Source organism: Sander vitreus, chromosome 4 (genome assembly GCF_031162955.1).
Source record: "Sander vitreus isolate 19-12246 chromosome 4, sanVit1, whole genome shotgun sequence".
Lineage (NCBI taxonomy): Eukaryota > Metazoa > Chordata > Actinopteri > Perciformes > Percidae > Sander > Sander vitreus.
In genome coordinates this window covers 8,604,161-8,748,339 of record NC_135858.1, presented here as the reverse complement: position 1 = coordinate 8,748,339, position 144,179 = coordinate 8,604,161, and the positions used below count along the sequence as shown (strand labels likewise).

The following is a 144,179-nucleotide window of genomic DNA, read 5'->3' as shown; positions in this document are numbered from 1 at the left end:
AGTATGTGGGGATTCAAAAAGATGCTTAATGATGAAGTAAATGATGTGAAGCATCCAAACGCTGTCACCCATATTTCCCAACGCTCAAAACAAATTGCAGGAATAATGAAAACATGTTCAGTCTTATTTTAGAATAGAAATATGGCTGCAACCACTATTTATGGTATTGCTACAGTAACTATTATTATGATTATAATAATAATCATAATAATAATAATACTATTACTACTACTAATAATAATTAATTAATAATAATAATAATAATGTATTATTATTATTATTATTATTATTATCAAATAATTACAAGTTGTTTTTTAAACAGATACCATCAATATTTTCCATCTTCAATAGATCAATTGTCCTTTGGAAAATTATAATCATTTCCCATTTTCATCAAGATAGGCAAGAATAAAAAAAAACCTGGAGGTAATTGTGTTGGAAATTAACTCTGTGGCAACTAAGATCAGATTAAAAAAAAAAGGTTTTGAAATGCAATCATAAGGATTTATACAGTGGTGTGTGGTTCAGCCATTTTAAAATATCACTGCAAAATCTCTGCCTTGCCCTTCCAGTGACACCATGTACATAAACCATCCTTCACAAAAACCTTAAGCCCATCATTTCAGGCTGTTCCTTCCCGCTTTAGGTCTGGCCAAAGAAAAGAAAACGCAAAACAACAAAGGGGGGCAGAATCAGGGGGTTTGTCTGGGAAGTTGCACTGTGGACGGCGAGCCGCTCTGTGCCCTGTCCTTCAGATCACAGCGTAGCAGACTTGGCTCCATTCTAATCTCACAAGTCTCAACAGTCTGCAACTCAAGTTTATCCAGAGGGGGTTGAGCCTCTCATAGCCCCCCATCACCATCCCATCTAACCCGCCCCTGTCCTCCATGCCTCCACCCAGAGGAACACTCTGTCAGTGACCCTTTGCTGACTCTAGCTGCTTAATCCTTTAAATGTGGGCAAAGCCTGAAATGATGAGGAGTTGGTTTTTTTTTATACAGGTGATGCCCTTTGCCTCTTCATGTTTGCCTGTAGCCAGCAGGATCAGCCTAAAGACAACAGGAGATCCTCTGGTTGTAATGGGCCGGGCGGCGAACTCCACATCGGGCAGTCTGCAGCAGGAATGCAGGAGGATTTATGCCACATTCAGCCATGCAGGTCACTACTGTAGGGTACACCCCCTTTGTTGTGAACTAATCTGTACATTTTATTGGCCTGTTGAATAGTCACACAAAGTAATACTTGACAAATGAATCCAATGTGAGGAAACTAAAATCGGTTTGGGTAAATTCAATTACAGGAAAATGATGTTTGTAGTCCAATCAACTTTACAATACCTCATCAAGTTATGTCTGTTCAGTTTTAACTATAAGTTCAGTTCAGTCCAAGAAACCGGCTGCGTGACTGAGTGCACCAACACTAAAAACATACTAAAGCTCTGCCAAACTGGCACTGCGTTAAAGTGCCCAAATGGGTATTTTGTTGTTGTTGTGATTAACAACTTTAATTTTTTTAAAGAAAGTACAAAACATATAACCCGCAACTTGAATAAATCTCTCTCTCTCTCTCTCTCTCTCTCTCTCTCTCTCTCTCTCTCTCTCTCTCTCTCTCTCTCTCTCAGGCTCCATTCCCCAGGTTCTGCATAAGCATAGAATAATACCCAGAAGCCTCATGTCCTTTTTCCAAATGGGTCTTTTTTTTGCTTTTTTGCTAATGTTGAAATTGCATGGTGTACGCCTGTTGTGGCATGACATGTGGCATTAAGCTGTTTGTATTCGGAGGTCAGGAGAAAAATGTGATTTTAAAAGCAGGCGTTTAAGCAAACTTAAAAGGTCATCTTCACTCCACTGCCTGTTTAATGACGTCATGTCACTTTATAATAAAATCCTTTGCCATTTAAGGGTGTTGTCACATACACACCAGCGATGCCCCCACAGTCACAGCTCCTCAAACAGTGAGCTCACTCGGGCAGCAGCACTTGTACCCACCTCCTTCCACAACCCCACCCCTCTCCTATGGGAGACATATTTAATTTAATTAAGACCTGTCAACGCTATTGATTTTGGCACTTTCAATTATGGCCCAGCCGTTTATGGGCTCCATGGACTGTGGATCTACTGATCTGTGATGAGGGGGGCCCTATCAGCGCGGGACCACATGGACGAGGAGCCTCTCCGTCTTCCTTATGGCCCTGCGCTGTCTGCAGGAGACACTGACGTATGGCTATTGCCTCTGTCCCACTCCCCTCCTGCTACCCATAATTAATCCCTCATTAGACAGGTCTTTATTGTTTAATTTGTGCCGTTCGTAATCAAATTGGGCAGATTAATTGCTACAGAATTTAGAAACGGGGGTGAAAAATAACCACTTTTAATTGCCTTCAGGTTTTATGACGCCCAAGGCTCTTTTAGAGAACCATGGACACGGTGAAATATCTCACACACTCAAGAATTTTCTCAGTTTTTGAGAGATGAACCGTTATTGGGGTGCTCTTTTTAGAGAGCACGGCTGCTTAGCAGAAGCTCATTAAAATGTTTCTCGGAGATATATTTTCCCTTGCAGTCCTAATTGCAAAAGTCAACCTTACAAATTTTTGTTTATTTATAGTCATGACCTTTTGCTTTTGTTTTGTTTGTGAGTGCTGGCTGGTCAGTGTTTGTGTGTGTGTGTGTGTGTGTGTGTGTGTGTGTGTGTGTGTGTGTGTGTGTGGGAGAGAGAGAAAGGTTATTATTAGTGCTTTTCATATTGTAGTTTCTTCAGAGTGCAGTGGAGAAAAGGGATTTAGATGGATAGTGTTAGGTGTGACAATAAAACGGTAACAAGCTATTTGCTTGACACATTTTACAGCATATATTTAAGTGGTGACTAAAACACCAGTAGGTGCTAACACTTAATAAAGAAATGCTTTTGTACGCTTTGCACAGGCACCTTGTAAATGCAGTTCTAAGCCAGATTTAAGTGAAAACAGAAATGAATATTACAGTCGCTTTGTATGGGTTAAGGTTCACAGAGGTGACTTAAAAAAGTAAAGGTAAACCTTTGTTCTATGTGCCGAATCTATAAACTGCTTGACTATTTGCTAAGAGAGATACACACACAATTTAAAGCTGGACTGATTCTGAAAAAATATTTCTTCCATGAAAAAAAGGTTATGGCCTTTCTTTGATTACAAAACAGTGACAATTTGGTGGAAATATTCATATATATCCCAAACAGAGCAACAAATAAATCACCTGAACTCCTACAATATTAATGAACTTATTGCATCAAGAAATTAAAATATTACTGCTAATTGTAACTTAATTGCATAACTGACTTTTGTAGAAATCTGTTGACTTTAGAAGATATGAATCAACTCTTGAGAAACGTGTTTTGCAATAAATACAATTCTTTTGTTCACATATACCTGTAGACCCTTCTACGGGCGTGTGTTGTATGTGTATGTGGGGTTGGCTGGCTGCCTGGGTGTGTATGTGTATGCAACGTGTCATGTTTCAATGACATCATTTAATGAGAGCATTGATGTCAAAAGTAGGGTAATTGCGTCGGCTGTCGTGTCACCATACACCTTCGCAATTATAGCGTCACTCAACGATTATGGTTCATTATCTCTCTGAGAGGCCGGCAGTCCAAACAATGGAGTCGCACAAACCTATGTACTAATTGCTAACAGACACAACTAGACGTGTGGAGCCAGCTGAAGTGGTATATATTTAGCTTCTGTTGAATGTATGGGAATTATGAGGGTGAGTTACACAAATATGATTATTACATTTCACTTGATGGACAGATGAGCATAGTGAGAAGTACATGTGTGCTATTTAGTAATAGATCTAGCTGTTAAATACAGTGTGGGAGGACAGGATTGGATGGTTTAGTGGAAAATACTAAGAGCCACTTGAATGGTGGAATTAAGGGTAATTCAGAAAAGGCTATCGACTCCAATGCTGACCCCTTTTTAAGACGAAACGTTGGCTTTACCTTGGATCATTAAATCCAGACGGGACACGAGTGATCTTCTTACAATGGAATCTCTTTGTGACGTGATATGATTTATTAAACTTCTCTTTTTTCCACATTTGTAGACCAAAGTTTTCCCATGGATGAGCTGGTACTGTCCCCCATTTTGTGCCCTCACTAACCCCTTTGCCCTCTCTGCTTCACTTAAGACCTTATAAGGCAGCGTGGATTCCTCTGGCTTGCATGCTTCACATTATCTTCACATCCCCTTTATTCAATATCTCTGATGAATATCTTTGTTGTAGTTGAGGGCCATGACCAGGAGCCTCTGTCCTTTTATGCACAACTGGATCTCGGGTTATGTTTTCTGTGTTATATTGTAAGAGTTGTGTAATTGTTTTTTTTTTTATCTCCAACAGATGCTTGCTCACTGTTACTGCAAACTATAACAATCTCTGAAGTGATTGTTTGGAGACAGGCAGATTTAGTTGCAATTTATTTTATTTTGCTTCAGCAGGTTCTGATGTTTTACAGGAAGGCTTTTGGAGCGATGATTACAGCAACCAGGTGATGACAATCAAACTCACATGGCATGGATGAATACCTTTTATATAACCAACCATACAACAACAACCATACTGAAATTCTTCTGAGCAGTTGAAAGTAGTTTAGTACCAAGTGGCAATGACCCAGATCATTTTAGGCGTGTTTTAATTTTTGCTTGACTTGCTAATCAAATCATATATCAACAGCATTTTTTCCTCAATGAGTCACAATTAACAGTCTCCATTTGGCACCTCTTCAGAGTTAGAATTCTTAAAACTTCAGTCGTGGTTGATTTAGTGAAACCTGTGGTTACTGGTGGTGGATTAATACTACAGGTCCCAGAATTCTGGGGGAAGCAAACACTCGTCGAGCACCTACTTTGTCAGAAATACAACAGAAGAGCAACTGGTGGTGGTGCGTTTATAGTGCAACAAAACAAGTGTTAATAAAGAAGTCGGTCAATAATCTGCCTTTTTTTTCCCATTGTGCCATGAGCAACTGTTATCTGATTTCAAGCTGCACAGAGCGCAGGTAGTTTTGGACATAACATCAAGATATAGTAAAAGTAGTTAGTAGGTTACCTTGCGGAGAAGTTTGGAACTTACCAATTACTATTCATACCAGCACACTGTGGCTGCTCCTTCTTGACCCATTACTCCCTGTAATATTTAAGACCAATCCGCTGTCAGAAAATGCTGATGCTTGTTTGTAAATGCATTGTTGAGAATGATAGCCAGCACAAACCTCTATGACAAATACATTGCATTGCCTGTGACTGCTTCACAATAAAAGCCACCCCATGTTTCTCCAGTTGCTTATATGGTAAACCAGTAGGACATGTTCAGTTTGCATTTGTAGGAACTTATTACAGCTCTGCCTCTGATACAGCTGTAGGGCACAGAACAGTAGGCCAAACAGTGAGGCTGATATCGATGAGATAAAAGTAATGCTGGATTACATGCATACAATGTTGTATGGATAGATCTTGTGAATCTCTCATGTGTAGTTAGGTCATTTGAAACCAGCACGGGAATGGTGGACCCCTACTATCAATGAAAACTACTGTATGGAAAGGTAATATTCATGAAAATCTTAGGGATCATAACTTTAATTTTCCATTCCAAAACACACACACACACACACACACACACACACACACATACACACACTTAAGCAAATGTGGTGTTGCATATCTAATTATAGTTGTGTCGGGCCGCGATGGCGTGGCGCGCTCCTCGCTGTGTGGTGGAGCCACAGAGGCTGCATAAACATCTCCTCTGGGGCCCCGCTCCTTGTTTAATGAAACATCGCAGGGGCCCTGCGAATGCACACAGAGAGGCACAGCACAATCTGATGGACAGTGTCACCGGGGCCATGCCAATTATGTTTTCAGCAAACCCCCCCTCATCCCACACCTCCTCCTCCTAGCCCAGACATAGAATAACAGGACAGAGATATGATTACTAATCTGCCCCCCCAAAGCCAAACAGTAAAAATGTTGGGATTTGTTTGTTCAGTCATCAAGAACTGTTTCAAACTGAAGTGTGGGTCCAAAGGGATGATGGTGTAATGAGAGTTTGCAGCCTCAGATGTTTGTTTTTGTTCTGATTGGATTGCGTGAGGCGTGATGTGTCTCCGAGTGCTCAATGGTCTCATAATGGGTGTAGCAATCTACTTTTAATAGCGGCAATTTGTTGGGTATACCAATGTTGGTGTCTTAAGACGATCGCTGTAAAGAGACTGGACTGTAAAGAGGATCGCAAAGACTAGTTCTGGACAAAGTAATGTAATAAGGTAATCATGTTTTCTGACTTGGTGTCTTGGTAATGTGCTGTATGTCATTTCTGCTGTTTGGGAGAAATCACTACAGGAGCATCTGAACATCCTTCTCCCACCTTGTGTGTCTGTGCTCATCCTCTCTCCACTTGTGATTGTCTCCATTGAGGTACCTCTGCTGCTCTTTCCACGTGGATGAGGATGTGATTAAGTACTCTTCTTATGGATTCATTCAATTTGCTGGCAAAGGAATTAAATCCACCTGACAAGGAAGGATGGATATTTCATTCGTCAAATTCTGCAATTGTATAGAAGTGAGACATCACGTGTAACTGAACAGAGAGCAAGAGACAGGGGAATAGAAGAGAAATCAGGTACAGAGGGGGGCTTTGGAGGTGATTTAGCATCTGGATTGAATGTAAATGTGATCATAAGAATAAGCACCAAGGGTTATTGTCTACCAGAATAAGATCCTTCTCTCTGTCAGTTAGACCTCTACATTCCTGAAATCATTTGCCCTACATGTATGAAATACTTGCAGTTGCACAAAAAGTGATTAGAAAGTTTAATTCTGTATTTTATTAATTTGTTTTATTCATAATAATTCTTCATACTATCCATAATCAAAAATTAGGAAGAAAAAAACCTGACAAAACAATGGCAACCATTTAATTTCTGGCCATATGTATCAAAATCTCAAATGACGTGAGCTTGTGTCTTCCGCTTTCTGTCTTTATTCTCTTGTGCAATGCCACTCAACCAACAATGGTAGATAAACCTGCACGTATACAAAGGCAAAAGGGGCCTGTGTATGAACAGCGGAAGCCTTCAGAGTGAGAGACGTGGTTGTTTCTTTATTTTTGCGAAACAGGATTAGCGAGCCCATGAAAAGGGACGCCACGCAAAGTGACACGATTACGGGCAGTGTCAGTTTCATTTTACAGTTTGAAGAGCCCGACGAGGAACCTTAGCTGAGATCAACCTCAGTCGCTCATGAACCCTTCAGGCGTGGCTTTTCGGCAGGCTATTCAAGGCTGACACTAGGGCCTCCTCCACCCCCTGCAGCACACAGCTCATTGGGCATAAGAAACACAATTAAATTCAGCTAAAAGCACGGCCGCTGACTGCTCGGTTGCAGCCTAATGGGCTTAAGGGGGGAAAAATAAATCTAATTGCGTGTTATTGGTCTTAAGTTAATCCCCCATTTCTTGCTTGACAGTGGACTGAGTTTTGGCGGGTGTGTGAGGCGTGCTCTGTGGTTCTGAAGCATCTCAAGATCGACTCAATGAGGAGTGAACGACTTTTGGCAGTAACAAAGCCAAGGGGATGCACTTGACTCCTGACAGGAGCTGAAAACCACTAAAATCTTCTTAAGAGGTTGGTAAGTCTTATCAAGTGCACACTCGTATGGAGAGAGCATCCTGTGAAAGTCCAAATGACGATGTCAGGACCACAGTGCAGAGTGATATGAGGTTTCAGTTTCTTGTGCAGTTTCATTTTGGGTGAGGGGATTATGAACGCTTGACAATGTTCCACTGACTACAGGCGTGGGAGGTAAGAGGCGGCGTTATGAATGTATTATTTCATTACACAGTTTTGAGACATATTAGATGAGATTAATATGCAATTGCTCCGTCTTCCAGTGACACTTGATCTGATTTCTAAAGGCTACGTTAAACGAAGCAAAGCGATACAAAACACTTAACTTGCTGTTTGGTTTCTGAAATGGTTTCCAGTCCTGAAGCAATCCTGTGAACAGATTGTATTTTTCTCCATTCCCACCATAATTGGAGCCTCAATTTTGCCCTTTTGTACATATTATTAAGTTGTTAAAACTATCAAGTCAGAGGTTGAGCTTTTAACCGCATAGCCACACGCATTGTTAATCCTTTGTCTGTTATTTCAACTCGACAAGATTTGGCCTCTCTCAAGGTTTTTCTCTAAGTGTACAATACCTTTCAGCTGTGCGTATGGTCATGGATGTGCTGGTGCAAGATGACTAAATAGCTCGTGGTGTAAATAGGACCCAGACGATTGAGCAAAGTGGATGGAAACAGTTTTCTAACTTATTTACTTTGGAACGATCAGGAAAACCACCTATTCACTTCCAAGCCCTTCTTCTTCTGAAGATATAAGTCTGTCTTTAATTTAGCGAGCACTTCAACAACTCACTTTTCACAATGAGTACTAATAGTTCTCCCTTGGATGATGGCTCTGCTGCATGTGAGATTCACATTGTGCATTGTGACCACCTCTTTTGCTGCAAGCAAACGACACAGAGACAAGTCAGTTAAACCTCAGACAACACTGGATTTGGCTCTTTGCACGAACAACTTGTGCCACCCGCTGCTTAGACACCATCGGTGGCTGCTGAAAACCCCAAACAGGCCTAAGAGTAACTTCCCAACAGTGGGAAGGAAAGACAGAGAGGTGGTTTGTGGTCACTTCCAACATGGATCTTGGCTAAAGCTTGGTGTGTAAAGACATGACATTATCTAATTAGAGTCTTAAAAAAATCCAGTGTTTTTTTTGTAATTGTTAAAGCTATAGTGCATAGTTTCTGTCTCCCCCATGAGGAATTCTAAGTAATGACAACAAAACTGTCCGCACATCCACATGATAAGCCTTCCGTGATCGCTCACCACCCCCACGCAGTTGCTTGTAACCAAGGAGGACACAGAACATAAAAAAACAAAAATGATGGCCTCTTCAGAAGAGGTAATTATCTTCACTTGATTTTCTGCGTGCGAAAGTCGTTTACTTGAATGCAACGGACGTTCATTAATGTAAAAAAGTTACGCACTAAAGCTTTAAAGTGAGAAGAAGTGAACAAACTAGCAAACAAAAGATAATGTAAAACATTTTTCTTGCTGTGTGTCATACAGATAATATTCTTATTTTAAAGATAAAAGAAAGTGAGGATAGTGATAAGCACCCATACTGCCAGTACAGCAAACTCGCAGATATTTCATTTTCACATTATTTTCAATTCTTCACTCTCATAATTTTCTACCTGGTGATAGTAGACATATATAATCATCCACATCTCACTTTGCAGTGAGTTAGTATCAGGTTGTGTTTACCTTGTAACACAAGCCAAATACATTTATGATGATGCATCCTAATTTTCTGTTTAATTTGTAATTCAAAAAAATTCTGTGCAAATGATAGAGAATTAAAAGCATGCATGGTTAAGCAGAACATGGCAAAACACACTGCACAGCTGCATAATTAGTGCTATGGGGCATTTCCAACTACAGTTTTCTTTTAAATGGCATCCAAAAGATAATTCCACATTGTAATTTCACATTGACTTTCATCCATATGTTTTGATTGCATGTGATCACACAGCATGGTATGATGATATCAAATCCAGATGTCTGCAGATGCAGAAGCAGCTACAGTTTATAGAATCATTGTTAACAACTAGAGACGGAAAAACATCTGACGAAGCTCCAACTCATCACATACAGATGGAGCAGTAAGTACTTATCTTGTTAAATGGGAGTTGGAAGTCGATAATTTGCACAATCAGTCATGTTGTTTTAAATGAAAAAATCTCCTTGGAAGTATCGTTGAGTCTTTGATCACAGTCTGATCACCTGTCTACTTATCTGGACTGTTCTACACACGAGGCCTCTGTTTAGCGTTCAGATAGCGTCTTTGTTAGCTGAGTGGATTCTTCCTTTGTGTGGTCAAGCATGGAGCAGATGAGCCTTGAAGAGAGAGTGGCTGTATTTCTGTGGTGAATGCACTGAACATCAGTGAAACCTGAAGAGTGTATCAGTATTTTCCCCAACAGTGATAAAAGCCAGATTTAGTGCCGCTCATAAAACACAAGGCAAATTGTGCGCTTATAGCTATCTACTTCAGGACCTGGTAATAGGGTCCACTAAATTTCCATCTCAAATACCTCTGCCAACTGAGGCAGATTTTTTTTACTGTTTTAACTCGGTGGGTGGGTGGAAGTTTTGGTCTTTATTATTCTTCCTAAAAGTGAAAACAATCCGAAAAATACACTATGAACATTTATTGTCTTGTAATCTATACATTTTAATTGGCTGAGAAGAAGAATGTTTAGAGGAATTCCACATTATCTGTGTTTGAAATAATGCTACATATATAGGCTTTAATGAAAAAGTATCCACATACATACTTAAAGACCAAAATCTGCAAGCTAAGGGCTAATAAGTGTTATCATTGGATTAGCTGGTTCATAAGCCTCCTTTCCGCTCTCATAGGTCTGGAAGAAAAGTCCTTTTACACGCAATTGAACCCAAAGTTCATATCCTAATGCATTGCAACAATTATCTCAATATCCTGTTATATAGAGCTTTTTAACTAAAGGCCCTGACACACCAAACAGACGGGCTGACCGTCGGCAGAAAAGGCAGTCGGACTGATCAGTCGGGTCCCCGAGGTCCAAAAAATGCCTCAGAACACACTGAGGCGACGCCGACTTGAGCGTACGCTCTGCGCGTGCGCGAAACGTAATACGTCTCCATAGCAGCATGCGGCGCTACTCTATATTGTCCCCCAGAAAATGAAAACCGGCAGCTGATTGGACGAACGCGTCACGTGGGTTTTTTTTCTCCGGAAATTCACAACCAGACTGTCATGGCGGCTTGTTCAGAATACGATCTCATATTGTACTAAAATAGTTCACAGAAATGTGTTTCTGAATCTGTCTTCATTTCAGATTGACAAAGGTCAGTTTAAAAGATTTTCGTCAGATTTTGAGCGGCTCATCCGCTCGCCATTTCCAGGCGAGTCCCGACTGCCCTGTCTCCCGACTGAACATGTTGGGTCGGCCCAAATGAAGGCCGACGGCTCCTCGGACGGACGACGGCACGGAACACACCGAACAGAATCGAGTCACCGACTTCGCCAGACGGTCCAACGGCCGATTAGCGGCTTGGCGTGTCTCCTCTATTAAGGAGTATGGCTAACTCTAAATCCAAACTATTGAACAAGGTTTTTTTTTTTTTTATCCTCCTCAGATGTTCATTGTGACAGAAAAAAAAAAAAAGATGAATTGCTTCTTTTCCTATCATTGCTCTCTTCATGTGAAATACACTTCTGTCAGGGTTAAAAAAAAAAGAAAAAAAAGTCTTACACTAATTAATGTCTATACATACTATAAAATACTAGTGTAATTTATTTTGAATTTGATAAAATAATATAATCTGCAGGTATATATTTTATCCAACAACAGCACATTTCCCACTGACATCTGTTCTAGCGTAGTCTAACACCATCATTTCTTAACCACAGTGCAACAGTAGCTCAGCAGTGATGGTGTGGAAACAAATGTGGCAACAGAATCACCCCGGGGCTCAATTTATGGCTCACTGAAACTACAGCGAGAAAAGACAGCTGCACTTCCTGCAATTCCATGTAAAGCCCCAAACTAAGTTAATTATGGTAATTACAACTTTCATCAATTCACTGTCACAAGAACGTGGATTTCCTTACCTCTACCTCCTTTTTCTGAGACCGATTTTCTCCTCAGTCCCCATTTTTTCCTCTCTCCCACTCTCTTGTTTCACAAGAATAAGGGGAAACAAGAATATTATTACGAGTAGTCAAGCGGGTAACTGCAGCCACGTTTTTGAACAATAATAGGTGCAGTGCTTTGTCTTGACCCTTGAAAATGGCCTGCAGTAAAAATTAAACTGCTGAAGGAAGGAGGAAAATGTAAGCGGGGAGTTCTACATGCACACGTACATACATGTGAATATATCAGAGTGTGTGTGTGTGTGTGTGTGTGTGTGTGTGTGTGTGTGTGTCAGAAACAGAACTACAGACCGGGAGCAAAGGAGAGTAAAGCTGAGTGAGAGAGAGCAGGAACCTCCTGTGGTATCTAAATGATTACAATGAGTCCCTTTCAAGCCGTAGCGCCCATTGCTGTGACTTGATATGATTTTTATCAGATGCTGAAATGCTACATTACCAAGTGGGCAGTAAATTATGTCTAAACCAATTACAGTGGGACCCTGTGCGGCCCAACAGCCACAGAGGGCCGAGTGGGAGGGGATGAAGGAGGGGGGAGGCAGGAATGAGAGAAGGATATGATAGGGTGTGCTTTTGGTGGGGGGGGGCTGGAGTTTGTCTTGATTAGTGGAGTCTGGGGACGCATGAGAGTCTGGCGATAAGGCCACTTGATAGGAGTGTGTGTGTGTGTATGTGAGAGAGAATTGCAGAAGAAATGCACATAAACAAAGGTTAGCATGTGTGTATTTGTTTCCTTGTATGTGTGTGGATAAGTGTAGATTTATGTGTGCATTTAGGGAAGGTGCGTGTCCGTCAGAGGTCAGAGAAATCAAAACGGAGAGTCATGGGAAAATGTATTTCAAAGCTGCCCCTAATAACACAATAAATTAGCCTCAGTTAGCTCATGCTTGTCGAGTGAAACTGCTGAATTGGTTTCATATATCTGGCCAGGGAATCAGTGCATATTCCCTTTTTATTGTCAATAAAAATGTATCTGAAATATATCAACGAAAAGGGCTGCGTTAACATAGTATTGTGACACTTTAAGAAACATCAAAGATAAGAGTTGTCTATGAATTCTGTGATATCTCCTAAAACTAAAAACTTAACGTAGTTAAAAGTAATTACACAACATTTAAATTTATTTTTCATTCCAACCAACTTACTGATATTTTCAAATATTTAAATTCATTTTTGATTTGAACAATCAATAAAAGTGTATATTATATCATTGGTATTTGTTTGTACTTATTTGATTAAATTGTAATTCCCAAAACAAAAAGAAATGTAACTTTTATTTATTTTTCTGCCATGATAGCACCCCCCCCCCTACACTAATTTTCTCCAAGGGACATGGATTTTTGGTAACTGACATTGTACAGGTCATTTGATTTGAATTATGTTATGTTTTTTTAAATAGAAAATTGTGTACTATAGCTGCAGTATCATTATAGTTTATATTTCCAAACACAAAAAGTGAGGAGAATTCAAATTTCACTTCGACTGAGTTGAGTGATGCCTCTAAACTTTGCGTGGAAAAGTTGTGCGTGTGTCTTATCCTGTCCATCTGCCCTAATTTGTTTATTCCCATCCTCTTCTTAAACACCAGTTAGAGGGCAAATAGGTGATCATAAACTGGAATGGCTCTCCCTCCCAAATGCTTGGACAATTAAGATAAAGTGAAGTGATTCAGCAGAACATCTTTATCGGCCTCCGCCGCTTTGAAGACTAATGGAGTAACTTTCCCTTGTCTCTTTTGTGCAGCTGATTCTGCTGAGCTGTGCAATGTGGCTCACTGATTTATTCATTCACTGGGTTTTGTTGTCATACAGGGAACAATCAAAGTCTCTTTTCAAGCAAAGATAAATGGGAACAATATAAGCTAACTCAATGGCAAAGTTTGTATGCAAGTGCAGAAGTTATAATGAGCAATATATAATAATCAGAAACCTGAAAATCAGCTCCAGCAGCATCAATGCTTAAGTGCTTGTGGCAATTGTAATGTATTGTATCTTTCATGCTTATCCCTGTTTATACACTTTCTATTTGTGCACTTCATTTATTCCACTAGAATGCTATTGGCCTGTCAAGTTTAATTACATGTATTATACATGATGAACTCCAGTTTCCAGTTGACCCTGTCACTGGCAGAGAAAGTTGACATGAACAGAAAAATTAATCACTTTGTTGTTTAAAACCACCTGAGCCATAATAGAGAAAAGAAAAGAAAGAAAAACCTTTTATCCTACGGCCAACATTTGCCTCTTTTTCTATTTTTGTGTCCATTTTCATAGTTATAAAGGAGGGATTTAAAACTAAAATGAAAATCCCCTTTCTTTGTAATGTTTATTCTGCCTTTTCCCATATCCGCTCCCGCTCCGTCTATGGCCTCCCACCCTTATTCACCATATTCCCGGATGCGAGCAGCTTGGAGCCAGCGATAGACTGCAGATGAAAGGGGAGAAAGAAGGGGGAAGATGGTAATGAAGCGGAGGAAAGAGACAAGAGGTCCCTGCGGGGACTCTGACGTCTCCTGGGACTTGTTTCGCTGTCAGGCCACGCTGGCCCCCACGTCCACAGCTCCCTATGGAGAAGATGTGTCAGAGGATGTTCTGGGTCAGCCATGGGAAGAGACCATGTCAGAGCAGATAACAGCTTTCTGCCAAATTACCGCTGATGCTTTTAATGTCGGGGAGTGTAAATAAAAGGAAAATTTGTTTGATTCGAGGGCCAGAAACTAGTCTAGACTAGTTGAAATGGTCTGAATCCGACTTAAATCTGAGCTGCTCCAATATCTACATGTGCATGTAGGTAACTGAACAGACATGCTCACACACATACAGTCTTTGCAATAGCAGAATAAGGAGAAGAAAGATTAATAAAATAGATGAACAATGTCTAGAAATGTTCAAGACATCCTCCAAACTCATTAAGCCTTTTTCAATGGCGTTAGCCTGACAGCTTGTGTGAGTGGCAGGCGGCACCATGCTACGTCATCCTGTGTGCAGCTCTGCTTTTCCTCAACAATTTACCACTTTAAAAGGCCCAATGGCCAATCTGCAGACAATCGTCCCCTGTAACACTATCTGGGCCCTGCTGATAAAATGCAGATGTGGCTCCTCTCAATGTGAATTTGTGACCCATTAAGTAGAGCCCCTCCTCTTTCCTCACCACTCCATCCCTCCTCTTGGCAGAGACTCCAGACCGCCTTTTCACATGCATTCCCCAAAAGCAGGTATGTGGATAGTATCAGGCTAACGAGTCACAATGGTGAATTTGTTCAACAAGGAGAACCGCATTACTTAAATCCAAGCGTGGCTCTCCCTCTCTTTGAGATCTGCGGACTAGATTGGCGCGGTCTCCCCAGCGTCTCGTTTAGGGACAGACAAAAGGTGAATTCAAGCGCTCCCTTTGAGGTTCACGAGACCTGACTCTAGTCTATTGATGTCAAGTCTACCCTCAGTCTCCCAAAATGTCTCCATTGGTCAGCCATCACTGCTGTGTCTCAGACAAGCCAGTTTGGTTGTACTTCAGTTATAAGAACAGTGAAAAGAACAAATTGAATCATATTGATAAAATGACTCAAATCCACATGTGCAAGCCAGTGCCATGTTCAACTGACTGAAGGTGTGTTAACTTTCCCACAATTATCCACATTTGTCTCCTTTGATCCTGGTCATAACCACTCTCTGCTTAGTGCTCGACAGCGCGTATGCTGCAATTGTTTGTTTTGGACGATTGAGTCTTTTAATTGCCTTCAGCAATAAAACAAGTTTTGCCAGTTTAAACATTGAGCTCTGTGTTGTTGCCATTCTGTAGAGCTAAGAAATCTATGTTGGAAATACATTGCAAAGCCTTCTATACCACTGCCCTAACAGATGAATGGCTAATGATGTGGTTGATGGGAGACAAAACAGAAAAAACATGTAAATACTTGCTTAACACATTGCTTTAAATGGGGTTGTAGTCATGGTAGCATGCCAACTTTAATGAACCTTCTGTATCAATTAAAATATTTTGTAACAACAATTTGTTACAATAAAACATGAGCCATCATTTTTGCTAGATGATATTTAAAAAACATTAATACTTATTTATTGACAAAAATAAGGAAGCACTACTTTCACACAGTGCTGTTGTCTGTCTGAACATGGCCTAAAGGCCTCTGTATATAATGTAGCGCTTAAAGTAGATGAGCACATTTGATAAGGTGTACTTGCCTAATTCTTGCACTTCTGGGTTGCAAGAATCATGGTTGAATGCACCTATTTTAAGTCCTTTTGGATAAAAGTGTCAGCTAAATAAATGTAATGTACTGTAAATATGCTTAAGTTGAACTGACATTGGTCATGGGGGGACTTTAAGTGAGTTTTTATAACTTTCCAAAACAGACAGACAATTACCTTTACCTTTACTTCACACAGCGGTTGGCCAGTTATTCAGAGGATTTGAACTTTTCTCACATCTACTTGTCACTTGTGTGTACAACCAAGTGCAAAACCATGAATGCCTCTGTCCAAATATGTGCGCCTTTATCCCTGTTTGCATGATTCATCACACCTCGCCCTTCTTTTGCTTTTAGACTTGGTAAGACGATACATCATACAAACTAGCTAACTACTCCTTTTACTGTAGGCATGCTAAAAGCCAGCAGTCTGGGCTACATTGTTGCTCAAAAAGAAATTGTATAGCCTCAGTAGTGAAAACCCTGGTTTACTTGTATTTTACAGTAGAACTATGAGTTAGAAACACGGTTGGAGCATGGCTGCCACTGAGCAAAATCCAGTAAGTCTATCTCTCTGTCTATCAAAAATAAAATCAGTTCCAATTAAATAGGAGGAGTGACACAACGTCACATATGCACACTGGGAACTAGTGGAGGTACAGCTATCACACTAAAGATGCTATGAGTTTCTCTTTATGTTCATAAGTAGTAAATTGTATTTCAAGACTTCCATATAATTCCAGTAAATTTTGTTTTGACCACCATGACCGCTTCTGATTTGAAAGCAGCCAAATAACAGTGTCTCAAACTGTTTATACTGACCTCATTGTTCAATTTGTAAAGATCCCCCCTCATCTGTGGCTTGGCCCAGTAGTGCCTCTGGCTATGCTTTTACATACTCTGTGATCTAGCTCATTGCATCATTTCACTGTGAATAGAGAGAGTTAAAGTCAAACTCCGGGGTAACAGAGGAGAGCATTATGGATGAGCAGCCTGTGAAAATGGCCCATTGAAAAAAGGCCTTTGACAGTTTAATTGGTCGAATTAGTCACGATATTCAAATTGCCTCTGTTGACCAGCCAATGACTGAAGTGTGTACTACTGTAGGCTGGGCCAACCACAGAACTCTGTCCAGATTGCAAACGAGACACATTAGGCTTTCCCTTCCTGCCAGCAGTCCAGTGGCACCGCACTTTTGCCAGTGTGGCTCCTTGAAAAAGTTTCATTGCTACTTTCTGGCTACATGGAAAACATTGAAAACTCCTTTATAATATCTGTCAACTCCCCCAGTCTCCAACATAAACAGGTGTTCCACCCAAGGCAGTGTATTTACTTATGTCAGGGCTGTGCTTACATATACAGACACTCAACACACTTTTAACATTCTCCCCAATGCTACAGTCGAGCAGCACTTGGCATCAGTGTCTGTGGCCGGCTACACTGTTTCAAGAAGACAAATTAAATCCATATAATTTGCCTGCTGAAAGACTCGCTCTGTATCGCAGGTGTCAGGGCCCAAAGCAGGCGTTAACTCCCTCCAGCCCTCCAAACACACACACGCACGCACACACACACAGACACACACACGCACACGCACGCACACGCACGCACGCACACACACACACACACACACACACACACACACACACACACACACACACACTTACGGTGCATGCCCACACTAACATGTATGTGAGACAGCTACAAAAATATCTCACCTAAGTCCCCATAGCATGGTTAACATGGTAGTAAAACATGCTGGCCTGCACTGGCAATAGCTGGTGATGACAGTAATATGAGTTTGTGTGTGCTCGTGTAGATGATGTGTGTGATTGTGAAAAATGTATATACACGTGTCGCTACAAAGAGAAAGATGGCGACTTGGATTGTAGGGGATTAGTCGGTCTGTATATATGTTCTAAAAAAATAGTTTAAATATGAATAGAAATACGCTTATTTGCTTGAGTGAAATTAGAAAATGATCAACCTTGTGTCAGTGCATTAAACCGGCAGCATCCTAAAGCCAGGTTTGGTACACTGGTGCCGATTCAGGAATCTATACCAAAACCTGTGTCTACCAACCATATCTAGCAACCCACACTGAAACAGTAGGCACTGTGCAAAAGTATTTGATAGATAGATAGATAGATAGACAGATAGATACTTTATTCATCCCGAAGGAAATTTTAAATAAGCTGTTGTTTGCCAATAAATAGTTCCAACACGTAACAATTGTCATGTTTACATTTCTGTTCATGTATGCATCAAGCAAACAATATACTGTGTAAATAAATGAGCTTTAGAGTTGTTGCTGGGCATGTTTTTATTTTAATATGTGTCTGCAGTCTTTATGCTAAGCTAGTTGCAACACGCCCTGACTCCAGTTGATACTGTGTTCCAAGATGGCCCCCAATCTTTCCAATGATCCGCTCACACATTAAGGACGCTACAAAACTGTACTGGTAAGGCTCTTTGAGGCTACTTCTTACATTTATATTGGGTCTAATGAATGAATATTTCAAAGAGTCACTTCAAACTTTTTGTGATGAAAATGTATTCATCCTTTTGTCATGATTGTGTGTGTGGGAGGTGGGGGGGATGTCTTTTTGGGCTTCTGGACACCATGTGACCTGCAATTCAAACTGTGGCCACTACAACAAAATCACCAAACAGCCCAGAGCTGTTCCTATAGGGGCTTGCTCCAACTCCGTACTAAATAAATAAACATTGACCTTCTCCACTCTCAGAAAAAGAATGCAAATATTTCCCAAAATGTTGAACTTTTCCTTTAAAAAAAGACTGGGGGAAAAGTGGATCCAGCAGGGAGGGAAGAGAAGAGGATGAGAAAGAGATAAAGGGTAGGAAAAGTGATAGAACGCTGAAATGCCTAAAGTAATAATCCTTATGAGACACAAAGGGGTGCACTCCCTGGTGTTCCTATGTGTGATAGTGTGGCTTGGCCTTCAGCCACTTCCAACAGTTAAAGAAAGCACTCGAGAAGAGAACAGAGGCTGTCCCTTCCACTTACCTCCCCCCAACCTCTCTCTCTGACTCTCTCTATATAAATGCTTGGCAGTTTTACGCATGGCTGGGAGCAATTTCCCACAATGTGTAAATTAGTCAATCTCCCAAGTCAGTAAAGTGGCCTTTGATGGGGAGGACATTAATGAAGTGTACCATTAGGCCTCACATTTGTATTCTTAGGGGCTCTCCAAGCTTTTGATGTTGCAGGGCCCCATGGCTGATTATCCACATGCCAGCGCTGCATGCCTCTGTTACTTAGACGAGAGGGAGGAAGGGAGGGGAAGAGAGAGAAAGCAAAGATGCTGGATGTTTAATGCTCTCTCTCTTCTTTAGCTGCCCTGCTGGACTGTCCACACTGTCCTGCTGGCCATTTGAAATTGGCAAGAGAAAGAAAGAGAATGAGGGAAGGCGAGGAGTGAGGGTGAGCGGTTCAAAAAGTGCAGTCAAGGAGCTGGACTTCTCCCTGACACTTCAAAGCGCTGTCTGGAGTAAATTGCTGTAGACCGCTTCATTCAGAGTAGAAGGCCTTTCCCTTTGCGGATGACAGTTGCATGGTGACAAAGTTCAATTGGCACTGGTAGGAGTGGAGAGGGAGGGGGGCCCAGATCAAAGTGGGACCATTGTAATGGTTTTGTTCCGTGGAAAATCGCTTTTTGTCCTCGGCCTTTTCAAGCCAACTCCTGGCTCCAGTCAGAGTAAATGGGATTTTTAACTCCCTTGTGTGGGTGGAAAGGCAAGGGGAGGTGGAAGAGCAGAGGGAGGGGAGATTCTTAGCCTCAGGGTAAGGAACTCAAGAACTCCCCCCCCCACCCTCCTGCTCCTCCTTTAACCCCAGCCCCTCTCTCCGCCTGCTGACAATGCAAAGCCAACTTTGTTGATGTTATTGGGCCTTTCATCTGAACTCGGCATCATAATCTTCACAGAGAAAGTTTAGCGGAGCAATTGTACAATTACGTTTATTGTAATTACCAAAATGGGATGCGGCAGTGACTTATGTCCATAAAATGTGATCTCATCTGCACTTGTTCACTTGCACACAAACATTTTTTTTTTCTGTCTGAGTCTATGTCTGCCTTTTTTCCTTCTATTTTCTCTCTCATTGACAGCCTCACACGGTATATGTAATTTTGTCGTGTACTAAGAGATAAAGCAGAATCTGAAGCGGTTGATCTCTAATTATGGACAAAAAAACTAATCAACATCTATCTCTGAGCCTCCTCCTCCCATACTCCCTTTTCTATCAATTAGCACTTCGTAAAACAGGAGATGTGAAGTCTCAGTCGTCAGCTTGCTTTTAGTCGGTACAAAGGAACACTGTCACATCAAAACTGTGACATGGTAATCCTTTTAAGCAAGTTTGTTTTAGTGCTAGCAACCAAAAATAGTTGATTGTCTGTTGTTTGGTCCACCACTTTGGTCCAAACTGAAACAACTACTGGATGGATTGCCATGGAATTTTGTGTAGACATTCATGATTCCCAGAGGATGAATCCTAATGACTTTGGTTATCACCTGACTTTTTCTCTAACTTCACCATGAGTTGCCATGACATTTGGTACAGACATGTATTATGATGAATAGTAATAAAAAATCTTAATCTTTTCATCTAGTGCCACCATGTCAAAATGTTAATTTCTGCAATACTTTTAAATACTTATACAATTTCCATTAGCTTAACCTGCAATTTGTGTTTATTGCTAATTAGCATATATTAGCATGCTAACATGCTAAACTAATGCTGAATTTCCACTGCATGATACGGTATGGCTCTACTCAACTCGACACGTTCTTTTTTGGTTTTCCATTAGCAAAAGTTGTGGAAAGTACCCGCCTGATACCTGGTGCTTTTTTTTGTACCACCTTGGTCAAGGTTCCAAGCGAGCTGAGCCGATACTAGAAGGTAGAGTTAAAACACTGCAGACCACTGATTGGTCAGAAAGAACCTACACTAGACATCCGGCACTGACACGGGACATCCTGCACAAACCCACCATTTCAAAAAAAGAAAAGCCAAGCTACCATCAATAGCGACAACTTTTGTATTCACCCGACCTAGGGCAGTCCGCAAATCTACACCATACACTACCTCGTACACTACACCGTACAATTGATGGAGTGCAGACATCTTTGCCAATGAAAGAATCCATCACTGAGGGGGTACTATCCGCAGTGGAAAATGAAATAAGAGAGAAAAGCACCTGGTATCAAAAGTGAGTAGAATCGAACCGTGCAGTGGAAATGAGGCATACATGGTATCGTTATACCATGGTAACAATTTACCTACAAAATACCAGCATGTTAGCGTTTAACTTAAAGCACTGCTGTGCCATGTACAGCCTGACAGAAGTGCTAGCATGGCTGTAGACTCTTAGCCTTGTTTCATCTACAAGTGGTCCTTGACCTTTGAAAAGACATGACACAGTTCTACACGTGACAAATAGATGTCTCACGTTAATGCCACATGCTCAGCATATAGCAGCTTGCATATCTTTGCATCAAATCTTCATATTCCATTACAGTACATTTAGTGACAGTATGTTTCTGACTGGCTCTAAACTGAGCACTGAAAAGTGTGTGCACGTCTGTATGCCTCCACACACACAAGGTATGAGGATATTTTAGTAGCCAAGTGCGTCAGACAGAGCTCGAGCTCGGTCTGTGTGATTGACTGTATGAGCTGCTGGCCAAATGTCAGTTTTTTCCCTTCAGCTGGGGGAGAAAAGTGTTATTTCTTCAAAAGCCCCATTTGAGAAACCCCGCAAGCCTGTAATTGCTAGGGAAAAGGCCGGACAACCTGCCAAGCCAAACACTTGAGAGGGAATTTGAAATATTGTAAACAGTAGAGTAACCCACTCACTGTCGAGACCGAGACTAGAGGGGAGAGAGAGGAGACGTGGGTGTGTTGGAGAGATGGAGTGTGGTTGCAGATGAAACATAGAGTGTAAAAGAGAAATGCTTACAGATTTATAAGCATCGCCGATGACAACTGCTCACCATCTCCTTTGAAGCTCCACTAGGAGAGGTACCTCTATTAAATAGAAAAAAGAAGAGTTTTTCTCCTGCAAACTCAAAATGCAGATGTTTTGAGGATCACACCAACTTCAAAAACTGTTTATCCCTACATTGGAGTTGTCAATTCAGCAACACCTCCCCCCTCCGCACGTTTTGAACAGTGAATGTAGTTTATGATCACCACTAACCTCTTTTATGTGTTGACACAATATTTTTCTTGTGCTGTCAAATAAAAGCAGGGGATTATTATTCTAGCACGACCCCATTTTCCCGTCTTAATGACCCGAGCTATGCTCTCCTGGAGTAGGGACCATTAAAACCCAGTTTGGATTCAGTGCAACTCTGCAGTTCTGTGGGCTTAATTTTCCTCCCTGTTTTCCTCACTCGCTTTTTTTTTCTTCACCTTCCCCCTTTAAAAACCAAATTCCCCCGACACCAATTAGAAGGCAAAAACGGAAATCTTCGACCAAACATGACATTTACAGGCTAGAACTCAAGACTTTTAACAGCTCCCCCCACCCTCGCTCTTAGACACATATTATGCAGGAGCTCACGTGCAACACACACACACACACACACACACACACACACACACACACACACACACACACACACACACACACACACACACACACACACTGGGTTTGTTGTAACTGCTATCAAAATGCCGAATCACTGTATATTTATGAGCTATATCCTCATGTTCAGCCTTATGGTTTGATGTTTAGAAAGAGCTGGTGACCTACAAGAAAAGGTTGTAGGGTTTTGAACCTTCATGAACCCAAAGTAACAGCTCTTACTTCATTTCTCTAACTGTCAGCAAATGAATTCTCCTTTGACTCATTGCATCTCATGTCAGACTGCCACCCTCAGCGTCAATCTGTGTCAGTCTTCAGAAAATTACATTTACATGTGTCTGTATGCCTCCGTTTTAACCAGACTGGACCACAGCATTAAATAAAATGGAAACACATCATTAACTCAGATCCCCCCCCCGCCCTCCCCCTTTCCTCCCCAACCCAGGAGGACTACAGAGCGTACACAAAAACAGTTGGGTAATTACTGATAATTAAATCAATTACAGGCAGTCTCTGCCTTGCCAGCTCTGGATGGCGGCAGCCGTGTCAGGGTGCTCCAAATATTTGAACAGTACAATCCAAATATTCTCTGAGAGCTGTTTTCGCTTCGGAGCAAATCATCCACCAGACTCGCTCAGACAGCAGCAAGTCAGCGTGGCCATGTGGGCAGTGCCAGCAAGCAGCAAGGCCCTCATGAGTTTCAGCATTAATGATGATGTGATTAGTCAGCTTTTCCTTCCTGCGGAAGAGGCTCTGCAATTTCATCCCAATCATAGTTTGCTTTGAAAGGTTTTTGGACGACTGTAAAAAAAAAATTGCAGGGGCAATTAAATTGTTTTTACTCTTTCTTTTTTTTTTCTCCCAGATTACTATCTGGTGCTCTTGCGGTCATGGTTGACAGAAAAGAGATAAAATGGACCATTTACTGCCTCCTTTGGGGGTGGGCTCAGGCAGGGAGAGGGAGACGTTGCAGGCCCGGAGAACAGGATGCTCTGATTCTTCTTTTCAATGCATGTGAGAGTCAAAATGTAACTTTTTCACTTTGTTTCAACTACTGAAAAATTTCTCTCTCGAAAAAAAAAGAAGCTTGTCAGTCAGAGACAAGTAGATAAAATCACAAACTGTCTCAGTTGTTGCAACATGAGCTGCAACAAGTCAAATCATTTTCTGTGGACGGTGGTGCAAGTGTAAGCAGCACTTTACTCTCCCACCAGGTTTTGTGTGGTATTATTAGCTGTGTCTGATGTGGAGCAGTGGAGTAGGGAGGGGGGAGTTTATCAGATGCAGATTTGGTGGGTAAAGGCAGCCACAGTTGGGAGTGGCCACCAATGTCTCTGTGTGGTTTTGATAAAGATAGAGATTTATGCTCTTCCAGCGTTTATGGGTCTGGGCCATTGTGGCGATGCCTACTCAGACCTGCCGCCACCTCTGTCTCGACAAGCTGGGAGGGAGGCGGATGTTGTTAACGGCTCCCTTTCCTCGTACCCCACCTCTTTCACTATATCACCACCAGCATGCCAACTGAGGGCCAAACAGTGATAGACTGGTGGCTCGGTGACTTGTCACATGCATACAATGACCTCGCTGATAATGCATTTACCATGAAGAGGTAAAGATGTGACAGCTGCAGAGAGGATTTCCCCAGGGTGTCTCTGTCAGACCGCTTGTCTGTTTTAAGGTTATCGGATCAAACACAGACATTCATATCAGGGTTAATCATGAATGCTTCATTCACATTCATAGGTCAGTGGGAGTGTTGGAAGGGAAAATTAAACCTCACACCTCTTCTTCTGTGGATGAAGAGAGGGAAAAAGGGAAAAATGCTAATTTACAAAAACACAATTCCAGTGGAATAAATCTGTATTCTTGAACATATATTCCAATAATGAGTTACATTTTTTTAAATTAAATGAAATTTCATCATTTAGGTCACCCTTATTTATTTATTTTTTTAAAATACAACAGTCAGTGGTTAAATCAAAATGGAGCATATATGCTTAGTAGAAGCTCCCTCCACTGCAGACTGACATTTGTTGCAGATAGTCCACAGAGGCTTCAGTCGGAAGAGCGAGGGCGCAGAGGGCAGGAGGGGGAAGTAGTGTGCCGCTGCGCTTGTCCCCCCTGGCTTATTGAATTACCTAAATGAGCAGAGGAGACCAGGCTGGGGCTCTTAGTCGTTTGAAGTTTACAAATCATCCTGACTGCTCTGGGGCTTGGGGGGGGATGTCGCGAGAGAGGGAGCGGGTGGGAGGGGGGAGGGGGTCTTTTGATGCTTTAAATAAAAACATCAGGGAAACAAACAAACAAAGAAGAGAAAGGGGATAAAGATGAAAACGGTGAAGAGGTGGTAAGGAAACACCATGTTAGCTATGGCAACTTGGGAATGGTGATGGTTGAGAAACCACTTCCTGTGTATGATGGGAAAATTGCATAAGTTCACTGTTGATGTCTGGACAGACTGAAGTGTGTGTGTGTGTGTGTGTGTGTGTGTGTGTGTGTGTGTGTGTGTGTGTGTGTGTGTGTGTGTGTGTGTGTGTGTGTGTGTGTGTGTGTGTGTGTGTGTGTGTGTGTTTGTGTGTGCTCCACGTGCAAGCAGTTTGTCTTAAAGGAATAGTTTGACATTTTGCGATGCTTATTCCCGTTCTTGTTGTAAACTAGGTGAGAAGCTTGATACCACTCTCACGTGCATACGGTGAAGCTACATCAAGCAGCCGGTTAGATTAGCTTAGCTTAGCATAAAGACTGGAAACAGAGGGAAACAGCTAGCCTGGCTCTGTCCAAAGAAAACAAAATCTAGCACCTCTAAAGCTCACGGATAAACATGTTATATCTCGTTCTTCCAATCAAAACCAAATGACAAAAACGGCACGTGTCGGTTTCACAGTGGGTTTGCCGGAGTATTTGCCGGGTGCAGTGTCTTTCTTGGGTTTCCGCTAGTTGCCTGGCAACCTTATGGTGACGACACTAAAACAGATTGCTGATTTTTGGTATCTTTGGAAGAGCCAGGCTAGCTGTTTCCACGTTCCCAGCCTTTATGTTAAGCTAAGCTAATTAGCTGCTTGCGGTAGCTTTATATTGACCGTACACACATGAGAGTGGTATCAATCTATGTATCTCACTCTCTGCAAAATGTCGAACTATTCCTTTAATGCATATAGGAAGTTAGATAGAAATATATGAAGAGTTTGTTTTTTCTCCATGCATATCTGTAACTGTAACTGTAGAAACTGGTGAGAAATCGTTCTGACCATCAGTAGACTACTGTCAAGACCTTTTATTCTGAAATTCATTTTCAAACATTTGATCTATTTGTAAAGAAACAGATGGGAAGACATTTAGAAAATTCTTTTTTTCATTCCTGGGTAGATCCAGTCTGAAAAATCACTTTTAAAACAGAGCACCATAATTAGCTCACATGAAATGTTTTCTTATTCTGGTATCAGTTTAAAATTAAATTGAGGAAATACAGTATGTATAAAGTAATTTGCCCTTCCTGTTACAGATTCAGTGTTTTCAGATAATAATGTAACTATCAAGTGGATTTCCCCCCCAAACAATGCAGACCACTATGATTCTTCTGTGAAGACCAATCAATAATTGATTATGCCTGGATATGATGAAGAAAGATAGCATGTTGTTAGTACAATCAGGGGCCTTCTCCAAGCTATTGAGTGGAACTAATTAATTATGGCATGGAAATGCATTAAAATGTCTCAATCCCACTGAAGGCAACATCCATTTTTAGAATGGAAAAGCCTGAAATGTAATTAGTTACATAATCATGGCAAAATAAGGTTGACTTGATTCAAACCATATTGTTCACATTGCATGTCCCAACTTCCCATTTCCATTCCTCAAAGCACCCGTAACACAGTATTTTGTTTTCAAAAGATATTTGCCATTTTTCTCTGGCTGTCCGAGTTGCAGTTGACTTTTCAGATTCATGAGGCCTGTCTCATTTATGTTATTCAAATGTGCACACGCTTATGAACTAAAAATGGGAAAAGAGTGATTTCAGCATACAGATTACCAGGAACTCAATCAACAACTGTCTGGGGATGGTAGGAATCCATTTCAACTTCTTGACCCGTTGGCTCTGTATCTCTGTAACCACGCGACTCCCCTCTAATTGAACGACACAATGTCTGGGAGTTCTGAGGTTGGACAGAACTCACGGCAAATTACCACTCACTTCCTGTTCAATCTGAGTGGGCACTCGAGCCGTCAAGGGAGCTGTTGGACTTTGAAAAGTGTTTGCTTAGCTTGGCATCTCCGGTAACCGTGACCCTGTTGTAATGAAGAATAATTTACTATTTTGGAAAGTTCACTTTTGTGCATGCCTTATTTACAACATTAACATCCCAACGTCGCATGGAACAGATCCAGTAATGTGAACAGGTAAATTGAAATGACACTTTGATTTAAAAAATGATCTTTTTGAACAGAATAGAAATGTTTGAAAATGTTTAATGTTCCTCTCCCTTAAAGATGTGATATACTATAAGTGCAATAAAGAAGAAAATGTTATTATTAGAACGCATTTTGTTCTTTTTGTAGTTAGGGACAATACAAATAAAAACAAAATATAGTGTAGCTTTGTGAATTTGGGCTAAAATGAATAAAAAGAAATGAATGAATAAAACTGATCCAAGATTAACAAAAGAAGACAACGCACGTGTGTGTATATACTATGTCTACTATGTGTGTGTATGTAGTAAGCATGACTGTGCATGTATTGATGTATAGGTGTGATAAGTGCGAATGAGGGTTTCAAAATGGAATGATTCTCCATTAAGGTATATGAGGTAAGGTATACATCTTTTATCGTGAAATTATACATAAGGACATCATAAAAAGTAGAAGTTACAGGTAATGGACATGTATTAAATGTGCAGACGTATCTCTCGGTCTTTTTCTTCTTGTGTCCGTGTCACCGTGTTGGCTCCAGCAAGCTCCGTGTCTCCACGCTGCTGCCTGGTGAAAGCAGCGTCCAGTGGAAGAGGATTGGTAGTGACATCTGGCAGTTTGATAAAGTGGATTTGGTTTCTTAGGGGCAATTCCAGGCTACTCTCCCCGGGCGCCAGTCCTACTCTGGTTAGTATATGACTTACATGTGTAGGCTGCTGAGAGGGAGGACTGGTGTGTGTTTCTGTGTGTATGTGAGAGAGAGAGAGTGTCAGTATGTACAGTATAGCAGGTAGTGTTTGTGTGTATGTGTTTGTGTGTGTGTGCGGTTTGGTGTATTAAGCAGAGGGGAAGCGGTTAGTTCAAATGGAAAACAGCAGTCCCTCCTCCATTTACATTAATGCAAGCCTTTCATCACCAGCTCCCCTAAAGCATGGCCTCTCTCCTTCTAATTTACTTTAAACACACACATTAGTCTCATCAATAAACGCTAATGTCTCTCTATGAAACAGAGGTCTATTTCCTATTTTTCAAATAAAGGCCCTATTTCCCTGCAGAGCTTCTGAGTCCGATCTAATCCATCGCTGAGATGGCTGATCCGTCCTTCTGTAACATCCTCTACCACTGCCGCAAAGTGAAGACAACAAACAACATGGAGGCATGTCCAAACACAGAGGACAGTGTTCGCTAACATGTAGCCATTTACAACACATGGTACATATATACAGTAATAGGACCTCTTTACATTTCCTCATAAGACTAGCTCCTCTTGTCAACTCACATAAAATGCAAAAAGGTTTCTCAGAAACTGGAGTTTTAAAGGATTCATTCCATATTTTCACATTGCAATAATCTTCTGTCTCCAAAGTTACCTTCATATCTGCTGACATGAAGCTGCTTTTTAGGTTTTTGTGACTGCATTTGTCTAAATGGATAAGAGGGATTTTGTAACAGAGCCAGAAGAGCTTAACAGATAACTTGGAAGAAAAAGCACCTCTGAAAATGATCTTTCAATGCAGAATTCTGCAATATTTACAGAGAGGAATCTGTAGTCTATACTGTACTCGAGTAGTCTGGCTATCACCAGACCAAGCTCAATCTTGACTGAACATTAGTCTGGGGAGTCTGCTTTGTGTTTTCTACTGCACAAGAGGCGCGATCAACGGGCATAGTTCAAATGACACTCTGTACGCAATTGGATAGTCTTTCAACCAATCAGACCAACGATCCGGGTGACGTAGCAGCGACAGAGCCATCAACGGGTTGCTGCGCTTCGGTGCCCGAACGTAAACAAGAAGCTGCTTGGTCGCTTCTCTATCGTCATCGTGTTAAACCCGCCAATAGCGCGCCATGTGGATAAGCCAGTTTGTGATTGGTCCCCGCAAAATTGTAACGGAAGCAGGATAGATAAACGTACAGGTTTCCAGCCTGAGCTGCGGGGCGAAATCAAAACGCCAGCAGATCGGGCTGGGTTTACCCAGTCTAGTAGTCGATCAGACAGAAGAGAAAATACTGGCACCAAAATAGCAGGTTATAGAGCAACTGATTTAAATTGCAAAACATCCCCAGGAATGTCTTTATTTTGCCATATTTTGTTCATGTGGCTTCAAAACTGATTTATGAACATGTTGTGGGTTTTGAGGTTTGCTTTAGGATTGGGCCACATGAAAGCCGAGGTGAAGGTCAATAGCACAGGCCTACTGTGGCTATGAAAACATCATGGGTGTTTTCTCGCCAGGGTTAGCACAAACATGCTGGGCTCAAGGACAGACCACGCATTCTGCAGTGCCACCATCAAAAGGAGAGTTCGCCCAAAAATGTAAATACAATTTTTCATCACCAGGCAATTTCACATGCACCTTAAAAGCAGAAATGCAATCCACAGCATGACATGCTGAAGAGCCTGATCTTGAAATATTTTATCTTGTCATTGCATCTTTATCTCAAAATGTTTTGGTCTACCTGTTAAGCAAATAATGACTATTAAGGGTATACATAAAAAAATTAAAAGTCCTAAAACTACAGAAGTATTAACAAAGAAATGTGCTTAAAGGCTCAAGAGACACGTTATGCAGAATGCCTTTTCAGAATGTTATGTTATAATATACATTATAACATTGATCAGATTAGATCATTATTACTAATGTGTGAACATGTATTTTTATGCAGCATTTTCAGCTGTCAAAGTGGTGTACTTTTAACTACTTCATATACTGTTGCGTTGCTTTATTAAAAATGTTAAAAATCTGAATTTACAAACTAACTAATGACTTTAGCTGTCAGATAAATGTAGACAGTGGTGGAAGAAGTACTCAAATCCTTTGTTTAAGTAAAAGTAGCAATGCAGCCCTGCATTTCAACTCTAACTTTAAGTAAAGATACAGAAGTATTATCAGTTTAATGTAGGCTACTTAAAGAATCCAAAGTTAAGTTGTTAGTGCAGGATACCTACAGCTGACCGATATACAGTATGTAGTGCTGTAAAAAGGACATATATGAAATATGTAGTACAATACCTACAAAATTGGGCTCAAGTGCTGTACTTGAGTAAATTAAGTCACTTTTCCTCCACTGTAAAGTCATGTGTGTGTATGTGTGTAATGGAAGTTCGTCATGTGGCAGTACACAAATCTGCAATTATTTTGTATCTTACATTGACAATCAATAGTCAATAAGTGTAATGAAAGTATTTATTAAGCAAAAACTTTTAAAGCATGATCACATGGGATGCCTGGGTAGCTCACCTGGTAGAGTGTGCGCCCATATATAGAGGTTTACTCCTCGACGCAGGTTCAACTCCGACCTGCAGCCCTTTGCTGCATGTCATTCCCCCCTCTCTCTCTCCCCTTTCATGTCTTCACAGTTCTATCAAATAAAGGCCTAAAATGCCCATAAAAAACAACTGATCACATGGTCAACTACAATATCTTTTATGTTTCAAGTAGACAAAGACTGCATCAAGAACTTACTAACTTTATTACATAAATTTAGGTTTGAAGAACAGCTTGGACGTTATCAGTGTCAAGCTGTCACTGTCTTATCTCAAAGCCCTGAGATATTTACCTGCTCTGTGTTTATAGCACATAGCCAATTTGACCATTAACACTGATGTAAGATTGTATGCCTTCAAAGTTTTAATTTAAAAGGAAGAATGAAAAACGATGTGTGATTGATAAGATATATGTAATAGTTACAGTGGAATGAACAGAGTTTACATCCAAGACCGGTTTTTGAGTAAAGTAAAATCTAAAAATTGAAATGAATATGAATGTATTCCATCTCCTCCTGTCCTGTCCTCTTCACTTTATCTGTTCAACTCATCCATTTCTTTCAATCCTCAGCTCTCTGTCTCTGTCTCTCTGCTGTTAGAGGGCCTTCTTACCTCACCCATGGCATTGGAGAGGGAATTACAGGGCTTAGTTCTCTCAACTTGACCCCGCTCCTAATTACTTGTCGGATAAGTCTTTTGGCTCCTAGCGGAGTGTTGTCCTAACCTCCACTTGTCTGCTGTGTGTCCAAACATGGAGAAAGGAAAACACGTTCCAGTGGAACAGGGGGCTTAGCCTCCACGCTGCGTTCTCACAGAGCCAATCGCCCCACCACAGGCTCTCAGGGACCCACACAGGTTAGACTGAGCACTCCAGCTTACCTCTGTTTCTTCTACTCTGAGGATGAATGAGTGGTGGGAAAAGGACAGGCACGTTGTGTCCTGTAACTAGGATTATATTGTGAAATGAGAGGATAGAGGTGAACTTATAAATGTAAGAATTTTAAATTCCCAGGTTTTCACTTCAGTTTTATTTTCTCCTACAGTTAAAAATTCAACAATACTTCTTTGAAGCAGAATAAAGAAGCAAAACCTGTACAGTGTAAGCCTGAGGCAGCTGGCTGGCCTGTCTGGAATATTTTGAAGCACTAATCTCCTTATAAAAAAATCAGTAAGAGGCACCAGTATGTAAGTGGAGGCAACCTGCAGCAAATTTGTCTTCGTCAGACCATATTGTCTCAGACATTTCAAAACCCTTTTTGGCAACCTCCCCTGTAATCATGGCCCCTTCAAAGACAATTATCAGTGCAACAACTTCGTGTGTAATAGACGCTAATGATGGATAATAACACTAGTATACAGAGAGAGAGAGAGCGAGAGAGAGAGAGAGAAAGAGAGAGAGAAAGAGACAGAGACAGAGAGAGAGAGAGACGATGCATCATAAGCGGGTCTTTCAAGCATTTCTGATGTGACTTTACGCTCAGCAAGAGCATGTTGTGTTTTTGTTCTTTTTAAGAGTAATTTATAACAGTGATGGTTGACTGGGAGACACTTTTAATTACTTCTCTCTGTAGTAAGTCACACACAGCACTTTACACTTGAATTAGCACACAAACAAACAGCAGTTATGATTAAACAAAGCTGAGAAGGTTAATGATTTACCGAAAGAGTATGTTAATGTCCAACATCCTCATAGTTTAGTTACTAATCATATCTCCACCCTCTTCTCTATAACCCTGGAAAGGCATTCTGTGAGATTACCATACTTTAAATCATAACTCAAAACAGGGATTATCAGGCTCAGAGATTATCTTTTAAATGAGAGCTCCACAAACATCTTAAGGCATGTCATCAATTCTGTCTAAATACAGGGCCATGAGCAACACCGGTAGAAAAGGACAATCCTCCAGAGACTGAATAAGTTAAAGGAGGGAGTTTATTCCATTATTGTCTAATAGCTTCCATAACCATCACCCTTTACCCCCAATAAAGGATCATTGGCCTGAGGATTGAGTCTGGATTACATGGTAGCTCTGATAATAATGTCAAACACATGAAGAGACCTGACCCCGAAATTCACCCATCACCACAGCGAGCACAAGGTTACCTTTTTTTTACCAGAGCGTTAAATGTAACTCACTGTGGTCATGGGAATATAAATAGCATAAGGATGAAGCTTTGGTCATAGGATTTGAAAAAGTATTATGCGTCAAGACTATGTTATGCAAAGTGTGTGAAACATGTATTTACAGCATGTTATATATCATAGCGTAATTGCGGCTTCACGAGGAGCCGCGCCAAAACAGAGACAAGATAAAAAAGAAAGAACAGCCCTTGCCTTTTCTTATACGTGTGTGTGTGTGTGTGTGTGTGTGTGTGTGTGTGTGTGTGTGTGTGTGCGTGTGCATGTGCGTGCATCCGCGCATGTGTGTGTGTGTGTGTGTGTGTGTGCATACCTCAGTTGATATTGGCTGCAGCACTGTACGGCTCCCCCCGGGGCTGCACTGAGAAGCTGGTGCCAGAGAGTCTCACCTAGTCAGGTTAGCCTGGGAACATACTTATACTACAGGCATTTGTTCCACTCTCACACACACACACACACACACACACACACACACACACACACACACACACACACACACACACACACACACGCTGGCACACTCACATGTCTACATGAACACAATGCTACCCACATCATAAGCTAATGAGCCATTATATTGTCATTAGTGTTTTATTTGCACCACCCTGTCTCTCAGCAATCTGTCACACTGTCCACATGGCGATGACTCAGAAACTAAACATTGTTGCGGATTTGAGTGTGTTTCCACTCTCATGCACACACTTGTCATGTTTGCGTGTGATCGACTGCTCCTCGAGGTCTTTTTTTCTGTCCATGTACTTGACATGTAATCCATTTTCATTTGGAATTTTTTAATTCATTTTTTAAAAAACAGACCAAATGTATATCCACCACGATGTCCACCGAGAATCCAGCTCATGATGATGTTCCCTGTAGGGCCTCAGGAACCATACATGATTTAAGTAGACTTGAAATTTGTTTGGGGAACGTCTACTGTATAAAGCATGTGTTTATGTACATAGCACATCATTATCTTTGCATCTTGATTAGATTTCCCAATTTCCCCATTTCTCATGTTTGTACACCAAAATAAGAGAATACGATGGCAGGACCACCCAAACAGAGCAATCACACATGTAAAATAAGAAAAGGGATGCTCATTATGTGGCAGACAGTTTGACGCTCTTTCTTTGCATGGTCTCAGTTTGCGCTTGATGCTTGAGAAGACCAGTACTAAGAAAAAATTGAATAACTGTAAATACAGTCTGATGAGTTTGATGAGGAACGTATTTGTCTCATAAGTTGAGTAAAGAGATTGATCTTCTCACATACAATAGTTCACAATGGGGTACAGATTTGAACATCTATCAACATCATTCATTTATCATGTTGCTTCCAAACAATCCCACACTTTTAATGTGCGATTTTAGAAGTTAATACTCTTGTCAAAACAAACAAATGAAACCACAACTTGGAGCAGAGTGATTGCTGTTGCACCTAGAAGGGAGGGAACAGAGAGCCGGGCTCACGCCGGGCAAACGGGCTCTCCCCAGTGTTCGCTCTGAGGAATGCAGCCTTTTTGCTCAGTGTTGACAATAGTACTCAGTATAAGCTTAATTCCTCCCACACGCCAAAACACACATCCACATGCTGCCATTGGTTCATCACAAGCGTTCATTTTTGTTGAGACTGATTTAATCTCAAATTTTACATGCAAAAATATGTTTTAAACAGCTAGCTGATTTGATGAGAAAAGCCAAACCAACATGTAGTGATGATTTATATGTAGCAGTTAAAGAGCTGGCAAACATGGTATTTACTTGCAGAAAAGGTTGCTCAACATTTTGAAGCATGCCTCATAAAAACCACAGCATGTATGAGTTCCCAATGCCTTTGGCATGAATGCCCCAAAGACTTTTCTATTGCTGGGATCCCATTTCAACATTCAGACTGAGCTGTATTTACCAATAAACTTTATATATATATATATATATATATATATATATATATATATATATATATATATATATATATATATATATATATAAAATGAAAGATATTTAGATTTTTATTTTTCATATACAGTTAAAAACTGTTGTGATTTTGTTTCATGGCATAACTCGTTTCAACTCAATTCAATACAAAACTGACAAACAAATGATTATTCAAATTAAACTTTGTCTGTAATTACTGTCACAGAGCTGAGACAAATCCTGCCCTGATTTTGGCTTTTGTGTGGTGGAACATGTGGCTAATCATCCTGAGTTGTCAGGGAGTAACTCAGTATTAAGCAACAACGTAATAATGCATCTTTCGTGCTAACAGGCCACTTTCTCTGCTCACGATGCATTTTTTTTCCTTCTCTAAACCTTCTCCCCGATTTTCCCTTTAGTAAGAATCCACATAAGATATTACTCAGTGTTTCTTTTGTGACAATACTAAAGCAATAATTATGAGACCAACACAGCATTTTCATCATTAACGTACAGCTGTGATGGAGTTTAGCCTTTAATTACCTTTGAGTGATTGCTTTCCTCGAACAAAGCAAAATGATGCTGTTACGGAAGACATAATGAAATAGAAATTCTAATTACAAAAAGAAGTGCATGTGATTCTGATGTGCCCTCCTAAAAAAGGTTCATTAGGTAGAGTCAACTTGTATAACAAATCCCAGGAAGCATTTATGAACATAGTATATATTTAGCTCTGCTCAAAGCTTGCCCGGATCTCGCAGCCTGCACCCCAGTGAGTCAGAGTTTCAACATCATCTGAAGAAAACCTGGCACAGCTACTCAGCAAGCGATGGAAAATTAAAAAGCCCAGTTAGTGCCTATGGGTGAGAAACAATTATGGGTTTGTGTTCATTACAATGGTGTACAAAGGGAATGAAAATTCCTAAGCAAAGTGTTTTACCATGAAAATTCCAACAGTGAAATGAATATAATTAAGCTCACAAATACCTCCGGCTTTTGCAACAAAGCTGTTTTATTGCCTTTAGCAGCAGGCAAGTACTTTGCTTAACTCTAAGTGGTCAATACAAGAGCTTTGGCTGGGCATCACTCTGGTATCATTCATGCACAATACATGTCATTGTATCTTGTTGCATATTTGTTTACCAGTCCTGATATATTGCTGATGTAGATACTATAATAATATTAAGTCTCCATAAACTGAAGATTTGTGCATATGTAGCTCTTCTATTACGCAGCAGTGCTGTGTCATAGCGTAATAATTACAGTTTACTTCACCATGTCTTTTTTTCTGAACAAAATATTAGAAAACAGCCATGTTAATACAGTAAATGTAGAGACGCCCATTATTGATTTCCCTTACAAAATCAATACCAGTGGTTAAGGAGACAATGCAGAAAAATAATGAATTCAGTTACTTAAGCTTTGACTAAATTGAGATATGGATTGCATGAAAAACTCAGTATCAGAAAGTCATCCCCAATATTGTGTATATTGTACAAAGCTGAATATGCTTCCAGCTTTCACAACTTCAACATCAGTAAACTCATTTAGCCTCAGACCCAAAATCGACTCTGGGCGACCAGGAGGCCAATCAATGAGTAGAACTTAAACAAGGGATTTAACACACAGTTGTTTATGCTTGGGCAGGCTCAGTCGCCCTTCTGCAGTACACACTGCCAAAACCTGCACCAGCCTTGGACAACAAGAGCTATGGAGTCTCTGTCTGCGGCCAAAGTTGTTACAAAAAATTATTTTAAGATAATTATTTTGGGCTTTTCTGCCTTTATTTGACAGGACAGCTAGGTGAGAAAGGGGAGAGAGAGAGAAGACATGCAGGAAATCGTCACAGGTCGGATTCTAACCCTGGACCTCTGCGTCGAGGAATAAACCTCCAAGTATATGTGCACCTGCTCTACCCACTGAGCCAACCCGGCCACACAAAAAATGATTACACACGAGAATTCAAGTGTCTTCTCATTTACTGTTCTCTGTGATACAGTTAGAACCTAACAGGCAAAATAAAATGGAATGAATGTTGTTATTCACAGTAGAAAGAAACACCTGAACCAACCACAACACAATGTATGAGTGTATTTATTCACTACAAATTACAATAATACAATAATAATGCAAAATCAAATGTATTTATGAAATAATATAAGGAACTACACAAATGCCTTGAGTGTCATTTCATACATGAAATGAACAAACTATAATAAATCAAAAAATTGTGGAAGATAATAAATACTAGTGTATATGGCCGCAGAACCAGAGATATCGCCTTTTTTATTCCATGCATTCTTCTTCCTTCTGATTATCTATTTTACCCACAATGCAACTTGACTAACTGAGTTCAGTGGGAGATTCGGGTGTGTTGTGCTAGTAGCAGCAGCTAATGTAGCCTCGTGCCACTAGCCTAGAGCAGAGATGAGGAGCAGGCTGCAGAGGTCTGGTAAACTATAAACATTTTTTCATCTTCAAACTTGTGGTTTTCAAATGATGCTGACTCAAGTGACATCACTTGAGTCAGCATGATGAAAACAGATGTGTAAAATCGCCACAGTTCTCCTTGAATGTTTTTGCAGGACTCAGTTTTTTGTCTGTTTCTCTTCTGTTGGTCTATGCACAAGGGCCCTATAAACTGTCAGATACAATATTATATAATAAATATTTACAGGGGTGAAATAAATACTTGCTGAAAAACACTCAATATGAACTTAAATAAACGAAGAAATAACTTCATAATCTAAGACACCAGATTGTGCTTATTGTGACCTACGAAAATGCAAGCTTTTTTGAACAGTTGTTGCAGTATGTATAAACATCATGTGTTTGCACTAACTATGTTACACACACAGTTTGTTATGTCTGCTGGATATCAGGAGGTTACAATAAAAAATAAAGCGCTAGTGTACCATCCATATGACCCTCAGGATATTTGGACACAGTTGAAACTTTGCTGTTTAGGGATCAGCACTCGTGTGAAAACAGCAACTTAACAGAATTTAGAAAACAGTGAATGAAAATCTCAAGTAGCAGTGTGTGTGTGTGTGTGTGTGTGTGTGTGTGTGTGTGTGTGTGTGTGTGTGTGTGTGTGTGTGTGTGTGTGTGTGTGTGTGTGTGTGTGTGTGTGTTTTGGTGTGTGTATGGCCTTTTGTTTAGCGTGGGTGGGTGCTTGTTTGTGAAAATTACTGGGCATTTTTTTATTTCCCTGACATGGAGTATTAATAAGCATATTGTCAGAGCTGCAGTAACTGTGAGGGAAACCACTTGTGAGTTTAAGAGGAACAACAGAAATCTCTAAGGCTATGAGCCTATTAGACACAGCATGTTTTATTTCATGTGGACCTAATTCTATCAAACCCACACTCAAGCATGCCCTTATATCTGAGCTCTACATTTCCCTCAATTGGAAACATCTTCATTCAGATACATAAACATATTCAAAAGGCCTATTTCGCTCTACATTTGGATCCTGCCTGAGATCTGATTTTCCTCTCTTTGATGTAACATTCATGTTCTTCCTCCTCCCCGGCAACATATGTCCCTTGTTACATCACGTCATGCCAACGAACAATCAGTTTGTCAAAACACATCTCCGGGCTCTGAGAGAAGGGATGAGAAAAGCTAGTGAAGGGAAGAATGGCTGAAAACAGAAGGGACTGTCAGCAGTGTTATTAAAGAAGTAAGAGATAGCTGCTCTTAGCATCGCACGGCCAGCAGCTCCAGGGCCTCGCCCCTAGCACCTTCTCCTTGATGTTAGCACCGGGCCGCTCTGGGACCAGATCATTGAGTGACAGCTTCAATAAGGCTAATTACAGTGGGCTGCAGGGCCCAGTTATGTTGTCTGGCGACTCCACCCACTGTGGAGCCAGAGCAACTGTGTTAACTATGGTGTTAGACCAAGGTAGGCATCAGTCAGTCACCGCTGGACCTCACAGCAGTAAACACACACACATTCACATACATTCAGGCACAGTGGAATACACACTGTTCATCATCACACAACGCAACACATGAACACAACAACATGAACACACACTTTTATTAAAACAAAACTAAGACAGAAGATGACCCTTGATACACTTGATAAACCAAGTGTCCTAAAAATATTATGGCAATGTGGGTTATGATACCAGCTGTAGTGGAATATAACTAGCCCTTGTGTTGACTTAGGGTCAAATTGACCCGTTTTCAATTTTTGTTTTATATCAGAAAATATGGTACGTAGAAATAAGCGCTGAAACTGTAAAGAAGAAAAATTTTACAATTTAAAACGTTGGAAAAAGCAAAAACAAACTGTGAAAAAAAGGCGTCAAAAAACGTATAATGTGTTTTTTTTCAAGGTTGATGGAGGTACTTTACTTGAGTATTTCCACAGAGGGAAATATTGTACTTTTTAATCCACTACATTTATTTGACAGCTTTAGTTACATTAAATATTAAGATTTGACACATAAAAAATATGATGTGTTTATAAAATATGTTGCACTGGTTTGGAAATTAAACTTTGTCTTTGTTTCAGGTGAGCTGGCCCTCTTCTGCAGTAACACACTGTGGGGAAATCCACGATACAACTCTGAGCATTAAGAGTCACTGTATGATCAGTGTGTGCATGTGTGTGTTAGACATGCCAAACTAAAGACTAAAGACTATCCCAATGTTTATATACAGCATCTGAATATCTTGGGCTTGGCATGTTTTCAGTACGTTTACAGCCATGTCATGTTGCTGTGTGCAGAGTTATCACTGATTTGCCATGCTATGTCTTATACTTAGATATTACATTTTCCCACATATGTTGTGACATTTTTAGATCAAGACATTTTTAGTAGACAAAAAAACTCTTTCGTTTTTTTCTAGTCAAAGCCAGCAGCCAAACTGCTTTGATTCCCATTAATTATAAATCAGGTGCAGTCTTTTTGTTTATATATAAACTGGAAATTATGTTTAATTAGAATTCTGCTTAATGACAGTCATTAAGGCATATTGCAATTCATTATGTTATATTGTAATTATTGGTTGCTCATCACAATAACCACACCAGCATGTTGTTTCATTTCTCATTACAAGGAGTTTATGTTTAATCAAGAACCTGATGTTTTTCTGGTGCTGCGGTCGGACCACCTGAACTAGTCAGACTCTGTAGATATGATTTAAAACGTGTTAATGTAATTCGGTAAGTGGCAGACAAAGCTGTAACCTGCCGTTGATGAAATACATTCATATTTTGTTTATTTCAAGACAAACTATTCATTCCTCAAGCTAACCTGGGATGCTACATGACACATCAGCAATAATTGCCAACCTGGCAATAACCAGCAGGACAGTGATGTTTTCGAAGTGGGAAGGCCGGTGTGGGAAGCTCATTCCACACTGGTGCCAGAACTGTTTAGAGGCCTGTTGTGTCTGGAGTCTCTCAGGTCACTTTAATATCAGCCCAAGGCCTTGAATCGGCCCCCATGTCGCTCCAGCAATTACAGGAGGATCCCCCTCATCCGTCTTCCTCCTTTGCTCCTTTGGTCCCTCCCCTCCCTCTGCTGCTCTTCCTCACCCTGTCCCTGCTGTCCGCCGCTTTGCTGTGTCTACTAAACCTCTCACATTCCTCTTCTAACACTTTATTTTCTCCTTCACATTTCATTCCAACAATAAACATAACTGATGCTGACCATAAATTAGGACATAATATTCTGCACAAAATCCAATTTACTACTCTACCAAAACATTGTGTCTTTGCAGTTTTGAGTGAGATTTGAGTGAGAACTGTTAAACCCTGAGTCCATCATTAACTTTTTCAACCATCTCTGTCTTAACTCAGTGTTTACTCTATCATTGATCTGCCAATAAGCCAAGTTCCTGTCTGTGTATTTGTGTTGAAGTGTATACAAGTCATCCCCGTGAGCTTGCGTGTATATAATAATGCTTTTAGGGGATTGGGCCCTGCGCTGGGCTTTTAACTTCAGTCAGCGCTGCATCCTGATATCCTGGTGTGACTGGTTTGAGGGGGTAATTCACTCCACCAGAAAAACAGGCTTTTAGAGGTTCCACATGTGCCTTGGCACCAGACAGAAGAGAGACCGGTAGGTTTCATTAATTGTGGCAACATTCCTGTAGCGTTGTCAGGCGGTTTTATTAGTATTAGCTTTGCCCGCAGGCTGTCATTATGCCTCATTTAGAGCCAGAACACTTCCCATGGCTTTCAGGTCATAACTGTTTGAGAATATTGTTAACCACTAACAACTTAATCGTTAAATTAATAATGCCAGTTCAATATCCCGGACTAATTCATCCAATCAGCCAATCTTAAAACGTATCACTGAATATATTATAGTGACATTAATTTCAAGGATTTTTTTTATACATTTTTCTTATCCCAAATACCTAAAAAAGGTTTCTCTAATTTTCCTATATAAGAACAATTTTAAAACCACTTCACTGTCACAGGGTTTTTATTTACAAAAAAACACAAGAATCACCACAAACTGCAAATGAGGATTTTAAACCAAATTATGTGTAATATGCTCTGTTACGGAGATGAAGTAGCAAAAATATTTGCAGGTCTCCCTTGTCCAACATCCCAGAAGAAATGTCAAATTCTCCTTTAATCCAGGCCGCTCACTGGGTGGATTCATTGGAGCAATCATCCTAATAACAGTAAATCCACAATAATTGACATGTCAAAAATACTTGCAATAATTGACTTTTTTCCCCCATGACACAGACCTTTAAACAGACTGAGATGATCCAGCAGGTTGAAAATGAAAAGCAGATTGATTTCTCCAGCAGGCATTAACCCCACCTCTGGTTTGATCTCCTCGGGTCAGGCCTGGCTACTGAAACAGTCGCGCTCCTGACTGGTTTGATCCGAGTCTGTTGACAAGGTCAGCTGTAACTGGCTGAGAGGTTGTCATGACTGACTGCAAAGTGCTCCTGACTCATCTGTGCAATCATTTGTCAGCATGTCATGTTGCTCAAACGTGAGGGTTGGTTGAAAAAGGGCCAAAATCATTGAACATGACAGTTGATAGTCTTTTGTTCGCAAGCAGAGCATTTTTTATAATCCTCAACTAAGTGTTTTTAGACATATTGAAAGTGGCAAACAATAAGCATTTTAATTTATTGTTTAAATTTGAAAATATTACTTTTACTTTGACTGAAAAGAAAATATCAAAGGGTATTGTCTGCAGTTAACAAATATTCAATCTGCCCTTTAACTTTTTTATTTTCAGATTTCTGGGATTTCGACTTCTAAGCGACACCATGTGATTCAACCAAAGAAATGTGACTAGTTAGTTGTGCTTATCGTGGTTGTCTGGACATGATTTGTTTGCACCAATAAAAGCGTGCAGGAATTGTTTGTTTTTAATTACCATGTTATCCACCATGGAAGCATGACATTTCTTTTCCACTGAGACCTCCAAAATCACCACAGGATGCATGGTATTTTTTTGTCAGTTTGTTTTTGTTTGTTTGTTTGTTTGTTTGTTTTTTTGTTTTGTTTGTTTTTTTGTTTTTTTGTTTGTTGAATGAATCCTGACCATTGAGCATTATGACTTGGTCAGAGGACAGCAAAATGAATGTACACATTATGCTGTGAATGGCTACAAATTCATAGTTTACCTGTGTGTGTGTGTGTGTGTGTGTGTGTGTGTGTGTGTGTGTGTGTGTGTGTGTGTGTGTGTGTGTGTGTGTGTGTGTGTGTGTGTGAGCTCTCCCGGTGGTTTGCTGTCTCTCTGCATGGAGATGTGAGGAGTGAACAAGGAGCACTGCTGCCATTCCCCTGCAGATCAAATACACATCAGACGGCGCGAGGACGACAAACAGTCAAAACAGAACCTGATCTCGGGGGCAATTACCAGTGTTTGCTTAATCTTTGGAACGTGCTGTTGAAAACCGGGGTCAGCTTGACTCTCCCTTTTTTAGCTGCGGCAAGAATAGGGATTATTACTCATTAGGACTTCACATTTTGGAGATGTGGGGGTAGAGGGGGGATGTGTGTGTGAGTGGTGGGGGAGTGTTTTAAGGCATGATTCCCCCCATCAACACAAAAGAAAAAAGAGTGGGTTAACTGAGTAGTGTGTGTGTGTGTGTGTGTGTGTGTGTGTGTGTGTGTGTGTGTGTGTGTGTGTGTGTGTGTGTGTGTGTGTGTGTGTGTGTGTGTGGGCATGAAGGACAAAAAGAAAGAAAGTCCAAGAAAGAAAGGCATGATCCCCCCATCAACACAGAAGAAAGAAGAGTGGGTTAACTGAGTAGTGTGTGTGTGTGTGTGTGTGTGTGTGTGTGTGTGTGTGTGTGTGTGTGTGTGTGTGTGTGTGTGTGTGTGTGTGTGCATGAAGGACAAAAAAGAAAGAAAGTTCGATATATATTGTTGTATATATTGAACTATAATATTGGTTTAAACAATTAAATCACATACATGGTTCAATTTCCAAATTTTCTTAAGCTTACTTTTCAGGGCTTGTGTTGGTGAACAAAGTTCTGACACTGACACTCTTTCACCCTTTTTCATAGTTAACCCGCTGGCAGTACTCTCCCAACGATTCTGTTACCTGTTTGTTACCTCAGCATCAATTAAAGCTATTTGAAACCTCAACCACCCGCAGGCTCCAGCAACGTACAATTAAGGTGCCATGAGACCTGGGTTTGCTTCACACTAATTCCACACCACATTTAGATGACAGTGTCGAGGGCCCTTGAGGGTTGTGTGAATGGCTTTATTGGAAAGCTGAGGATTTATAATTACCTGAAAAAGTAATTGCAGCTAATTCCACCCAGCCTTCAGGATATAGTTGGTATTTAGCTGAAAGCTGAGGTGTTCAGTCTCTGACTGCCTATAAAGAGGTGTGAATATCGGAAAGTTGGAACGAAATGTCTTTGAATTCATCTTTAAAATAATGACAAACAATAAGTTATGTGGATGTGACCCTTGGTGAATGGAATGACTGTAATAATAGATATTTTTTCATGGTATCCTCTGCATTTATATCCATTAATCCACCCATCAAGGCTATTACAAAAACTTATTTTTTGGAGAAACCTTAAGTGAGCGCACCAAAAATGTCCAACAGTAATCCGTCGTCATGCAGGAAAACTATGACAAGCAGGGAAAATAATGTATACTGAGACCATTTTGTTGATATGAATATTTTCTCTGTTTTTGCTAGTAACATTTTTATTTTAGTACACACAAAAGCTCCTTCAAAAAACATGCAAAATAGTGTCCAAAGGCAAGACACGTACAGTATATTCATATATATTTAATATATATGAGTGTTTGTTTTCCTTGGCATTTCCTTAGAGCTCTGACTGGACTTTTGTTGATTAAAATTAAGTTCTGGTAGCTCTGAGTAACTGGTGGTCCTTCCACCTGACAGAAAAGAATATACAGGTCTTCATTTTCAATATTATTTCCATGCATACCCACCTCCTGCTTACATAGCATGATTAAGTGTTGATGCCGTTTATCAGTTGTTGTTTTTTTAATATAGAATCGACTCTGAGAGGCTGAGGGTGTACTGTCTAGTATGTTTTTATTTTAATTTGTATTATTATAATTTGTATTATTGTTATTGCACGTACATGCATGCGACTAATCGTGTGTGATGACAGGCAGAGGTGATGCCATCAGGTTAAAACAGGTTGGTCAGGCCAGCTGGATTTCTCCAGAGTAGTTAAGAGTTGAACAAAGAAGAATGGATGTTTACAACTGACAGTTTGGGTAATCATTTGACCGTTTACCTTTATTACCAACCAGAATACTGGCCAAAACTACTAAAAATGAGACCCAAGTAGTAATAGGTTGCCAAACTAGCTAGCTGCTGTTCCACTCACTTCTTACTTAATGGAATCTCTCATTGTGGTTTCTTTTTTATATGTCTTTCCGGAGAAATTGCACATGGTCCTGAGGTTTACTATCCATGATTTTAACAAATGGTCTAGGACTTATTGCAATTGGTGTTTGTTGAAGGCCACCAAAAAGTTCAAAAAGTACTATTGTTATGTTGATATATAAACCACACAACATACTGCTGACAGTGTTTATATTCCAGGGATGGATTGTTAGTATTTATTATGTAAATGGGATTTTGAATGAGGTTTTCTTATTTTGGAACAGAACACGTTTTCACTGTTCCTCCTGTATAGGAAATCTCTCCTTTTCTGTCTCACTCACTCACACACACAAACATCTTGTGGTCATGTAGTGACTAACCCGGGGGATGAGAAGAGGTTTCATGCTGACAGGATGTCAGTGCTCAGTGGGAGATGACTAACTAGTGGGAGCATCAAAGAACGGCTAAATCAGCTCACTTCCACCGCAGCACAGTCACCGCATTCCTCCAAGGTGCAGATATGAAAAGAGTATGCACTTTGTAGACTAGCCAACAAAAGAAATTTACAATCGCAGATAATATTTGAGTGTCTTTGGCAGTAAAAGTAGAGGTAGACGAGTTTCTATCCTTAGTTTTATTTTCTTTTTTTTCCTGATTTTCTTCTAAAAGGCATTCATATTTCTCAGCTCTTGATATTTTGAAAACATACATGTATCTCCACTTAACAATGCTGTGTCTACAGTACAGCTGTCTTCACTTTGTATTTTACTTATGGCTCTTTTCATTACTTTGGCAGAAGTAACACAGTAACCACCATCCTTAAGAAAATCTCATATACCACTCAGCACACACACTGAGGGGCCCTGTGCATGTATGCATACTTCCAGCAGTGTGGAGCGGTAAAAGTTGTTGCGGAAAGGAAAGGGAATATAATGAGACATTTATTTGGTGACAGCTTCACTCACTGTGCCTCTGTTTCACACTCGTATAAAGAGATGCCATAAATGACAAAATGGAAGTCGAGAACATGGACAGCGCTTTGATTTTAGAGGCAATAACTCTCAGATTGAGCTCTCTCTGGGTTGAATGTATTTAAGGACATGTTTTTTTTTTATCCTAAAAAAAATTACAAATATTTCTTTTAATTTATCTTCGTTTGCATAAGTTTGCTCTCAATCATATAAGTAGTGAGTCACTTTTACAACTCTCCCTCCCTTTTTTGACACAGAGTAACTGTAGGTGAGTAAACATTTACTTTATTTCATCCAAAGTGGGTTTTTCCCTTCCTGCGCTTCATAGCCTCGCTATTGTGTTCTGGCCATTCTCATTCATCCCAGACTGCTGCCTCAACCCCAACTCCCTGCTCCCTCCCCTGCCAAGCCCATCACACGGCCAAACAGGACTTGCTTTGACTGCCACTTAATTACACACCGTTTTACTCCACAGTTTACCAGTCAAAAGGAGGGGCCAGCTGGGGGTATGTGGAGGGGTGGGTGGAGTTGAGCTCGGGGTACGGGGCCCCCAGTATTCTCTCCATCAATGTCGACGGCCCCCACAAAGGCCCTCATGACAGAGGATGAGTAGTTATAATTCCGTGGCCGTGCCTGCCGCTCAAAGTCACTCCATTCCTAATTGCCCTCAGAGATGGAAGATAATGGAGGGGCTTTGAAGTGAAAATGGCCCCTAATGAGCGAGCGAGAGAGAGAGGGAGAGAGGCAGGGAGTCAGGGAGGTTGAGAGATTGCAAGGGTGTGTAAATGTGTGAAGATTGCATGCCAACCTGTTTATAAGAAGGATAAAGTAGAGAAAATGTAAGAGAAATGTAGAAGAATAAGAAAGGATGTGTGATTGGGAGCTGCTGTAGTCCTGAGTCTGTCCCACTGTGCTCACAGGAGCACAGAGGAGTCCGAGACGGGAGTCTGAGACGGACACTCAGCAGGGGTCTGCTTCATCCATCTCCCTGGCTCGCCTCCTCCTCACCCCTCAGTCTCCAGCGTAGCCTCCAGGCACCTGTCTCCTCCCAATGGTTTGTTTCCAAGCTCCCCTCTCCATCTTTTTTCTCCTTATATCATACGCTCCTTCCTTTCATCCTTTTTGTTTGTCCTCTGTCTATCTAACCATCTCTCCCTTTCTTCCCATCCCTCCCTCTTTCTCTGTGTTTCTGATGGACAAATTGACAATGGCACCGCCACTCGGTCTGGCGTCAGGGCCTTCCCATACCACAACATGCCTGGGATTCTTTGCACTGTCTTGCATCCTTTCACATGACGCCAAGGAACCTCAAATGATTTACATACAAAGCATTTTTCTTTTTTACTGCATGCTCCTTTTGTCATGCTCTTTGGAACTGTCTCTTGATTACCTTTTCTTTGTTATTGTGATGAAGCTCTCTCACCCTTTACCTCTGACTTTGTCAGCATGCTATAAAATAAATGTACTCTCCGGGCCCACCGTACTACTACTACAGAGTAAATCAGAGCTGGTCACATTAGTAACTCCACAATAGGGAAACTATTGAAAAGTTTGTATACAGTAGCCAATGATAAATATCTAACCTATCATTTAAATATATATATACAACCCACCTATATACCGTTACCAATATATATATATATATATATATATATATATCCCACCGAGTCACAGAGCTATGTATTCAACTTTTTTTTTTTTTTTTTTAAACACAGGTTGTTTACCAACACTTGGTGCTGTTCTGAAGATATTTCCAGAATCCTCAGAGACTTTTCAAATCATTCGGATGAAAAAATATTCCATCTGTTGCTCAATCTAAACCAAACAAAGATGGTAGCCAGAAATTATATACTTGCTCAATTTGTACAACATGAACCACAATTATTATCACTTATAGTAGTTTCTTTCCAATCTCCTTATTTTCATACAAAATACTGTGTTAATAATTGTCTTGTGTTTCACACAAAGAGCAAGAAGATCATTTCCTATTCTAAATGTTGGTATGATGTGAAACAATATGCTGTGCCAATAGTCATTTATAATAAGTTATAATAAATGAATGTATGTATGTATTTGTATGGACCAAAATGTATGTATGTATAATAAAACAATGTTTTAATATTTGCAATGAAAAGGTTCACTTTAAACTCAAAACCGTGACACCAGACAGCAGCCTGTGTCACAACGCGTCCTTGTTGCACAATAAAACACAACCCGCTCAGCTGATAAAATGGCCAGTTAACTGTAATCTGCCTTCATCAGGCCCCATCAGCCATTGTGATACTCCCTTTAGCCTTTGTTTCCCTCTCAAACAAGTTGTGTTTTTGGTATGGCCTGCCATTTCAAAGGGGGCCCTCTCTTCTTGACAAAGACCAGAGCCAGCAGGGCCCTTCTGAATGACAATACTTTGAGGAATCAGTTGGTATTTACTGCTGAAGAGGTGGAGTGCATTAAGTCAAGAGACTGATTGTTGTTGTGTTTGCCTTTACTAATTGGCTGAAAGGCAGTAAGCTGCTGATGCGATTCAGAGGGAAAACAGTGATCAGAGGAGGAGACGGTGGAAAAAAGGAGTGGAAACTGCAGATTAGAAAATGCATGGTTGGTTGGCCTTCTGAGGGCTGATGAGAATATTAAGATTATAAGGAGATGCCAGACAGTGACATGCAGTCAAACCTTGTTTGTTCAAAACTAAATTATACTGTGTGTATTCCCTCGTGCTGAATGAGGTCATGGCCTTTATCAATTACTTTGTGTAGAATTATAATGTCTACATAACACATTAACCACCACAGTGGTGAATGATTACAGTAAAAGAAGGTTTATTTTAGGAGCATCCACAATCCACTGAAGGTCCCTTGTCCTTCACAGAAACCTCAGAAACCGTCACTATGAAATATAAAGGAGGGGAAACGAGGACCAGCGAGACCTGGTTCCGTCCAACCATGGGTGCTTGTCTACTTAGTAATCAGGACAAGCTGTGGGGAGACTTGGCCTAAACTCATAACCGCAATTTCTTCCACCGCAGTGGAAGAAGACCAGAAGGAATAACAGAGGGGGGAACGGTGAGTGAATGTTTTTGCTGGACGAGCAGAAAAGTAGCCATCCCTATGATGTGTTGTGAAGAACGGAGGCAAGCCGCAGGTCTAGAAAGGGATGCACTATATACTGTATTTGTGTGTGTGTGGACACATGTGTGCATGTTGTGTGTGTCACAAGTGGACCAAAAGCATGCATCAGTTCGTTTTTTGCTGACAAGAGCTGCCCCAAAAACAGAGACGCTACTCATCAACTTTTAGGTCAGAGGGAGCCCAAATTGAGTGTGTGACATACAGCCGAGAGACAGGAGAAGAAGGAGGGGGGGGCTGGAAATCAATGCGTAAGCCAAAACGTTGGGCTCTCAAATGGTCATGGTTGAAACCAGTATTCACAGTGAATTTCCGGCCACAGTGCCATGCCTAAGTCCCCTTGATTATTTTCTGGTTCAGGGGTTGCCGCATTTCAAAGCCTCCTCTCTGCCAACGTCTGTGATTCGGTCTTTTTAAGAGGCCTATATTTCAGCAGAGAAACACACATAAAACGTTAAGCAAAATTAAAAGTGACTCTCAATCACACAGAGTTCTCAGTCTTCCATTTGGGGTGTGGTGGTGTGGACCTGGGTGTTCAGCGGTGTAACCCTGTAACACTGAGTGGGCTGATGTTGAGTGTGTTTTTGGAGTAGGAGGTTAAATTTACAGTGAGACGGGGAAATTGTAAAGTCTGTTAAGGCAAGAGAGCCACGAAGCTCAGTTGCTCCAACAATGAGTAGGTCTTTGTCCTCTGTGAAGACGCTTCGCTGGAAATGGACAATCACCCTCTGTCGAATGAAAAATACCCAAATCAAAAGATAAACATGTTGTGAGTCAGAGCGTTTGCACTGAAGAAGATGCTTTTTGATTTTAATCTGAAAGTGATCCAGTATCAGATATGTTTTTTTGTAAACACTAAAAGAAAATGTAATTTTTTGTTTGTGGTAAAGCTTTCAGAAAGTATTATCCATCCAGTATCTAGTATATGCCATTGATAGCACAAAGCACATCTGGGATTTGTTTTAGTTTTTAAAGGGGCACTCCACCAATTGAACACATGAGGTTCACTTAGCTTGTCATGATGAGTACTCAACAGTTTGTTAAAATAGTTGTATCATGGCTTCTGTGGCTCTGGAGGGAGCTTTCCAAAGTAAAAAAAAACAAAAAAAACAACTAAAAACCCTAATGTCATCATGATTATCTCAGATTGGGCATGAGACTTAAATAATTAATATCAGAAAGCCTTCTATCTTCTTTACAAACTGGACATTTAGGAGACAGGGAGGGTCTAATGAAAGACAATACTGAGTTGCATTATGGGAGATGTAGGATCCTTGGACCTTAATCCAAATTCAAAGTCAGGTCATCTGGGAATTTGCTGATTTGAACATGACCATTCTTTATTTATTTCACTCCTCCAATTTCATTAAAGTGTATTACAAAAATGCTGGAGTACCCTTTTATTTGCATAAAACTCTTTAAAGGCTGAAACTATTAATTCTTTTAACTATCAAGTATTTTGCTGATCATTTGTTGAATTATTATATTATGGTAATTGTTTTATCTACAGAAAATACCAGAAAAATAGTCATCCACATTGCACAGAGCCTGATGTATCAACACTCCACAACCTACAAATATTCAATTTACAAGGATATAAACAAAGAAAAGCAACCAATGCTCACAACTCAGAAGCTAAAGCAGCAACTCTTTGGCATATTTGCTTGATAAATAAGCGACTCAGGTGGCCGGGTTGGTTCAGTGGGTAGAGCAGGCGCACATATACTTGGAGGTTTATGCCTCGATGCAGAGGTCCAGGGTTCAAAGCCAATCTGTGACGATTTCCTGCATGTCTTCCCCCTCTTTCTCACCTAGCTGTCCTCTCAAAATAAAGGCAGAAAAGCCAAAAACATAATTTTAAAGATTCAGCTTCTTTGGACTCAATAGTTGTATTAGTTCTAACAGTTATTTGAAATGTTTAGGACATTCAGCCTTCTGTGGCTTGAATCTAATGTAGTAGATAAAGGTCATGACAGGCAAGTGGCATTTAGTGTATGTGAAGATCGATCTATCAAATCTTGACGAAAAATGGTTGTCCATCAACTTCTGCAGAACAAAGAAGTCAAAAAATCTAAGCATTTAGATGAGGAACCAAGTATCTGTTTCACAAAGTCCCTGTCGCTATTCATGACCGCCCCCCCCCCCCCTTCCCCTCATAAGACATGAAAGAGCGAACCTCATAATAAAATGGAATAAACCATCCTCCAAGGTTGAATTATTGTAATTACGTGTAATTGAGTGTTTGGCGGCAAAACCATTTCCTCCTCAGATCCCGCATGTACTTTTTGAAAATCACGATCACTTTGTTCTTGGCCCCAGCCACCGATTGACCTTCTCCAATTGCAGTCTTTCCTGAACGGCTGTGACAAGAGACAGAGTGGGACTTTTTCTTTATGGGGGGGGTGTGTCTGCGTGCTATGTTGTCATAAGATGAGTTACTCTCCACCAGTTCCATATGGTTTCAGTCATCTGTTGGGCTCATTTCTCTCTTTCCCCTTTTCTCTCTCTGCCTATTTATAAATACATGAAGCCCTTCACGACGTTCTGGCCTTGGCCAGAGGCTGGGGTTAAGAATGGGAGAAACCACCAAGACGCAAATTAGTTCGTGTTTCATTCCAGTGTCTCTGAGGAGGTTGGTTTGTTCTGGGGCAGAAGTACGTGTCTGGACAGTAGACAAGCCTGAGGATGCATAATAGTGTCCATTGTTTTCGGGTTACACCGGTCAGCCAACAGTCTCTCAGCAGAAGAGCACAAGTTTAATTGACCTTAACTGGCCAATTGTCATCCTGTATGAGTTTTTCTTTTGTACATTGTGGGTCAAAAAAGATTATACAAAATGATAGACTGTTTGAAAATTGCAGTATGTTACCTATGCTACCACAGTATAACATTCTCACTATAAAATAGATTTTCTCAGTGAACCCACTGACTTGTGCTAACACCCATAATTCCCCAAGTCATTTCAAATTCAACATTACATTACATTTTCAACCTTGCAGCTGTCCAGTGTGGATGAGGCAATGGGACGATCGGTCCCCTATAAACGCTTCCATGAAACTTTTTAGCCCTTAAACACTATTGTCAGTGTGAATGTACTCATATGTGTCAGCTCTGTCAAGATATACTGGGTGACCGTGCAGAATTTGCAAGAAACTATTCAGTGAATCCCCAACAAATGTGTCTACTTTAGCTCAGAGGCCGAAGCAACATAACTGTCCATAACAGTGGTGACGAAGCACCATGATTAATTCTGACCTGCACAACTTGCTGAAGTAGTTTAGTAGCTTAGTATTACACTACGCCTTCAATCTTATTTTTGGTAAGACTTACATTGTTCTACAGTAACAGGATGTGACTTTTTAGTCCAGCCAATGTGTTTTTTCCTCAGTTGACAGGAAAATAGACACATTTGTTTTGGTTGTACGAAGGACTGTGAATGCATATGATTATGTCCTTTAGTTAATATTAAGGTCGTGAAAGAAAAAGCAAAGAGCTGAATTTCAGTTCAGCCCCTACAAAGAGAGAAAGGAGAAGCTTCATATTGGAAAATACATACATGTTTGCATTTATTATAAGTGGCAAAGGTCCTCTGCCAGTCTTGAACCCGTGATGTTGCAGTTACATATCTTGGACTGAATGTTCCAATGGTCACAAATGATTCCAAAAGACTAAATAGTAGTATAATGATAAAACTGACAGTTTACATCACACAAGATTACAATAAGTAGCATAACTCAGGGTTCACCAAAAAAGTAATCATCTGAACCAATAAGAAGTTAAGAGATAATTACATACATTTGACTGTTTGTGGATCAAGTTAAAATGTCTCTTTGATCTTAAAAATAAAAGATTCCATAAGTTACAATAACGAAATTGTAATTCTAGTATTCATAGTCGATTTGTCAGTGGGTATCTTGATTACATGGACTCCAGCTCAAAAGTAAGTTGCGATTGGGAATGTCAGGTTGCCATTTTCTTATGATTGGCTGATGAAAGGTATAATTTGGGACAGCCAAGACAGCAACTTCAAAAGCTTCCAATGCCATATTAGGCTGGAATGTGAAAGCTGTCCAGGCAAAAAATGATCCAATTTTCTACTGGCTTTAATTACAAAGAGGATCCCCTTTCATTGGTGGGGCAATTGCTGTCCATTTCTGAAGACCATTGTGGAAAATGATCAAGTCAAGCATATCCCGAATGCTTAAATCTGGACTGTCTTAGTGTGGCCGTGGCATGATTATATCATATTTGAAACTCATGTCCACAGTCTCTGTAAAACGACCTCCAAACTGATGGTAACAAAGAACCAAGAGACGTTTTTCTTGCCAAACACGACACAATGATAACATTGATGGCCGTAGTCCAATCACTCCATGTCCAAAAAGTTGTTTCTTCAATAACCATTTTGTTTGTGCTTGTGGTGAAGGGTAAGACAAAATAAAATAAGTGGGTAAAGGGTAATGTGCCCTGTAACCGTGTCTTTTTAGAAAGTTTCCCTTTCTTGGCTGTCACAACGCCAACAAAATAAAAGCATAAATTGTGGTTAATCCCTAGAGCAGAGACCTTGTGCCTGAAGCCTGTTGGTAATGGCCAATGCCCTTTCTAATCTAAATAAAGTTAAGTGTTTGTAACAGCGACTGCATTATGGAAAATCCAATTTGTGATTGCAGCATCTGTACTTAACCTATGGGTAGTTCTTTGTTGGTCCAAGCAGCTAAGCTTCATGTCTTTTCCATGATTAGTTTTCCAGGAAACTTACATGTACATGACCTTGCATGCAATGCTTGTGATTCATATGCGAAAACTTGGTCCTGGTTATTATGGTGGTAAAAAAGAATTAACATCTAAATATTCTCAGACATGCACACCCATGCACAGAGTACAAAACCCGGAGATACTGGATATGCACACAAGAACCGTATCCTTTTCCCACAGTCTAACACACAGGCACACACGTGCAAACAGTCATACGCATGCATACACAGTAATGACCAGAGGTGGAAAGAGTACAAAAAATATTCTACTTAGGTACTAATACTTGGATGAACTTTGTACGTCTAAGTAAAATTACTGGTATATAAATCTATTCAAGTAAAAGTAACAAGTAGCAAATTTAAAATGTACTCAGAGTAAAATTTACTTACTGGGGGGGTCTTATGTGTTAGCATAATTTATAACTAGTCACCACCAGCACAGACTGATCTCATGAAGTGGCGTATGTATGACACGCCAATTCGCATACCATTATTGGCATGTTATCAAGATGCATACTCATTTTTTAGCGTGTTTATCAACGCCGTTTAGCCTCCATTGACTTACATTAACTTGCGATTGCGTGTGAATTGACGCCGAAGCGAGTAGTATGAAAGGGCGAAAATCCACATAGGGAGGTTGGTCAGGGTGGACGATGGGTCAAACACAGGACTTTCACTCAGGAGAGCAGGGATCACGTCCCGCATGTGATGTTTCCTTTCCAAGTTTGTTCTTTTCCTAAACCCAACCCCGTTCTTCTTTTCCTAATCCCAACCGTTTCTTCTTTTCAACTGTTTCTTCTTTTCCTAAACCCAACTGTAGTGTCGCGATAACACGTAGCCTCGCAATAACACATAGCCTTGCAATAACACGTAGCCTCGCGATAACACATAGCCTCGCAATAACACGCCACGTGGTTACGCTGTGACGTTGCAGACTGCCGTCCACTGTATACAGCGTAGACATACACACGGATAGCTCAAAATGCGTACAGATAACACGCCACTTGGCTTTCGGAAAGTGCCGTGTATGTTTACGCGAAGTCATGATGTCATGTTGCAGACCAGCAGGTTGCTAGTGCCAACAAACATTAGCAATGTCATAATAATGCCCTGGACATTTCCCTGAGCTATTGTCAATAACATATCATCCAGCCTACATTAAAATAATGTTATTTACCATTTGTTTGACAATAAATAGGAATAATACGTAGGGTATTTTTTGTTGATTAATTTGACAAACATGACATTGTGCAACAAAAAAGAAACTGCAATGTTTTGGACCTAAAACTTCTACCTGCACCAACTCCAAATATCTTTTCTTCTGGGATCTTAAAGTGCCCATATTATGAAAAAAAACACTTTTTCTGGGATTTGGGGTGTTCTTTTGTGTCTCTGGTGCTTCCACATGCATACAAACTTTGAAAAAAATCCATCCATGCTGTTTTGAGTGAGATACAGTTTCTGAATGTGTCCTGCCTTCACTCTCCAGGTGAGCTGTTCAAAATTGGCACGGCTTGTGACATCACAAGCCGAAACGAGCTGGCTAACCGCAACCGTTAGCTAACGCTAATGCTAACGCTAGCATGCTACCTCGTTCTCAATAGCAAAGCACTGCTACAACACACACAAGTTCACCATAATCTACAAAAGAACTACTTACATGTGCGCCCTCATTTAGAAGTCTCCCAGCTAATCCTGCCTTGTAACTGACCGAAGTTGGAGAAACAGCCTTTCTTTTACTGTCTATGGAGCTAGCTAGCTGACATGATCTACATCTGAGCTACTGCGCATGTGTGAGTGCAATCAAAGATAGTACAGAAGAAGAAGAAGAAAAGAGGTCTCACTCTGTAGCTAAAACAGAGACCAGCTGAAAAGAGGATCTGCAGCAGTGAGAGAGAGCTGTGCAGTACAACAAAAATATGGTGTTTTTTGAAAATTAAACCATGTAAACCTATTTTGGTACAACCTTAAAATACAATTATGAACCTGAAAATGAGCATAATATGGGTGCTTTAAAAGGCTTCTTCTATTTGTCTCGTTGACATAATGCCAACTAAAGCAAACTGGATGAGTTCATTCAAAATCTTGGCCAAAGCTTCCTCTATCCACCCCTACCTGTCAAATCCTGTCAGAGCATATGTCACGAGAAGGATATGCAGAAAAGGGAACATTCTCACACGTTTGGGACGTGTCCAGAGGCTTATTTGTAAGCCTGCAGGGTGTGGCAGGTAAGCTTCTACCTCAAAGGCAACAGCTCCCTCCCATGTAATTGCTCTTCATCAGATCAAGATGCATGACATTCCTACAGACTGTTTCAAGTAAGTCCTGCCAAAAGACAGAGAGTTAACTGCCATCAAAGGGGACAATCTCAAATTTGGATCAGTGGTTGTTGATGGGATTTCATTGTGTCGTTAGCTCAGCTTTCAGACTACACCCCAGTAATAAACATTGCTGACTGCAGAAAATACAGCCCACTCCCTCAACAGAATACAGCAGGAAAACTTAAGCCAGCAAAATGCATAAAAAAAAAGCCCTTACACAAAACAGTGTTATTTGCCCCAATAAGACATCCTCTTATCAGAGCTGGTACCATTCGAGCGAGTCAGAGGAAGGATGCAGCCTCAGGCAAAGCAGTGATAGGGCCTTTGATAGAATTAAGCCAACGTCAAACAGCCAGTAGATGAGTCCTGTGAAGATAAAGCAGCCAGGACTGACAGGTCTGATAATAGTCCAAACAAAGAGAAAGTGGAGATTAAGGGGTTTCTTTTCAGGCAGTTAAGTGGACTGCCCAGAGGACACTCCAAAACATGGCTCATCTGTCAGGGATGGGAGGAATGGATACCATCCCTGGCGCTTCATCCAGGGGACAGATAGTATCTCGTAATTCCTAAAGAATGCTGTACTAGTTCAGCTTTTAGGCTATCATCAGTAGTCTACTTAATCAGCATGTTTGCATTTTTACAATAATACATTTAGTTGATACTCTTATTTAGAGGAATAAAAGAAATACAGTAAATGCAACAAATAAGCATACAATCCAAAACTATCAGCTTCCAAGCAATCAAAACTAGAGTGCAAAGGTTAAAAGGTAGATAATATTCATGGTTTGACAGCAGAACAACTATCAGTTAAGTATAAGAAATACTTCCCAACCATGGGTATCTGTATCAAGGGGGTACCTCTGCAGTTTTCAGAGGGGACGTGGAAAGGTCAATTAACGCGGCTGAAAAAATTAATTTATTTTAAAAACAACATCTACATGTTTGTGATAAAAAGGAAAATAAAGAGCCAAACAGGATTACAAACTTTAGTAATTTACAGTTACCAGCAGAGGTGGAAAATGTAACTACTTTTACTCAAGTACTGTACTAAGTACAATTTAACAGTACTTGTATTTCACTGTATGACAAAGTATATAATTATATATATGTTAAATAGCATATAATCCATTCATAAGAACATATTTGAGTGGTGCAGGTGAAGGAGAACTTTAGCCCATTTTAAAGATAAAAAGGTTGGGAACCACTATATTGGAGAATAAACTAGGGCTGTCAATCGATGTAACCTGTAATTACTAATTACATATCATAATCATAACATAATCTAATTAATTACATACTCTGTGATTAATTAATCGAAATGAATTGCATACATAATTAACGGTGCCTGAACCGATACTTTTTAAGAAAGTAAAAAAAGAAAAGAAAAAAAAAGGGTACTAAACAACAGTTGGTGACATTAAAGAACGGCTTGTTTATTGCTAAGGCCATATGGTCAAAATTAAATGATTTAATAATAATGTATAACAATAACAATAACTCATTTCAGTAGTAAATTGCTGTTGAACGACAAAAACAACAACCAGATGGTAAAGGACATTTACAATAACTTCAAATGCACCACGAGGCTGTAGTTTACCAGTTTCATTCTGTGTTGTTTTTCCGACGGCAGCTGCAGATTGTTACATACCGGTGTTGAATCCTCTACAGTAAAACACAGTCACACTTTACACCGTTTAGCGTTAGCTGTCAGCATTTTAACCGTGTTTAATCCAGCTACTAGCTAGCGGTAGGCTAACGTTAGCTGCTGTTGAGTATTGTGTTAACTAGCGTCACATGCAGTGGGGTTTGTGTTTCCTGTAACGTCTGTTTCAGAGCATCAGCGAGAAGCGCAGACATATCAGTGGCACCAGATTTTCATCTGTATGCAAACGTCAATATGGAATGGATTAATCTGCGTTAATTTTTTTAACGCGTTATTTTTTCTCAGATTAATTAATTGAAATTAACGCGTTATTTTGACAGCCCTAGAATAAACATGATCTGAGAAAAGACTGCTTTTCATCATATGGGGAAAAAAAACTGTGATCGTAACATGTATAGATAAAATCAGTAGCAACCTGTCTTCCTTTTTGCCATTTTAGCCCGTTACAGTAAACGCTCGCAGCAAGCTCAATTAGTCTTATCCCGGGGTAAGATAAAAGTTCGGAAACTTTAATGAACAGTTAGACTCCTCATATCAACACACTGAGTATCATAAATACAGCCGTGCCTTTTTGTGCCTATAACCTTGGTCCTTGAAAAGTTGCTCTCTTTCCACAGTCAAAGCTAAAAGAGTGAATGAAAAGAAATGAAGAGGAGTTAATGCTGAGGCGGCAGAAAAGGAGAGACAGTCACAGCACTCGGTTGTAACACAGTCTGGCACAACACTAACAAAGGAAATGAGCAAACCACACAGCAAATAACAGACTTTTATTCAACACTCTGGGCCCCACTCCTTACATCTGGGTGCCAACCCCCATCACTTACAAATAAACGGATTTATGAGAAATATTACGCACAAATTACTACATTTGTCTAGACAGGACATTTTTGTAGCTTCACTTACATTGGCATGACCAAGTTAAATTTAAATAAATATGTAGATTGGTATATGTCAAACATTTACAGCTTCCAAATTCGCACTTAGGAGTAAATGGCATGAATCAGCAAATAAACTACATTTCTCACAGTGTAAAACTATACATATATGAGTTGGACTTCGCTGCCAGATAAACTAAACTAAATTATACTTCCTACAAAGAATAACTCTGATTTCAAGAATTTGAAAATGTAATAGTTGTACTTCCACAGTAATATGGCACATGGCATTCACCTAGGAAATAATTCAAGGTTATGTGAGCTTTTGTTAATGTGTCATTTGTTGTTGTTGTACTCATAAGTATAAACCATACTCTCATCATTGTATATCAATATAGAGGGAGGTCAAAGGAAACACATGGCTGTCACTCTACTACCCATACTAGCCAACAGTGGAGTTTGCAGTGACAAAGGGAATACTTCAGATATTTTAATGCAATTTTTCATGGCTCATGGTACTGTGCATGGTGGCTCACTGCGTTTACAGGGACACTTCAATGGTATTGTGTCATAATAAATGTTATAAGTTACACCTGTGCTGTTCCTGTTATGATAAGTCAAAATGTCAGCTGTAAAAAAAAAAGGTCTTTGGCCATCACAAATTGGGGAAAAACAAGGATGAAAATAAACTAATAAATACAGTTTTACTGAAATGATGGGACAGCAGACTTTTACACATCATCAGAAGGGTGAAACGATTGGCAAATTATTTTTCACAATGAAAGGAAGAGCTGACATCAAGGGATCAAAAAGCTAATTTGCTATAAATGCTTGGCTGTGGCATTGTGAAGTGTGACCACACAAACCTAATCAATATTTCTCAGTGGCAGAGTATGGAATGTGTATCTAACTAAATGAAATGTGCTGTTTTAGTATTTCACTATACAGAAAGCATTACAGATATACATTATTAATATTACTTATGAATATTCGTTGACATTTCAGAGGCAGGCACAAGTCACAAACAGGTGCAACAGGTCGTACTCTACAGCTACTTCAGTCCTTTGAAAGTGGCTCTTCCATTTGCTTTTTCATCAGCTTAATTTTTAGTGTGTAATATTCCTCTTGTAGCTTGAGGACTGCCTCTTGTCTTCTCAGCACAGACATTTCCAAATCCATTCGCTCTTGTAAAGTTTTGCAGTGTACTGCAGGTGGGGAAGTAGAGCAGGGGGTATCTAGGTGGTCTGAGGAAGCAGCAAAGCCAGCAGCACGATGTGTACTAAAATGCACTTCGAGTGATTTAGGGACGTTAGTGGATGCTGCCATTTTTTGTTTTGCTGGAGAAGTGGATGGATCTGCATATGCCGGGAGTTCAAGCTCTCTCAGTGGATGTTTGTTTGAGAATCTTTCATCTATTGTGTGCTCATTTCCATTTTCATCACAGCTGAAAAAAAAGTGTGTCAATAATTTATGAAATTTGCATTTCATCCTTAAGGTTTATAGTTGGTTTCTCACTTGCCTCTAGTGATATCCAGACAAATAGATAGGTTTGCTTTTATTTGTCCAGATTCTAAGATTACACTTCTGATTTTGTTTTTAGTGTACTCGCAGCACTGACAGATTACATTTGATAAATTAATGGCAGCATCTTCTTCCAGAAACAAAGTTACTGTTACTGTTACTCTAAATAATCCTGTGGACAGTTTTAATAGGGACTAATTATTTGGAACAAAGTTAAACTGAAAACTGTTCACAGTGAAGTTTGTGGATAACCCAAATATAACCAGGACAATAAGTGGGGTGAGAAAATACTACTTGTTTTGCAATTGGGGTGATCAGACCCCAATAACAGATGTTCAATAAATTACTATATACAATTAAGTAAGCCACAAATACTAATATTTACCAAATAAACAAATACAAAATATATTACCTGTTTAGTTGAGTTTCCACCAACTCTGAGACTGAAGAGTCTTTCCTATCTTGTTGCAACATGTCTGACAGGTTCATCACAGAAATCACTACTTGAGTCACAGTACCAAACTGTTCAAGAGGCAGGCCTTCTGTGAATGAAAAACCATGTCATGCATTAATTAATAATAAATACAATACCATAAATTCTATACAAACAGTGATGATGAAAATGTATTTTTCTGCAGCTATCCCCATGTATCCACCCTCGAGGCTTCATCAGTCTTAGATTGTAGATTTAATAGTACCAATTTGTAAGACTTTTCATTGCTAACAAATAGCATATTTTTCTCACCTATGCCCGCTTGCCTTCTCTGTCGTTTGATCTCCTCCCTTGACTTTGCCAGCAGATTTTCCCACTTTTTGTTACAGTCAGAAACTGTACGCTGAATCTGTGGAAACGCAGTGTTGATGGCTTGGGATATTTCCTCCCAGGCTTGTCTTTTATCCTGTATTGAAACTCCAGTGCAGCACTTCCCTCTGATTATGTCTTTTCTCTCCTGCACTAACTGAGCAAGAAGAAGACACTCCTGGTCTGTCCAGTTAGGTTTTCGCTTCTTGCTGGACATCCCTTCAAGAAGTTGTAGGGGCATTTTTCTGAGAGACAGAGAGAGAGAGAGAGAGAGAGAGAGAGAGAGAGAGAGAGAGAGAGAGAGAGAGAGAGAGAGAGAGAGAGAGAGAGAGAGAGAGAGAGAGAGAGAGAGAGAGAGAGAGAGAGAGATAGAGAGAGAGAGAGAGAGAGAGAGAGAGAGAGAGAGATTGATTAGCTGACATTCTTATAGCACATGCATACAGTGCAGCTAATTCAACACGAATGTCACCATACTTGAACATGATAATCTAATTGAAAGGTAAAGCTTTCTACTTAAGTCTTTTTAAACTTAAGTTATTATATTTAAGATGTTTTTACATTTGAAGTTTTTCGCTACCTGGAACTCAATCGAGACGAAGAGTAACTTGACAGCAGGTCAGACCTTTGCAGGATGTAAATACTATGAGGTGCAGTATACGCTACAATGAATAATTACTGATAAAACCTTAAGGTAAAATGTAAGGCTTTCTTCTCCGTCTCAGGGAAAATCCAAAGCGTCGCAGATCAATGACGTTGTCTGTTGGTGACGTGTCAGTTTGTTTACAGCGGTCCCTGCGCTGCAGCTGCACTGACATGGCTGTGGATATAACTTTACTTTTCAAAGCCAGTGTCAAGACAGTAAAAACCAGGAACAAGGCGATTGGAATAGGCTTTGACTCTACCAAAGATGACATTTTCAAGAGGAGCAGACCCAAGAGTGGCTTCTCTCCGAAGGCGAAAGAAGTGGTGAGTGTTCCTCCTCAAGCTAACTTTAGCTAACTGGGCTAGCATCGACACAAACTGATTTTACGTGTAATGACAGTAAATACTGGACTGTTTTAGTGATGGTTACTCATGCTGTAATGTAGAAGCAGCAGTGAGCATAGGAAATGTGAACAGCAAGTACGGCAATTCTCCGACATGCTTGGTGAAACTGAAACGCAACGCTTAAGTTTTGTATAGTGTGTATTACCAGATGTTCACAGTTAGCAAGGCCTCTCTCAGCAGTGTATATAACATTATATATAACTACATTGAATGCAACGTGAATTATATGGGAGTTAGGAGTTGGCAATATGGATATAATACTATAATAAAAAATATATTTTATACGATTGTATAGTACATTAGTTAAACATCTGACAAGTCAAGACACTTTGGCACATTGCTGCTAAAATCATATAAAATCCACTATTGCCTCAAAACAGTCATGCTCATTGATTTCTAACATTGTCTAATACACCCCGATATATTAAAGGGATAGCTACCTTGCTATAAAATGTCCAGCAAAATCTCTGGCATCTGGCATATAATCTTAAAGTAGATATCTTAATGGCCAACACTAATGGGATTCATCCTCGTAACTGCTGTATGCGTAGTTTTAGTTGGAGGGAGTTGATGTGTTAATGTGTCAGCTGTATTGTATTTTACTCTTCTGATTATTGTGCTGTTCTGAAGATAGCAGTCTCCTATTTAGATCCTGTTACATAATGGTAGTATGCACTGGAGAGGACAACATAACCACAGATAGGCCTATTAAATGCCCCAGCATTGTCATGTTTGAGGTGCCAAAATTGATTCAGTGAGAATGTATTTGCTTTGAGATGGTTCAGTGTATTCAAGGCGGCTCTACAGAATTCAATAAACCAAATTCCAACCTGTTGTGGCTTTGTAAACATGATTTCTATGGTCATATGCATGTTAAAGAAACAATTTCACTGTTTTATACAGGATAAATATTAACGTTATGGTCTACTCTTGACTAATGTATACTTTAATAATTTTCCAAGCACTCATCTAACCTGAAACCATAATCATATTACTAAGTGAGTCAGAGCTTTATTTTCCTCCCTGTGAATTTGTTAGTTATCTACTCAAAAAGGAAATTACTTTTCCTCCAAAGTGTATTAGTGATGCACTGGTTTTCTATAAACCAAAATGTAATTTTACAGTATGCACTGCCATTCCATGTATTCAAAACAAAGTAGCTTTCCACATCACCATTACTAACACAGTGGTCTTTCTTTGTCTGTCTTTCACCGCATCGTTGTTGCCAGTTATGTCATGTTGGAATGTTATGTCTGCTTTTCTTTTAAGACACGCTGTCTGTTTCTCTAACTCATCGTGCCTGGTGCCCTCTGTTCTGGCATTAAGGTGTAAATTGCAGTTAGCAAATGTGGCATGGCTTGAGATAAAAAAAAAAAATCTTACAGTTGGCATTAGTTAATCTAATGTCAACCCTTTTGGCACATATTTATACAACTTTGACATGTGTCACACATGTTTTGTCTACAGTGCAAATGTAAGCAAATCATGGCCAGCAATTATTAATATTATTATTATTTTCAAGCAACAATTGGCATCAATAAATACTCAACTGTGTGGACTAAAGACTGCAAATAATATTACAACAGAATAACTTAAAGTCAGTCTACTTCTGAAGATAAATCCCTTCCAAAATGTCATCTACTGTACACAGAGAAATAAAGATGACTGAAATAACATAACACTATTTTTACTTGAACCTCGGTCAGACTATTTTAAAATCCTGCCCAGTGTACAGAATAAATGACTGCTCTGCTTGAGATCTGGGAAGACAAAAGCTAAGTTGTTCGAAAAACAAATCACATTGGGCCAACTGGCCAGGCTTAGCCATTTTGAGCCCAGAATATTTTGTGCCAACTGTCAGGTCCGAGCGCCACTGCTCCTCCAACACTGACAGGCCCGGATTCTGGGCTTTGAATCGATCCGGAAAATTGCCCAATGTGACCTAGACTTTAGGCTGCGTAAGCTGAAACGTTATTTATAAAAAAAATCGTAAAGAACATTCTCCTCACTTTCTTTAGATTAAAATAAAAGACGTGGCGAGTTTTCTTATAATGTCCTGCACTAATTAAAACGGGTTCAATCTTCAACTACAGGTTGTAATTACGTACCTCTGTTTAAAGACTTAGCTTACAGTGTCCTGAACATGATTTCTTGATTTAATTGAGGAAGTTTCACATAACTTGGTGAAGAAAAGTTCTTTTGAACCTCTTGCCATGGGACACTGACCTTAAAAACTTGGTAGGAGAGGCAACATTGCCATTTAATTAGTTCAGGAACATTCACAAAACATCTCAAATTTTATTCTTCCATTAAATGTACAGATACATCATCAATGGTTGGCACTAGGAGATGGATCATTGGCAACTAAAAGGCTTTGCTCCTTGTCATGAGTGGTGCTTCTACAGCCAGAAGTCCTTGGCCTGACATGAATATCGTGAACACAAACCTCTTCAAAGGCACCTTGAAGAACCACTTTACGTTTCCCTCGGGGAGTCAGGACTTTAAGTTGTACCTGATGTCAACCATCAGTCTGAGGCAAACATGAGCCCAGTCGCAGCAGCCCTGCACAACCACGTTTTTGTTATGTTCTGTTACGTTAATATTAGAAATGGTGGTTTCATAAAAGCAGTGGTGCTGATTCAAAGAAACCCAAACCTATCCTGTGGTGCCTGCCCTCTACTCTCCTCCCCCCCCTACCGCTGTCTTCCTCACGCTGCAGATATAATCTCAAACCATCTCGGTGAAGCAGCTTTTGTAGAAATTGAAATTGCGAGTTTGGAATGTCCTGACTGCTACAGTTATGTCGCGGTTTTCACCCACAACTCAACTATCCATTCTTCTCTGTACAGACTCACAGAGGCAACGTTTTTTGTACAAGTTCCCTCTTCACATGTATGATTCCATAAACATGCTGCAATAACATTTTCTTTCGGCTCTCGAACAATTTCTTGGGGAAAGCCGATCCTCCCAAGAGCCAGTGATTAAAGGTGGAAGATCAAAACAGAGAAAATATTAAATTAGGTCCCCAGTAACAATGTTGACGGCCGGCACCTAATGTACAACAGATGTGGGTGCCCTTCAAGACATGCATAACTCTCCAAGTTCCCACTGAAGCTTCACAAAAATAGAAAGAAAACATCAAAGTTGACAAATACACAGTGGTCCTATGAGGCTTTTCCCACTCAAAAAGCAGCTCAATGAGAAAGGAAATGTAGCTTCTTTCAAGGCAAAAAAAGGCTTGATTGACTAATAAGAGGGCCAGTGTTTACAGGGTGGGGTTTGGTTTGGGGAATCTTTTACCTCATAGGGGTCGGTTTGGGGCACTGTGATCTCCATTTCACCGCTCACCTCGTCTCTCTCCGCAGCATGCTGCCCTTCTCAAGTTTAAATGGAGGAGGTCACTTTAAAATTGGTAAATTGTGTGTAGAAAATAGTGTTTGGCTCCCCACTGTGCCTTCAGTATTGGTATTCCAAAGTTGGCTCCTTCACTCAGTGTTTTCTTAGAAACCCTGGCCATCAGCCTGCACTAAAAAGTATGTTGTGCTGTTAGAGTATCACAGAGTATGACAACTTTCACATTGAAAAATTATGCTTGTATATTCTCAAAACATTTAGTTTAGAATCTGGTTTACTTTATATTTTTTCGTCAGTGATGATCAAGTTTCCAAGTCCAAAATGTTTGTTCAAAGTTATGTTTTGGGGGTACTCTGGACTATATCGGTCCAAATAATGTCTGATTATGAACATGAAAGTAACATATTTACCCAATGAAATACACTGGGATATGTCAAATCAGTGGTGGCACCACACTCAAAGATGGAGACCACACTTTAAAATGATGTGAAGGATCATTTTTATGATTGTATTAATGTTGTCATGCAGATGAAACTGAAGCATATTCGCAGATCTTTCGCATTTAACAGGCCATGTTGGACAGATAGTGTACAGTCAGCCACAGCAGCAAATGGAATACAGCAATGACATTTATGAGTTTGCATTAATGTCATTCATTTAGGGAACAAAGTACGCAAGTGTGGAAATATTTTCTTTTTGTCTTGACAAATTTGAAAGGCCTCTTCTTAAAATAAAAGTTGTTGTCGGTCAAGTAACGAAGTTAAAACATTTATGGTAGAAGCACAAAGCCTAAGTCTTGTAGGTAAAATGTACCTACTTGAATTTTCACAAAAAAGCCTTGCACAGGGCCAATACATTTTTCAGAGAATAAAAAACAATCATTCATATAGTAAATTAAAGGCTAAATTCTGACTGTTGATGATATTGTCTAATTAAACAAAGTGAAGTCTGATATAAACCCCATTGTATTGCAAATCCAGTGGAAGGGTGCAATCTATATTAATTTCATGTAATAGTATTTACAAAAACATGGCTGGATGGGTAAAAGTGGAATAATCTTTCCAACCCCAAGAGACTTGAAAAGCTTTCCTCTTTAATTTCGACACAAGTCACAAACACATTGGCACACAGGTAAAAACATGCTGGCATACAGCTGTCAAAGGACTAAACTCCATCGGGACTTCAGTCATGGGGAAGGGATTTGCAAGGATCATCCTGAGATGAACATGCTGCTAAATTGTCTCTTTACCATTTGGCCTAATCTCTGCAATGTTTTCCCATGAAAGCCAGGCAAATTGAATTTGAAGGCATCTGCTGTCATGCCTGAGCACAATCTTAATTTTGTTTCACTGCGTGCAACAAAATGCTTTTGCATGATTCGTGAAAATGAAAATAAAAGAGGAAAAAGTGGTGAAAAGATTAACAGATGTACCAGTATGTCAAACTCTAAATCACGAGATCGACACCAGATACTCTGCAGACAAAGTAGTGGAACAAAAGCAATGTTGAGCTCAATAGACAAGGCTACATTTGAACATTTAAACATGTAGCAAGACTAAAGCAGCAGCTGCTGGCGCTTTTTGAAGAATGCTGTCAAGCTTTGTCATTAGACATCTTAGTTATTGTGAATTACAATCACTGAGATACTACCAATGCAGATGACAGCAGGCTGCATACTTGACCCTGACACTTCAAAACACAGAGTCTGAACCATGAAACTACAACAGATGTGTGCTCCTCTACTTAGAGACTTAGAGTTCTTTTTTGTTCTAGATTAAGATGCAATAGGACATGGGGTATGAATTACATAGAGTCATTTTACATTGATATTGAATGCATCAAGTGAAACTAAAGCAGATCATGTTGTTTAACTTATAGCAAACATATTGTTTACTTTTCAGTTGTGTAAATAAAAGGCATTGTTTAGGCAAAGGTCAACAGAAAAATAGTTTTAGAGTTACTCTGGTTTGACATCCGCATTGCTGAAATGTCTTTTGTTTCCAGGCACACCCATTTTGCTTATAGTTGCTTTCTCCATTGGTCAAATGATACGGCTTCACATCAGATGCTGATTGGATATATTTTTACATGCAATTCCTCTGGTTTTTGTCTTTACAGCTGTTGTCTAACCTCTGCCGTCACTTTTTGACACCAAATTTGACATATTGTTGAGAGTAAAAGTATTTTATTTTCTTTTTATTTAAGTCCCCTTACAAATTCAGCAATTTACCATCTATGAAAGGAAAGTTGTCATGTCACCATCTGCTGTTTACTCATAATTGTGCACATTTTGTATTCCACAACATGATATGGGATTGCTTGGATTGTCACCCATCCTGGTTTATCTTGGCAATTGAATTGGATTTTGGGGGCCACCATTTTTTTTTCTTTTTAAATATAAAGCTACTTATTAAAGTACGTTATATCTAGCATCAGTTGTTATGCCCATTATCATGAGTTATTATTGTTATTATTTGATTCTAAATGGCAGGGACAGGGGAAAATGGCACAAGTTACTGAGAATTATCCAGCGTTGATGTTTTCCATATTGCCATCGTGACTACAATATCCACATTTATGAATTGGCATATTTAAAGTGTGTCATCATTTGTTTTTATATTTGCTACTGCTGACAACCAAACAACCAATTCACTTGCACACACACACACACACACACACACACACACACACACACACACACAGTTCAAATTACTTGACAGAAATCAAAAACAAGATGGTGATGATACGCTGGCAGCAGTTCGAGAGGCACCTTCCCAGCGTACAAAAGGTGTGTGTACAATTTTTAGATTTTACACTTAAGTGAGGCTTGATTTTAGAGCAATTCACTGTATATTGCGTTGATACAACCAGCATGCTGGTGAATCTGAATAGATGAAAACACTGAGCAAGAGGAAGGGAGGGAACCTGTTGATTTACCTGATTAACAGACTTCAGATCATGCGACTGTAAAACACGCTCTGATTATTCAGGAATATATAGCAGGAATCACAAACACTATCACAGTATTACATAATCACGCTTGCTTTTATCAAATAACCGGCTTTGTCTATCTGATTGTGACCTGTCACTTGATGTCTCACTACCCTTTACTATTACCTCTGTTTTTATTCATTTATTTTGTCTACTGTGGTGTCCAGGTCTTTTGTGAGTTAAACGTAACAGCCCCAACCAATACATCTGTTTCTCATTAAATTGATTGTTGAATTATGATTTAGTTGCTTCAAAATACAGCACTATAGTTTCCATTGAATTTTGTCCAAAACAGACTGCAAGACCTGTCTCAATGGTGAGGTCACCCTCCTGCGACCTCTTGCTTCTAAAATACTTTTAATTTGTTGTAAACGAGAGATGTGACACAGTCTTACAGCACAATGGCAGCTAGTTGTCTATACTCTTTACTAGGGGTGAGAATCACCAGAGGCCTCACGATACTTATGTCACGACGATACGATATTATTGCGATTTTAAACATATTGCAATATTCTTGCGATATATAGCAATTTATTACCTTTTTTTCCAACTTGAAATTTTTCCAATTTCAAATGATGTCCCCAAAAGGAAACTTTGTCAACATCTGTTTTATCTAAAACAAATTCATTTCTCTGTTTGTTCATCTCACTTCGCTTTTATTGCCGCAAAATGGGATTGTCAAGCAGACAAACTGGCCAACACATAATAATAGATCGATACTTGGCGTCTGTGTATCGATACGGTATTGCCACGGAAAATATCGCGATACTATGCTCTATGGATTTCCCCCCCCACCCCTACCCTTGACAACACACAATGTCTCCACTGATGTGCCTCAGTGTTTGGATTTTAAGTTGATATTTTGTATCCATGCATGATCTGACCTGCATGAGTAAAAATGAACAAACACCCAGACTGTATACAAGTGCTGCTTAATACGGCTTTGACTTATCCAGTAAATATCAAAACACAGTAATACAACTTTCACATCAGAAAAGGTCAAAGACCCTGTTCATATAATCATCAGTTTTCTTTGATGGTACTTTTTGTTTGTTTAAAGAGCTGACTAAAGCGTTGTAACTGCAAATAGACAGACAAAACTGAACCCATTAGAGAGTCAGACATAAACATGATAATAAAATCAGCATGCGGCAGAGTCCTCTCCACTGAAGCATCCTCTCTGTGTCAGGCCCACATACCTAAACATAACATAGCATGGCGTCAGTATGGATAGCCCTCGGTCAGGACACACATGAACTTAAACCAAAGCAGGGCAGTCATCATCAAACTCTGTCAGTTACCTGGATTTAACAAAACAAAGAGCCATCCAAGCTCTTTAGAAATCTGCTAGCTAAGCCTTTTCTCTTTTCTTCCTCATAATAATCCCCCCTGATGGTTTGTTTGGGCTCAATCGGGGCTTGAGGGAAACCGGGGGAAGGAGAAAGGAGAAAACGAGGAGGTAAAGTGGGGGTCCTTGATGATGACGAGATTAGATGTAGCCCGGCAGACTGTCTCCTTCTGCCGTCACTGTGATCGCTGCCTCACACACACCTATGACGGTTGCACGTATACACACACACACACGCTACATACACACATACACGGTGAGCCGCATGCACAAGGCCACCCCCTTCCTCATTGTTGGGGAATTACTTGCTCTTTAGGGTCTTAAGTTACAAGAGCAATTGATCCCTCTGACCCCCTGCAAACTCTTGAGGTTGTGCTGGGAATCCGAGCTCCAATGTATACACACAGGAGACAGCTCAAACCCCAGAGCAGCACTCTTAACACTCCCTGGCACCCCCACAACACACACAGACGCACGCTTTTTTTTTTTTGTATCTGATGTTCCAATGCTGTGGATTTAGCACTGCCTGCTGGTCAAAAAGGTGCAGCACCATGGACAGAGTTCTGCAGGCAAATATAGTTTGTACATAAATAAAATGCTAAAGCCAAGTGCTAATTGCAAGCCAAAAATATAGTTTATAGGTAAAAGATAAATTAGACATGCCATGTAAGGGGTTATATTTTGCACTTTGTGGCACGCCAAGGTAGTCTCAAAAACGGAGAATTACTGAAACTCAAAAATGGGCTTCCACTACGACTAAGAAAACCGTAAAATATTGACTTTTGAGAAGCTGGAGCCTGTGGGTTTTTTGTTACCATTTCTTCTTAAAAAATGACTTATTAGCAAAATAGTTGCCAATTCATTTTTGGTCGATTGACTAATGAATTATTCAACAACTTGTTTCAGCTTTACACCAGATTAAATACGTCACATTAGACGTGAGTGGAGGAGTTGAGAAACACCAATAAAAATGATCACAGAAGACTATAATTGAAGCACATGCTAAGATCCTACAACTAACAACAATTTTGGATAAAAGAAACTTCACAACAACTGTCTTATATGTCTCTACTGTAAGATAAATATTGGCGGGGTGACCTCTAGCTCACCTAGTAGAGTGTGTGCCCAATGTAGGCTGAGTCCTTGACAGCAGCCCGGGTTCGAATCCGACCCGCAGCACTTTTCTGCATGTTGCCACCCCTTTCTCTCCTCTTTTCAAGCTGTCCTGTTGATTAAAGTGTTCATATTAGTGGCCGGTTTAGCTCAGTTGGTAGAACAGGCGCACACATATAGAGGTTTACTCCTCAACGCAGTGGCCGCAGGTTCGACTCCGACCTGTGGACCCTTTGCTGCATGTCATTCCCCCTCTCTCTCCCCTTTCATGTCTTCATCTGTCCTGTGGAAATAAAGACCTAAAATGCCCCTATAAATGCTCATTTTCAGGTTCATAATGGTATTTAGAGGTTATATCAGAATAAGTTTACATGGTTTAATTTTCAAAAAACACTATATTTTTGTTGTACTACACATTGCTGCAGCTCCTCTTTTCACCCTGTGTGTTGAGCGCTCTGTTTTAGCTACAGAGTGAGACATCACACTTCTATTCCAGAAGTATTCCGTTGTTGAGAGTCGCACATGCGCAGTAGCTAGGTAAGGACTGCTAGCTAGACAGTTGCAGAGTATGAGGGCGCGCCACGCTAGCAGCTAGGCGAGCATTATAACGTGTGTTACAAAGTGACGAACGTTTGTCTCTGAAGTAAAGGCTGGACTACCATAGAGCAGTTTGTGAACTGTGTTTTCTGTGGGAGATGGTAAGTCCCTTTGGGGTGGACTTTGGGCTTTTTCACTTTGTAAACCTATAACGTGCACAAAAAAAGATATAACACAATAAAGGAAAGGGAAAAGGCCAAAAAGCATGATATGAGCACTTTAAAGGCCATAAAAGCTCAGAAAAATAATCTTTATAATAAGAAAAATAAGATACACATTGGAATGGCTGAATGCATCATTTATTTACTGAAGGAAAACATCATTACTAACTTTGTTAAATAGCTCATACTTTCCAACCAACAGGATCACCCAGGATATTGGGCAGTATGACTGCAGGCATCAATTTTGCAGGAGCTCGCTTCAAAGTTTCCTCATTCACTGAGACACTACATAACGGACAATGTTTTGAAAAACCATAATAAAGGTTCTCTTCTCTCCTGAACCCCACTCTAAGCTCAACTGCTCTGAACAACAATTAACTCTTGACCTCAAATAATTGTATTATTACAAGGGTCGGCTTGCCTTAACAGCCCTTGCCTGCGTTAGTGCCCCACAGCAGTGTGTCATACGTCACTGAATTACCTTCTAAACCAAAGGAGGAGTTCTAGGTTTCCAACAAATTGCTTAGGTTTGTTTATTTTGACACCTACTTTCTGAGTCAAAAAACTTGTCATTTTTCAAACGTCAGCTCAAATAAAAAAACGCTTCAGGTCACTGTGACGCTAGGAGTGAATGTTTAGAAACATTATTAGACTGCTGGTGCCAGGTTACCCCTTGCAGCCAAGGCAATTTGATAATTGAGGTTATTAGAGTGAAAAGGCTGAAGACAGGGTTGCTATCAAAATAATCTCCCACGCTTTGGGGTCGCTGTCACAGTCAAACTCATTGTGTCATATTTCAATCCTTAGCTTGTCTGAGTTCTGTCTTCTTCTGGATCTAACAGAGCCTGCTATGTGTATGCAAACCCACTTGGACCCTGCCAGCAGAGCTCTGTGGACAGGAAAGCAATTTGGTCTTTTTTAATATTTGACCGAATTACAGAAGCAAATATTGGATTGAACCAAGTTTCCTTTGGTTTGCCTGTGCACACATACACTTGGACATTTTTCTCTGTGATAAATAGTAACACATCATGAATTTAAAACGTATTAGAGGTCAGTGCTCTCTATGCAGCCGCTCAGGGTTTTATTTATGAGCGCTATTTGACAAGGACGTTGCAGGTTTGATTTTGGTATGTCCTAGACTTGATGAATTGTCAAAAGCAAATATTGAGAATTCAAAGAGATAGACAGACATTGGTTGCCTGTCACATCCAATACATACAAAAGTATACATTTGCTCTGGCTCTGTCTAAATGTAGTTGGGAGGAAAATAGTTTATTGGTACACGTCTAAAAACTCTTTCATAAGCCGTGTTGACATGGTTAACATATTTGAAGGTGCAACTGAGGCATGGCATTTAAACAGACTCCTTGACATGAAGGTAATCAAGTAATGCTTCTTCTCACTTTATCTTGGCAGATCACGAACATCACCAAGCTCAAAGACTTTCTGCTACAACACAGAAAAGATTATGTGAGCGCCGGAAGGTAAGCCTCGCCAAACAGTCGGAGTAATCCACCACAATCAACAACAGCAGCGGTAAAACCCTTCAAGGCTGCAGGGGGAGGCCAGTGAAGAGACAAACACTTTGATTCTGACTAAATTCAGAGGTTAGAAGTCAGGGCTCCTTGAAGGTACCATCAAAAATGCCTCCAGTGTGTATGTGTGTGCTGCAGGGGGTTGTCTGCTGGCACAAGGTCAGCAGCGAGTAGGGTGGTCTGTAGCGGCGGGCTCCAGACTAATTGTCTGGAATAATTGAGCTGCAACCAAGTGAAGAACAAATCACGCCCTGGGACTAATCCAGGCCTTCCTCCTTTCAAGGCCCCCTCTGTGTTCTGTAGGTGTGGGTGTGTGGAGTAGCCTATGTTTTGTTAGGTTTGTTGATAAAGCCTCAACAGAACACATTAACTGAACATTAGAGATGTCAATGGGTGGAGTGCAGCAGTATTTAGCGGTGGGAAAATCCATCAAGAAGTCTCCAGTGGTATGTACACAAGTCTTGTCTACCGTCAGCCTTGCCATCAACCGTTCCTGTCTTCTGTTTTCCTCCACACTGTGACTTTGCCTGACAGAATAATTATGGACTATGGTTTATAGAATTAGTGTTGCTGGTCGTCATTTCAGACCAAGTATGGTGAAGGTTAAAATAAAAGCCGTATTCATGGCGTCCTTAAAAGGAATACATTTAAACATGTTATGACTGTATCCAAAAATCCTTCTCTAGGTCACCATACGTATGGTAATGGATGACTTGTTCAATTTGTATCACTGCATCTTTGTTCTTCCTTTTTAGTTTTATTTAGAGGCTGCAACTAATGTTATTTTCCTTGTCAATGAATCTGTCGATTATTAAAACCATTGAAAAATGTTCATTGCTATTTCCCAGAGTTACGTACAACCAACAGACTAAAATCCAAACGTATGAAGATGTAAGCCAGAAAATGTTTGGCATTTGTGCTTGAAAGGTTACTTGATTGCTGAATTATCTAAATAGTTGATGATGAATTTTCTGTCAATCGACTAATCGTTTCAGCTTTAGTTTTATTATAGTTATACATGGATATTTTTTGCAAGACTTAGTCTTTTTAAACCAATCAAGCTAGATCAAAATCCAATCCAAGCTAACAACTCAAATTCCACCTTTACAGAATAGAATCATCACCAGCTTTTAACATTAGTTATGCATGTATGTAATGTGTCCACCAGAGGGAGACATTAAGCCTTAACAACACACCACCGCCTGACATCAAGATGTTGAAGTCACAATCATGGTCTCTTCTGTGGAGTTTCTTGGAGTTCTCATGTTTGTGCAGGTTTAGTCAGATTGTTTCAATTTCTGCTCATAGTAATAAAACATGAGCTCAGGTGACTTGGACATTTGTGGAACCTTGAATATTCCCATCTGCCCAGTGCATGATGGGTACGGTCTCTGCCCCACATAATGTTGAATATGGATATGTAGGGGGTACAGAAAGTGGTTAAAGGTAAATAGACATGAATATTAGGGAGGATGAAGGATCTGTCAGTATTTAGGCCACATTTAATAAAGCTGTGCTCTTAAGAGTCTTTGTTTGAATATCAAACGGTCAGCTTTTGACACATGCCCACGATTTATTTAAACTTACTGTGATTGTTCTTGTCTGTTTTACAGCCTCATCTCATCAGATCTTACCCGTATGACGGACAATGAACGAGACCAGATTGACCAGGATGCTCAGATCTTCATGAGGACCTGCTCTGAGGCTATCAAGCAGCTACGCAATGAAGGTGTGTGCTTATTTTACTGTGCAGCACATGTACACCTAGTTTACAAATCTTATTGGAAATGTAAAATAGGCTCTCAGATAATGCTAATTTTGTCTCGCATTGTGAAGCATGATGCAACTTTCAAGACATCAACGGGGAGATGAGAGGAAATTGGATTTGTTTTTACTGTTTGGCACCATACCAAAACCTGCGAGTTTGTCTTTAATAAGTTAATGTTTCCGCCATAGCGGTGAAGCAAGTGACATCAGCCCAGGTAAAGGAGCACAGAGGGGCAGTGCTGGACCTCATTGAAATTTATCTGAGAGGTGAGTTCATGCAACTCGTTACAGTTTAAACAGTGCATGTCTTTTATACCTTGTGTTCCATGGAGTGTCTTGTATGCATCCATTTATTTAATCGTTAGGACAGTTACTGGCTCGGGAAGTAAGTAAGTGTGAGCCCAGCAGGCTGGTTGTATTGGTTTTAACATGCGCATGCTGCATACCTGAAATCATTGAACCAATATCTCAGCAAACAGGACTGCATGGTAACATCATGTGTACCTTGATTGTTTTAAGGAGTATGTAAGCTGTACTCTGAACAGAGAGCAATCAGAGTCAAGAGAATGGTGGACAAGAAGAGGCTGTGAGTATATGCATACCTCATTCACAACAATTATTTACTTCATAATACTTTCAAAACTTGCTCCTGATTTGCATGAGCCTGTGCTCTGTGGTTTTAGGTCAAGACTGGCACCAGAACACCACAGTCGAGTGGCGAAAACACTGGAGGTGGAGCCCACAGAGGAGAAGACCATCAAGGAGGAAAGTTCTGGTAAGTTAGTGAGTCTTCTTGAGACACAAAAACTGGTACAAGCAACCCTAGTCTATATCCACGACGTTCCACGTCCGGGATTGCTCCGTTGCCGCCGGAAATTCCGCCGTATGTTACTCTTTTCGGCCGGATGTCCATTACCTTCCGCTTTCTTTGTGGTGGAATTTTTAACTCCAGTGGATTTATGAGAACTATGATTAACTGCTCCTCAGATCTCTGCAGGGTAAATCCAGACAGCTAGCTAGAATATCTGTCCAATCTGAGTTTTCTGTTGCACGACTAAAACAACCTTTGAACGTAGACACGTTCCACCCAAACAAGTTCCTTCCCGAGGCTATTTTGCAGCTGCTCCGTATCTCTTTCCGGTGCTTAGCACCGCCCATGACGATTGTGATTGGTTTAAAGAAATGCCAATAAACCAGAGCACGTTTTTCTCCCATACCGGAATGCTGTGTGGACTAGCAAGACCTTCCTCCGCAGCGCTGTGGAGGAAGGTCTGGCAAAGCGAGACTAAAACAACCCTGATACTACTGACTTGTTCTCTGCTGGTTTGGTATTTTTGTGTATATAGCTATTTCTGTTCCCTGTAAAATGAATGTGTCCTTGCATTCTGTGCACAACAAGAAAATATAGCAATAGTGACAGAATTGCACAGGAAACACCATTAGATACATTTGGTCAAAAATGCAACTTTAAAGGGACTATATTAAGAATGCATGTAAAGCAGTCTGTACTGCATTAAAGATGAATGGGTGATTATTGTGTGTATATCACTACTATATTTCTACTACTATTAGATACTACTACTGTCTTTACATTGGTATAAAAGTGCTTCATTGTTTACCTTTCTACAGCCATCTGAAGGCAGCAGGACCAATCTTGGTGTTTCATCTGCACTCTCTAATTTGTAAAGTGCCATGCCTCAGCGCAGCACCACTATGCCTGATAATTCATTGTGGGCACTTGATTAAATCCCAACCATTAAGTTGTAATTCTGCCGGTTTATGTAATCCAAACCATCAGTTGTTGGGAATTACAGTTAATATATATGGATACACTTCCTTCTCTCTCTTCTTTACATATCTTAAGATAAGGTATGTAAAGATCACATAACGTCCGCATCCATATGTTTATCCAAAAAGACTGGCATGGCAACAGCTGCATTTGTCTTCACACTTAATTCATTCTTCAGTTTAATCGCATTATGGTGAGTAAGAGCGTAATTATGACAATAAAGCTTTTGGTTAAGTTTTATAATAGCGAGTCTAAAAGCAAATTGACTTCATTGTCATTATCACGTTAACAGGATTATGATGTGAACCATGAACACTGCTTAACCCTCTGAGGTCTAAGGGCTTTTTTCACATATCTTCTTGAATTCTCCTTTTAAGGGTATTTGCATATAACCTGATCCCCATGTGCTTCATATCAAAATGTTCAGAACAAACTCAGCTTTCTGTATAGTGACGCCAAAATTGTTCCAGAGCGATGTGTAAAGAGATAATTTGGCCCTAAAGCAGAAATATTTCTCTAATTGTTTTGGTGCTTGAAATGAGTTTACAAAAGTCTTGGGTTCACAAAAGTAGCATAATATATAAATAAAATAGTAAATAAATGTCTAAAATAAATTTTTTATAATATCGATTTTTGAGTAGGAGTGTTAAAGACATTTCTTCCTCAACCTTATCATTACTTAAGAAACAAACTGAAGTCACCAAAGTAAATGTAGCACATTTTAATTGTCTTTTATTGTACTAATTTTCAACCAAAAATGCACATAATTAAAACCATGACTGTTTCAAACTAAAAAAAAGATATTGTCTAATGTCTGGGGAAAACATTGCATGACACCAAGGCTCATCATTTGTCTTTGGCTGCATATTATGTGTGCTGTATATTGACCCTCCCAGAGAACAATAATGTTTTCCTACTTGAAGAAGTCCCTCTGCACCCACTCCATTTGATGAGCCATTTTCATCAAGCACCACGGAGATTGGCTCAGTGGTTGAAAAAGTTCCAAGCATATAATGTGTCATGATAATTATTAATCACCACATTCCTACAATTTATATTCCCTCACACCTAGTCCCTGTGTGCAGTGTTGCTGCAATGACCTACAGTTGTTGGGACCGCATCATGAACAATTTTCAACACCGACTGCTCTTGTGAAATGTGGTGAAATGTAAAGTGATTACAAGGATACAACATCAAAATAAATCCATCTAAAAAAAAAAAACAACACATAGGGTTATATTTGAGTTTGAGTTCATTGAATCCATGCCCACAGTTAAAACAACTGAATAAAAAGCTGAACTTACAGTACATCAGGTTAGAAAAATAAAGGGTCGAGCCCTATAAATAAAGTCCTTTCAAAGAGAAAATTAGCAACTAGCTGAGCAATTCAGATGAACAAAGTGAAAGTGAAAGATGTATTGTGAGTTTTTACTTTTCCTTCCTGTAGAGAAGAGTGTGTCGGAGGTCCCCAACAACCCGGTCAACCTGTGGGAGGAGGGCCGAGTGGAGGACGAGCTCTCTCCTGAGGAGATCCAAATGGTGTGGCACCTTCATTCATGTTATACAGTATATGGAGATCTGTATGATTCATGCGTGTCTCATAAAAGTACAGCTATACTTTGATGAAATCTAAATGCACAAGGACTCAGCAAAGTGCACAATCATTGATTAACGGAGGAGGTTTTTAGGGAGAATTCATCCATAGGAGTCCAAATAACTCATTTGTACTTTTGAAATATTTGTCATTACATAAATAACCCAGTGAAGTGTATTTTCACAAAAGTACACAGTTAAGTTATTTAGCCTTTTTGCTAGATAGACTTCTTTGAAGGTTTGTGGTTCAAATGATACAGCATATCACATCTCCTAGTTACACAGAATTAACGTTGGACATCTACCTAAGCATTATTGATGAAGATGTTTTGTTATTGTGCATTTCTGTCTAGTTTGAGCAAGAGAACCAGAGGTTGGTGAGTGAGATGAACAGCCTGGTGGATGAAGTGAGGTGAGTCCTGCTCAGCACACATGTTAACGTTCCCTTTTTATGAACAACATGTCTATTACCAGGGGATGTCTGTGATTTCATTCTGTTCACACATCAGTATTGTGAATCAGTGAAGTGAACAGTAAAATGATTTACTGGGGAACAGTGGCAATCACAATCTTGTGTGAATGTGTTGCACAATGTCACTTCCCCTCCCACTAAATTACACCGCCCCTAGTGATTGAAAAGCCAGGTGAGCAAGACAACAACTGTGTGAAATACCAGATGTCGATCCAGACAGGATTAAAATGACCCAAGGACATAGGTGTTTGCAGATTAAATTGTTACTGTGGTAGCCAGAGAAAATCACTGACATTTTTGATGAAAATCCAAATTTTTGTTCCAGATGGAACAAAAATGGTCCTACGGTGAAAAATGACCTGCCCCTGTATTACTAATGCCATCTGGAAGGGCTTAAATATGCTAGGCACTCTATTTTATATTTAATGCTTTCCTTTTGTGCGCACCAGACAAATCGAGGGGAAGGTGGTGGAGATCTCTCGACTGCAGGAGATCTTTGCTGAGAAAGTCCTGCAACAGGTGAGTTCCTTCTATTTCATTCACTTGGACTCTTCATTTTGAGAAGAAGTTGTACATAAACTCACTGTCCGTCTCGCGTTCCGTGACAGGAAACGGAGATAGACAGTATTCATCAGCTGGTTGTGGGTGCTACAGAAAACGTCAAAGAAGGCAATGAGGATATACGAGAGGTAACATCACTGATCTATTCTGCATGTGCTATTCATACTTTACATTATCTTTTACTTTGGTTGATGTTAATAAATCTGATCAGTAAAACGTCACTTTGTTTACTTCTATCACAAGGCAATCAAAAACAACGCTGGCTTCCGGGTATGGATCCTGTTCTTTTTGGTCATGTGCTCTTTCTCTCTCCTCTTTCTGGACTGGTACGACAGCTAACACATCTAGCCAGCATGGACTCTATACGACAGGAAACCGTCTGGCTCTGGCACATATTGGTTATCTAATACAGACGTGATGAAATCACTGAGACTGAATGTACGATTTACCGTGCTGGACCTGTTGTACAGAGTGCTCTTCATGAAGATTCTGTGTTCAAGTGGAGATGGCAGTTCGCTCTTCCTTGATGCTATCTATTAATGTTTGTCCAGGGCAGCTTCAATGTTTAAAAGCACTTGAATGGACGCAAGCTTTGTATGGAGCACTGTGTCTACTTTGAGTGTGTGTATGTTTGAACATTCAGACTTACTGTATCACTAAAAGCAGTGGCGATGGTTTAATTGGCAACAACTTTTCCTGTCTGAGCGACGGACAAAACAACATTTATTTCTGATCCCTTTTGAAGCAGACTAAAGGTTACTGTTCAGAATGACAATACATTCACTTGTCTCATCTACACTATTTAAATACACTTCTGTACCTCAGTGACATCAATTATACTTTGCTGTCAAATGCTGATGAATGTTTTGCTTTCCGGGCAATTATGAGCAGCAGAACAATATTTTAATATATTTCACAGCATAACTGTACTGACACACCACTCACATTCTAGTAAAAGTTATCAATAGTCTTAAATTAAATTCTGTGTCTTCTTTCTTTACTTTAGGGTATGATTTTATAACAGTTAATACATTTCATATGAGATAACATCAGCAGAGAGGCACAGCCTGCTCTGGTTCGTGTGACCTAAAGAAGAGAAGCTGCTGATATGTCTGCTAATCTGTTTTTATTAATTCAATTCAATTCATTCAGTTCCCAATTCAAGGAAGAAGATTAAGAACAAGAGTTTCAAACGAGTTATAATTTAGTTTAGGTTTAGGCTTGAATCAAAGATGTCTGCAACTCCCCCTCCTTGGCCAGAGGCCAGAATTTGAGTATTAATATGACTGGGAGGAGTGGATTCATTTAGACTAACATATTCTTCATGGCACAGCCATGTTTCGGTAAGACAGAATAGAACAATTTGATCATTTGATATCAAATTGTTTACTAGTAAGGTAAGGTAAAGGTACTTTATTGTCACATACACATACATGTAGCGAAATTCATTCTCTGCATTTAACCCATCCCTCAAGGGAGCAGTGGGCAGCCATTTACAGCACCCGGGGACCAACTCCAGAACTGAGCCAGTGCCTTGATCAAGGGCACTGACTGGAGAACCTAGTACATGTTTTTTGATGGTGGGGGAAACCGGAGCACCCGGAGGAAACCCACGCAAACATGGGGAGAACATACAGACTCCACACAGAAGGAAGAAGATAGTACTGCTTTAGAAGACAGAGATCTAATATTTATTAGTCCACATCTAATTTTCCTATTCTGTTCTATGATTGCAGTGGTAGTTTTCATTCCAATTAGGTTCTTAAGTATAGCTCATCTTTTGTTTACCTTTGATTTAACTGATCTGAGTCGGGGGACAGACACCGTGGTTATGGGATTTTGAGTGTTAGGATTAACCTATATCTTAGTTAAAGCATTACGGCGCTTAGAATTTTTTCTTTGATCTCAACTCAAAGGAAATGGAGCTGTTAACTGTCTTTAATTTCTGCACTGAGGGAGTTTCAGCATTACTGACATTTTACTCTTGAAATGGTTCACACAAATGTTCTTATTCATATATGCATTCCACTTGGATGTTGGTGTGAAATGTGGGCACTTTATTTCAGTTTTTCATTTAACATTTTTATGTAGCAAATGCACTTTAATGGCAATCCTTACATTGTTTGAAAAAAGTACATCATTTGTAACAGTTCAATAAGTTAAATGACAAATACAGAAGAAAGCATCGGTACAAGCGACTACTGTCAGATTGTTCCACTACATCAACCTAAGTCTAGCATCTGGCTACCAACAGCCATCTATGGTGACATTAATCAATGCAAAGCATTGCACAATACAGTGGCTTCACTAGCAATGCAAAAACATTCAATACAGTAGCATAAAATGTATGCTATGAAAAGTAACCATTAAGTGGCCAGCAAAGAAAAGCACATGGTGTTCACAAGTAGTTTAAATGAATGTAGACAATCATTAATGCTGGTTAAAAAGACAATGCATCGAGTACTTAAAACTCCTTAACAGCAGTATATGCAGAGAGCAGTATGGGCTGTGACAAAACAACACGATTAAAATAGTTATTTTTTTCGCTGGTTAAAAGGCTTCCTCCCGGTCAAGCCTCATTTATTCACAATATCATGACAGTAAAATATTTTGACACAGATGACCTCAGTGGCAAATATGCTGCAAACTTTGCCGCCTTGTGAGAAATGTACCACTTGCTGGATCTCATGAGGTCTGACATGCGCTATCAGTACTTGATGTGTTTGGGGGGTGAGCTCAAAGCAAACAGATTGTGTTTAGAGTCGTGCGTGCATGTGCGTTAAAACAAGCGACGCAGACACGAGATGGTGCAGTCATTTCACAATGTGAGTACTAAAGAGAGTTTTGTTACATATGTGTATGTACAAAGACAGTGAGTGTGTGTCTGTGTTTGTATCCGTGTGACTTTATCTACACGTTTGCCACTCTGTTTTTAAGTGCAAATAAATAACAACATATGCGATTCAAACAAACCATGAATCCACCCAACGGTTAACGCTTGCTTTGCTGAAAACTAATTTCCACAGATTTCCTGCTATAGTACACATCAGTTGACCAAACTACATCAACAAGGCAGCAGAGCACCTCAGGCAAGAGAAGTTGATTTTTCACCCACAAAAAGCCATGGGACTCTGAGGTTTGCTTGAATGGCACAACCATATTATTTATTTCTTTGAGCAGCAGGTTAGGCCACCTCCTGATCCCAGTATTCCAGGTTGGTTAAGCCAGTTTCTGGGCAGTCTCCGTCTCCTGCTGGGTGACCTTTTCCTCAGACATGATGGTCATCCATGGTGATACTGACCGGGTGATGGTCTGCTTGGCTATGTTGTAGTGGTTTATGAGGGTAAAGAGGCGCCCGCGGCCCCCAGGGCCCTGAGGGGGATAGTTGCCATACATCCCAGCCGGCATGCAGCGACCTTGCTGTTCCAAAGAGAGAGGGAACGAGATAAAAATACAGACGAGCCAATGTGAAAAGAAAAACAACACACTAGGTGACAAAATTATTATAATTGTTTTAGTATAATGGTATACTGGGAAACAAACTGTGATTCACAGTTCCCAGTTATATGAGAAGAAAAGACAACTGTGAGTTTGTACCAGAGCAAAAGATCACGCAGAAAATGAAAAACAAAAAACTAATTGAAAAACAACGTGATACAAACTAAGCTGCATTACCTAATCTATACCGTTGCCTGTGAAAATGGATAAGGCTTGTGCAGAAATGAGTCAACAGTCCTTAACTCCACTGCCACAGGTTTTATAGCAAGACTCTATCATTTTTGTGGCCAGCACTCGCTGTAGCTGTGTATTGGACTGAGCAATGGTGTGTTTTATTGCTTAATAATTAAATTTTTCATTTGTAAGTAGAGGATTGTATTACTTCTTATTTTTAAAGTTTAAAATAATGTAAAAACCAGATTCATTCATTCAGAATCATTTAGAAACCAAACACTGGTACAGTGAAAAAGCCTCACATTCTATAACAGAATCAAAAAAATGATTCTATATCTATCATGCCTACAGTAACCACAACAGAAAACTATTACATCTTTGAAAACGATTCTGATAAACTGGAAGGATAGATTTGTTTTGTTGGTAAATCTAACTTGAATTTCTTTTATCGTGAAAAAGATTCTTGACAAATTCAGAAAAACATTGGCCTGCAAATGCTTATCTTAATTGTGACATCCAGTCAGGTTGTTTATATGGCATATTTATTATATAGTAAACTAGAGGTGTCAAAAGTATTAGAGTTTAAAAAGACTTCTGTAGAAGTTGAAGTATCAACTCAAGCTTTTTACTCAGGTAAAAGTGTAAAAGTACTGGTTTCAAAACTACTTAAAGTATAAAAGTAAAAGTAATGTCAGGGGGAAAAAATAATATCAATATGCTTTTTCAAATTAGATGGTGAGACAATTGGAAACAATTAGCTTGTGGTACTTGGGTGCGCAGAGCTTGCAGTGTATTCGAAAGGAGTTGTTTTTGCATCCAACCATTTTGAAAAATTCTTCCAGGTACGGCCAGGGATGTAGAAGGGTTGGTTGGTCTTCCTGGCTACCAACCTCCTCGCTGGTACTTGGTTGGGACATTTCGCTCGAGTTCTCTTGAGTCTCTGCCACGGACATCTTCGTACTAGGCTACATACGTCTGCTATTTCCTTGCTGGAGTGTGACGTGATTGTGTCATGTGCAGGTGCGATGAATCGCGTACAAACCAATACGGTGTCGGAATGGTATATGTCTATACTTCTCATCCAACCACAATCAAATTCACTCTATCCGGATGGTGCGATTTATCTGGATAGGTTTTTGGTTTTTTGGGTGTTTTTTTCAACGATGACAAGCCGGAATGAAAACAAGCCGAACTGAAATAGTAGTAACGAGGCTATTTTTAAAATGTAAGGAGTAGAAAGTTCAGATACTTGCGTGAAAATGTAAGGAGTAGAAGTAAAAAGTCTGATGTAAAATAATTACTCCAGTAAAGTATAGATACCTAAAATTTCTACTTAAGTAAGGTAAAGTATTTGTGCTTCGTTGCTTGACACCTCTGTAGTAAACCCAAGACATGTATCACTCTTCAAAACTGCTAAAAACGCTTTCCAAAGTAAATAAAACATAAACAATGAAACAAAAAGATATTCACATTACCATATCACCATCAGGCAGGGTCACAAACATTGATGCTCATTAAGTGTTTACCGTGTAAACAAAGCTGTCGGGACAAGGCTGCTCGTACTGGTAGACCTTGTAGACGACCAGGAAGACCACACACACCAGGAAGGCCAGCGCACAGATCACAAGCAAGGTCACCTATGGGCGATACACATAGAGCTGTAACAATTCCACATTTCACTGTACGATTAATTGTCTCCAAAATAACTGCGATTCCAGTCAAATGTGTTACTTTTTTAAACAAAAGCAAGTTTTGAATGAATCCCAGGGTACATCTTTTGGTTATATCACTGTTACGTTACCCAGATGATGGTATAACACAGGTACGCTCGATGGTGTTTTAAGCCCCCGTCGTCTCCTTCCAGGCAGCACTGCGACCGATGACTTCAAAGCACCTAACCCTAATCCTAACCTTAACCCTAACCCTTACCATAACCATTGCCTAATCCCAGTGCTTTCTAGGCAGCGCTGCGTGGAAGGAGACGTTGGGGGCTTAAAACACTGATAAACCACAGGTACCATAGGTACACAGCCTATGAAGCAAAACCACGCCTATTTATTATAAAATATTGTATATTTTTCTTAAATGAACATAAAATGGACTATTACCATTATACCCCTTAGAACTTAAGCTAATGTGAGCAATTAATTGTGGTTAAACAAAGAACTGGTGATGTAAAATAATTGCGACTAGACCATTATGTAATAATTGTTACAGGCCTAGATTAGATTATAACAGCTCCATTATCAAACCTATGTCACAGCTCTGCTAAAGGTCTCATTCTCAAAGTGGGGTCCGTGGCACTCTGCCAGGGGGTCTGTGAAAAGTCTTCAGATTCATTCATTCAAATCATCATGTAAAACTTTGTATTTATTTTTCTTTACAAAAGGCTTCCTTGTTCAACGAACAGTATTTCAATTTTCAAATCTATAATAGTTTATAGAGTTGTAATCCAACAAATCTATAACTCTTTGTAAAATTGCATGTCTAATATCTTTCTAATACATTTCTCTTGTGTCTTTCACGTAACTAAGACTATAGAAATGTTACTACGTATTATTATATCAAGGGACATATACATGACAGGGTCCCCAGTGTATTCTCTATCTTGTGAAGGAGTCCTTGGCTAAAAAAAAAAAAAACAATTGAGAATCTCTGTGTTAAAGGACATATTTTCCTCCGCTGCTCCGCTCCGTCCTCAGGAGATGCACTCCTCCATAGTTAGGCCACTCAGGAGGTTGAATATAACCCTAAATGTTTCCATTTTGTATTGGGTTTTTAGCTATCTAAGTTAGGTTATCAGTTTTCTCAGACACAGAGTGATACTTATTGTGCAAAGGAATTAGACGTCATAGCCGTTGTATATGGTTATTTTATTACAGCTGTGAACCAATCAGACTGCTTGACTTAAGCTACCTGTTTTATAAATAACAGTAACTATCAGCCAGGCAGGCCTATAAAGGATATTCTGCACATAGTAACTCGACAGGAAGATGGCTTGTGTGACCATCTGTACAGCCCAGCTCTCACCTCTCAGGGGAGTTATGTAACGACTACTGGTGTTTCTAGGAAGTGGGAGGACAAGGTGTGGGAGAAATTGCCTCATTATCGCCGAAGATGTTGAGCCCCAAGGTGTGCACAAGCAATTTTTATGAGTCCACATATTATTTTGCTTGTGGGCAAATTGGATTATTGAGAAAATGAAACGGTGAAATCCAGATGCAAATGTGAAATTTCTGTCAGAATATTCTTGAGGGTTTCTTGGATTGGGAGCACGGTGCCTGCAAACAAGTCCTTTTTGCACCCAGTATGTTTGGCACAGGTTTAATTAGACTGTTAACAGCACATATCAAAATGAATAAAAGAATATTATTTATATCTGTCTGTATAAATTCCGCAGTTACACAGCAGAGCAGACGTAGTGCAAAGCAACAGGATATTAAGAAAGGACTGTTTGTGATGAAAGGGCTGCCTGCAGCATTTCAAAGCAACAATCAGAGGAAGTGAGCTGTGTTCTCTAAGACAGTGGTGTGCCTCCTTGACTTTCAGATGTCTGAGAATTAAAGCTCTTTTACTAAAGGAAGCTTGACACACCTCACAGAGACGGTTTCATCTGTTGATTTTGCATATCAAGTAGACTATTGCTTAGTCTGCATGCAGAACACATAGTTCATACATTTTGAAGTATGCAAGGAGGTCTTCAGTCACCCAGGATTGTGTTTTGATCTTTTCTTTTACAAAAGCACATGTTTTTGAATCATTCTATATGGTGTCACACATCTGCCAGCCAGGGGGGCATTGAGGGAGGTGGGAGAGATGCTTGCTGTTTGGAGGCCATCGCCATGGCAGCAGCTGAATTAATGAGAGTTTCAGGGCGGGGTTAAGTGACTCATTATGCATTATGTCTCCCTGTGTAGCCCGACAAGATGACAGGCTGCGCAGGACACAGGACATTAGGGTGGCCTGAGCAAAGAAGTATAACTTGGTCATTGGTGGGGGGATGTTATGACGGCAGTGACAAATGTCCTTAGCTGCAGGGACACAGCTGTCTGCTCTCCAAGCATATGCATGTGTAGTAGTGTGAGAGATATTGGAAATGGGATGATGTTCGAAACGCAGACGATGTCAGCAACATCATTCTTACCTTGAGTCGCTCAGATACGCCTTCAATGATGCTTATTGAGAACTCTGCGATTTTAGGAGATCGTAGCTTTCCCTTCTTGCTCTCACCATCATAGTCTGCCTTTGTCTTCACCACCACCTGGTAGAAACACAAAACACACACACATACATGAGAGAAGATCCAATCAGCTTTCAGGTATAGCTTCAGGAAGAAAATGAGAGTTCACCGAGGCAGGATGGGTTACATTAAGTGTATTGTAGTATAGAAATAATAGATCTGTAAGAATGAACAGTGGTTACACAAATAAATGTGTTTTCCTTGATTTCCCCTATCTTAATTGGATTAAATGGAATGATAGAAATACAGAAGTGAAGGCTCCCTCACTGTGACTCTCCAAATCAATGGAAACATTGACAAAAATCTTACCTTATCTGGTGGAGGAAACTGCAGCTGACTGGCATCTAGTGGTGTGATGAGAGGGATGGTGTCAAATCCGTCTTCAGAAACCACCTTGCCGTTATTTTTCTCGCTGAAATTATTCCCCAGTTTAACCATTTTCCCTGCACGAAAAAACACCAACCTGAAGGGGGGGGGAGAAGCGCGTATTACTCCATTATGGATTATTCTCAGCTCCTGTGTGATTCTATAAATCATTCAAGAAATCAAATCAATCATGTCCTTTACACATGCAAACAGCATTACAAATTAAACACAATGATGTGAGGCGCTTTTGTGGGCCAAGAGAAAGCCTGTTAACCACAAAAGCGCAGGAGAGGACACAGCAAGGCTTCGACATAATGGGACCGATGCATCACCGTGGAAAAAAAAAATGATTTCCCGCATCCAAAGACTTACCAGCTCAGCCGAGTAGCGTTTTGAAAACAGCGTTTTTCCTCCTGATGTGGTGACTTTATTGTTTTGTTAGGTGTGACGCAGCCGATTTGCGGAGAGGAGCTGGTGTACAATATGGCCAGCTGGGGTTGTGCGCCGCGTTCCCTCCGAGCTGGATGCTGCTGCTGGCGTCTGGCTGCACTGCAAGTGATGTAACATCCTTATCACATCCATCCATAGGCTACTCATCTGATCAGTGACAGTAAACCCAGGAGCTGGAGCCCATTCACAATCTAAATGTAGCCTACAAAGTATTTTTATTGTGTCCATTGATGAGGGGAATCCAGGGTAGTTTTTTTTTTTTTTTTTAAAAGAATTTCTACGGGCAATTATGCAAAAACAGAGCCTACATCTATAACATTTCAATTTGTGGTTTGCACTGCCGCAGTAAGTAGCCTATTGTAGTGTCTCCTACAAAACACACATAGCCTACATTTACAAACATTGACGTGATATGGAGAGATAAAGCATTTGAAAGTAGTTTTTTGAAAATCCTGAATTAGCCTATTGTGTATTAGTGGTTGGCTTCCTGATGATGATAGGCTACTTAAATCTCCTGAAAACTTGGCTTCAAATCTTAAAGTGGCTATTGTTTTTTTTTGTTTTTTATATAAATGTATCAAATGAGAATGTGACAACGTGAAAGAGGCCACTTGTAGTGATGAACCTACAGAGAGTTCTCTAGTTCCAGTTCTCACACGAATCTGCAGCAAGTTTCAGGTCAATGTTTAGCTGTCTGGCCACAACTTGAAGGTTTTGGTTCACTCTCACTGCTCTTATAGCCTTGTTTTCGGGTGTAGTGGGCAGAAAAAAATATAATAAAATACAAAACTTCTAAAAACACACTGTACACTACCTGCTCAGCAGCAAACAGCAGACAGCCACAGTTATGGGGTGCCGAATGTAAAAGTTCGGTTACAATGCTGATAATTGATATTGATTAGCTGATAAATTTTCAACATTTAGCGCATTTTCCTCACATTTGAGATAGAAATTATATATATATATATATATATATATATATAATATTTAAATGTTAAATCTAAATGTTATATCTAAATCGAAATGTTAAATCTAAATATTATATCTAAATCTACATCTAAATGTTAAATATATATCTAAATGTTAAATATATATCTAAATGTTAAATGTTAAATCTAAATGTTAAATATATATCTAAATGTTAAATCTAAACGTTAAATGTTAAATCTAAATGTTAAATATATATCTAAATGTTAAATGTTAAATCTAAATGTTAAATCTAAATCTAAATGTTAAATATATATCTAAATGTTAAATCTAAATGTTAAATCTAAATGTTAAATATATATCTAAATGTTAAATCTAAATGTTAAATCTAAATCTAAATGTTAAATATATATCTAAATGTTAAATCTAAATGTTATATCTAAATCTAAATGTTATATCTAAATGTTAAATGTAAATATTATATCTAAATCTTAAATATATATCTAAATGTTATATCTAAATCTTTAATATACATCTAAATGTTAAATCTAAATGTTATGTGTCGCCAAGTGTAAAGCTAAATATTTAGAAAATATTCAAATCCCCAAGGAAACCACGCCCACTGCAGTGGCTTCAAATCGCGCTGCACCCAGTGATGCCCCAGCAAGGGGTATCTCTGCTGTAGTCAGTAGGTACTTGGAAAGATTGTGGAGCAGCTTAACTAATCAAAATAATTATTGAATTATGATTGATTTAAAACAATATATCAGCTAAAACAGCTCAACACATATGTTAAAACATATAGCGAAGTAATCAATGGTAGAAAAAAATAGCTAAAAGTGGCCTACTGACTTAGCTAACAGTTGAAATGATTAGCTAAAAGTAATGGATGACTTTTGAAACATTAACCACACTTCAAGTAAAAGGTCTAGTTAGTAGAATTTCTGACCAAACCAACCTAAATGTTTACAGTTCAATTGCATGAAAATGTAAGAATATTCACTTTAATATGATAAATAGTGTGAACATACTGGGAATTGATAGGCCGGGGTATGCGAGTTTATATGACAGGGCTGTGGGGGAACCTCAGACCAGAAGGGTTGGAAAGCACTGATCTACAGTATTTTATATTATTGACCGACCGGTATATTACAGACATGCCTTAATAGTTGTGTTAATCACAATACCGTTGTTTGAATTACATATCTCCATGTGTGACTAACGTCATCCTTCCCAAGCAATCTAACATTAGCCCAGCATGGATAAAGTCCAGGTATGCATCCAACATATTCATCCGAACACAACTAAAATGTCACAATCCAGCCACTTGTAAGAAGTTTATAATACTGGTTACATAGCTAGTTATCTTGTTTTATTAACCTTAATTCTGTTTGCCAAGGCTATATTTTATTGGCTTGCAAAGTAGCTATCCGTTGCTAACGCTAACGTTAGCTAGCTAATTTATGTCAAAAAGCAGTAGCTAACTAATGTTACTGCCAAGATATGGTTTCATTGTAAGACAGTGTAAACACATGACAACACTTGACGAGTCTTACAACACCTCTCTGGTCTCTAGTGAAATCATATCTTGGCGTAGTTAGCTAACGTTTCTGCTTTTTGAGATAAATTAGCGTTAGCAACGGATAGCTCCTTCACAAGCTAATATAGCAACATAATTCAGGTTAATAAAATACGGTAATGTAACCTAAGTATTGAAAACTACTTACATGTGGCTATAGAGTGACAGGCCTACTGCTGTTCAGTCTCGCATCGCGAGACCTAGCTAACTTAGCTAGTTACAGTGCTGCGAGGCCTGTTCAGATGACATGTCGGCTGCAGTGTGTGAGCTAGCTAGATTGCTTGTGAAGGATGAGTCAAACTAACGTTAAACACACAAGGAGATATGAGTCAAACAAAACAACGGCATTATAGTACACAAAAATATTAAGACATTTCTGTGATATAAGTCAATAATACAAAATACTGACCGAAATGACCGAAAAATTGTAACCGAACTTTTACATTCGGCACCCCATACACAGTATTACTAGCTGGTGAACATATAGTGGAGCGTTTAGCAGCTAAAGAGACAGATGTTTCCCTTAGAGTTGGTGGGGAACAAAAACAGAGCTAAAAGAGAGTGAATATTATACTAACATTCAGCAGGTGGCCACAAACACTGTACATGTTGCTCCATAACTGCTGGATGTGTAAATAAGCCACTGGTTACACAAGTTTACCATATCAATGTAAAATGTAATGGGATGTCAATGTTCAGAACATGTTTCCACTGCCCCCAAGTGGCCAAATAACTCAGTTATTTCAGGTTTAAAGAGTAACTTCTGGTTGAAAGTTTCAAGCCTGTCTCAATTCTGGTTGGGTGTGGTAAGAAGGGTGCTCTGTTGCACCTGTAATACCTAACAGTGATGTCACAGTGTCCTGGAGTACACCTGTACATCATGGCAGCAAGGTGAGAGGTTAGACCACCACATCAGCAAATATTTTTAGTGGGTGTTTAATTACTCTTTAAAGCTCCTGAAAACTTGGCTTCAAATCAAGTCAATCAATCAGTTCTATAACCTTAAATATTAATGAATTAAAAAAAAACATAATCCTAAGGTATTATTTATTAAAACAAAAACACTAATTGTCGCCCCTGAAAGTAGAATCCCTCAGATAAGGCAGCATATTGGTGACTTAGGCTCGTCTGTCCAGTCGAGCCTCAGGAGCTTAGGTGTTGTTTTTGATTCAGCCATGTCCTTGGAGCACCACTCTAAACAATTAGTTAGAAACTGTTTCTTCCATCTGAGGAATATTTCCAAATTAAGAACACTAGTGTCAAAGGGTGAGTTGGAGATGATCATTCATGCTTTCATTTCCTCTCGCTTAAATTACTCCTAACAGTCTTTTTACCTGTTTGAGTAAGAAGGAGCTTTACTGTCTCCAGGCTGTTCAGAACTCTGCTGCAAGGCTTTTAACTCACATTAACAAAAGAGCACACATCACGCCTGTTTTAGCAGCACTTCACTGGTTAGATTAGATTCAATTAGATTAGATTCAACTTTATTGTCATTGTGCAGAGTACAAGTACAAAGACAACGAAATGCAGTTTGCATCCAACCAGAAGTGCAAAAAGAGCGGAAAAGTGCAATGTGATATTCAAGTATAGACAGGACAAGAAATATAGTGCAGTGTAGACAGTAGTGTACAGTTGGTTTACAGAAGGTGGTTTAGAGTAATATAAATGAAATATAAATGTGTGCAGTGTATTAGCAGTTACCTTATAAGAGCGGAATAAATATGGCTATGTAATATGAACAATGTATGAACATGTACAAATATGTGCAATGTGGCAGCAGTAACATTATAATAGTAGTAAAAAATAATATAGATAAATGCAGTGTATTATTATAAGAAAAACAGAATAAAATATGGATATTCAGTATGAACCATATAGACAGATATGTACAGTATGTACAGCTATGTGCAGTGTGTTAACAGTACCATTGTAGTGCAGAAACAGTAACATTATAAGAGTAGTGAGAATAAGTGTATGTGCAGGATGAATAGTATGAAGAGCAGTAGAATATGGCTATGTAAAAGTGTAGTTACAGTATGTACCAGTCCAGTATAGAATTCAATTTAAAATCCTGGTCCTTACTTTTAGAACTCTGCATGGTCAAGTTCCTCCCTACATACAGCTTCATACTCCCACCCGTAGTCTGAGGTCATTAGGTCAGAGGCTATTAGTGGTTCCCCGCACTCAGTTTAAAACTAGAGGGGATCGATCCTTCCAAGCAGTAGCTCCTAGGCTGTGGAATGTCTTGCTTCCCTCTCTACGTTGTGTGAATTCTGTTGAATCTTTTAAAAAGCAATTAAAGAAGTTAGACGAGGGGTTTTTATGGTTGTTTGTTATGAATTCTATTTGTATTTAAATGTTCTTGTATTTTAATTTGTTGTGTTGTATTACATTTTATTGTGAAGCACTTTGTGATTTTTATCTGTGAAAGGTGCTATACAAATAAACTTTACTTACTTACTTACTTTATTCCATTTAACATTTAAAAACTCTGTCTGACGCTGACACCAGACACTGATCAGCTGGATCAGGATTTTGTGGTGTGGTTTTAATCAGATATGATTGACAGTAACCAAACAACCCAGTATGTGATATCACCTTTTTCTAATGCTGCAAAAAATACATACAATTGAATTAAAATCAAATGTCCTGTTATAGGTTATTCAAATGTTTTTTTTTAAATAGGCCAATATTTTTATAGAAATGTGTGAGCACAACTCTGCCCCAGTCTGTGCGTCTGACTTTATCTTCTGTCAATAATGCTTGTAAGATGACTTTTGACAGACTTTTTTATGTGTTGTTTTGTAGGCCAACTCCTATGGGTAATTGTTGTGCGTGGATTTGGAGTTCACCTCCTACCAGTGCATTCAGTTCAGCATTCTTCAGCATCATCATTTTTGCATAGTAAAGCTGAGTATACCCTCTGTTTATCAGCATGCAATGAGTTAGAATAGCTTAGAGAAAAAAAAAGCTAAAACAGAAATCTCTCAAGTGAAATAATGAAAACTGTTCTAGCTTTGGCAGGAAATAGTATGTTCAGGATCCAAAAGCTGATGGGGAAAATAGGTTTTCAGGGCCTTTAAGTGACAGTAGAACAGAGTGTGGTTCTGTAGTGATTGACTGTCATCTTTTAACTGATATTACACAGCAATGACTTTGCAGACTATATGCTTAAATGTCCAAATGGGTATATTTCCCAGATTTGGTCATGAATAGTTCCCCATGTATCAGATTTGGTCTGTAGCCTATGAATACAAATTATTAAAAATAAATAAATAAATTTAAAAAAAAACATCATGTCATGAATCAGTCTGTGTGACTGTGCGTGAAACTTAGATCTTCAAAAATGTTGGGATCCATTAGGCTAAGATACATTGTAGTTATAGTTCAATTATCACCTTGAATTATTAACAAACACTCCACCAAGCATTCAGTACATAACATTTAGATTTTACTAAGCCCTTTATATCACCTCATCATAGTACCTATATTAGTAGTGGTGAAATGAAGATGTGTCTGTGCATATTATCCAGTAGCTTGTTGCCAGGCTACAGTGGGAATGAAAGGGATCCATAATTGATCAGGTTCAGCCTGTTAATCCATAGGGAAAAAGAAGTAGTAGAACAGAAAGTCCTCTCTTCACATATTGAGATGGAAACCACAGCTCTTTGGTGAACTGTTGACTTGGCCTGGTGGCTATGACAGCTGCAGTGTCTCTGTGTGCTGCTGCTGCTGCTGCTGAGCTGTCTGTATAATCCACAGAGTTTCTGTTAACTGCAGCAGGCAGATGTATTGCAGAGGCTTTCTGCTGCAGTTGCCTTCTCAGGATTAACCACTAGAGGGAGAAACCACTCACATATTTACAATTCATGACTGCTTGTGTTATGCATAGCCATGCATAGTGTGGTCATTACCATCACATTAACGGACAAAACTGTAAAATTATGATACCAAACTCTGTGTTTTTTCTTTAAACGGGTGCTACAAAAAGGCAGCACAGCAGTGACAACTGAACAGATGTTTCCTTTTTATTTAAATCATACTGCACATTCAAATCTCATTTTCAGTGGGATTTAGTTACTAAAATCACAGATCACCTTCTGAGTTTGTCATTTTTCAGAATAGCCAAGCTGAGTGGAGAGATCACCGAGAGAGCAGTACTCAGATCTCTTAAGTAAAAGTAGAAATACCATGCACTGTAGAAATACTCTGCATCTAAATGTTTACTCAAGTAAAAGTACAAAAGTATAAGCATCAAAATATAGGTATAAAGTACCAAAAGTAACCAATTTTCAGAAACATGTAAGCTATATTATGTTATTGGATTATCATTACATCACTTTAATGCTAGGTGGGGCTCATTTTAATTACTTGATATAGAGCTGGGTAGCTTGTGAATTTCCACCGGGGTCAATAAAGTCTAATATGTCATAATGTATTTGTTGATTATATTTCGTATAAATTATCTGAATTTTCAAAGTAACTGGTAACTTAAGTAATAAAATAAATGCAGTCGAGTAAAAAGTGCACTATATGAGTAGAAGTTGAATTGTAGTGCAGTAGAAGTATAAAGAGGCCGAAAATGGGAATACTCAAGTAAAGTACAATTACCTTAAAATTGTACTTGAGTACAGTAGCTACTTGAGTAAATGTAGCCTACTTAGTTACTTTCCACCACTGGAAGAGTTGTGTAAGTGTTTGTGAGTGTTTTGTGAATTGATGTAGATTTTAGCTGCTAAAATTGCTAGTGTGAAGCTATGATATTAGTTTAAATTGAGATGATATGAGTGTGTAATGCTGCATATAGTCTTTATGGTCTCTTGCTGTGCTAAATGCTCATTAAAGCATAAGTTAAACAAGTATTATTAAGTAACAGTGGATATGAACTCAGCAGTATGCATGGTAATGATAAATACAGTCGTAACTTGTAACTTATACTGTATAAAGACAAAACCTTATAGCACTGCAACTGCTGTGTCTTTAAAACCAACTCTGCTCTTGGCTCTTTGCCCAGAAAGTTCATTTCCCATCCAGCCACATGGACTAGGCTCCGTCAGGCAGATAGAACAAGTATTTTCCCTCAAAGAGCGGCACCTCCAAAAGCAGTCAGAGCACAAGCCCCCTTAAGGACCTCTGTCACTGACCAAGGACTTTTCTTTCCATTGTGTTGTTAAGGACACAAACCTCCCAGCAGATCCGTCACAGCCCGTCAGTCCTCAAAGAAGCCAAGGTATGATTTACACTCTTTAAACTCAAAATGTGACAGCCAGTCTGCCTGTCAGGTGTCCCGTTATTCATATCATTATGTGCTTTGAGTATATTAGTTAACTATGTGTTTTTTGGTACTGATCTGCTGACTTTTGGACAGTGTGCCAGATGACTCATTGAATGTGCTGTGTCTGGTTTAAAAAGTCCTGCTGCCATGTGGGAGCTATTGTCTTTTTCACGAACACAAAGCCTCTGTTCATGAATGTATAATTCCCCTCACTGGTCGACCCAGCAGTTTGTGTTGGGCGTGATGTGCGAAGCTGTTCAGTACTTCTGTTCATTAACGCTGAAGATTTGCAGAAACAACAGGCAGGTTACGGAAATATATGTGTCCTTGAGGTAGAATGAGACACAAAGATTTGAATGGAAAGAACTTTGGCAATAACAATAAGTTTCAGACTGAATGTTTGGTTTGTACAAGTTTTTAGCAGTAACCTGTATAAACAGGTCTGCACACACACTCACACACACACACACACACACACACTCACACACTCTGGTTGATGCTCTGGTTGAATGAACAGGCAGAAGTACCGGCGAGAACAGCACCGGCACCACCATCCGTGCTGTTGATGTAATCAGCAAAGTGAGATGTTTTTTCTATGAACTGACCAGTTTGTTGTTGTGGACAACTTGCATGAAAGATGCTGCATCACGTGAACACTGTCACTGTTGAGATTTTCTGGGAAGATGAGGTCACAGGAGACACACCCAGAGGCTCGGGCTCGAAGAAGGAAAGGCCAGGGGTGGAAGACGTTCAACAGCGGCTCTGAATGAGTCACTTGCCGGGAGGAAGCCATAGTTTGGTTGTGAATTTCCATTCTGTTTGGAGCACAAGAATTTTGGTCTGTATCTGGTATTTATACACATGGCATGACATACATGGAATGGGATATTCCCCCCTCAAATACACAAACAGAAGCCTTATGACAGCTTTAACAGGATTACATAATGTGCTTTAATAATGTTGCAAGAGGCTTCAAATAGTGTAATCTAATTTGCCAACATGAAAAGGGCCACTTTGAAAGAGGGTGCTTCAAGTAAAAAACATATTCACGCTGGAATGTAGATCATTTCCTTTTACTCAAAAAGATCAAGTTGGATGACCTGTGAACTCTTGGAGGCATTTAAACCCCCACTTCCTGACCTCTCCTCTCCTCACATGAGCATTCCCACCCAACACGTGCATTCTTTGTGCTCAAATCTCTTTTGACTGCCTTCCAATGATTACAAAACAAGTTTTAAAATAGTGCAATCTTGTGTGTTTTGAGCCTGTGTGCGCTGTTCTGATTTATAGAGGCTCACCGGGCGGTGTGGACGGACGTGGCTGGGAGGGCTGGCTGGGCCGGAAGTGGAGTGTGGGGGGGAAGCTGAGTCAACACAGAACTGTTTCTCAGACTTGTGTCGCTTCTGGTCTCATGCCTCTCAATGGAATCACAGGCACAGACCGAGATTGCGATAGATAACACAGAGTTGCAGACGTGGTCTGGCAAAAATGAAAGGAAAGTGTGTTGAGTTTGGCTGGGAAGGGTGGTTTTCTGCTTCTGTCTGGAGCCACAAAAAAAGAGAGGGTAACACAATCAGTGGTGGAGGAAGTATTGAGATCTTTTACTATGTTAAAAATACTCTATTTCAAGTAAAAGTTCTGCATTCATACTCTAAGTAAAAGTGCAAAAGTATTAGCATTAAAATATACTTAATAGTACCAAAAATAGTCATTATGCAGAATGGCCCATTTCACAACATATTGTATTACTGTATTATAATTAGTGATGCATTCATTAATTAAGTTAATGTTGCAGCTGGTACAGGTGTTGCTAGTTTTAATTACTGCTATAGCTTAACCTATAAAATGCATCATCGTGTATTAGTTGATTTATTTTTTGTATTACTAATCTAACTCTGCAAAGTAACTAGTAAGTAAAGCTGTCAAATAAATGTAGTGGAGTAAAAAGTAAAATATTTGCCTCCAAAATGTAGTGAAGTAGAATTAGAAAGTATCATAAAATGGAAATACTCAAGTAAAGTACAAGTACCTCAAAATTGTACCTAAGTACAGTACTTACGTGAATGTAGTAAGTTAACAAGTGTAACTGAAACACACATTAGAAAGATATGTAGAGTATTGCATGTAAAAGAGCACAAAGGCATCAGTTTTGTTCAAAACACGGTGGGTTCTTACTGTTCAATCAAAAACATGCTTGTGTCATCCTTCATTTGGAATATCATTCATTCGGATTGTTTTTCATTCTGTGCATTTCCCTATTCATCTCCTGATCTGTGCAACACATTTCTGCAATCTACTTGGTTTTTTTTTATATTGAAACACACTAGAGTGGACTACAAAGAGACTCCCATCTGTCTGTACAGCTATTGTCTTCATTTTGTGGCTGTGATCACTCACGTGACCCCATGACTATGTGTACACTGTGTATTACACAAAAACTTCATTCTGCCACACAGCTGTTTGAATCGCTCTGAAAAACACATTGTGACTGGCATTTCAAAGTACAACAAGCTGTGTTCGGCTCCGAGCAACGCAATACACCAGACAAGCTCTAAACGCATGCAACTGCAGTTCAAGTCTTATAAATAGTGAGACTGTCACTAACTGAACTGTATTTATGAGGTACATTTTCCTAAATTACAGACTCCAGTGAGCCTAGCCCAGCCCTTGACCATGATGGAAATGAATGACATCCTGCCCCGTGTAGGGAAACTATGAATGATGATGATGAAGGAGTTGCTCTCTTACTATTACTTTGTGGTCACTCCTCTGACACACAGCGGGGGAAGTCTACAGTACACAGACTCTAGTAGTAGTGTTCACAGTCTATCAGTTGATGTCAGGCTCTTCAGTCCATGACAGATCAGGATAATCTGCATGTCTGGGCAACTTTCTCTCCCCAGCTTCCATATGGTGGCAGAGTAGTGCGAGGGATTATCCCATAACACTGGAGTTCCAAACCTTTTTGGCTTGTGTGACCCCTGAAAACAAAAACAAACAAAGTCTACTTCTGATTTCCCGAGCAGCCCAACCAAAGAGTTAGTCTTCCTTTTCAGATTGTTTCATTTTAGAGACTAAAATGACCTATTGACTAACTGAAGGACGCTTTTGCTAATTCAAAGTAGTTTAAGTAGGTCCTCCGAGAGAAGGTAGGAGTAGACTTGCTCGCAATCAGTCAGCTGCTACAGGCAATGTGCCTCATCATGGCAGTGTTTTGGAAAAATGCAACAAAAATAAACTCATCTGATGGTAAATTCTTGTTTTTTTTGGTGGAGAATCAATACATCTCACTAATCAATGGAAACCATCCAATACCAGCGGAGATGACAGGATGCTGGTAAAATGCAGTTTGCACTGCTGATGAACTTGAAATATCGCAGCTGTCTGCGAAATGTTTAACAGCTCTTCTTTGACAATTGGGCTATGGGCACATTAAAAAAATCATCAAATTAATAAATAAAGTTGATTCCATGGCCAAAGTGTATCGTTAAAATATGGCTTAAAGTAGAATTACGTCATCAAAGGTTGAGAAAGGAACATTTTCTCAGACAAAAAACAAGTCAATATTTGACTTTGTTTCATATATGAACTGTGATTTAATAAGATTTATTTAATTCAGTTTCATGTAATTGATTCAAATTAATTAACTTTAATTCAATAATTGTATTTTAATTTAATCTGTTTAGTGCAATTTAATGTAATTTATTTTAGTTAATTTAATGTATATAATGTAATTTATTGTAATTATTTAAATGTATTTTCTTTTATATTGTACATCACTTGTTTGACAACATACTGAACGTAACATAACCATATTATAATAACCACAACCATTTTAGTCAAGAATGACAGTATGTGAGTCTTAAAGGTGCAGTAGGTAACTGCACCTTTAAGACTCACATACTGTCATTCTTATAAAACTAACTTTCTGTCATATTTGCTGAACCCTATGTTCCAGTAGAACTACATGAAGCAGGTCATTTAAAATAAAATCTGGCTCCTCTGACACCACCTACAGCCTGTAGTGTGATTTGCAAAAATCCACCGCGCCCTGTTCAGATGCACCATTCAGGGCCAGGGGGGTGTCTAACTGTGTGTCAATCACTGCTCATGCACACGCATTAATTTTCCCTTGTGGGGGGAGGGGCTAAGGAGAACGTTTTGGGCTTTAGCAGAAAGGGGGAAGGGACTGAGAAGTTGTTTGTATGTTATTTTTGTATGTTTTGGCTAAGTCCTGGATCTTCACAATCCTACCTACAGCACCTTTAATATGATGAAATTTAACCTTGCATTTAAAAATAACTTCTGATTATCTGCAAATATGAGACGCTCCTTTCTTCTTTGTCTAATCTTTAAAAATGCAACACACAACAGTGTTTTTTTTTTTTTTACAAGTCTGCGTGATTGGGTGTATGTATGCATGTATGAAAAGGGGATGACCTTTTCTTGCTCCTGTGTGCAGCCCAAAGCTAGAAGGGGTTGAAAACCAGGCGTCATTATGAGAGCCAGACATTGCAATGGCAGGTTTTCTTAAAATACAGACATGGTGATATAATAAAAGCAGCCCTCGTTCTGCATTCTTAAATCCCAATTGTTTATTTTGTGTGTGAAAGATGCCAAATTATCTAGATTTGTTATATTGCTATGCAGGCTGAGGCTTGTCTTGAACAATCACATGGATTAGAAACACTGTTTCTTGTCTGTCTCATAACCCCGATTCAGTTTCAGCTCCAAACCTAGGCTTAGAGGGAACTAGTTTTCACTTGCCTGTGAGAGTACAATCCCAGGAAAAAACAGCTGCCTCAAGAATATTCACATTTTCAAACTGCAGGAGAAGTGAAAGTGTATTCTCTCTGCAAGATTAATAAGCACTTGCACTCATTCTGTTACACAGATTTCACAACATGTGTACACTCCAGTGTTCAGCTAAACAGTTGGGAAAAATGCACTTCAACATGGCCGGCAAAACAGAAGAGATTGAATTACTGGTATATTATCATTATCACGCAACAGACTGTGAATATAACTCAAATCTGCTCATTTCCCCCTAAAGGACTTAGAATCACATCACATTTTGCATAATAACTTCTGAAGAAATTACATTATGAATGGCCTGCACTTGAAAGAACAGTGGATCAGTGTTCCTCTGAATACTCTTACAGTGTCAGGAACTGGTCAAGCCAGATCTTTCAAAAGCCTTGAGCCACATCCTCACAGAGGAATGAATTCCCACTTTATCTCATAACTCAACCACATCGTTTTATGGCTGAGACTTTCTACCCAATACAACCGGGCACTTAGGACACAAGCTGATCCCTCCCAGTTTTGTTACACTACAGTATAAGCTGCAGAGTGTTTACTTCCAGTTAGTGCAGTTAAGTTGAGGGAGGAGATAATAGGAGGGAGGGACAAAAGAACCCACTTGTCAAGAGAGAAAGAAATCTGACAGCATTGCATCACTACTACTGAACCAGCTCTGTGAAGATAGGTCTAGCAATGCAAGACTACAATTGAACAGTCTCAGAGGAGTGCAGTAAAGTGCCTACTAGCTAAGACAAACACACTGGTGGCGGTGTCTATCCATCGACAGGAAAGATCAAAATGGGCGGCAATATAAGTCAGAAGAACAGCAGGCGAACCAGCTCAAGGAGTCACACCAACAGTGTCACGTGAGTCAAATTACTCACCTGTTTGATGCTGATTTTAAAGACTAAATCTTTTGTCACTTCGTCTTCATTCATTGATTTTAAACGTGTTGCTTGCAGCTGAACCAATGATGTATGAGGCTTTTTATCTCTCCCACATTACTAGTTCATATTTGTGAAGGTGTATGCAGTTATAGTAATGCAGTAGCAGCAAGAATATACAACATGTACTACTATGATGTAAACTACAATACTGGGCGTATAACTAGACTTCTCATTCTTTTTCCATTTGGTGTGAGAGTGGACTCTATTCAAGCATACACTTGGCAGACACGTGCAAATATTCACACACCCTCACACTGAACCCACAGATAAGACTGCATACAGGCAGATTGTTAAACATGTTTGCTCACTGGCCTTACACAAGTATGTGTATGTGTGTGCCCATGTGCTTTTGAGCAAACACACCAATGACAATAATAATAGGCAAATAATCAAACTGCACCAAAAGGTTAAGGACGTTCACATTTTTATGTGCAACATTTTTCTTGTGGGGGTGGGGGGGGGGGCACTATTACACCAAGAAGTTGTGACTGGTTTAACATGATCAGTTACAGGGTTGTCTTCACAGATCCACAGTTGTCTCGTCATAGCATGATCTCATTGTGAGAAATATAGCTTCACTGTGTCAATATTTGCTTGAGGCGATTCATTTTCCTTTTCATATCCCTTTGTTCTGGGAGGCACAGTGGCAGCTCTGTCAATTTACAGACATCACATTTCCTTTGACAGGAGAGAGATACGCATCAAACCTCCCAGCTTTTAAATCCACAGTATATTCTCTCTCACGTATTCCTAACTTTGGCCGTCTGTATCAACACCTGCTTGTGTGTTTGCAGTCTCAGTCTCTTCTCCTCGGACCCAGGCTTTGGGTGACGTGTTCTTCTGCGTTTTAGGAGACAGCATGTCAGGCTGGCACGAATCGGCAAATCTCTCGCGCGCTTTCTCCCAGTTCTTCTGGGACTTTGATTTGGTCATAGAGACGCCGTCCAGAGACATGGCGCCACCAGCCCCCAAACCTGAATGGGACTTCCTGATTTTCAGTTCAATCTGTGGGGAAAGGAATGAGAAAGAAACACAACCAAATAATGTTGTTGCTTCACAATTCATTTTTAGTCCAAACAGAATCTGCCAACAGAACATCCCCAGATTGTCTTACCGGGTCTTTTCTTCCAGTTCCCTCTTTACCCAGGCCCTCTCCTCTCTTCCAGCCCATCTTTTCCAGCATTTTCCGTCCTTTATTGACTTCACTGATCTCCCTTTAAGAAGACAAGTAAGACATAATACATGATTACCACTTCATCCATTGTTTTCCTTCTTTAGCAATTACAGTCAGGGACAACATACTTACTGATGAACAGAAGCAGGTGCATCATCTCGTTGGAAAACACCCTCGCTGCCCACCGTCTGTCGTCGAGACTCTGCTCGGTCCTGGTATCTGGGGTTCCTCAGGGCTTTGGCCTCCTCATACTCACTGCTCTGTTTACAGAAAACCAAAGAGGTGACTGGCTCCATTTTGGCTGAGTTTTTAAAACTTAAAACTGGTGACAGTTAGTCCTGATAGCACTCACCTGCAGGCCATATTTGGCCTTCATCTGCTTCAGTTCCTTTTGTCTCAGTGCCTCTTTATCCTCTTTGGTGAGAGCAGGGCCTTTGGGAAAATACAGAGTGAAGCTAAATATTACACTCTAAAATAATGTTCTCCTCATGTCTTCTAACATGTGGTACACAATCAAAACTAGTGAATGCAATCTCACACTGAGCCTTTGTTTGAGGAGTAGCTCAGTATACCACTGTTGTATCATACAACAAAATGTTTTTCTGTGGATGTGTTTTCGTGAGGTGGCTTACCTGTAGTATTCTCCTCCCTCCTGTGCTTGCTGAGGTGAGCCATCACCTGACCAGGCTCACAGCCATCGCAGGTATCAGTGCCCGAGTGGATATGGAAGGACAGCACGGTATCTCCCATCTTCACCTCATCACCGTGCATCAGCGCATGTGGCTCACATTTGGTTTTAGGCTGCAGAATAAAGATGCATTGATCGCGTCATTGCCGAGTTAAAGTTGAACTATTTTATTTAGGAGGCAACAAACAGACATAATGTTGACCTGCAAGATCCGGTTGCCATTGATGACTGTTCCATTCTGGCTTCCCTGGTCCACCAGCATGTAGCTCTGCTGATCCTGGTCAAAGTACACCTCTGCATGGAGCTAAAACGAAATACAGTTCACAGTTAGAAACATCGCATAACCCTGCAATATGAAAAGAAAGTTTGAAAAAAAACCTGGACAAATATAAAAGTGGAGAGGGGTACCTTGCTGACTCCCATTTCTGGTATTCGGATTGCATGGTCCATATCTTTCTCTCTGCAACAGAAAGACAGCATGGTGTCTTTATGACTTGCCGACAGATCATTTCCTCATATTTTCACTAAGTCTGGCTTGGTATGAAAGTATGAAGCCTTTTACGGATATGTAACTCATGCTGCCACATGACAAGAGAGAAACTAGCACAAACCTGCCAACGGTGGCTCGAGAGTCAGCTGTGATGATGAACAGAGAGCCCACCTGCAGCACTGGAGATCTGACCACTGTCACTCTTACACAGGGCGGCCAAATGTCTGTGACTGCAAGAAAAATAAACCAACTGCATTGTCACAGGAACATTGCGACCTCAGAATAGTACAGATGACAGGTGATGCTCTAACTAGCTTCAAGTTACTACCAGATTTAACAAATGTACATAAGAGCTAATTGTTTGTCTTTATTTCTATAGCACATTTTAGCAACAAGGTGATTTAAAACGCTAAACATAAAGCATCTTGTGCCCAGAACAAGCTCTGAATTTGGCTCGTTTCCCCTCTCACCTTCATGACTCTGAGTCTCCATTTCGGACTCTGGGCTTTCCTTGGAGCTGGAGCTAGAAGACGATGAGAACGAGGGAGTGGACCCCCACTCCTCTCTTTCCGACTCTGTAATCTCACCCTCTTCCGGTTCGCTGTTCCCCTCTGAGTCATTGCTCCGAACCGGGCTCTTTTTCTTCTTCCGTTTTTTAGACTTGGATTTCTTCCTTTTCTTCCTTGATCTACCTTTGTCCTTATCATCCTTATCATCATTGTGTGAACCGGTTTCCTGCTTCTTTCTTTTTGACAAAGATTTGTCGCTAACCGCTTTATGTTTAGAAGAGTCTTTTCTACGGGGAGCCACATCGGGACTGCGAGACTTTCGCTTCAGTTTTCGGGATTCTGTGGTCCTCTTAGCTGTTGGCTTTTCGACCCAGTCCATTTCTTCGTCTTCCAACTGTACCTCATCAAATATGATTTCCTGCCATCAGACAGTCGACAGTGAGATTACAATCTCCAGCGATGTTCACTGACAGGGGCAAGTTGGCTTTGTAGATCCCAGGTTTCATGCCAGGCACTGTTTTTGTACATGGTTTCAGTCTTCAAAGACAATTCACTATACACCTCCAATAAATTACACCAGGGAAAACTTCAGTGATCTAAATATTACTTTTTACCTTTGATTTATAAGCACAGGTGGCCAAATCCTTGATTTATGACACAGAGTAACTAATGACCATTTGAACAGATGTTAGATCACACAAACCACTGTTTGATAGCCTACGATATAAAATGACTGAATGCTTTATGATTTAAGTCTTACAACTTGGGCTTTACTTTCTTAGTTTGACCATCACATTATTGTGCGAAAATGTCACTTACTTTAGAGCTTGACATAGACCCAACCAGACTGTGTGAATCATCACATCACAGTCAAATATTGGTAAGGTGTTGCTTGTGTGAATAACAGCTTCATTGGAACTGTGTAAGTGATGTATTAGTATTGATTCCTCCTATTGTGATGGCAAAACTATTAAATAAAGGCCCAGGTTAAAAAAATATCTTGAGCTATTCTTCTGAATGGCTTTGCATGGTGGTATTAAAAGGTGTACCTCTGTGGGAAGCAGTATTCCAGTAAGAAGAAATCTTCATTTTAGCCAATGAGTTAGTCACCTCTTGCACCTAGGTCAGAGGATAATCTTTTAGTAAACTAGCCTCAAATTTATACAAAAAAAAAGCATTTGAAGACCGAGACCAATACTGTAAAGTCATTCGTTTTTTAAACAGGGGAACTACAAAGTCAAAAAGCCAGCTATCAGATACTGTCAAGTATAACATTAAACCATGGTATGCATCAATAAAAGATCCAGGTGTTACATACCTTATCATCCTGGTGTGAGATTTTCTTGGACCCTTTCTTAAACTTTTTGCCCTTCTTTTCACCAGTGCTCTTGTCATGGCAAAGCTCTGCAGCAGTTTGTGCAGCAGGCACCTCAATCCTGGAATGAAATTGGTATCGCCCACTCTCTGCATCATAGTAGTAGTAAATGCCTGTGTTGGCATCATAGTACAATTGACTGGCCTGCGGAAGAGAAAAAACACATGTAATATCAGAGGACTGGTACAAAATGTCTGTCAGAGAGGGGGAAAAAAAAAAAAAAAAAAACTAAATTGCTGCTAAAATAATTTTGCTATAGACAGCCCTCAATTTTACTTAAAAAGGTTTTTTTGACAAACCGAGTCATAGTAGAAGCCTGTGCTGTGGTCATAGTACATTCCAGTAGTCTCATCGAAGACAAACCCAGTCTGTGTCATTGCCTCTTCAGCAGTGGCCCTCAACATGTCAGCTATGGATCCTCCATCACCCTCCTGAAAGTCATAATGCCATTTATTAGTCATAATGTAAACTCTCATTTATTTATTCAATTTATCCACTCATATCAACATCTCATTTCAGTATTTGGGATTAGTGTTGAACAATTAATCAATTAGCCATTGAACCATCAATTACAATTCTGATAATGATTTTTTAGTCATTCACGGTGTAAAGAGAAATATTTGCAATTACTTCTGCTTAAGTAACTTCTTAATATAACAAACCTCTGTTGTGACTGCAACACTGTCGTCAGTGGGAGGGTTAGCACCAGCAGCTGCTGCTTCATTTGGTGCTGAAACCTCTGCGGCCTCGCTGCCATCAGCTGCATCCACTGCTGCTACTACTGTGTTCAGGCCGTCCGTTGTGTCTGAAGCCTCTGGGTTCTGAGAGTAGCCTCCATAGTAGTAGTTGTAATACTCTGGAGAGGAATAGTGAACAATTTCTAACAGTTGACTCGCTTTCTGACGGGCGGGAAATGATAATTTTATTTATTTATTTAATGTAAATATACAAAACTAACATACCAGTTTCTGTCCATACATTTTCTTCTGTCTGAGTTTCACTGTCGACTCTGTCTTTATCTTTCTTCTTCCGGTCATGAATCTCTGCACTCAGATGGTCAACCTGAAACAATACATTTTAGATACATTCAATTGGCAGGCGTTATTGAAACATCTATCGTAGTAACGTGATAATAGAACTGTAATGATTCACAAACTCAGACTGATTTCATTCATTCCTTTTGCAGCAGTTGTGGACCACATTGCGTAAAATAAAGACCAGGTCAGAATGGTCATTTCTGTAAGTGCTACTATGCACTGACTTGTTTCCTCAGGTCTTCGTTGTAGCTCTCTGTGCTCCTCTGCAGTCTTTCGGACTGGTTCAGTTGTTTCTGTAACTTGGTCAGCTCGGCTCTGCACTCGTGGAGCTCCTGCTTCAACGACTCTACTTTCAGACGGAGCTCAGCCTCTTCAGACTCCGTGTCCCTTTCTCCATCTTCATTCTCCATTAGTTTAACTGAAGACGATAACATTGAACTTTGTAACTTGTAACGTTAGGAAAGCTGCCGCAGAATATTAGCCATATTTACATCTAGCATATCGGTTCTTGGAGGTAGTTATTTATTACAACAAAGACAGTAACGTTAGACAGCACAGTTGGCATAGCTAGTATATAGTACAGTATAGCTAGTACACAGTATACGGTATACGTGCAGTTTAGTGTCCCAAATTCCCCATACAATTAATTATGAACCTGCTAAACCACCTGTGCTGTTAGGGTTAGGGATAATAAACTAACCTGTGTCAAATAAGACCCTCATCATTTGGGACACTCGGTTTTTGGAAATTAATTTGGGACAATAAACTGACGAGCTAACGTTGTAGCTAACGTTAGCTCCGTCTGTAAGGTTCACTTCTTACCGTTTGCGTCGCTTCCGTCTCTTTGGCAGTGAATTCCCTGTCAGCACGACACATGAACCGACCTGAAAGTTGAAAATAAACATTTTGTAACTACCCTGTATTTCCGACACACTCGAGTACATGTTTTGATGATAATTAGACAGTTAACGTTACAGTTATAACCGTGGTAATGTTTACTGTCCACCCTGTTCGCAACCGCCATTTACTACTTGCTAATACGTCACAACGGAAGTACTTCTTCTTCAGGGTTGGCGGACTTCTTTGTTGAGAGTGAAGACAGGACCGTCTTTTTAATGTAAGGAATGCACATGATGGCAAACTGTTTTATACTTAATGTTTTTGTCACATGCTGTATGAGTGAATTTACACAATAATGTTAATGAAGGAAAAAAGCTTGGCGGACTTCTTCGTTAAACCTGACACATCTAGAAGAACTTTACTGCCACCCATCGACGAACTATTTTCATAGTTTTCCGTTTAAACCCCTTTATATACAGCTCATGGTAAAAAACTAGTAGGCTAATACATTAGGTTTGACCCATTTTACACTTCCCTTTCTGATTTATGGTCTTTACGGCGACATATTTTACTACGGAGCCGGTAAGTGTCAGAAAACAGCATACAATGCTCCATCTGCTTTCACTTTTCACTGTTTGTCCAATCCTTTATATTTATTATTGTAGATTGCACTAATCACCCTTCAGCTGAAACTATAAGACAGATGCCACTAGCTAAGATCAAACATTCTGTGATCTGTGATGAACGCTGATTAGCTTGATTTTAGTGCAGTATTATGATCATTAAAAAAATCACTGATTTCAAAATGTTTTCAATTTTAGAGGTTCTTGTTATGAGGATGCTCAGTGTCTCTGTGAATTTGCAATATAATATATATATATATATTTGTACAGTATATGAATTGCTAATTATAAATCCAAAAGAGATTTACCATCCAGGCTAAGCAACTGCCCCAGGGCCTCAGAACACCAGGGGCCCCAAAAGCTCTCGGCTTCCTGTGGGTCAAATAGTTTGGGGTAGCCTAATTTAATTGAAATGTTATTTGGGAATATGCACGACTAAAGTTTAGTGTCCAAAATCAACCAACATGATATGAGTTTTAAGGTTGGTCATGAAGAGGACCCTTAAAAGTTAACCATCGTTATTTCAGTTTTATGCGTGGATGCTGCATATTCATAAATCAATGAGTTTAATTAAATTAACACACTGCAAATCTGGCCTGCTAAGAGGTTAGGAAGTGAGACAATTTGTTAATGGTGGACGTGGAGGGACAGTGCAATACTGAGTTTGTTAACAGTGGAAGTGAATTGCTCTCCAAATGCTTTAATACATCTTATAACTTATAACAAAAGTAATGGACATGTCATTATAAATAACTTGTATACAGTTGATCAGTGTACAATAGTGGCCATTATGAATTAAGTCTGCAGGCTGACTTATATGGAAATTAATGGAAATCTGTACTTGCATTGTGCACTATATAACTCGTACTATAAATGTCATCACAATGCACATTCATACAGAGTATTGGTGTGCAATTATGAGTACATCAATATAATTGGAGTTTGTACTGTATAAAGATGTGTCACATAATAGATGATATGTGCTAATTTAAGGTTTGGGTATGACATGTGTTAACTAAGTATAAATTGATTATGTTTGTTGCTATGCAGTGTTTTTTTCTTATTGAGGTGCATTGTCCAGTTGTCACAATGCTTTCACCACTAGATGTCCCTGCAACACACTGTTTCTGCTATTTGACAGCTCAGAGTGAAACAGGGAACTTATGTGATAGTGGCTTATCTCTGGCAGGATATGATCATAACTTAAAGTCAAAGCAAAACATGTTCAGCTCTTATAATACATGGCTAGTACCTAGCTGCTAGTTGATGAATGATCATCTCACACTGTTCAGTTTGTCACACTGTATACATTTGCTGTCAAAGGGCTGATCATTTAGTTTGCCTCTTTGTGATAAGGCAACATTCAGGACTCTTGTATGCTGCTAACATAGACTAATTGTTTTTACACACCATCTCTGTCATTGTCCCTTGCTCCACTTGTCCTTCCTTCTCCTTAGTTACTCAAACACATGCCTAACTATTCTTCTATTCACATTTTGATTCACTTCCTTCCTCCCCTTGTGTCTACACTTATTTCAGGCTCCAGAGGAGGGGCTGTTGTATAATGATGTGGCTCCACTATTGTCCTCTAAAAATGAAACACAGTCTCTATTTATGGCGAGAGTGTATTTAAAGTATGATACTGTAGACGCTGTGTGCTTATGTGAAATGTTATCTCTGCATTCTTTCAGACACTTGAGCTGTGAAGTTACAGGGCAGCTTTGTCAGAAAAATATTGTTACTGGATGTTAAGCTTGACATGACGACTTAACATAAATGTGTCATTAGTCACATACAGAGACAGGCAGAACTTGAGTTGTGTTAACTGAGAAAAAACTTGTTTGGGAAGGTCAGAGTTGTTTTCCTTCTAGTTTTAGGGACTTTCTGTTTTCTCAAAAATGGGGTTCCTCCCACTGTGTTTGAAATCTGAGCTCTTTTGAGTTGTGTTTGGATTTTGGTGGCGCGTCAGACCTCTTTTGCAGAACCTCTGGTGGCTGTGGTGGTGGTAGAATGGGGTGGTATTTTATTGAGAGATACACACAGCTGCCTCACGCTACCTACTGATGTTTATTGATGCCATTTCTTTAGACTAGAAAATAGGGGCTGTCATCTGTGAGTATGATTTGTTTGGAGGAGTGGAAAAAAGTGTGGTGCTGAGCTCAGTTTTTTTTTGTGTTTTCCAAAAAACAAACTGCCAATGAATAGTTACGAGTTATGTTAGGGTGGTAATAGGAACCTTTCTTACTTATCCCTGGCTACCACTAGAGTTTTCACTGGCCCCTTACCATTTAGAATAAAAAGAGAATACATGGAAACAAAGAGTTTAATGTTTGTAATAATAATAATAATAATAATAATAATAATAATAATAATAACCTTGACAGATGCAGAAACACCATTATCACACCTTCCCTTTAAGGTTTCTCATGAGCTTTGTTTTAATCAAACATGACCTAGGCTAAGTGATAATGAGGGATTATTGACAAAGATTGGTGGGAAGACAGTATCTTTTGTTCTGATAAGCTGCATCTACTGAGGCTCAGTGACTTAAATAGGAAAGCCTGGAGCTTTTGCAAGCAAACATTTTACAGACAAAGAGGAGATACTAATCCCAGAATAAAGGCACAAATAGATCCTCATGCTCCTGTGATAATCTCTCTGTACTATACCCATAACTACTACTTGCACATGATCAATGCAAGCAGGGATCCAGTAACATTCACCCCAGCCTCAAGCCCCACCAGACCCAGACAGTAAATAAGTGGGCAGAGGACAAACTGCACCCTTTCTGGTCCAATGTGGAAACTCTGAGCCTGCTCCTCCATTGGAATTTGGGAGGAGTTTAGCTGCTGCGTGGCCAAACCAAACCTTGGAGGAGTTTCTGGAGTGGGAGTACAGTATTAGAAAAAAATACACAGATGATGCATTGCATGTTATATGACAAGGCTCACAAAAACAAAAAATAATATACCATAAAGGTGTTCTTAAAAAAGCACAGAAGCTGTGGCCACATTGAAGCTCTGATATGTGTTTCATTCTGCTTTAAAAAACAAAATGACGATTAGGTTAGGTTAGACTTTATAGCTGATAACTGCTGCTACTTGGCATTTGCTCAAATACGAATCACCTCTAATAATAATAATAATAATAATAATAAACTTTATTTATAAATCACTCTTTATCACTTTTTAAAACAGAGTTACTTTACATGGAAAAATCTAAATAAAAAAATTCAGCACAATACAATTAAATTAAATCAGGCCACTAATACAGAGAATGAAATACCCAACAACCAAATAATAAGTTAAAAAGTGTGAAATAAACAAATAGAACATATTATAACTAAAGTGACATTAATAAAATGCTTTTTTTTAAGTTTTAAGAAGTGATTTGAAATATGATACTGCTGGAAGTCCCGAAGTCAAGTGGCCCTGACCGCAAAAGCCTGGTCACCTATACTTTTTAGGAACAGCCAGCAGAACCCTGCCTGAGGATCTGACCCTACACCCTGGCTCATAGTGGAGCTGCAATTCAGCAATATAACTGGGAGCCAGCTCATGAAGTGCTTTAAATGTGATCAGTAAAGTCTTAACATCAATTCTGTAGTGTGGTAAGCAGTGAAGGGAGGCCAGAAAAGGGCTAATGTGATCTTGTCTTTTAAATTTGTTAAAACCCGAGCAGCTGCATTTTGTACTAACCAAAGGCGTGAGATTGTATTGTGGCTTAACCCTGAATACTTAAATTACCATAATCAAGACGCAATGATATAAATGCATGTATGACCTTCTCGAGATCAGTGCCAGAGAGGAAGGACCTCATTTTGAAGCAAACACCCAGGTCAGCTGCACGTTTAAGAATTGCACACAGGGAGCTAAGTAGTTATGTAAAGAAGGCATTGGCTTTGGAGGACCAAATACCATTATTTCTGATTCATTTTCGTTCCGCTGGAGAAGGTTTTGGAACATCCAGCACTTGGTTTCTGATAGAAAAGACATAGACGTAGGTGGCCTTCACTGGTTTGGGACAAAAATCTGAGTTTAATGAATGTTGTGTTTGCGGATAACATGTCCTAGTGGGAGCAAGTATGAAGAGAACAGGGGGTCAAGGATGGAGCCCTGTGGGGAACACCACTGGTCGGAGGTGCCACTGAAGATCCAGGCATCACCAACAACTACTGAAAAAGTTCTATTTGACAAGTACAATTGAAACCAGAGGCTGACCCATTTTTCAAGGTGATCCAACAAAATTGCACCATCGACGGGATCTTTAAATAGCACAATCACCAACATCAGCTGTTAGAAATAGATCATTTGTAGCAGTGTTTCTGATTTAGTCTTTCTATCTTTTGTATGTCATGGGTCTCTTGGTCTACACAGAGAGTCTTCAGTTCGTACTAATGATTGACTTTGCCCTTTTTAGCAGCATCAGTTATTTTAGAGAACAGTCTCTAATGCTGTTGAGGTATTTCAGACACACATCCTGAGTAATGTCATGCTTTCGTTTCCTTGACAACATTCAACAATATGTACCTGTGTCAGATGCAACAATGGGTTTTTACCATCCATTAATGAGTGCATTGAAGGTGGTGATTGCCTGTCTGTTCAGTGGTCTGAACTGTTACCACAGACAAATTGAATCCAGCCAGGTAGATCTCCTGGGGCTATCCGACAAAACTGGTTCCCCTGCATGCATGCCTGCCACTGGATTGCAGAAACTGTTAACTGTTAACAGCCTGAGGGAGAAAAGAAGGCTTAAAGATCTAGCCCCACATTCCTAACCTCTTTCTGGGCTATAAAATGTGGAGCCCCAACAGTCCAGCTCCTCCTCCTCCTCCTCCTCCACCTTCTGTTTGTTTTCTGACTCCCTTCTTCTGCTTCAGAGTGAAAGAGCAGCCTGACAGGATCATACCATTTTCCAGCCACAGGGGAACTAATTTCGTTGAATAACGAGAAGCTGCATTCATTTTTAGAGCTTTGAGCTTCCTGCCTCCCTGTGTTTTTTGTCAGTGGACTGACCCGAGGTGGAGGGAAGGGGGTGTTCAGCAAGAGAGAGAGTGAGAACAGCATTTTGAAACCCAGCTGATCAGAGCTGTGATGTGCTGCCACAGACGGGGAGAGTGAACGTGACTGGGGAAAAAGAAAAGAGAAGATAATAGAAAGCAGCTGAAGTCTTAGTGATTTTAAGACGGAGAATATACAAACAGAAGAGTGGAAGAGAAATGTCTCCTCCCTTTCATGGAAACCTGGGAACTCATGTGAAGAGAGAGGCTCTGTGGAAAGATGTGAGAGCATTTGGCAGGGTGGAAATCTGAGGAAGAAACACACAGAAAAGGATCAGTCAGGCTCTGGAAACCAGTCCGGTGAGTCTTTGAGTTGAAAAAGGTTGGAAGAAAACCCGTGGAAAGAGAAGTGATGTCTTGGCTGTCACCCGTGTCATGGGCCAAATGGACGTGGACGGCGGTGCGAGGGGGAGAGGAGGGAGAGGAGGATGAAGAGGGGCAGGAGGCCAGCGAGGAGAGAGAGCAACGTGGAGAACGAGAAGAGGAAGAGGAGGAGAGATCTCAAAGCTGCAGGCAAGTGTTGTGCTGGAGCCCAGAGACTACTGACACTGTGATTTACACTGGCTGGACTGGAGGATGGGGCATTTTTACGTGTGTGTTCATGTGTGTCTAATATTATGAAGGTTAGAAAAAGAGGAGAAAAACACATCTGTTGGCTTATCTGCATTTTTTGTTTACATGCAGAAATGGCAAATGTGTTGTCGTGCAGCGCTGAGCGCTGACACATTTCTGGTGTGGCTGTGGTTTAGGCTGTCACAGGGTTTGAACAGCATGTTTTTCTGAGCCTTACTGACACTACTTCCTCATTTCTGTGGCTTCAGAGAAGTAACACAAACTGTAACACTGCAGCCAGGTACGGTTTAGTTTAATGATGTAAACATTGCTCACAAACATGACACGCGCTCAAGGCATCATGGCCCTGTTGTTTCCGTTTCTCGTGTCTGCTTTGATAATGTATTATCTTGGCCATTGTTTAAAGTAAAGATTCACAAGACCCTTTTTTGTGCTGACTTCCACAACTAAACATTTTATTGACCAGATAATATATCACTACTCTACCTTAAATGCCAACATTTATGTTTGTTTACTATCCCAGCAGTTATGTAACCAGAGTCACTCACATCAATATCTAACTGCACTGTGATGTGGCTTCCTGAAGTGATCAGATCAAAATCGAGTGTTGCTGCTCTACAATGTTAAAATCACAAATCAGTGTTGAAAATGGTCCATGTAAAGTACATTGCAAACTGTATTCAGTTGCAATGTTAGCATCTCATTTTAAAATATATACTTCATACTGTATAGTGCTAAAAATGTGAAGGGAAAGAGTGGGATGGCCTATTTTCTCTTTCTTATTCTTTATGGGCATTTCTGCCTTTAATGATAGGACAGCTCAGACATGAAAGGGAAGACATGCAGGAAAACCATCACAGGCCATACTCGAACCCTGGACCTTCTACATCGAGGAATAAACCTCTGTATGTGTGCCTGCTCTACCAACTGAGCTAACCAGCCACATTCTTTTTCTTTCTCTCCATTACTAGCATGAATCAAATAGTGCCAACTGTGTTGCCAAAGCACAATACAACATCAGAAGAGAGAGTAAATTAGTAGATTCAACGCAGAACCATAAATTGGCCTTAAGGTGTAATATAGATGGATTTTGGACAGTTGAGACTTGTAAAGGTACATCAAAGTCCTCTTTGCATTTGGTACATAGTACTAGAAATATCAAAATGTATATTTGGTTATATTCAGTACACTTCAGATTTGTATCTAAAACAGCATTCAGACTTTATCATTTTTGCTTTTTTATGCAAGTAATGGCTAGTTTTACCCCTAGGATTCAAATAGAACAACGTTAGAAGGTAACATCACACTTTGGTTGAACTGCTACATGCTGTGATGAAGGGGTCACACATAGGGAATAGAAATAAAGAATTGCATTTGTCCTTTACTTGCACATATTGCACATTTTAATGCAGTTAGTGCAGTTCTGTTAATGCAAGTCGTCTTTCGCAGTGCTGATTAAGACTTTTGCTTTTTGAGTACGTAGTTCCAGTATTTATAATGCGATCACTACTCCTTAGTTATATAAGGATTTTTCTGTCCTCCTGCGTTCTCATGTTTTGAATGTTTGGAAAGTTCATGCTCTCTCTCTCTCTCTCTCTCTCTCTCTCTCTCTCTCTCTCTCTCTCTCTCTCTCTCTGGCTTCCACAGCTCTGACTCAGAGGGTCATTTTGGCACTCCTGAAGCAGCAACTCCTGTCCACGCACCCCCAACCTTCCCAAGAGAGCTGGAGAATAACAACACTGATGCAGACAAAACAGGTGAGGCCACTGCTGAGCAAATAGCGAGAGAGAGAGAGTGAGAGAGAGTGAGTGAGAGAGAGAGAGAGAGAGAGAGAGAGAGGGAAAGATAAGAAGAAGCAGAGTCTGCATACTGTTCAAGAAGTAAACACACAGCAGTAATACCTCGGGGTAGCTAAAGGCTCTCATTAACATTACAAATATCAAACAGATCAGAAGAAATAAGTATTTTTCACGTACACGGCACATATTAAAGACAGTGTCCCTCCTTGAAGTTGCCATGGAAACAAGAGTCTTTTGATGTTGCACTAAAAATGTTCAGACGTCACATGTGTGTGCATGTGTTTGTCTTTGTAGTCAACAAAAGAAAAAATGTTTCTAAATTGCAACAACTAAGTCGTCTTTCTATGATAACATAATCGTTTTAAATAGCACATTTTTGACAAATATGTAACTCCACTACTGTGTCTGAACTGTGTGTATCAGGTTCCCCACACCAGAGTAATTGGATATATATGCAGTCTGACTGTTTCAGGAATGTACCTACGTACTGCATTTTAGCTTTAAATCCTGCCTTTTTAAACTATAAGTGCCATTATACAAATGTGTTTTATTACAGGTACCTAAGGTTACTTATACTAAGCAGTGAAGCATGTCCTGCATGCTTGGTAGGTAAGCTGGTATGCACACTGAGATTTGGGTGGGTTTTGGGTGTAATGATGGCGGAAGCACTGTCATTATCATTTGTATCACTGAGAGGAGGAGCCTATAGCAGAGTGTGGGAATGGCCCTTGCTCTGGAATTCAACAGGTTCAACAAAAGCTTTGGTTCGCCCCCTTTGGAAACTGATAGAGGTCACAATGAGGGGAGTGACTGAACAAAGCTTGTTATCAGGGTGAAACCATCTCGCTTTTTAAGGAGGTTTAGGAGACCATGCATTAACGTGAGGCAGTTGCTTTCTTGGTAGGAGTAAATCCTTCCTGTAAAACATTTCCAACAACATCTTCCAAAAGTGTACTTTGTGAAGGACAACCAGAATGGAGCGTGGAGGGAGTTCACTTTTGTTTCAACAACAAACGTCCCTTCCTGGAGCTGCGAATCAGGAAGTTAAAGTGCCTCTAGAAACTTTCTTTGAATGTAAACATGCTGGCCGTGTTTGTCTGTGTCTCCGTTACTACATCAGCATCAGTCTGTACGTGATGACAGTTTATAAATATTTAATAGATAGTTGAAGACTTTGTCAAAGCCAAAAAGGCACCATATATTAACTTGATTACATTAGCAGGTGAATACTTGAGGCTTGCTGTGTATGTTTCCTGGATGGATGTATCCATCTGTGGTGAAATCCCTGATAAACTTACTTTTTTATTTTTTTATTTAAAGATAATTTTTTTGGGCTTTTCCGCCTTTAATTGATAGAACAGCTAGGTGAGAAAAGGGGAAGACATGCAGGAAATCGTCACGGGTCAGATTTGAACCCTGGACCTCTGCGTCAAAGCATAAAACTCAAAGTATATGTGTGCCTGTTCTACTCACTGAGCCAACCCAGCCACGATAAACAAGCATTTTAAAATTTATTATAATATTATTTCTATACAATTATTTGAATACAATTTAGCAATGATTTGGTTTTAAAAATGTTTTAAATTCAAAGATAATCATTTATATGATATAGATGTGTTTGATTGAAACCAACTATTATGCACGGGGAGATAGTACTTTTTATACTAAAATCAATTAAGTATATCATGACAAAACAACACACAACAAATGCAAAACGATTAATTTTCTAATCAAATTCGACCACATGTTTTGCTTATTATTGCAGACACAACAGCTGAGTGAGATTGACCCTGCTGTGACATGTTCTGCCTTTATAAACAGTATGAGAGTACCAAAAGGGAGTCTTATAATTTTGCTGTTGATTATGCATGTGGATATGAACGATGATATGTTTGGATGGGCATGTTGGTCTGCAGGAATACTTGACTTGAAAATGACACTCTAGCGACATGCTAATGTGAGTGGAAGTAGGTAGAAACAAAACGGCTGCGCTAGTCTCCTAGCAACATAATATTACATGAATATGGCGAGTATGACAGGCATACTAAGATATGTTGATGTGTCAAAGAGTCCCTGGGGGCAATAATTACTCCACAGCAGCCGCCGTACCTGTTGTCCTCAACACAACACAAAATACATCATAACTGTCTTTTTTTCTCTTTCTCTCTATTTTCCAATGCACTACTTGGTTTAAATGACATGGCCCTCATAGAAAGACATCACCATGGCAACAGCAGCAATAGGAACCGTTTGCTGGCTAGGAGCCAATCAGATGTCACCTGCATCTGAGATTAGATTTGATTGGAGATATTATCATAGGGAGGGAGTGTGCATGCAGTTTCACTTTTTTATTTTTAAATTATTGTTATTTTTGTTAATTCTGGTGGTTTTTTCTTCTCACATTTCTTCTTCAGATGTGGATCAAGAGGAGCACATGATAGTAACTGCTCCGGTTTGGGATCAGGATATTTTGCTCAGCCACAACATGGGTCAGGATGAGCCTGCGGTCCCCATGGATGGCCCACTGGAAGTAAACATCCAGACCCTGGAAGCAGAACAAACAGAGAATCTTCCAGAAGCCTTGGGCTCTGTGCCTGTCCTTGCTCCATCCTCAGTGATGGAAGCGCCTGAAGTTGCTAAATGCACAGCGCCATCCTCTGAGCCATCCCAAGTCCCAGTCCCCGTCCTAGTGGCAGATCCTGTCCCCGATGTGGCTCCAGCTCCTGTTTCCGTTCCTGTTCCTGCTCCAACCCCAGAACCAGACTCAGTTCAGAGCAGTGCACCTGCAGCCAGACCAGTTTCAGAGCCCCCTGAGCAGAAACCTCTTGTTGAACCAGAACCACAGTGCAATGGCCTCGACCAGACAGAACCTACTAAAAAGACTAAAACCAGCAGGTCTAAGCCTCCATCCCTGAAGGTGAAGGCCTCGCCGAACGAGCTCGCACAAACAAACGAGGAAGAAGAACTTCCTCTTCCCAAAGCCACTTACAAATTTGACCCTGACCGGCTGGATGACAGCTTTAACCCCTTCACCTGCGGCGGATCCAAAATCCAAAACTCTCCCCCACCGTTCGGTTCAAGCTCTCTCCCCAGACTCGAGCCACTCGGTAGCTCCTTGCCTGTGTGTGAGGCCAGCTCAGCAGCTCCAGCCGAAGCGGAGATGATGGCGTCATCGTCAGAGTCGAAGTCTGTGATGCTGGAGTTCGGTCTGGACGAGGGGACAGTCAGCAAGCCACCTCCGAGGAAATTAGGTGGTAAAAAGACAACCAGTAAACTTGCAGCTAAGAAGCAGAAGGCCAAAGGATCAGGGGCTTCCTGCCAACCAGCACCAGAACCCACAGTGTCAGAATCAGATTCTCAACCAGCATCAGAACCAGTTTCTCTACCAGTGTCAGAACCAGTTTCTCAACCAGTGTCAGAACCAGTTTCGGATCCTTTTCCAGAAACTGCTTTGCCAGTTTCAGACTCTACTGCAGCTCTGAACCTTGACGATATTCCTATTCCTAAATCGGGAACATATAACTTTGATCCCAGTCAGTGGGACGACCCGAACTTCAATCCGTTTGGTAGCAATAGCACGGTGAGCAGCTCTCCAGTGCTCCCTAAGAGCTCCTACAGTTTCAATCCAGACAGTTTTGATGAATCCGTGGACCCATTCAAACCCTCCAAAACTATGAGCGCAGAGGACACGTCCAGTAGCGCCCCTCAGCCAGAGACAAAAGTGAAAGACGGAGGCAAACAGAAAGCAGGGCACCCAGCGGGAGAGAAGAAAGTGAGACAAATTCCCAAGAAAAGCAAAGAGAGGACAATCATGTAAGTCTACAGCAAAATGAAAATGTTCTAACCCCAGGAGTTTGCAGATTTGAGATTGTAACATTATCATCGATAATAAACATTCAGATTTTTATTTTTATATGTCATATTAGGTTTAGATCCACTCCACTGAGCTTGCTTTTTCTTTGGGTGGATGTGTTTGTTTTGAACACATGCCAAACACTAACACTGCATACTGGCCATTGATGCTGTTTCCAAACAGGTTATATATAGGCTCTTAAAAGTGCTTAGAGCTGCAGTGCTTTAGACTAATTTTAGCTTTTCCAGGTCTGTCGGCATCTTGTGTTTATGCTCAAACTTTAAACTATCTAACATGCTAAGCTGAATGCCTTAAGTCACTCACACACTATCCTTTGTCTCTTCCCCCTGATCTGTTCTACGTTCCCTTTATCAATATCCACTTCATCCTCCATTCTTCCTCGTTATGCAACCCCCAACCTCTGCTTTCGTCCACTTCTATTAGCCCCAGGACATCTGAACAAGTCAAGTTTCTCTGTTTTCTGTTGTAAGTACTCTCAACTATCGACGCTCTCTTTCATGCATGCTGGCTTCTCATTTTACTCTCATCGTGGCGTGTGCTGTGCCAGAACTGACTGTTGAAGGAGCATGCGAGGGGAAATAATCCTTAGTTTCACCTCAACTCACAAGGCCATACATCATCAAGTTAATTTGTCCCGTCTTGTGATCCCTCCAGAAATGCTGACAGCTCTATGGTTGTAAAAACAAGAGTAAGAAAGAGGAATTAAACTTTTGAAGGACCACTATTTTTGGATCTACGTATTCTGACACGTATATCGTCGTCATGTGCTTGTTTTGTAGGAATTCCTGTAAAGTTCAGAAATATGATGAGAGCCAGTCCTTGGTGCTTGACGTGTGCAATCAGGTAATGTGTGTTTTTCTGTGTGATGTTGTGTCAGCTGAAATGTGAAACCTTACCGTAGTGACACTGCAATGTCCATTATTCTGCAGCTGTCCAACCTCTCGGCCTCACCTCTTCACACACACACACACACACACACACACACACACACACACACACACACACACACACACACACACACCCATACACTATGATACAAGCTAACAGCAGCATCAGCAGTGGCTCCAGCTCTGCAGTGCCTGCTTGGCATGGTGACAGATGTGTGACTTATCACTCTGCAGTCAAATATTAGTCTGCTGCTCCAATGTGCCCTTAATGGTATCACCTCCTCCATCCTTAGGAGATATCCTCAAGATATTGTGTAACACCGGAGTCTCTTAGATAACGTATTATAACATAATTTTTCAAGGCCCACCAATGTTACCTCAGTGCAGTTGGATATTTGGGATTGTGATAACTGATACTTGTGTATGTTCTAAGTAATGTACTGTATCCACATTTGTTCATGAAATTTTGCAATCCACAATAGTACATATACTTTCCTATGTAGGAAAGTTTTTATAAAAGCTGCTAACTAAATGCCTTTCTTCCTGTAAGGAGTTATATCGTGTATTTATATATAGTTATATTTAATATTTGATATATCTGAAATAAATCCCATTATAAGGTGGATCCTATCTTCCTCCTTGTCTCCAGGAGGAGGATGAGGTGGTGGCTCAGACCCCAGAGATCACTAAGCGAGTTCATCACGCCACTGATGAGGAGAAGCTTGCCTCCACTGGCATTGTGGGCCAGACAACAGACAGCCAGGAGGAGAGAGGAGAACCCGAATGCAATAAAGCACCTGCGAAAAAACAGCCAATCAATGATATATCTGTTATGGATGGTATGTTTGGAACCCCCCTTCGCTATGTGTAAAATAAGATTTACAGCAGTGTTTGGTGTTAAAACGAAAAAAAAGCAAAAAGTGAAAAGGGAGACTTTTTCGACAATGCTAAATAAGACACTTTTTTCCCTTTAAGTCAACTTTAGTGGAAGGACCAACTGACCAAATGTTCACAAAACAATGGACATTTTTATTATGTGAAACAAACAGCCCTAGTAGACATAATAGTCATAATATATGGTCTCTTTTATTCCACCTGACCTAAATTTACTTGTGATGTATTTAAGTTAGTAGTATTTTATAGGACATGCAGTATGAAATGTCAGTGTATTCATGAGGTTTGGAGCTAGGCATGCCCAGAGAGGCGCCAGTTCCAACACCAGGATGAATTGCAAACTTGTGAACAAGAAAAGAGATTCAGTTACATCATTTTCTCCGTAACTACTGTTGGAGTATTGGAGACTGCAGAGCCCCAAGAAATAAGGAATAAAATGGAGCATGCAAGCTCAGCAAAACCCTGTCCTGGATATAAGAAAGTTATAAATGTTACACTGGGGAACAAATGCTTCCCACAGTTTTGCATAAAAAGTCTGTGTCAGTGGCGCACGTCTCACACCGTCTTTATACTAAGGAAACAAGACGACGGAAACTAGAAAAATAGTGCCCATATTCTTTACTTAACTTCGTAACTTAGAACATGACAATTAGTACAATTAACAGTTGTCATTTGTCATTGAAGTATGTGTTTTTTCTCCTTAAAGGTCCTGAGACTAAGATTACAGATCACCTGGAGGAAGAGGACACCTGCAGTCTGAAAGATGATATAGTAAGTAGACTATAGGAACCACAGGGAGGGAGTAGTATGACTATTTAAACATGGCCTGCTTGTTTTGCACCAATTATTCTTTATCTCAATTGGGAAGAAGATAGTTTAGCCATTATTTGAGTCCTACTTTTAAATTTTTTCATACTAGGACTATGTTGCTTTCTTATGCCCCAGGAGCTAGTTTTGCTACAATAATCTAATAGTTTTTAATCACACAATATTTGTCCAGAGATAGATAACCACACTTGCACTTTCAGGTTATACAAATGTTTGATTAATAAAATCAACACACATGTGAACAGTTTTCCCAGAGCACTCATTGCGGAGACATCATGTGATTTGAAATGAAAAGTAAATACAGCAGAAGTGGTGATTTGCAACATGCCATAAGGGGCCTGCTGACAAAATGTAAAGATCGTGGCAGTTCTAGTCAGATACAAAGTATGTTTTCTGCATATTCCACAGAGTGAGATATCCATTAACCTGACAACAAAGGTGACCAGCAGTGAGGGCCCAGCCACAGCAGCCCTGTCCCAGGACAACATACCTCTGAGTGAGATGGACAAGGCCGCAGTGCTCACCCTGATCAGAGAGGAGGTATGTCACTGTCACTCAGAAAGACAGAACTCATCTACTGATGGTTATTTTTTTTATTTTTTAAGATCTGAACATTTTCCTTGTCATGCCCTGTCCTCCAATCAGATCATCACTAAAGAGATGGAGGTCAATGAGTGGAAGAGGAAGTATGAGGAGAGCAGGGCTGAGGTGTTGGAGATGAGGTATGGAGCTTCACTGTTTCTTTAGAAGCTTGCTTTACATTTTAATATATTGCAATGCAAATGTAGAAAACAATATTAACATCATAGAGAAACAAAATTTACAGATGATGTACTTTCTATTTTTTATCTTGACAGGAAAATTGTTGCAGAGTATGAGAAAACAGTTGCACAGATGATTGGTAAGTTGCTGCCACCTAATGGTGGTAGATTCTACATGGATTTGTTTGTTTCACACCTCATGGCTTCAGAATGCCTTGTTATCAGTAGTGTGTGTATTTCATGACTGCTCCCCGAACATTAGAACACCTCCAGGATACATTCAATTTAAGGATGCATTATATAAGTATATCTCACTTAAAATGTTCATTTTTGTTGTGTTGTGTCTGTTGCAGTGCATAGGATTCAAAATGAAACAATGACAATGAGGTTAAAATGTCAACTCTCAGCTTTATTTCAAGAGTGTTTACATCCACATCAAAGGAAAATTGAAGCCTTTTTTTTTATTTATACACCCCAAAACATAAAGTAATTGGATTGAGTTTGCTTAAACTTCATAAATCCCTCATATTTATTTGCTGATATTTTGCACACTACAACTGCCTGAAGTCTGTGGCTCAAAAACACCAGCACCAACACTCTGTAGCTTCCGTCGTGATGCTCTGCTGGGTCTGTACTGCAGCCAGATAGTCATCAGAGTGAAACACATCATCAGTTGTACTGAGGTCAGGTACCTCAGGTACTCAGGACCTCACCAGTCAATTATATCCCACTGTTTGGCTATAGAAAATAAAGTTAAAATTGTCTTAAAATTGGAGAACAAGTAGTGTATATATACAGGGCTACAAGTCCCTCACACTCAAGTACCCACAAGGCTGAGAGTTGGCACTAGTCCTATAGTCACTGCTTCATGTCAAACACAATGTGCTAGCGTAGCACAGAAGGACTTATTTTATCTGGTGACGTATTTGTTGTTTCAGTTCAGTCTTTAAGCTGTGGTATACATCTTGCCACTTAAATCTTGTATTTTGTAACTCCCCTGTTGGTTGCAGAGGACGATCAGCAGCAGAAGACCCTGTCCTGCAGTAAGTCCGTCAGACAGCTGACCATAGAGAGGGATCAGGCCTTGGCAGACCTCAACTCTGTGGAGCGCTCCTTCGCTGACCTCTTCAGGAGGTATGAGAACATGAAGGGAGTCCTGGAGGGCTTCAAGAAGGTCAGTAGAGCTTCAGTATGAATCTCATGAGACTACCAAAGAATAGTCAGTTCACTAGATATTCTCTACATGTATTTCTTCAGAATGAGGAGGTGCTGAAGAAGTGTGCGCATGACTACCTGATGCGTATCAAGCAGGAGGAGCAGCGATACCAAACTCTCAAGGTGCATGCTGAGGAGAAACTTGATAAGTAAGTTTCCATGTCTGCAATTCACGATTTCAGAATTCAATCGTTAGACAGGCTAGACATACTGTAGTCTCTCATTTTGACGATCTCTCTTGTCTCTTTCACTTCCTCTCTAACAGGGCTAATGAGGACATAGCCCAGGTACGTGCCAAAGCCAACTCTGAGAGTGTCGCACTAAACGCCAGCCTGAGGAAGGAGCAGATGAAGGTGGAGTCACTTGAAAGAGCTGTCCTTCAAAAGGTGGGACTACAAACATGATTAAAATTGATTCACTGTGTTAAACTGCGTAAGTGAAAGGCAGGGTATGCTGAAAAAACACTCTGGATGATTGAGGTTAAAACACTTTCGCTGGGAGAGTTTTCTGTTTGTGTGTTAGACATCTCTTTTCAATTCAGAAGTCTGGTAAAAGGTGCTAAACAAGGCTTTTTTATGATCAATTTTTTATTATTTTTATATTTTTGAACATACAGAACAAACAACTACAATCAAACAAGAACCAAAACCCTCTCCCACCCCCCACCCTCTGCGGTCTTGGGGAAAACAAGACAAACCAATATACAAGAAAACAAAACAAAACAGAAATCATACCTTGCCTAGTCGCTCACTTCTAATTCTTGTGGTGTTGAGGTCATTAGGACTGAGGACTTTGTTAATCCTTGCTGTAGAGAGCTCCAGCATAATTATGTCTAGGAAGTACGCCAACCACTGTTTTATACAAAGCGACTGGGGTGGAAAAACAATGTATTATTGTCAAATAAATTGTGGTATGTAGGAATTATTACATCAAACAAATACGATCACAATTGAGAACTTGTTTCTTCCCATCGCCTTTAACTTGCTGCACCAAGAGGAACTGGAACAGGATTTTTTGTTCTTCTCGCTTTGGAAAAAAATGTCTTCTCCTGTTTTGTGCAATTAGATCCAATAGATTTTATAGGAAAATCCAACCTCTGTGGCTTGCAATGTTAAAATATAGATTCATGGTGTTAAATTACAGTGATTTCAAAAGTGCTTTATTTACAGCAATCTGTAACATATCTGTAAAGTACTTCATCATGTGCAGGAATGTGTCTGCCATCACATTGGCATGACATCTAATAGTAGGGGGCAGTGTTTAATTATTAAATTAATAAAGGCCAACCAGTCTCTGGTCACATATCATATAAGCATATCATATGTTTGTTTTTTTATGTGAAAAAAAACTAGCATCTATACGTGTCAAATAGATATAGCAGAGTAAAAAGTACAATATTTCCCTCTGAAATGTAGTGATGTAGAAGTATAAAGTAAAATGAAAATACTCAAGTAAAGTATGTGACCGCTCACCGCAACTCATTTGGCAATGGCTTGAATGTAACGGACGTTCATTAATATCAAAAAGTTACGCACTAAAGCTTTAAGTACAGTACTTAAGTAGATGTATTTAGTTACATTCCACCACTGGTTAGTGTTTAACACAGCCCAATGTATTTGCCCAATTCATATTTTGAAAGTGTGCACATTGACTGTTCTGCGAGCTACTACAGACAAAACTTCTCTGCGAACATATTCAAAGACTTTTATTGTATCTGTGCAGAATAGTGTTTCTGTCCTGGCGTTTTATCTTTACCCCCAATTTCTAAACACTCTTCCTCTCTGTCTCTCACAGAATCAAGAGATCGAGGAGCTCACTAAGATCTGCGATGAACTGATCGCCAAACTGGGGACAGAATAAGAGGCCTTTAATCAATATTTCACTGCAACATTGATGTAAATACTGTACATGATCACACTTCAAGCACCTGTCAACCATATCTTTCTCTCTGCTCATATGATTTTGAAAAATACATTTGAAATGCACAATGGTTGCTCTTTTCAGATTGAAATATGAAACCAGCGCAATAATAGTTCATAGTGGAAGTTGAAGAAGCACAAAGCTATCACAAGGTGTATTTTAATTATTTTGAAGGAGATTTATTGATCTTTGGTTAAGGATCTACAGCAAAGGCTCATTTTATAGTTCAAAGATTCATCACGTTTTAACTGTTGACCCTCTTCATTGTAATGTATGTGCTTTTGTTCTATTACAGAGAATTTCCATAACTGTTTTATCTCTGGGATTGTTAGATATGAAGAGCATTTAAGAGAATCTTGAATTCTGTTCTATAATATCGTGTTCATTTGGAGATAGTTTGATGGGTGGAAATTAAAGTTTAGTTTGAAACTTAAGTAGTGAAAACTTTGCTCTCATTATACTGTAAAATTAAACCATGTGCCATGTTTAATTTTCTCGCTCTGCGTTTGAATGCAGGAAAGTAAGAAACACATTCTGACATCGCCATGTAGATATTTTTGGACTGTATTCATATTTTATGTAAGCCCAAATGTTGCTGGTGTGCCTTTATTTTGTCTTCTTTTGAAAAAAAAAAAAGATTTGGTTGCCAAAATGTACTATATACATTATATATCTTTTATGATCAAAACACCCTGAACAACAGTGAGTTATAATGGGTTTGCAGTTAAGGTGAAGGTCTGTGTTTTTGTGAGCAGAGAGTTCATCATCTAATAATATCTTTATTGCTAACATCAGAATATTCTGGTCCGAGTGAACCTGAAGAAGCTCACGAGTGCATTTCTGGTCAGATGTGTTTGAGATATAAAGGACAGATTCTTCTGTGGATGCCTTGTTTCACGTCAGCACAATCAATTGCCAAATGTCCTTGTAAAATGACAGTTTCAGTTGACTCTGTGCCCTGCTGTAGTGGTGTTACATTAGTCTGAAGGTGCTTTTCGATGCAAATCCATTGTAACAGTCAAATATATGTAAATTTTATACTTTATGAAAAGAATATTGTTCCAAATATTTGTAAAATTGAAGAGTAATGTATACCCAGATTGTATGTTAACTGCTATATTTTGTGCATTCCTGAATAAATGGTTAAGATTTAAAATATTTCCTCCTTTGCCTGAATCATTTAAGCTGAGCACATAATGAATCAGAAACACATACCGTTTTGTTGTTCCTGAGTCCACTATCGCTGCAGCCAATGTTTATTCCTACAGGGAAGCTAGAAACTAAATGTCATCACTGTCTTCATGCTCTCTCAGCCAATGTCCTGTTGCTTCTTACAAAGTCAAAGAAGCGGTAGTTTCCTCCAGCGGTCAGATTTAACAATTATAACAGTAGTTAGAAATGTATGAACAAAAGAGTCTATCTCAGGTGGTGTGGTACATGGTCCACAACTGTGGCAGGTCAGTGATTTTGTTAGCAGCTTCCCATTATTTAACCCTTTCAATTTCCATTTCTGTTGTCAAATTGAAATGAAAAATCACAAGTGGGGTTAAGTTTATGTACTGTAAATTTGAAAAATCAAAACTAAGGTACATTAGTCACTAACTGGGAACTCTACTTGTTAGACTTGAAGTTGTGTGTTTGGTCTGCTTCGACATCCCTCTGTTCTGTTGCAACTTGACTACAGAGACGACCTCCTTCCTGCTCCCCTGATGGAACTGTTGATCACACTTTAGAGGAAAAAACGTCCTCTTCCTTACCTCATATTGTTCATATCACTTTTTTCATAAACAGTTAACTATACAGTGAATCAGTTTAGCAGAGGAACAGGCTGACTGCTGGTATTCTTTGCCCTACTATTCACAACAGATAACTTAATGATGTTTACTCAGACAAAATAAGTGGTCATCCTCATTAAATCCCAATTGCTTTCTCAAACACGGCCCAGTAGCCAAACCTGTTTGAAGCGGGGTCATTTACCAAATGTGGCCAGCCGGTTTTTATTGTTGTAGTCTCTCAGTGCCAACAGATGCACTACAAATGTATTTCTCCATATAAAACAATGCAGGAAGTCAAAATGTGTCAGATGTGTCAGGTCTAGAAGCCTAGAGAAGCTACAGTCAGTAGAAAGGTTGTAGTAGGTAACTTGAATAATGTTGATAAAAAATGTTCAGGCAAATTTTGGTAATTGTTTTATGTTTGATGTCACTTACGTCAGTAAATTCAAGTCTTACCTGTTACATGTCTCAAATGTTTTTGTCCTTAATGACATTTGCACAGCAGACAAATTTGTTGGAACATTCTCACCACATGGTGGTGTCCTTGAACACCACAGTATCACAGGGCAGGTACTGTACTATGCTAGACTTTTTTTCCGACAAACTACACTTTTTTATGACTTTTTTTTTACATACTATACTATGACTTGTTGTCTTCAGTAATGTGAATGATAAATACAAGTCTTCATAACTTCATAGCTCAGTGAGATTAGCTGCTAAAGATTTTATGAAAATCAGAGGTTGAGGGTTCAACTCTTTCACACACTATGACTTTTTTATGACTTTTTTTGACATGCCATATATACTATACTATGACTTTTTATGACTTTCTGCAACACACTAAACTATGATTTTGTACAACTTTTTTGTCTTCAGTAATGTGAACAATAAATACAACTCCGAGCCAGTAAATTATGAGCTTCATAAATAGCTCAGGGAGATAAGATGCTGACAATCTTATAACAATTTGAGGTTGAGGGTTCAATTCTTTAATATACTATGACTTTTTTCAACATACTATACTCAGACTTTTTTATGATTTTTTTTGACATACTATACTATGACTTTTTTCAACATACTATACTATGAATTTCTTATGACTTTTTTCGACATGCTATACTATGACTTTTTTCAACATACTATACTATGAATTTCTTATGACTTTTTTCGACATGCTATACTATGACTTTTTTATGACTTTTTTTCAACATACTGTACAATGGAATTTTTCAACATACTATGCTATGACTTTTTTTCTGACTTCTTACAACATACTACTAAGACTTTTTTCTGACTTTTTTCGACATATGACTATGACTTTTTTATTATTTTTTTCGACATACTATGAACGATAAATACAACTCCGAACCAGTGCATCATGAGCTTCACAAATAGGTCAGTGAGATTTGCCTACTGAAGATTTAATAACAATTTGAAGTTAAGGGTTCGACTCTTTCACATACTATGGCTTTTTTTTGACATACTATACTTTGACTTTTTTATGACATACTACAGTAAATAGAGTTTATTCTGATGGATCAGTTAGGAAGTTTAAGAGTTTTTGGGGGGGCTTTTCTGCCTTTAATTTGACATGAATAGCTAGGTGAGAAAGGGGAAGACATGCAGGAAAACGTCACAGGTCAGATTCGAACGCTGGACCTCTGCGTCAAGGCATAAACCTCTCAGTATATGTGCGCCTGCTCTACCCACTGACACAACCCAGCCACCAGTTAGGAGGTTTAGACATGACAGTTAGTTAGTTAGTTAGTTGGTTAGTTAGTTAGTTAGTTAGTTAGTTACTTTATTGTCCAGGAATAGTTTTTTACTTCACCACACAGCACTGAAAACAACACAAGACAGCTGATGAATACAGGCATGAAGTACACAGCATCAACTTGAGCGACTTGCTGTACAGATTTGTGGTGGCTCTTACTTGTCTACAATGCGTCGTTGAGGGTAACACTTACAATCTCAAAAGTTTGTTTCTTATATTTAATTTATATTTCTCACTTGGTTGCATCTGGGGCTCCCCTAGAGCAGATTAGCTCAAGAGCTGACCACCATTGGTTCTCCTTTGTGAAAATATGAACTACAATATCACTGATTATGTCCACAAACAAGAAATATCTGTCTCTCTTGTTTTATCAGCCACTTTTTTTATTTACCTTGTCTATACGGTCAGCCATGGCATGATGAGAAGAAAGCCAGTCGACTTGACTGAGCTTGTTTGCTGGAAATGGTCTAAAGTTTGTAGTACAGATACAGTCTATGTGGACAGAAGAACCAAACCAATGAGCTAACAATTGTTGATTGTCAGTTAAATTAGCAGTACTACAGTACCCAGTTAAAATAACATTTTCCTTCTTATGGAAAGTGCAAAAAAGAACTTTGTAGCATATAATAATACTTTAATAAATGAACAAAATTCCACAATAGTCATTAAGTATGATGAAATCAGCTCAGCAGAGGAAGGATGACAGAGGAGGAGGAAGGACAGCCTGCAACTGTACGAAGGACACTGATACTGACTAATGTCTGCGTTCTTCATTCTTTCTCTTTCTCTTTCACTCAATATTGTGATTTTAGGACTAGTATTTATTTTATTCACATTTTAGATTAGTTTCCAGTGAGATTATATAGTGACCTTGCTGTTGTAAACTTTACTGTTGCTGCTCTAGAAACAACATTTAGTTATATATTTAAAATATCAATTCAAATCCTGTTCTAAATTTGTAATTAAATATTTGGCCACAACTTAGCATACACTGTCTATCCAGCCACATAGGCCACTAGGTGTAGACCGAACAGTGTAACCCTGGTGATTGGGCCGGAGAGGGCGGGTCCAGGATGCTGAGGCGGCTTCTCATTGGCTGCTCTGCGCGGTGTGGGACGGGAGCGCGCGGCCAGCTGTGAGGGGAGCAGAGGAAAAACAGCTAGAGTACTAAAGGGACAAAGAACCGCTGCTTCACATCTCATACTCCCCAACAGTTTGGAAACCTCAAAGTCAGCGTCTTGGAAAGTGTCTACTTCTTGTTCTTCGTCTGTCAAAGTAAGTGTTTGCTTTTACCTTGGGCTAGTCGACAGCTGTGGGATCTCGCACGTGCACAAGTGAAACATTGAAACTTATGTCAAAGGGTTTTCTTTTTTCGTCCTTTGTGTATGACTTAAAACATTAAATGAGTCAAATTAGCATTTTTCTCCTTTTAAAACTAATTTAATTGTATTTTTCATCCCATGCTTTAAATGCAAGTGTTGCAGCCCTCAAAAGTTATCCAAAATAGAACATGGGCTACTACTGTGTGTTGAATTGTCGTAATACCTTACCTAACTAATGACCCAAATCTTAAAGGAATTAGCATCACTTTACTAGTGATTTATATTCGTCTCAATGTCAGCAGCGCTGAATTTTCTGAAGAAGCTGCAGGACTCTTCTGACTCTCGATGAGTTCTTTTTTTGTCACTCACTGTGAACATTGGGACTGTTCTAGCCAGGGCTTATGGGCTTAACAGACACTTGATGGTTGATTTGTGCTTTTCTGAATTCAGCAATACACTATACAATAGCACTGGCTTTGACTGAGAAAGTAGTACATGCAGCATGTGGAATTTAGCATTTTCCAGTTGACTTGACAATCCTTGGCTACCTTTGACTGAGAGGCAGCTTTCACTTATTGTTTGGCCTTATTGCTCTGATGCAAGACTACATGTTTTAAATGTTCTACAATGTCGAACTATCCATTTACAACCTGCTGTCAAGTTTCTGAGTAAGTGTTAGCTGTGAACATTGTTCTGTAGGAGGTGGGTGTGTCTCTACTGGTTTTGTAGGCAGTTTAATCAAGAACATACATATAACACATATTCAAGAGAAGTGTTAGTTTTTCATAACTGGGTATGTGGATTTGACATGTGCTGACTGGAGTGACTCTGATGGACTAATTTAAAATTCAGTCAATCTTGACTGCTGTGAGAAGAGGCATACTGAGTTATTAAAAGCCCAAATTAAAGTAGCTCCTTCCTCTTGCTTAACTTTCATGAGAAGCTAAACCAGATGCTTCAGATGATCGCATCTGACACAGTCTGACAATATGTTGACTGTGTACTGCAGGAGTGTTTTTTCAAGCCTGTGAGCTCTGAGGTTTGAACCTCCCTTCCTCCCTTTCAACACACTAAAGACGTGGAGGTCTCCTTACTTTCACTGTCTTCCTTTCCTCCAGGAAAATTCCTCCCATGGGGCTATTGGTCCCTCCGTTGACACATTCATGGTTTGCCATGAAATATCGAGGCAGAGTCAACTTTCCCTCTGAACCTCAGTTGCAGCCTCCAGGCACAGATCAGCAGATACATGAGAGGAGCAACATCCCACCCTGCAACAGCCCACATTTGCTCTCCATTAGGCTGTCAGAGAGAGAGGAATCCTTGTCTTAGCAACATAACATAGTCGTTCTCACCCAAACCTTTTCAAATTCTCCATTTTTTTCTCTCTTATTGGCAGTTTTCACTGGTTGCTTAATATATTGTAAAACTATGGTGAATTCTGTTAGTGATTCAAAAGCTTATACTTGTGGTTGCAAAGAGGCCAGTCAGGGGTCTCTGATGATGATGATGGCCAAACCAAACTGTTACTGCACACGACTTTATACTGAAACTGCTCATTCGCTTTAATTATGGACAAAACTACCACACACCACAAATTACTGTCTGCCTCTGCAACGTTAACTCCTTGGAATTGGAAAATGTTACTTTTAAAGTCCATCTCATTAAAGGTCCAATGTGTAGGAATTTCTCCCATCTAGCGTTGAGATCGTATATCGCAATCAACTCTCTCGCACCACGCAGTTCAAAGTACGTATTACAGCTACGGTAGCCTTCACGCTTCAAAAAGCCGGTCTCTTGCTCTTTTCAATATAATTTTTCTTTTTCTGGGCGAAGAAGAAGACTCCTGTTCCTGAAATTTGGATTTTGAATACGTGTGGTACTCCATGTTTCCTTCTTCAAACTTGCCAGGGCCCGGGAAGCAACGATACCCATTAGCAGCATTAGCAGCACCTGTGAGTTTATCATGTGACAGCGAAAACGCGAAAGGCGGAGCAGTATGTCTTGTATGTCTCGTACCGGCTAACGTATTTCAAGATGGAGCATGAATATGGAGCGTCTACCCCAGTTCATGCGAATGCAAATGTAAAATTTCAAGCCAAAAGGAATACTTGGAATTGATGGTGGTGGTAAATATTCATGAAAAAGGACAAGTTTGTGAACGGGCAACACAGATTTTGATAATGAACAACTAAACACGTTACACACTGGACCTTTAAGAAATATTCACAAAGCATAGTTCAGTACAGCTTCTATTACCGACACAATCTTTTTTTGTCTTATTATCTCCTAGATCACTGTCTTTTCCTTCCACGTCCTGCATAATGCTGCGCCCACTTGCCATCCACTGTCTCTTGTCCACCTTGCTGTGCATGTGGGCGCTGTGTAACGCCCAGTCACCCTCTGGCCCCCCTGTAATCCAGCTACGTCTAGCCGGGGAGAAGCGGAAACACTACGAAGGCCGGGTGGAAGTTTTCTACAATGGAGAGTGGGGGACGGTGTGCGATGATGACTTCTCCATCACTGCTGCCCAAGTGGTGTGCAGAGAGCTCGGCTTCATGAATGCCGAGTCCTGGTCGCCCTCTGCCAAGTACGGAAGTGGAGAAGGTAAGAAAACTAGCATGGACTTTATAAGAAGTGTCTGTTGGTTTCCAGGATTTCATCTGAACCTTTTATTATCTAATCAAAACCAAAATCATGCTATTAAGCTGTCTAAGAACTGAGGTGAGGGTATAGGGTGTTAATCTCAGTAAACCAGGCAACCACCCACATTCAAAAGTAGTATATCTCTTCATACAGTTTCATATGTTCCATGGAAATCCTTGACTGAGGTACACGTTTCCTCCTGTCTGACTGCTAATACCCTCATGCGCTGGTTTCCCCATTAGAGGACTGAGACACGTTGATCAGCTCTGAGCATGGGGGGACTGGAAACACTGGGTGTGTAAACCAGACACACACAGACGTAATCTCATCCCCTCTCACTTTGTCGTGTATGAATTTCTCCATCACTGTAAAAACACTGATGAGATTCCCAACTCTGTAAGTGCGATAGCTGCTGGTGGTAAATGTCAGTTGGTAGCTGTTAATTAACTCAGTGTCACTTGTTAAAGGCACATGTTTTCCCACTGGGTTGGGCCACATCCAGCCAGCCACTTCAAAAGTGAAGTAATTAACTTTGTTACTTGCTTCCCAAAGCACCACAGTCATTACAGCAATTTCAAAAATAGCATATATGAAGTGATACACCCCATGCATATAATGTTGCATGCATATACTATTTTACAACAAGGTATAAACAAGCAGTTTGATTCTGTTTGCACTGCCTTTTAGCAATGGCTTAGGTATTTAAAGATGGGGGCCCTTGGAATTGGGTTAGGCTATGCTAAAAGACACTTTGAGTGTTGTAAAAATGCAGTTTTTGTAATAACAGGATTGGAAAGAAGTTTATTTTTAACATAAACTGTGTGCAGAAATAGTATTTTGCCATTTATCACTAAAGAATTACCAAAAGGGTTTTTGGTAATGACGGGGAGGCTTCCTCTTTTGCTGACAAATAGATGTTTAGTCTGTAAAAGAATCATTTTGAAAGGAGAGTATTTGAGGCCCAGACTAGCTGTGTGCATGTGAGTGAATGGAAACGTCTTTTATCTTTTTTCTTTTTTCTTGTTGATGGTGGAGACACATGACTATAAACTTGATCAAGAGCATTTTGCATTTCCCATCATGATGACTTCAATAAGAGAAACCACAAAATGTTTTTAATTGAAGACACAACTACATAACAAGTACAAGTACATCCCTTTTGGATGCAGAGCGTTTTCCCTGCAGGGATGTTAATCAGATCCTCAGTTGCCTATACACAGCTATTATTTGCTATATAATTGAATAATTGTGAAAACATGTTTGTGTAAAACAAAATATCAGAAAAAGCTAAGGCTACTCTGCATCAGACTATAACTTGAAACAGGATCAAATGCAACTGCACAAAATCTTTATTTAGACCTTCTTAGGAACACTGTGCTTTGTCCAGTTTAGGATTTTGAGTGAAGGGTTGGAGTTAAGTGGCTTGCTTAAAGTGCCAATAAAAGCCTAATCAGAAAATTCATGGCTCCTCTGTGCACTGTGCTCCCTGCTCTTTTCACTGGCTTGTGAAATTAAATTCCCATAAGACCTGCGAATGATAGTTTTAACACAGCAATCCAGATTTATCACAACTGGCAATGCTGAGTATTTGTTTAGACAAAGGTGTACTGAGACTAAGCTGGTTCTCACTTGGGAACTCTGCTGTATTTCAGCACCAGAAGACTTGACTCTTATTGTGTAAATGTTTCAAAGGTAATCATCTCTCTGCCAGGAGGTGGCTACGTGACCGTATATGATGCAGTCACTTCTTGGTATGATCAGGATGTCCTTCATCAACATATTGAGACTGTCAGAATGATGAGCAGTCCATTGGTGGTTTCCATGGCCACAGTTCTGTGGTTTCCCTCACAGCTGATTCAGAACAGCCAGCTGGACAGCAGATGATCTGCTTTAGCCGTGACAAGATTTATTTGGCAGGTTTTTGCTGAAAGAATGTGTCAGGTTATGTTGGAGACCAAACACAGCTCCACATGAGTAGGTTTACTGTCTGTGTGTCCTAAACCACAAAATATCAGGACATGGAAATGCTGAAAAAGATATCAAAAGGGTTTGATCTATGGCTTAAGCTGTCAAGGTACCATGTTGTAACCACCCATTTATATTTTTCTAATGAATTAATTTATTATTAGGAATTGAAGTTTGCAGCCCCATGGGGCTCAGTGGGAAAAGTGTGGCACCAGCCCTCCAAGTGTAAAGGGTTTGATTTGTGATAGCAAGGGTCAACCACACATTGGATTATACAATAAATGTCCTAAACCACAGAATATCAGCATAACATGTCATACATTAAAACAAGTCCTGCAGTCCAACAAAGCAGCACACACAACATATATCTATTTGCTTAAATCTTTGCCTCTCAGGCCGTATCTGGTTAGACAATCTGCACTGCACTGGTGGAGAGAAGAGCCTGGCTCAGTGTCACTCTAATGGCTTTGGAGTTTCGGACTGCAAACATTCAGAAGATGTCGGAGTGGTGTGTACCCAAAAGCGCATTCCAGGCTTCAAGTTCATCCAGAACCAGGCCAACAACGATGAGGTAGGTTCCCATGGAGCAACACCCTCACAAATAAACCTGCACACATTCGGGATATTTCCAGTGAATAGATACGTCTATATAAACACACAAGTAAACACTAGGCTGGGATAATTTGATCACATAGTTAATAACACTCAAGTAGCATCCACTCATGGTTCAAGTACACACATGTAACCTGAACAGATGTTCAACACAATAAAAAAAAGGAACAGAGCATAGGCTTTGGATGAAAGAAAAACCTTATCATATGCATTGCTCCAAGAAACTCAAAATATTTATTGCAAATCTTTCCAACTTTCCAGACTGAGCCAGACAGATCAGTGAATTACATGTAATGTCTGTCTGTCTGTCTGTCTGTCTGTAGATATTAAGAGGAGCAATATGTTGCTGCTTTAAAACAGTCTTTATATTGCTGTGGGTAACCATTGTCAACTTATGATACATGTTAAAACAAAATACCCAAAATTCCGCTTGACACGACAGCCAACAATGACTGATTTGTAAATCTATGAAATAGTGGTGTACTAAAGCATAAGCATTTTAATCAAGTGTCAGGTCAGATCTATCGATCATATCCCATTACCTGTTTTACTCTTCACTCTCAGTTAATATATTAGCAAGCTAACGTTACTTTTGTCAGTTATGCTAACTAGCTAGATAGCTAATCAGCAGTTACAGCTGGAAGTTTGTAGGCGTAAATGTTCTTTAACAATTCATCTCCGTGTACAAACTTGTATGTGTGCAACCTTTTAAATTTAGTGATACATAAACCTCCACTTAGTAATCACTTACATTATAACAAGGCTAAGAACTTACGAACAGCTGTTGCAACCAACTCCAGTATTTTGCTCTTTGTATGATTAAATGGATACAACTAGTAATCAAAATAATGGCCATATGGATACTAAATCAGAATGTCTGGACAAAAGTGCTTTCGTGTACTTAGTCATATATGCCATGACATGAAGCAAGTGAAGTAATCTGCAAGTCAGTGTATAATGTTGAGCTGTCCACTTCGCCATTTGCACTAATGGCTTTGCCAGCCAGGCTCCCATTACACTAACCCTGCCCACACCGGACCCCCACTCTGCAGCCTTGGAGATTTTGGAAATGACTCAGAGAGGGGGAAGACCATCCTGTCTGGCTGCAGAGAACGCCTTTGTACCGGATGGAAAGTCAGTGTGGGTTTGTTGACATGATGGGAGAAAGGGAGGGAGAGAAGAGGATAGAGATATTATTTAACCTTGTCTGAGAACATGTTATTAAAAGATACTTCCATAGAGGGTTTCCATGTTAAGACCAGACTGATAAAATGAAGCAACTTTTCTTTGGCAGCTTAGAACACAGTCGATGCTTTAACACGTCATGACTGCATTCATACTAGAGTGTTTTGTTTGTTCATACTAGAAGTCTGGTGGGAGATTTGGCTGTTACCAGACTTTCTACAACAGCCAGAACAGTCAGTGAATGTGATTTTTACTGGGTTCAGTAAAGGCAACACGCCTGAGGAGAACATCTGAAATCCCTGTGTATCTTTGTCATGCCTAGTTTAGAATAGAAGACAGGAGAAATTGACATCTTTAATCCCAAACTGAACCCTATTCACAATGTTCTTATTTGCACAGGTCGTGTATGTAAGCAGCACCCTCTTGTTCCCTATTTGTCTTGTGTATTTAGGGTCTCTGGGGTGTTACTGCAGTTCAGTCCCCCACCCTGTAAATATTTCCTTGGTCTGGTCCTTTCAAGTCGCAGGGAAGAGGAATGAGGAAAGGTGTAACTACACCTCTTTAACCATGCTTGAGCTGACGTCAGCAATGGCCAGCACTGTTCCTTCAATCTGTTTATTCACAGCATGAATTGACATTCTGTGCTCTATCTGGAAAGTTAACACCCTAACCGAGCTTGTACTACAGTCTAAGTACAGGTCACTGCTAAAAGGGAGGGGCAATTAGTATTTTTGCTTTTACGTGAATGCTTTCCGACTTTCAAGATGCAGACTGATCTCATGAAGTGGCGTATGTATGACACGCCAATTCATATGCCATGATTTGTGTGTTATAAAGACGCATACTCGCTATTTTGCGTGTTTATCAATGCCGTTTGGCCTCCATTGAGTTCAACAAAGGGATGAAAACACACTGAATTGCCATTCCTTTAACCTTTTTCTTTGAACAGAGAGCGCCATCTAGTGAGCTCAGAAAATAAAGACAGTGGTTCGCGAAGCTTCATTTGACCATCACTAATGTTTCCTTTCCACGTTTGTTCTTTTCCTAAACCCAACCCCGTTCTTCTTTTCTTAATCCCAACCGTTTCTTCTTTTCAACCTAAACCCAACCCCGTTGTTCTTTTCCTAATCCCAACGGTTTCCTCTTTTCAACCCAACCCCCACACGCCACGTGGCTTGAGAAAGCCGTTGCAGACTGCAGTCAACTGTATACAATGTAGACATACACACGGACAGCTGAAAATGCGTACAGATAACACGCCTCTTGACTTGGGGAAAGTGGCGTGTATGTTTATGCAAAGTCATGATGTCACGTTGCAAGATGATAAATCTTTAAATATTTGAAATATCGAGAGTGCGGCTTACCAGGGCTTTGTGGTCTCTTAACTTGTAGTGTCAGTGATGTGTCAGTTTAGTGTTGACATGATTTAAGTAAAGATTTTGAATTTGAGATTACCAGCATTTTTTTCTAGTAGGTATGGAGTAGTTTTTCAGTACTATATATCAGGGCAACTCTACAGGTCACAGAGTTGCTTCAAACAGCAATTATTTTGTTTCGTAAGCGAGACATTGTGAGACTACTTACAGTTTATGGGAATATGTGGAGATTAGACCACATGCTCACTTTGGCAAGTTCAGCTTTGACCACAAATAATAGTCTACTGAAAACATCTCGTCATCGTCTGTCATTTATGAAAACAGCAGCTTCCACTGGCACGAGTTGCAATGGAAGACATGCTAAGCAGAAATACCATTAAAGCTTTAGCATTTACAAAATATCAAGTCAATAATCAAGTTTAGCTAAAAACTAATCTTGAAGTGTCTTTCTCAGACAGCTAAAGCTCTTGTCAGTCGCCATTTAACGTCTGACATTACCAACTGCAAGTCATGCTGTCAGTCTGCTACCGATCTGTCCTCTGAAGACGAAAGCCATCGGTCTTAACATTACAAACTTTCTCAGCTAGTTATGCAAAACTCATAACACAACAACAGAACGTGCATTCCTGGCTAACTGAGTCATTGTCATGAATAATGTTAATTATTTTAACATGCAGCATCTCATGCCCCACACCATTGCAACACCACCGTTTTCATTTGTCTGTCTAACCAGGCACAGTTGCTTTATTCAATAGCATGTTTGTTTGGTCTTCAGCCAGTAGGGGGGGGATTACATTTGTCAGCAAAACCAAACACTTACATGGCAGGAAGGTTAGTTTATCATCTGTTAGTGGGGACTTTTCAACCAACTGCCATTTTTGCTTGCTGTTCACGTGTGAACGGCACACTGCACATGTAAATCATTGTCCACAGGATCAGTGATAAAAACGTCATCTTCATGAGAAGATGCCTCAAATTTCAGTCTGTATACGTTAGATGTTTATGAGAGAGGGTGATGTGTCATTTAAAGGAAATGTATAGGTTCATGGTTTTATAGGGGTTATTCTAGGATGTTCTTTACTTTGTGTTTTCCAAAATGTTGGCATTGCTAGCGCTGCATAATACATTGTCCCCTGCAAAAGAGAAATTTCCAGTGGGAACTGGTGCTTTGTTGCACTCTATTTCGTACCTTTTTGATTGTTCACAAGCCAATCCAAGTAAAGAAAATAAGATTTAGATAAATCGCATACTCCTGCTTGCAGAAGCTCACACATAATTATAAACAGATTACATGTCTAGATGAGTTCATCTTCTGCCTGAAGGGATGAGAAAATATTTTTGCACCAAAAACAGCTGCAGTTGCCCACCACTTAGTGAGTTCACTCCAACTAAACACTTACATCCAGAATCAACACAAAGACGTCAGAAACCAGTTGTACTAACAGAATGCAGTGGTTAAAAGCCTTTTGATTTGTTGCACATCTGAACACGGCAAAGGCTGCTCTTCTCCATCATGTGCAACGGTGTCCGCTTACATGAATTCCAGTTCCTCACATTCGCTGCTATACAACAAATGGAAACCCGAGCCAAAGTTGGATTTGCCTCCAACATGATGTATGCAAAAGGCTTGTGAGGAGGAGAGTGATCGAGGGGAGAAAAGGTACATGTGTAGGCTGAAGCCAGTTTCTCTCCTGTGGATAGAGTAGCAGACAGATCCACCACATGTTCAACAGCTGGATCACACTGTGGCCTTAGCTGCCCTTTGGGCTGCAGGCTGCCAACAGTCCAAACTTTTATTTCTGACACCTGCACTTTAGGATTACCATAGTATTTTAGACTTAGTAAATATGAATTATTGTATGTGCAGTGCACATATGCATCAAGACTAAAGTTTCAGATATTACACAATTTAAGCTACTGAAATGTGAGAGAAACATTTTGATTTGAGTGGCCTAAATTAAAGCCCCAGTTAGAAATGTGTTGTACATGGATGTTTTTCAGCATTTCGACACAAAGCATCTAAACTTAAAGGAATAGTTTGACTTTTTGGAAGTCATTATTTTTTGTTACTAAGAGTTGGATGAGTAGATTCATACCATTCTCATATCTAGCCACACATAAAACTGTACCCAGGCGACTGTTAGCTTAGCTTAGCATGGACATTGGAATGAAAATTTCAATTATGAAATATTGGCATTTCTACATTTTTACAATTAATTTAAGGCCAGTTTGAGATTAGCCCTGTATGTGTGCATCTAGTCTACCTATAGTAATGAATATTTTCCTTTCTGTTGTCATGATGGGAGCATTGCACTCACTGATAGATATTCCACATGCAAAACACACACACACACACACACACACACACACACACACACACACCTCCTCAGTCAGTCAGGCAAACTTGGGGCAGAAAGTGGGGTAGGGCAGATGTGAAAGTCATTTGAAAGAGCCTCGCTGTTCTCCTGCTTTTCATCTAAACTGTGGCGTGAATATCATTCATACGTGCCATGTTTTGTAGGGTGGGACGGGAGACGAGGGGGGAGGTGGGTGAGTAGGTGGGTGGGTGTCTGGAGGCACGTGTAGATAAACGTGCAGCATGGCTGGAGGGCTGAATAAAGCGGAAGAAATGCACAGTAGTGGAAGCATTAGTCAGACACTGGCTAGACCACAGTCTCATGTTCACACATTACATACTGAGGGGGACCCAGACACAAAATAGTCTGCTCTCCATTTGGAAAGAGTTCAGTAATGGTCAAAGCTCGCTTCAGAGACTAGTAATGAATAGCGCTAAATAAAGTAGTTTTCTTTCTTTTTCTGTAACTCGCCATTTACAAACAAGGCCAAGATTCATGCTGTCAAGTCCAGCTAACCAACATTTAAAGACTTGTGAAATATTGGCCATTTAGGATTTTTTTTACATAGAACAGGAAAAGAGTACTTTTGGAAAAAGGCCACATAATGAATGAATCACTACAGTACAGTGAGTCAGTCACATAGTGACTATATGATGAAGCAACTTTATAGAAATGTCCAGTTGAGAATTAACCTCAGTATGACCTGCAGAATGGAAAACCTGCTCTCATTACACCTTCCTCCATCACACATCTAGGCCGATCTGGTTGCCAAAATGGTCAAAGTTTGGAGGAAACAGGTATACCTGGCCACAATGTGTCGTTTTTACTCTTTGGTTTTTGTACAGATTTAACAAACAAGATACTATGTGTTGATTAGTGAACTTCAGTGGTTCTATTAGGCAGATTTTGTTATCTCTTACATCTAAAAACGTAATATGTATTTCAGACTGTAATCTGTAATCTGTCCAGATTTACAAATTGATATTATGACATTTTCACTAGAATGTGAAAGACATATCATCATGGGTCCATGTTCTTTGTGCAGCGTTTTTCCACTAAAACTGCTAAAGAAGTGACCAGTGTGTGGATTTGGGCCTCAGCAAAACAGGATTATGCTGCGTTTATGTCTGGTGGTCTGGGTTTGGGGGGGAAATGCCTGGACTGATCCCAGCTGTGGATATCTGTCCTCTTCCCTTTAGTCTCACACGTTCAGACGGCCAGTTTCCTCTCTCTGTGCCAAATGCAACACAGGCTAAACCCATCTCAGTGCCCCATTTCATACTCACCTCATACCCCCTATCCTGTCTGGTGTTTTCTGTCTTCACACCTGGCGTCACTTTGATTACTCACCTTTTCTGTGTCAGGTGAACTTCTGTTTAGGGCTGCAACTAATGATTATTTTCATAGTCGATTAATCTGTTGATTTTTTTCTCGATTAATCGATTAGTTGTTTGGTCTATAAAATGTCAGAAAATGGTGAAAAATGTGGATCAGTGTTTCCCAAAAGCCCAAGATGACGTCCTCAAATGTCTTGTTTTGTCCACAACTCAAAGATATTCAGTTTACTGTCACAGAGGAGAGAAGAAACTAGAAAATATTCACATTTAAGAGGCTGGGATCAGAGAATTTACTCAAAAATTACTCAAACCGACTAATCGATTATCAAAATAGTTAGCGATTAATTTAAGAGTTGCCAACTAATCGATTAAACAATTAATCGTTGCAGCTCTACTTCTGTTTAGCCATTTATTAATATATAGCTTACATGTTTGTCATCTTTGTTTTCTTTCTTTCTTTGTTTTGTTTTTTTTCTGTTAAATTCATGTTTTTATACCATAATGAATAATCTCTCCCATCGTCTCAGAACAGCAGATCCCTGATCATAATCACGTCTCCTCACCTTCCCATCCTGTCACGCACCGATGGAAAACACAGTGTCATGCTCTGGCCAGCAGGAATCTGTTCATGAAAGAGTGGTTCTTACCGACTCTAACCACTGCGGTCAGTGGGAGGCCCGGGGTCACTGTAGAAACAGTCAGACTTAGTTGTGGCTCTTCCTGCATTGCACTCTTCAGTGTTTAGAGCCTTGAACATTCCATCAGGCTGACGCCATCTCAGGAAACCACCCTGTGGGCAAACGTTTAATATTTCTGGGAGACATGCCTGGATGTTTTTTTTATTTTTTTTTGCAGAGTTAAAGAAGCGGGCCATTACAAAATTACTGAGATCAGCTTTTGCATACCACTGAGCAGCTCAGAGTTTTGGCACCCACAGTGCAACCTCACACCCAGCCAGGGACAAACTGTAGAACTTGGCTTAAAATGAACAATGGCTAATTAGGTAGTTGTTTTCCCAAAACGCCCTGGACGTCAAAGGTTACCATTCCTTCCTGATTTAGGGCTCTTCGGGTGAACCCCGGTCTGACCAACTGGCTTTACAGCCCTTTAGTGTAGACTGTGGACCACCCGCAGACACTCTCCCAACCTGAACTCTGTCAGCAGCTTCTGTCTTTAGTCTCTCTTTAAAATCTTGATTTACAATTAGAATTTTATGGATTCTTTTTTTTAATTTTTTTTAGTGCTCTGTTTTCTGATCATCCCATGAATCCAAGTGAGCAGTCTATTAAGAGACATTTGGCTAGATTTCTTCAACACTGACCCTAAGGGAAAAGACTAGTGTTTCTTCTTTTGTGCTCTACTGGTTTGTTTTAGGTTCTTGGCTCACTGTTACAGTGAGAATAATGGCATTGATATATTTCACATCATATGTGAATATCAGGTAGCTTTTCATAAAGACTATATACACTCGTGAATTACTATTTATTCCCTTTAAGTTTTTTTTATTTGGGAAAAACAAAATAATGTTGCCCACCAACTGCCCACGGGCCTTTACATCTCAACTCTGAAGACGCAACACAGATGGAGCAAAAATTCCAGACATTCATCCAAACTGCTAAGGCCAGGCAACACTTAACAAGTTTAAACAAAGATTTAATCTTCAGATTTTTCAACTTGACTTGTTTTTTTGTATTTTCAAGCATACATGTATGTGCAAACTGAGGAGTCCCTAAAAGGCCACAGTGGCATTTATTTTTTTCTGATAAACTTTTGCATTCCCTCACAAAACAAACATTATGACTCATAGGCATCATTGTATTTACAATATATCAAGTGAAACAGTACATGTGAAGTCCAGAGTTTAGATAAAACTAACTATATCTATATATACTATATATATTTTTTTAGCAATGACACTATGAAACATAAAGGTTTCTTGGTTTCATTTGACATTGTCAAAAGTCCCCATCAAGGATATCACATGATCACACATGAGGCAGGGAGGATAGCACAAACACCCCCACCCCTCTATTATTGCACACAATTACTGTTGAGATGTCTGATTTAATGTTTTTAATTTTGATCTCTCTTCGCGGAGATTAAACTACATAGACAAAGATTTTTAAAGAAATCTATGAAGAAAATAAAACTGCTCTCAAACACACTCCCATCCACCCTCCTTTAGAATCTAACATGTTTAGCATGGGGGGGGGGGGTTCTTTTCTATTGTGTATGTGAGACACTACTGAGAAGGGGTTGAACTGTGTTTATAAGGGACAATTCCAAGTCTTTTCTGTAGTTAAGATATTTCAACCTGGACCAAAGTGGTGGACAAACCGACATTGCCATCTGTAGAGCCACACAGCTAGCATGGCTAAAAATGAGAAAGGCAAAAAAATGCATTGAAGGTTTAATCATTAATATATAGCTGTTCTTGCAGGTCTTTGGTCAGTGCTTGACTTATGCTGGTATATCATGTTATGAATGACAATA

The 144,179-nt window shown here is 39.8% G+C and overlaps 5 protein-coding genes and 1 long non-coding RNA gene across 12 annotated transcripts in view; 3 read left to right on the top strand and 3 right to left on the bottom strand.

The window, feature by feature from the left end:
* Positions 1-57,757: 57,757 nt before the first annotated feature.
* On the bottom strand, positions 57,758-60,935 carry LOC144516615 (uncharacterized). Its single transcript, XR_013501858.1, has 4 exons — positions 60,782-60,935; positions 60,148-60,449; positions 59,815-59,944; positions 57,758-59,325 (listed from the first exon to the last, which is right to left on the bottom strand). It is a non-coding gene; the product is annotated as an uncharacterized LOC144516615 (long non-coding RNA).
* A 23-nt stretch (positions 60,936-60,958) lies between these two features.
* stx18 (syntaxin 18) lies at positions 60,959-79,515 on the top strand. 2 transcript variants are annotated; one of them, XM_078248055.1, is made up of 11 exons: positions 60,959-61,170; positions 72,235-72,302; positions 73,967-74,082; positions 74,310-74,387; positions 74,640-74,706; positions 74,804-74,895; positions 77,357-77,448; positions 77,856-77,914; positions 78,424-78,493; positions 78,583-78,663; positions 78,779-79,515. In XM_078248055.1, the coding sequence occupies exons 1-11, from the start codon at positions 61,018-61,020 to the stop codon at positions 78,872-78,874; spliced, it is 972 nt and encodes a 323-aa protein (XP_078104181.1). In that variant the 5' UTR covers positions 60,959-61,017; the 3' UTR covers positions 78,875-79,515. The 2 variants fall into 2 exon arrangements, with proteins under 2 accessions (XP_078104181.1, XP_078104182.1); XM_078248056.1 differs by lacking the exon at positions 72,235-72,302 and having other exon boundaries at positions 61,021-61,170.
* Positions 79,516-80,364: 849 nt separating this feature from the next.
* On the bottom strand, positions 80,365-87,346 carry LOC144516614 (neuronal vesicle trafficking-associated protein 1-like). Its single transcript, XM_078248057.1, has 5 exons — positions 87,186-87,346; positions 86,757-86,910; positions 86,352-86,468; positions 83,734-83,844; positions 80,365-81,955 (listed from the first exon to the last, which is right to left on the bottom strand). The coding sequence occupies exons 2-5, from the start codon at positions 86,883-86,885 to the stop codon at positions 81,755-81,757; spliced, it is 558 nt and encodes a 185-aa protein (XP_078104183.1). The 5' UTR covers positions 86,886-86,910; positions 87,186-87,346; the 3' UTR covers positions 80,365-81,754.
* A 7,504-nt stretch (positions 87,347-94,850) lies between these two features.
* Positions 94,851-126,498, top strand: tacc1 (transforming, acidic coiled-coil containing protein 1). 3 transcript variants are annotated; one of them, XM_078248050.1, is made up of 13 exons: positions 94,851-94,999; positions 114,810-114,919; positions 117,376-118,774; positions 119,615-119,678; positions 120,372-120,561; positions 121,323-121,387; positions 121,853-121,984; positions 122,090-122,166; positions 122,302-122,345; positions 123,216-123,379; positions 123,463-123,569; positions 123,686-123,806; positions 125,215-126,498. In XM_078248050.1, exons 3-13 carry the CDS (start codon positions 117,396-117,398, stop codon positions 125,278-125,280), a joined length of 2,409 nt encoding a protein of 802 aa, XP_078104176.1. In that variant the 5' UTR covers positions 94,851-94,999; positions 114,810-114,919; positions 117,376-117,395; the 3' UTR covers positions 125,281-126,498. The 3 variants fall into 3 exon arrangements, with proteins under 3 accessions (XP_078104176.1, XP_078104175.1, XP_078104174.1); XM_078248049.1 differs by lacking the exon at positions 94,851-94,999 and adding an exon at positions 100,495-100,713; XM_078248048.1 differs by lacking the exon at positions 94,851-94,999 and adding an exon at positions 112,418-113,102.
* On the bottom strand, positions 101,207-107,084 carry aggf1 (angiogenic factor with G patch and FHA domains 1). Of its 4 annotated transcripts, none has more exons than XM_078248054.1 (16): positions 107,043-107,084; positions 106,890-106,951; positions 106,292-106,485; positions 105,993-106,092; positions 105,693-105,886; positions 105,330-105,461; positions 104,974-105,174; positions 104,705-104,774; positions 103,268-103,376; positions 103,065-103,116; positions 102,859-102,960; positions 102,601-102,769; positions 102,321-102,400; positions 102,101-102,228; positions 101,909-102,008; positions 101,207-101,799 (listed from the first exon to the last, which is right to left on the bottom strand). In XM_078248054.1, the coding sequence occupies exons 3-16, from the start codon at positions 106,475-106,477 to the stop codon at positions 101,545-101,547; spliced, it is 1,878 nt and encodes a 625-aa protein (XP_078104180.1). In that variant the 5' UTR covers positions 106,478-106,485; positions 106,890-106,951; positions 107,043-107,084; the 3' UTR covers positions 101,207-101,544. The 4 variants fall into 4 exon arrangements, with proteins under 4 accessions (XP_078104180.1, XP_078104177.1, XP_078104178.1 ...); XM_078248052.1 differs by lacking the exon at positions 104,705-104,774 and adding an exon at positions 103,617-104,073 and having other exon boundaries at positions 101,208-101,799; XM_078248053.1 differs by lacking the exon at positions 104,705-104,774 and adding an exon at positions 103,617-104,073 and having other exon boundaries at positions 101,208-101,799; positions 106,890-107,074.
* A 3,507-nt stretch (positions 126,499-130,005) lies between the features above and the next one.
* loxl2a (lysyl oxidase-like 2a) overlaps positions 130,006-144,179 on the top strand; it is a 30,153-nt gene continuing 15,979 nt past the window's right edge. The window contains exons 1-3 of the mRNA XM_078248044.1: positions 130,006-130,164; positions 132,502-132,815; positions 135,215-135,390. Coding sequence (XP_078104170.1) covers positions 132,533-132,815; positions 135,215-135,390 — 459 coding nt within the window. The 5' untranslated portion in view covers positions 130,006-130,164; positions 132,502-132,532. The remainder of the gene's footprint in view (positions 130,165-132,501; positions 132,816-135,214; positions 135,391-144,179) is intronic.

Excerpts from the sequence above, each read along its gene's own strand:
- aggf1 (XM_078248051.1), bottom strand. The coding sequence starts at position 106,501 with ATGTTATCGTCTTCAGTTAAACTAATGGAGAATGAAGATGGAGAAAGG. Across the intron at positions 103,377-103,616 it reads GGAGACTCAGAGTCATGAAG|TCACAGACATTTGGCCGCCC; the intron begins GTGAGAGGGGAA and ends TTTTTCTTGCAG. Across the intron at positions 102,961-103,064 it reads CAGAAATGGGAGTCAGCAAG|CTCCATGCAGAGGTGTACTT; the intron begins GTACCCCTCTCC and ends ATTTCGTTTTAG.
- LOC144516614 (XM_078248057.1), bottom strand. The coding sequence starts at position 86,885 with ATGGTTAAACTGGGGAATAATTTCAGCGAGAAAAATAACGGCAAGGTG. Across the intron at positions 86,469-86,756 it reads AGTTTCCTCCACCAGATAAG|GTGGTGGTGAAGACAAAGGC; the intron begins GTAAGATTTTTG and ends TGTTTCTACCAG. Across the intron at positions 83,845-86,351 it reads GCGTATCTGAGCGACTCAAG|GTGACCTTGCTTGTGATCTG; the intron begins GTAAGAATGATG and ends TATCGCCCATAG.
- tacc1 (XM_078248048.1), top strand. The coding sequence starts at position 112,942 with ATGTCTTGGCTGTCACCCGTGTCATGGGCCAAATGGACGTGGACGGCG. Across the intron at positions 119,679-120,371 it reads TGCTTGACGTGTGCAATCAG|GAGGAGGATGAGGTGGTGGC; the intron begins GTAATGTGTGTT and ends CCTTGTCTCCAG. Across the intron at positions 121,388-121,852 it reads GCAGTCTGAAAGATGATATA|AGTGAGATATCCATTAACCT; the intron begins GTAAGTAGACTA and ends CATATTCCACAG.
- stx18 (XM_078248055.1), top strand. The coding sequence starts at position 61,018 with ATGGCTGTGGATATAACTTTACTTTTCAAAGCCAGTGTCAAGACAGTA. Across the intron at positions 74,707-74,803 it reads ATGGTGGACAAGAAGAGGCT|GTCAAGACTGGCACCAGAAC; the intron begins GTGAGTATATGC and ends CTGTGGTTTTAG. Across the intron at positions 77,915-78,423 it reads AGCCTGGTGGATGAAGTGAG|ACAAATCGAGGGGAAGGTGG; the intron begins GTGAGTCCTGCT and ends TGTGCGCACCAG.